Source organism: Episyrphus balteatus, chromosome 2, assembly GCF_945859705.1.
Source record: "Episyrphus balteatus chromosome 2, idEpiBalt1.1, whole genome shotgun sequence".
In the NCBI taxonomy this organism is placed as follows: domain Eukaryota; kingdom Metazoa; phylum Arthropoda; class Insecta; order Diptera; family Syrphidae; genus Episyrphus; species Episyrphus balteatus.
The window spans coordinates 112,974,603-113,111,762 of NC_079135.1; the positions used below are offsets into that span (position 1 = coordinate 112,974,603).

The following is a 137,160-nucleotide window of genomic DNA, read 5'->3' on the forward strand; positions in this document are numbered from 1 at the left end:
TTAAACATTTTTTATATCAAAGCTAATTTTGTGAAGGTTCAAAGTTACAATTTTTCCAAAAATTGATATCACTATCAAGAGATTTGATATCTGAAATTCACCTTTGAACTTTCCTGTGAACCTTCGTGGAGCACAAAAATTAGAGAGTTTTGCTTCACGAATGGTGTAGTAGTTCACGTGCAAAAAATACGAGATTATCTTTTACACAATGAATCTCATTCTCCAATAGGTATATTTTTTCGAACAAATAAATTTGAAAATATAAAGAGAAAAGGAATTAACACAATGTTGCTATGCGTCCTTATTTTTTTCTACTGATTAAATAGAGAGAGCAATAAACAAAACGTTATCGTAAGATCGTAATCGTGTGCCGTAATTCGACCCCAGTTTTTCTTCAAATTTTATTATTTCACTTTTATATCTTATGGCCAATAAAATGACACTATTTTAATGTTATTTCCTACAAAACATCATCAAAATTTCATATAATCTATATAGATTTGAGTGCATTTTTTTTTTAATTTTATTTAATGGGGTTAGGCCAATCAAGGTGTTGAAAAAAATTCCCTTAATGCTGTCAGGCCAGGTATTTGAGTGTAACTACAAAAACTATATAAAATCTACAGAGAATCTCTGTACGTGCATTGTAGAAAACTGCTCGCAGCATAATTTTTGAATATGTTCACTTAAAATTTATGACAAATCTTAAAAAACACTATAGATATTCCGCGCAGAAAAATGTAGGTACGAATTTTTTGATTCATTTAATAGATCAAACTTGATAAGCAATTGAAGGTTGCTTTTTTGAGTAAAAAATCCTACTTCGAATTCAAATGCGTTCCAACCAAATTCTGAAATTTGAATATTCTAAAAATCCCGTAGGTACTTATTTCAATGCGAATTAATGTTTTAAATATTTGTACTAAATTTTAAGTCAAGATGTTCAAAACTGCTTGAGCTGCGCTGTGTGCCGTTGAGCTAGATACTTTTCTTTTACAAAAGCGCTTACTTAGAATCACTGTAAGGACGCTATTTTGTTATTTTCTTATGATTCTTTAATCATTACCTGCCTAACAATATTACATGTACATACCTCAGCACTTTTTCGTTACCACATTTCGTTTGATACAAAAAAAAAATAAAAACCTATTTTTTTTCAGCACTTTTAGTGTCCTAACCTCTTAAAATAGTTTTGGCAAAAAAATTGATATAACTATGTATGTAGATTAAATGAAATTTTGATGATTTTTTGTAGGAAATAACATTAAAATAGTGTCATTTTACTGGCCCTAATATATAAAAGTGAAATAATAAAATTTTAAGAAAAAATGAGTAGGATATGAAGTTTTTTTACAAAGCGAAAAGAGTTTTTTGTCAAACATGTAATGTTAAAAGTTTCAAAATAGTCATTTTACTGATAAAATATCTTCTGCAAACTGTAATTCTACTAAAAGACCATATATTTGATCTATAAACGTCGATAAAAAATCAATAAATACCAAATATATATGGGTCTTTTCGATGATTTCGGGCTTAAAACAGAAAATTTCAAAGGCCAAAATCTTTCTTAACTGAGCCAACTTTGAAAAACTAAGGACGCCATCGTGTTCAACATATTCGAATTATCTTTAGTAGATAGAAGCGCCATCTGTCGGTAAGAAAAAGTTGCATTTTCAAGCACAGTGATATCTACCTATTGAGTGGTGTACCTACCTTAACTGTTCCTTTGGGAGAGTGCAAATAGTACTACTATAAGTAAACACTAGCGATCAATGGGACACACTTTCAACGAAGTCAATGTAATTCTCGACAAACAATTTTGGTTCTATAAAGCTTTACAGATGCAAATGTTGCTTCTGTAAAGCATTATAGAAGCAAAATTGTTAGTAGGGTTCAAACCTACTTGGGCAAAAGAGCATGAAAAGGTAGTTCTATTAGTAAATGAACTAGATCATCTACTTATAAGTGGAAATGGAATGGAGCTATATTTTTAACATGCATTCAAATTTTCAAAAAAAAAATTTGTTTGCTCTTTTTGATAACTTAACCAAAAGCTTAAATTTGTAATAGCTAATAAATAATTACTTTCAACTACAAAATCAAAACTACAAAATATTATGTGCAATCCAAATCCAGTCGTGCATTTTATTTCGTAGGTGAAAGTATTTCAGAAGTATTTAAAGTACTTTACATGACCAACTTTCCTACTTTCCTATTCTCGTTTTAGTACTAAAATTACAACCCAACGGCATCACGGTGTAAAAATCTGAAATCGTTCAGCACAACAAAATGCACATATCCAGCCAAATGTTTTTACTCTTTTGAATTTTGATAACAAACAAAACATGATAAGAAATAAAAAAAAAAAAAATGATATTTCTTTAATTAATATAGCACATATGTAGGTATGTAAAATGTGAGTACTTATATCTAGTTTCTTTGTTTTTGTACAATGATAAGTAGCTATTCCTATTTTATTGTATTACTTTATAAATACCTCAAACCAGTTTGGTAAACAGTGTTCAGGTTCAGGCTTCTCACTTTAGCAGTACTGTGGCTACCAAATAAACGAAATTACTTCAAAAACAAATAACTAAAATACCTTTGTGATATTAAATTAAACTCCAGTATTAGTTACAATGCAACCAATCCTTATTGTTCAGGGCGGTGCCGGTGATATTACCGACAGCCGAGTGCCCGGAAAACTAACTGGTATCAAAGAGTCTCTTCGCGTTGGTATCAAAATCCTTGAAAATGGTGGCTCTTCATTGGATGCAGTTGAAGAAGCTGTTCGAAGTATGGAACTCGATGAAAACTTCAATACCGGTTACGGAGCTTGCCTCAATACCGATGGAGTGGTCGAAGTAGAAGCTAGTATTATGGATGGAAAAAGCCTAAAATCCGGCTGCGTAACTTTATTGCAAGATATTATGCATCCAATTTCTGTGGCACGCAAAGTTATGGAGAAAACAAATCACACTTTTATTGGTGGTGAGAGTGCCATGAATTTCGCTCGAACTCAAAAGTTTGAAGTCTTGCCACAGGGTTCTTTGGTAACTGAAAATGCAAAGATAGCATTGGAAGAATTCAAAGAACGCCAGAGAAAAGGTCTCGATACATTTTTCTCTCGAACTGAATTGGATAAAAAGCAAGAAAGTGTAGGCGAACTTGGTGAAACAGTTGGTGCAGTTGCTATCGATGCAAATGGAAATATCGCTGTAGCAACATCGACTGGGGGAATGACTGGTAAAATTCCTGGTAGAATTGGAGATACTCCTATTTTAGGTTGTGGAACTTATGCTGATAATGAGATTGGTGGTGTATCAACAACTGGTCATGGAGAAACTATTATGCGTTTCAATCTTGCTCAAAGAATCTTACAACGCATATCTTATAAAGAAGAAAATGCTCAGAAAGCAACGGAAGATGTCACTATGGAAATGACTAAAAGACTTGTTGGAACAGGAGGAGCTATTACAATTGATAAGAAAGGAGATGTTGGTGTTTATTTTACTTCAAAGAGAATGGCTTGGGGATATATTAAAGGAAACCAATTGGTGTATGGTATTAACCAGGGAGAGACCTTTACAGAAGATTTGTAGATTACAATAAAGGTTTTTCTCTTGAAATTTAATTTATAAAGCATTATTTTTTTTGTCTCTTAATTGACTTGACTTTGAGGAATCTTTTTTAATGTTAGAGGCGTTATTTTTTTGCGAATCAAATTGGATATTACTTTCAAAATTACAGAATATAAATGCAAGATCAGAACAGTTTAGAATGCTTAATTACAAGACACAGAATTTACCTTCCAAATACAATTCACTAATGCATTTTTAACATGAGTTTATTGTGGGCCACAAAGTTTACGAGTAATTTTCGAATTGCATATAACGGTTTTTATAATTTTTGTTACCGTTTATTTAAAATAGGTAATTTTCTCTAAACTACGACCGATTACACGGGTTACAGGGGTTACAGGGCTTAGCCCCCCCGTTTTTTTTTCACATTTTTTTTTTAACAAACGTTATGCGATCTTTGATGTTTTTGTTATAACATTGGGTTTCCCTTGCTTACCCGTCTATCAAACTCAGCATCGCTAAGTCTCCTTCTTATAAGACAGCTTGACACTTCTTCACCCTATTCAATGTTTACTTTAGTTATCGTGCGAAATGACTTAAAAGACCCACATTTCCATTTCTTTGTGATCGCTCTATCTACTCGTAAGCATACTCCCATGGCAGTTTAACAGGGAAGAGGTTCGCGCAATTTATTTTTAGAGCTTAAATTTCTATTTGTTCTTACTAAATAAATGGCTTGGTCTACCATTTACGTGAAAAATTCAGAATGTTGAGATTTGAGAATGATTTTTTCCTTGAATGTGAAGATTGAAAATAATTCACCTTTTTTCAAAAACACCTGTTAATTAAATACATAGAAGCAATAAAAGAAATGTCTTTTCTTCTACAACTTTTGAGCGCAGAATAAAAATTTAACGGTAAAAAAAATATATATATTTCTGTATCCACTAGCGTCCATAGCTCTATGTGTCTATATCCATTAAAAAAGACTAAATGCTCAAGAAAAAACGTGAAAACTATAATGTTTTCTACAAATTGACCTTTGAATTCTTAGTTTTAGTCTGTGACCATAGAAATCCTAGAAAGTTATGCACTTAATACAATCATATTTATACATACAGGGTGTCCCAAAAGTAATGGATCAAACGAAGTATGCTGATAGGCCAACTTTAGGTCTCGCAGAATTTGGTAACTTGTTCATCCCAAATCCTTACGGTTTTCGATTTAATGCAGTTTTAGTGAAATTTCGATAAATTCCGACTTTGCAACAGTATTTTGCTTCCTCCGCTCATAATTGATTTTTGTTTTTTACAATTCTTTCACTAAAAAATTGCCTAATAATAAGAAATAATAAATTAATCAAAATATTTTTTATTTCACTCGCCATTTTGCTGCAAACGAATTAGCAGTTCCATGTTTTATGAAAACTCAATTTCTCACTTTTATTTCAGAGCAACACCCTGAACAAAATTTGTATGGTGTGACCCTGGTTTATTATTTTGAAAACTTGCCGTGTTATTGCAGATTTCAAAAATGTATAAAAGTTTCCAAAGCTGAAATTAGAACGAAAGATATTACAATTTGAATGCAAAAAAACAGAGGTTTTCAGAACAAAATAACTAACAAAAATAGAGGCTTTTGTTCAAAGAGAAATAAACAAACAACAGTTCGAGAAAATGTGTTTATTTTTGTTCGTACTTTTGCTCTGAAAAAATCTGTTTTGTTGAATTAAAATTGTAATATTTTTCGATCTAACTACAACTTTGGAAACTTGTATAACTTTTTGAAAACTGCAATAACGGACCAAGTTTTTCAAGTAATAAGCCAGTGTCACACCATTACAAATTTTGTTCGGTGTGTTGCTTTGAAAGAAATGTAAGAAATAAGATTTTGAGAAAACTTGGAACTGTTAGTTAACTTGCAGCAAAATGGCGTTCGAAATAAAAAATGTTTTGATTAATTAATTGTTTCTTATTATTAGACAATGTTTTAGTGAAAGAATAGTAAAAAACAAAATTCAATTGGGGGCGGACGAAGCAAAATACTGTTGCAAAGTAGGAATTTTTCGAAATTTCACAAAAAATGCATTAAATCGAAAACCGTAAGGATTTAGGATGAACAAGTTACCAAATTCTGAGAGCCCTTAAGTTAGCCTATCAGCATATTTCGTTTGATCCTTTACTTTTGGGACACCCTGTATATCGTCGGTGAAACCAGAAAAGTGTGTAACTCCATTTTAGCAAATTTTATAGGAGAGCAAAAAAACAAAATCGTTTTGACGGCATTTGTATGAGTTTTCATTTTCTAATTTGCTAATAAAATAAAAACTATGAACTTTAAGGGGATTCTCAGTTTAAGGAACGGTAGATATCAGGTTTGTCTAACAGATCGCATTCAAATCTAATTTTCAGAAAATTTGGAGTTACACACTTTTCTGGTTTCACCGACGATATGTATTATCATTTCATCGTCTCTGCTTGTGTTCATATGTTTTATCAACTCCGTAGACAGAGTCTTCTGACCGCATATTAAAACAGATAACAAAATGAATCGTTGCTCGTAAATTTTTCCCACATTGTAATTATTTATATTTTGATAAACCATAACTGCAAAAGTCATATAAAAACAAAAATCATTCCAATTAAAGTGCAGTCATTTTTTTTTTGTTGGAAAAAATGAAACCAATTTTACTTGTTCACGGTGGTGCAGGCGATATATCAGACGATCGAGTGCCTGGAAAATTGAATGGCATCAAAAAGTCTCTTCGTGATGGAGTTCAACTCCTGGTAAATGGTGGTTCTTCATTGGATGCAGTTGAAGAAGCTGTTCGCAGTATGGAACTTGATGACAGTTTCAATTGTGGCTACGGATCAGTCCTCAATATCAATGGAATAGTCGAAATGGATGCTAGCATTATGGAAGGAAAAAATCTAAATGCTGGATGTGTAACTTTGCTGCAAAATATGGCTCATCCAATTTGCGTAGCACGCAAAGTGATGGAGAAAACCAATCACAATTTTATTGGAGGCGAGGGTGCTTTGAAATTCGCTCATTCTCAAAATTTTGAAGTACTTACACAGGGTGCTTTAGTAACTGAAAATGCAAAGATAGCATTGGAAGAATTTAAAGAGCGCCAGAACAAAGGACTCGATACATTATTCTCTAGCACTGAATTGAATAAAAAGCAGAAAAGAGATTTGGGAGAGACTGTTGGTGCGGTTGCCATTGATGGAAATGGTAATATTGCAGTAGCAACGTCGACTGGTGGAATTACTGGAAAACTATCTGGACGTATTGGAGATACTCCAATTTTGGGTTGTGGCACTTATGCTGATAATAAAATTGGTGGTGTTTCAACAACTGGTCATGGAGAGACTATTATGCGTTTCAATCTTGCTCAACGAATTTTACAGAATATAAACCATAAGCATGTTTCTGCACAACAAGCAACAGAAGATGTCTGTAAGGAAATGACTCAGAGACTGATTGGTACTGGTGGAGCTATAACAATTGACAAGGAAGGAAATATTGGAATTTATTTTACATCCAAAAGAATGGCCTGGGGATATATAAAAGATAATCAATTGGTTTACGGAATCAATAAGGGAGAGACTTTTACAGAAAATTTGTAAATTTAGTGGAGCGTTGTAAGATTTATATCTCGCAATCTAGTGCCAGTCAATGAACCTTTATATAATTTTTGGAGAATAGTTTTTAATAATATACACTTAAATGCAAAAAAACGGAATCAAAAAAGATAATTTTTATTTAAAACAAAAATTGCAATGGATAAAATAATGTTTCTTCAAGTTTTATGGTCTCATTTAAAAGCTTGAATTTTTTACTTTTAATTGTTGGTAAAAACTTCAAAATGCATACGATAGTATCATAGCTATCTGTCAATAAATTGCACTTCATTTTTTTCTAAATGTTAAATTTTCTTGATATTCTCTGCTTCAATTTCAGTTTTTTTTTTTCCTACCGTTACTATTGACGTTATCTGTCAATAAATTGCACTTAATTTTTTTAAAATGGTAAATGTTCCAGATGCTCTCTGTTTCAGTTTCAGTCTTTTTTTGCTTACATGCTTCATTTATGTTGATTGGATCCTTATAAAGTGAACGGGTTTTAAAGTTCCTAGTATTGATTTAAAGCCTTTGTTTCAAGCTTTTTATTGGTGCAATTAACATTCATGTATGTCAATTACATCCTGGCCAATTAACGTTTTAAAAAAACGCAAAAGTTTGATTCCATTTTTTTGCTCCTAAGTGTAGTTATTATAGAAAAATAAAAAAATATTTAGTGCGATCTAAATTTCTTTAAATTATTATCATAAATAATTATTAATTTTGCAGAGTTTTCCTTTATTTATACTAGTTTGAAATTATATTTTAATAGCTGCGTTCTTTTGGAAACATTTTATCTACTGCTAAGTACTTAAAACTACTTTGAACTACTTTTGCTGTATTGAAAAAGTAGTCCAAAGCAGCTTTAAGTACTTAGCAGTATATAAATATTTTTAATACTTTGTATTACAAACTTAATCTAGGGTTTCAAGGAACTGCTGGTATACAGATGAGAGGAGGGGAAGGGGAATAAATAAGAACAGCAGCAAAATTAAGCAAAATGAAAGAATTGTAGGCGTGCTTAATTTAGTAGCCCAGGAAGTTAGGTAACACGCGGATTGTTACATCACTTTAAATAATACCCTGAAACAGACCTATAGGAAGAAAAAAAAATCCATCCAGTCACATTAAAAGTAGGTGCAGCGTAGGCTTTCAAATACATCGAAGAAAATGATGACAGCCAGTTTGCACTCGCAGTTAAAAAGCATTTTTTAATAATTGACCATATTCCTAACGATAAAACAATACAAATTAAGAGGATAATATTGTATACTCCAGTAAATTTTGAATCTAATACAATAATATGTTTATAAAAACAATAGTGGTAGAGTCAGAGGTCAGAAGATGGTGAAGATAAAGAATACGGTATTTCGAAGGCTGCTGCTGAAGAATCCGGACTCAGGATTAGTGATCAAATATTTAACAACGTTCATGACACAATACCGAAATCATTATTATTTTTCTTATCAGAAATAATTCTGAATGACTAAAAGAGTAAACAGGAGTTTATGAATCAATGAAAAGAAATGCACCTCAATAGCTCATGGGATTATCTACAGTAAGCCCTTGTTCATTCCTATAACCACTGCATGTGGTTATAGCTGCTACTCTTCATAGAAAATTTGGCTGAATGGCAAATAAAATTTCCATAATTTGGGTTCGATTGAAATTATAACTCCGAACAATGGAATACAAACCAGAAAACCAATTAAACGTTTAGATCAGATTCCAACAGAGGACCATTTCTGAACAAGGTCATAAATACCCCTTCAAATATATCCTGCTTATGCTGGTGAAGAATTGAAAAAAAAAAACTTCAAATCAAATTTTTTAATTATGTTTACCGAAATAAGGAAAAATATTGGATTTCAAAGTTTAAATAAAAATAACATTATGTTCCTTTTTTTCGCCTCCCATTTTTTAGTAAGTCGATGTTAAAAATTGTTTTAATAGAGATCGGATAATATTTTTTATTTGAGCTTTTAAAATGTACACAAACACTTGTTATGTTCAGATTCATTGGCCGTATGCAATAAAAATGAGCTTAAGCTCTAATCTCACTTTTCATTTAATTTTCTTGATATCTATCTCATTTTATTAAGATAGATCTCTAGAAAATGAGATAGAGCTTAAGCTCATTCTTTTTGCATACTATTTAGTAAACAAAAACTATTAAATTCATTTTTTTTAAGTTTTCTTTTTTTTATTATCTTACCGTCTCTCTTCGTTTATAATATTTGTTATCTATATATACATACGATGGTATATTCTTTTTATTATTTAATGCACTATAATCTTTTCTATCGATACATTTATGCTAGAAAATTAAAACTTTTCTTAAACTATTCATATCTAACACAAAACGAAAATTCCACACTAAATAAAAATCTTCCTTTAAAATATTTATACGCCAAGCACAATGCTATATCATCATTCAACAGGACATTTTTACTCCCGCTTACTTAAAAAAATAAATGTAAACAAAAATAAAAACTTAATCTAGTCCCCTTTTTATAGTTAGTATTATACTAATGCACTGCAATACCCGAGACTTCTTTCTGAGATTCGTGCGCTTCAGTCTCGCCGTAGCAATGTTTTGTTTTTGGATCACGATACTTGTTCTCGTGTTGAACTGAATGCGAATTCGTTCGACACTTGACAAGACACAATTCGAATTGATCCTGTACGGAAGCAAAAACCGCCGATTGTCTCCCAGAGGCTTTTAGCAAAACCTTTTCAAGAATGTCACGTTTCAAAGGATGCGCACAACATGACACACAATATTCATAAATAGCACAGCAATGTGCATCGTTGCAGGTCTCACAGCTGTAGTATTTGGTTGCGTCTGTTTCAACGTTGCAACATCCTGTCCACAGGAGATCGGAACGTTGACAGACATATCCCCTATCATCGACAATGAGAACTTTTCCTTGGACTGAATTGCGGCAGGTTGCTGTTAGGTCATTGGTTCTATTGGATTCTTCTTGTAAAGTTCGCCAGATCATTGGCTTTTCGCGTCGAATTTCAAATTCATCTGCTTCCATTGACAATGGGCCACCCTTTTTTTTTTAAACAAAAACGATATAACTCAATTAAGATTGATTGATAGAATTTTGTACACTTACATTTCCCATTAAATTGACCAAACAATAGGTAAGGGAAAATAAGAAGATTATACCCAAGACGAGTCGTCGCCGGATGAAACGCAATATAGCCGCATACCACATGGTAGTAAACACATCAAAATATTGTCGTCGGAGCGCAGCAAATGGTGCTTCGTATTTTGCTTGCAAATAGGCATCACATCACAGATTTTTCAGACAGGATTTTTATGGGAGGTCGCAGTATCTCGAATTAGGGTGTTTTATTTTTCAACTAAATATTCTCTATTTAAAAAAATTGTGTATTGTTTTTTTGGTTGAATAAAATAAAAACAATTTTATTTTGAGGAATAAATTTGCTAAAATAATTATCCGGGAAACTATTTTTTTTTTGTTGACATTTGACACTTTGACAGAAGGTTGACAATTAATTTTGACAGATCAGAGAATTCTTTGTAAATTTGTAACGATTCGTTAGTTTTGTAGCGAATGGGAAGAGGTTTGTGTCTTTGATAGGAATAATTCTCAGCAGGTGTCGTATTGGTCGTTAGATAGATTTTCATTGCAGTTTTTCTTTTTTTTGTTTAGTTAAGCCTGGTACGCTGCTCGCGCTAAATTTTAGCTCCCATACAAATTATCGGAAAATTTTATCTGGGCTAAAATGGATCCCATACAAATTATCGATAATTTGTATGGGAATTTTATCTCGGCTAAAATTTAGCGCGAGCAGCGTACCAGGCTTTAAGGCTTAACAATACACCACTTTTTGAAAAAGTACAAAAGTGAAAAGATTTTTTTTCTGGCTATCGCAATTGTTTTGTGATAAAGAGTATACAAATTGTTTTTTAGACCAAAAAATAAGCTTTCTGCATCATTTGTTTTAATTTTTCATCCAGAAAAACTATATAAAAATGCGTTTGAAAAATTTCACTTTTGTACTTTTTCACTTTTTGAGCTAATGTAGTTAATGCTTTACAAAACATGAAAATACAAAATTTAAAAATAGATAAAAGGTTTTTTTGTATAAAAAAAATGCAAAACAAAACAAAATGCAGAACTGAGTCACACGTTCTTGTTTTTATGGCAAAAGTAGATCTAATGTCAAAGTTAAAAAAAAAAATTATAATTTGATTTTTAAAAGAATTTCATAAAAATTTTTTAAATACTTCAACATCATTTCAAATGATAAAACGAAGTTATTTATGCCATTTGATTTCTTATATAAGAAAGGAAGTTTTGGAAAAAAAAATTGAAAATCGATAAATCCGAAAAATTTTAATAAAAAAAGCCTTTTTTGAGAAAACTCAGAGGTGGAATCGTCTAACACGATAGTCGATTGTTGATAGTCAAAAAACGACAATTTTGCATTATAAGTCGTCGATTTTGATAATCAATTTATCAACTATCGCATTAGCTGATTCCTCCCCAGTTTTCATATTTTGATTATATGGCAGTTACCTACAGTACATTTTGGTCTTAAAAATAAAATTCCAATTTAAACTCTAGGGAATCTTAATAATAACTCATAACTACCAAGTTTGGAGAAAATTGCTTCAGTAGTTTAGGATCTAGTTAAAGATAAGAGACTATTTGACCAGGCAGATAGACAGAATTGCGGCACCCAGTTTTTTCACAATATCTTAGTATCGTAATACTGTGTCCGAAGTCCGATTGTTATCTCGAGTTCAATTTTTTTTCGAATTCTAAACATGCTTACACTCAGAAATAAATATAGTAATTTATAATTATGTTTTAAAATTGGTATAACTAGTCAAAAATAGTTATTTGTGACTATTTTAATAATTAATCTACTACACTTATGGAGTCAATTTTAATTATGAAAATGAAAATACATAATTCAATTTTAATTTTTTTTATTATTTTTGTTATTTTTTCTCCGTAATTATTTAAATAATTTGATGGAGGAACTTTATATTTAATGCATTTATTTTTAAAGTTGGGAAGATGGTGATATAATCTCCCTCCACTTAGGAGTAAAGGGAAATTATTAAAAAAAAACCACACAAAATAAAAATTAAAAAAAAATAGTTATTTAATAAAATTATTTAGAATTGTTTTTTTACATAGAGTGTCCCAAAAGTAATGTGACAAAATCAAACAAAATGTGCTGATAGGCCAAAATAAGGGCTAGTGGAATTTGGTTTAGGATAGGTCGAGACAAGACCCATCTATTCAACCCCCCCCCCCCCCCCCCCCGTTTTCTAAAAAAAAATGATTTAATTTGGAAAATTCATTTTAAAAAAACTGTATCATAAATCAGCTTTATTCAAAAACAAGATAAAAGACAAGGTTTTTGGCTTTACAAAAAGGTATAGCACGTCATTGTAGGTGTAACCGTTGATTTTTAATAATTTTTTTTTTTAAATTAAGTCAATTTTTTAGAAAACTGCGGAATAGACCCCCCTCCCATACGATTTTTTTCTTGTCTTGACCCATCCTACACGCTCCAGCTTTTTGGCACATTACTCCTGAATCACCCTGTATTTAAAGTTTCCATTTAAAATAAAAATTGCACACAAGTTTTAAAATGTCTTCTTTTAAATAGCGACTTTGAATTTAATAGAGTGCGAATAAATTTGGCCTAGAGATAAGTAATTCAAACAGATCATTAAAAAAAAAATACAATTAATAAATGTGTATTCAATTTTTTATTTATTTTTTCCCACTTCTTTTTTTTAACAATGTATGATTTATTAACTAAAAAACCTTAACTAAAAATTATTCAAGTTTTAAATGTCTTATGACTTTTGTTAAATTTTTTTAATTTATGTTTCCCATTTTATTTCGGAAACAAATTCACTTTCGTCATCTTCATCAACAACCTGGTTATTCAGTGATTCTGTTTCTCCTTCTGAATCGAAACGGGAATTTGATGGTGGCACCCACGTAAAACACTGTCCCGTATTTCGATTACTTCTTCGCTGGGTTTGTCGATGATCATGCGATGAAGGATTTGGCTGTAGTTGAAATAGACGTTCTTGAGTCATGACGCTTTGTAGTTTTTGTTGACAAATAAGAGCCCTTTGTAGGGGCATTTTTTTCAATTGAATTGCAAGACTTTGACAAAAAATATCAAACTCATTTGGATACTCGTTATTTGATGAGTCGTAGCATTTCTTCGGTCTTTTAACTGTATTATTTACTGCAGAATAATTATTATCATTTGGAAATGAATAAGAATTCTCTTTTGGGAGTGAACGCTTCCACACGTTTTTGTCGCATTTTATTTCAGAATAAGTGTATGGAGGACTTATTGCCACTGATGGAGAATATCTTGTATTTTCTTGAGATGTTGAATCATTGTCCTCGTAGTGTTGACTATCGGCTGTTACTTTTTCAAAAGAAATTTCTTTATCTGTTCCTCCTTGATCCTGAAAATAAATTGAATATTTGTTAAACAAAAAATGCTTTTATTTGAACCATGAATCATTTTATGAAAATTGAATAAAAAAAAGAAAAAACACTATCACGATGGAGAGATTTAGGATAACATTGTTTTTCCAAGCGCTGTATTATAGACATAAAAATTATATAAAAAAAAAACGTTCAAAAAATTTTTCTACATGGTTGATGACATAGCCATAGCTTTAATATTCGAAATGTTGTATTCAATTGTTAAGAACTGAATTTTAATAAATGAATTATTATTTACTACTTACTACTCAGTGGCGTAGCTAGCATGGGTGGCACCCGGGCGGCAATTATGGTTTAACCCCCAGAAAAAAAACACAGTAAAATAAATGAAATTCCACTATTATATTAATGGCGTTTTTAATTGGCAATCTGGAAGCAAAAAAAAGCAATCTGAATGCGTTCAATTGGGCAAAACTGACAGTTCTGATTCTGAAAAAAAGAGAATTTCTCTTCTGGTTTTAAAAACAGAATCAGAAGCAGAATCACTCACACATTCATAGATTTAAATGTCAGCAGTACAAAATGTTTGCAGTACAAATACAAATGAAATTTGGCGCGAATACACAAATATGTGAAACATGTTAAACTCAAACAATACATTCACACCAAACTTCAGATTCTTCGGAATAAAAAAAAAACTGTTCAATTGGGATTCTGAATCGAAGAACAATTCCGGATTGCCAATTAAAAACGCCATAAGATTTTTTACTTGCTCTTTACCATATGCAAATTTTGGAATCGCAAAAAAATAGAATTGCAATACAACCCATTTTCTTACTTTATTTTGCGAACAAAAATTACTTTATTTTATTTAATTATGTATAATTTTCAATGAAATAATTTTTGGATTAAAAAAAAAAATATTCAAAATATTTTTTTTTTTTTTTGGAACATTATCTTTCCCTTAAGTATCATTTCCACAAGGAGAAAATGATACGGGCCAAGTCAAAAAAGAAAAAAATCTAAATATTGTGCCAAAGTTTGCTCAAAGTTACACTCTATTAAGGTCTGTCATTAGTTTGATCCAAAAGTGTTGCGATTTAAATTGTAATTCGTTCGAAAAAAATATTCAACATAAGACTTAATGGTAACGTATTAACTTTAACTCGCTATATCTCCGAATTGACTTTTTGTGATTTGGTTCACTTCAGCTTTGAGCCCTTCACATAATTGCTTCTACATATGTATCTATACCGACAATGAGGTGGTCAGGTACTTATCCGGGTTTTACTGTATATATCTTTTCAAATGTTTTTTGTTGGGTAACTACGTATGCTGATGCTGATGCGTTAAAAATAAAAAAAAAATATATTTTGGTATGTATCTATACAAACATTTTACAAAAAACAAAATTTAGTATGCTATAGTGAACATACTCGTACACACTTATAAAAACAAAAATTTCAGAAAATATTGATTTTTAAAATAAATACAAAATTATTTTTTTTGGAAATTTGTATTTTTTTTTTTTAATTTGTAAAATAAGAATTTAAAATACTTATACTTCAAAATACATTTATACCTATTAACTAATCAATCGAAATTCATCGATTAGGTTAGATATTAAACAATTTTTTTTTAAAATTATGTTAAAAAACTATTTTTTAAAAATTTTAATATACAAAATCATTTAGAATGATAAAAAATACCTAACGCAAAAAGTGGCAACGCCTTTTTTCCACTATCAGAATTGTTTGGGAAAAACTAAAAATGTAATTTTGATAGTAGGTATAGCTTACACCATTACTCATAACAAATTTCATCGAAATCATTAGAGCCGTTTTCGAGAACAATGCAATAAATCGAAACATTTGTAAGGGATGTACAAGTTTTAAATGATATATAAAAAAAAAAATACAATGTATATTTCAAGAAAATCCGTCCATCCGTTTTTTTTTCCATCCATATTTTTGTGAAAAAATTATCTCAAAATTAATTTTAATGAAGCAAGTTTTAAAAACCATAGGGAGTCATCTTATATTCTTTCACTTGCACATAATATTACCATGTCTTATACAATTTTGTCATCTTAACTACTGAATGCAAACATAGTGGATTTTTAACTACAAAAATGCATTTAAGTAGATTTTTTTTTAAATTAAAACATTCGAATTTTTAGCACTTCATCAGTGTGGTCGATATAATTTGTGTTTGATTTCCATTTAAAATCTTCTTAAATTAATAAATTTATCTAAGCAATTTTTTAAAACAATAATAATTTTACAGTCCTTCTTTCACTTAAGCAGTTTTTTAAGTAAACGAACCCTGTTTAAGTGAACAAAATATTTTAAGATATAAAAAGTATTTCAGATAAGCGGCTTTTTCTCTTAAGGGGGTTCCTCTTAAGCGAGTTTTACTGTAGGTACTACCTATTAAGATGTTTGCATTTTTCATTCACTTATACGATTATGATTGAACATGGAAGTTGATTTTTTAGAAATTCTAAACTAGAAATTCTAAGTTAGAATCAAATGAATTTCTTAAAAAAAAAATAACAAATTGATAAATTTAAAAAAAAAAAAAAACTGTTATTTTTCTCTTAACAATCACAAATACTCTATTTTGTTGAAAAAAAAAAAAATGTTGGTAGCCCTACATAAACCATACACACATGACACATTAATCGAAATGTTTAAAATTAGGTTCTATGTCAGACTTTACACATAACATCATATACCTAGCTAACCTACCTACAAAATTATATGTACAAAGTACTTACCTTCATAACTAAATATTTTGGTTTCGAAGTGCAAACTTTCCGCAAAAATGCATCGGCAATTTTAAACCAAAATAATCGTGGTTCATAAACCTCTTCACCAGCAGCTTCATTTCTTTCCAACTCCGAGTTTCTTATCTTAGCAAGTTCTGCAACATAACGTGTTCGAATAGTTTTTATTTTAGCTTTTATATCGGGTACAGTTAATCCGGGAATCTTTAAATCGTTTAACATTAAAGAATAGGCTTTTTCACGTGCATTTGATTTACTATAATCATTGCATTTATTATTCCACAAACACTCGTATTTCTTGTATGTTTCAAGAAACGATTCCATATGAGTATCTTGCCACTTAAATGACATTATCTTCATCAATTTATAATCACACACACAAAATATTTAATTTTATAGAAAGATTATCAAAGAACACAGAACAAAAACGTGTTTGCACTTTTTAGTAAAGAATATCTAAAGAGAAAGCAAAATAAAGAAATGAACAAAAATGAAACGTCTAGGTACCATCCAGAGCAATTCACAATGTATGACTGTCTGTATTCTTTATCACTTTTGGTGTACATCCAAAGTGAATCATCCCTATATACCTACATTCTTCAATCTCATTATATTGTGTGTGTGTGTAGGTAGCATGTAAATGTATTTATATATACACATTTTATACCTTCAGAATGAATGATATGATGAAAACTGATGTAGATGTTTTTTGTTGCCATTCTTTGCCTCTGTGTTTCATTAATAACGTGAATCACACCACTCAATGCAGATGATTATAATGTTTAGCCAGAGACGTAGTGTAGTTGAAATAATTACGTAAGGGCGCTACCTGTTTTATTGATTTTTTTTTTTAGATTTAAATCTTAATATGCTTTCTTGATTATGAAAAGTGAAAAAATTAATTATAAGAAATCGCTTTAATACTAATCTGATTTTAAAGCCCTTTTTGAATGGATTATTTAAAATTGTTCTAAACCAATGAGAATGCCAAAAAAGTGGCTCTCGAAATTCTGTCTGCCTCTATCTCGAGCTACAGCCTAAAGCACTGAAGCGATTTGCTTTAAACTTGGTAGTTATAAGTGTTTTTGGCGAGAGGGCAAAATAAATTAAAAATTAATGTTAGGTACTTGTCATATGGCCAAAATGAAAAAGGTTATTTTTCTCAAAAACGACTCTAACGGTTTTGATTAAAAAAAATATAATTATTAATCGAGCAAATAAAATCATGCTTTTGATAGATATAACAAAATATATTTTGGAAAGTTGTTAATGATACTTGCCATAGAACCGTTTTTTTTATGTTTGACTTTCTCCTAAGCGACATGATCAATTTCAGTGAAATTTTTCAAAAAAATCATTTTTGGATTTTTTTTTCAAAAATAAATTTTTTGAAAATGGACCAATGAGCTGTATTGAAATTTTGTTTATATGTGTCGATTAATACATACATATGACCTTTTAAATGGCATATCAAATTTCTTTTAGAGAAATGTTTGAAAGTTTGTATGAAACCAATACTTGCTCTATAGCCTATAGGGCAAGTATTAGTTTGTGTAAAAATAAAATCGAGCTTTTACCTAATCAAAACCAACATTACGATGATGGAGAAGACGAAAAAAGTGGTTTTCGTCATGCCGTCCGTCGGTCTGTGCGTCCATCTGCGCGGTACATCGAGCTAGTGCCAAAACGAATGGATGGATTTGCCTGAAACTTGGTACAGATGATTTTTGCGTAATTTCCTAGACCCATTTTTAAAAAAATTTTTAATAAAAAAAAAAAAAAATGAAACAAAGAATAATCATCATCATCATCATCATCATATAATAAAACGGCGAACATGGTTTTTGTGGTACAAAATACCGGGCCCACAAAAACCGAAGGGGCATAAATTATACACTGAACGATAGAGAATGACTTCTATAAGTGCAGAATCAATTTTTTTTTTTTACTTTTTTTTACCCGAAATAATGAAATTAAACAAATTAAAATTAGATATTAAAAAAAAAATAAAAACAAAAACAACTGGAATATCTGTTGGAAAATTTCCAATCGACTGGAATGAAATGTCATTCATGACTGATTGAATGAATGAAAGCATTCAGCGAAAGTCAAAAAACATTAAGGTGGTTTCACATTGGTGCGTTGTTTTAAGATCGCATGTTAACTGTGGTTAACTTTCGTTGTTTTAGTTATCTCAGTTTAGAAGTAAGATGTTTGTTTTATTACCATGAATTTTTTTTTGTTAAAATCGAATTCTATTAAAATCGAGTCTATTCCTAAGGTTGTTAACACTTTTGATACCAATGAAATCTATCTTCGTCCTTTTCTCTCTTGAAAGAACATAAGAACTTGACAGTTTCTTTACCATTTTACCAAGTTTTCACTTTTAGACGTTTACATTTTTGCATAAAAGGCACTAATATTTTATCGCACACCAAATGCCGCATGACAAAGCGTTTTTCTTATGAGGTTCAGGGAAAACTAACAAAAACGTCTTTTTTTGTTCCTTATCTACAATAACCTAAAAAGTGGTCACTTTAAGGTATGTATGTATGTATACAATGGCCACTTTTTGCAAAAAATCAAAAAGTGAAAATTTTCAAACTCATTTCGTGACAGCTTATCCGACCACAAAATTAAAAATAATGATGCAGAAAGCCTTTTTTTTTTTGGTTTCAAAAACAATTTTTGTAGTTTTTTCCCAAAATTTTTCCAAAAACAAATATAGCGCTAGAAAGAAATAAAAAAAATAATTTTTGTAAATTTCCCACGTTTTCACTTTTTTGGTCATTGTAGTTATAATAGCTTTTCCAAGTGGAAAAGTACTAGAAGAACTTCTTTCTCATTGGTCAACCTCCACTGGTGAAGAGGTAAACAAACATTTTTTCCAATGTTAATTACAACAAAAAAGCTATTTTTCAGTAAAAAAAAACGTTTGTTTACATCTTCACCAGCCCAGAAATGACATTTGCTGGAAGTTTCCCATACCAAAAATATCATTCCAACTGGAAGTGTGTAAATAACGCCCTCTCCCTTCCGGAAATTTAAACTTCTACAAGTTAAGACGAGAACCTAGAAATATATATACAATGGTGTGAATGACAAATTTGAGTGAAGTTGGTGGAGGTTGAATGATTGAATGATGGAATTTGAACGAATGGAACATGAAACAGGATGAATTGATTCGCAAAATGCAAGGTGCAAACACAATGCCCTTAAGTCGATTACACTTTGCATTTTCTTTTTCGATACTTTTTTTTACGTAGTTGAGCGTAGTTAAAACGTAGTTCAACAATATCTAAATCAGGTTTAAAATATATCAAAAAGTAAGTATATTATATACTTATGCATTTTGTCTTCAAAAAGTGTAGTTAATCGCAAAAAAGAAATACAATAAAAAATAAAGAAACTACTATGGTATAATTGTGTTCAAAATTGTTGCAAATAAAAAAAAAAATAAAGAAATTGGAACTCGAATTTCGAGGGCTGGGTCGGCTAGTTTTCATTATTTTGTATTTATATTTTACAAAACATTTCGATATTTAATATTTTAACATATGGTTTCAATTCTTGGACTCAAGTGTAGTTGTAGTAGTTTGTAGTTTTTGTCTCCAAGTTGTGTTGAATATATATACATTATGTAGGTATAGTATAGTATAGTATAGTATTTTAAAATAAAATAATTTGATTTTTTAAACTTTTGTTTTTATTATTTATTTTTATGATTTGTTGTAACGTGCTCTTTAAATTATGACGGCCAGTGCTTATCAAATTAAATCAAAGCGGTTTTCGAGAAAATTGCAATAACTTGAAAATTTTGTATGGGAGGTACTTACACTTTTTAGGCTAGATATAAAAAAAAACACAATAAAACAAACGAAAAAAAAACGATCCTTGGACAATAAAGATAAATATAAAAATAAAAATATCTGTACCAAATTTCAAGTAAAAGAAGCAGACCACATCCGCCGCTGAAAAAAAGTAAAACATTTTAAATGGAGTATCATGGGTGGATTGGATATTCTAAAATCTAAAGGCAAATGGTTTAGCGCGAAAAATACTAAATACAATTTTTAAACATTGCTGGAAGGTGTTCTTTCTATTATTAGAGAAAACAATCTAAATTACATTAAAAATTGACGACGCTAGAATTTTTAAAATGGCTGAAAAGTTCCAAAATTTACAGCTGAAAATGCCATCGAATATTTAAATACAAAAAGACTTCATTATACTATTGAATTCAAATTCAAAAATTATATTTCTATACCTAAAATTAGGCAACGAATTATACATACTTTTTACTACACCTCAAAATTCAACAAAAAGTTAACCACTGTATACAAACAGGAAAATAGGTTTCATTTTAAATTAATTTTGTTTGTGTTTCTTTTGATTGACAGTGATTCATAGTAGGTATTGTAATTAAGTTTTGAAAAGTTTTAAAAGAGTTCTGACTATTGAATGTGATTGAAGTCAAAATTAAGCTTATGTTTTCCAAAAAATTTAATCCGTTTAAATGAAAGTCCAAAAAACCAAAACCTTCAGTGAAATTTCTCGTCCAACACTGCCCTAACCTGGAAATTTTGAATTCGCTTCCTTTTCCGACATTTCAAAACCTGAATTAGGTATTAATGTATGTATGTATATGGTTCCAAAGTGATTTAGTAAGTTGTAAGTCACGTAATCAAAACTTTTTTTCACCTTTTAACTATGAAATTGGATCCTATTAGGTTTGGCTGATCTCGTAACCAGGCTGCTTAGAAAAATAACGTACCTACTCGAATTTATTAAATTTTTTTTCGAGTAAAAATTGACCAAATGTGAAACAACCACTTTCCTCTACACATTATTACGTAAATTAACCAACGCAATAGGAATGAAGTCGAAAGAAAACTGGTCCAAGTCTATAGGCCTACACAGGGACTTTTTTTCGTGTCTATTTTATTCATCAGATATACAAAAGTAAAAGCCTCCCTATCAATACGATGCAGACGTTCTTTTTTTTTTCTACTTTTATGGCATCAAAAAGTGATCGCCTTTCCTTCGTTAGAGTTTCTGTCTGGTGACCAGGTAATCCAATCAAAGGTGCAACACAAACGTGATGCACAAAAAAAAATACAAAACTGTGAAAATCACTTACACTCGTTATTTAGCAATAAAATTAATTTTTATTTCAATCTTCTCTTATAGCCAAGAGTTGTGTTTAGTGTTGGCTGTTGGGTTGTGTCTGCACACGACTGGTACGTGCTCTACTTAAGTGCGCCACCACAACACAACATATTAACTCTCAAGACTTAAGTACTTTCTCCTCTCACAGATTTGACGCCTTCGTTTTTTTTTCCCTAAAGGAAAATATTTTTATAAGAAAACTACGACGACCGACTCGCGTAGTCTGTATTTCTGGGGCCTGTTTGTCTACGCACTTTTCTTTTTTTGGAATATAAGTATAATCCCACTTAAATGTCGGAAAATTTATGTTGATGGAAGGATATTACATGTGAAGTTTTTTGCTACGTGAGAATTTAATTGAATCAAGAGTTACATATAACTTCGTTATGAACAAGAGTACGAGTCGACTGCGAAAAAAAATTATGAATTCTTGTAGAGGTGTCATATAATAAGCATTTTGTGTAATGGGAAAAGGGTAGACGCGTCTATATCCTAACGTTAAGGAGAAAGGCGCAGTTAAAAATATATTTTAAAATTAAAAAAAAATATTTTAGAACAACGGAAACACTTCCAATTGCATCGATCAGTTCAAAAACGTTATAAGTCAACCTGTATAACTTTTGAAGAAGAAAACAAAAATCTGTATCATTTTAAAAGCTGCATTCTTTAAGATCGCAAAAACCACTCCATTTGCCCAAAATTCGCAAAAAAAAGTATTTCGTGGTGTATTGATCGATCATTTTTAAATTCATTCCTGAAATGCAACAATTATGTTTGTTATAATAAAATATTATTTTTCTGTATGCACCAACTTTGATTTGAAACTTTTCAGTGACTCCTGCGAGCTATTTTATGTGTCTTCGTTTTTACTTGCCATTACCTACAAGCCCATTATTATTCGCACCTATTTGACCTTGACTTTATTGAAAAGGCTGGTTTGCATCAGTTGCATCAGTTCCCTACTACTTTGCTTTTTTCTAGAAAGATTCCTTTAGAAGTTCTAACACGCAGAAAAATGAAAAATTAACAGAGGGAGTTTGCAAATAAAGCACCAGCAACTACGAGTCGACTCGGTTATTCAAAATTGTTCAATTTTACCCACTTTCTCCGATAAATCTAAATCTCGAGTTTCTCGATCAATATAAACAAGTTGATCGGTTAAAATAACCGTCTAAAATGGTAATTTTAAACAATTTAGCAGAGGCGATTTTTGAGTAAGAAAGTCCTTTCTCCCATATTTTATACACTGCACTGTTTGATTAGAGTTCTTTTTTGTGGTTTTTCGCAAAGATAATTTTTCATAATAAAGTATTTAGTATTTTCGTCTCATTAAAAGAAGTGTTGCACAGTGTTTTTAGATTAAATACAATACTACACTGTACTTTTACAAATTTTTCATATTAAATGCTCTTTTTTAATAGATAGAATTATTTTGATTTAAAAGAACACACATTAGAAAAAAATGTTCACTATGGTGTATACGTACTTTTTTTTATATTTTATTTAAATTTTATTTTGATTGATTTTAATCTTCAATAAAATACTGGTTGCTGCAATGTTGGTTTTAAAAAGGCAGATATGAGTGTCTGCCTGGTCTATTGCCTAGGAGACTAAGAAATTAGGGGCGCCTAAGGCGCCTTTACTTTAATTTCTCTTCTGTATAAAGAACGAAGGCACCTAAATTTTTGTTGAATTTTTTTTACTCTCCCAAAAACGCTCCCATTCTAAAAAAAGACTTCTTATAGTGAATAAAAAACAATGGTGCCCCAAAAAATTTTTTTAAATTTCAATTGATGGAGTTAAAATTATTATTATATTAAAGTATTGTTGTACAAATCCTGGAGAACTATCATACGGATTATCATTCCCACAACTTTTAGTTGCGATGTTGGCTCCTGTTAAACTTTTTTTTTTGTGTCTATAATTTTTATACAAAAAGCCTTAACAGTGTAGCAAATTTTAACTTTAAGAGCAAGACCAAGCGACACAGTCGTGAGTTTTATTTTTTATTGATCTAAACCAACATATTTCATTTTAATGGGAAATACATGATCTTAACTATGAAATTAAATAATTAAAAAAAAAAAATAACTACCACCCTAATATAGATCTAAACAAAAATAAAAAAAAAAATATTTCAATTTGTTCGTCACTTATTGATAAGACTAGCAGGAGAAAGGTAAGAACAGCAACAATATATATACAGGGTGTCCCAAAAGTAATGGATCAAACGAAATATGCTGATAGGCCAACTTTAGGGCTCTCAGAATTTGGTAACTTGTTCATCCCAAATCCTTCCGGTTTTCGATTTAATGCAGTTTTTGTGAAATTTCGAAAAATCCCGACTTTGCAACAGTATTTTGCTTCCTCCGCTCATAATTAATTTTTGTTTTTTACAATTCTTTCACTAAAACATTGCCTAATAATAAGAAATAATTAATTAATCAAAATATTTTTCATTTCATACGCCAATTTGCTGCAAATTAATTAACAGTTGCATGTTTTATAAAAACTTAATTTCTTTCTTTTATTTCAGAGCAACACCCTGAAAAAAATTTGTATGGTATGGCACTGGTTTATTATTTTGAAAACTTTTCGTGTTATTGCAGTTTTCAAAAATGTATAAAAATTTCCAAAGTTGAAATTAGAACGAAAGATATTACAATTTGAATGCAAAAAAATAGACGTTTTCAAAGCAAAATAACAAACAAAAATCGAGGCTTTTGTTCAAAAAGAAATAAACAAACAACAGTCGAGAAAATGTGTTTATTTTTCTTTGTTATTTTTCTCTGAAAAGCCCTGTTTTGTTGCTTTTAAATTGTAATATCTTCAGTTCTAACTTCAGCTTTGGAAACTTTTATACATTTTTGAAAACTGCAATAACACGACAAGTTTTCAAAATAATAAACCAGTGCCATACCATACAAATTTTTTTCAGGGTGTTGCTCTGAAATAAAAGAAAGAAATTGAGTTTTTATAAAACATGCAACTGTTAATTAATTTGCAGCAAATTGGCGTATGAAATGAAAAATATTTTGATTAATTAATTATTTCTTATTATTAGGCAATGTTTTAGTGAAAGAATTGTAAAAAACAAAAATTAATTATGAGCGGAGGAAGCAAAATACTGTTGCAAAGTCGGGATTTTTCTAAATTTCACAAAAACTGCATTAAATCGAAAACCGGAAGGATTTGGGATGAACAAGTTACCAAATTCTGAGAGCCCTAAAGTCGGCCTATCAGCATATTTCGTTTGATCCATTACTTTTGGGACACCCTGTATATATATTATGAATTAATAAAAATAATAATCGTGAAAAGAAAAAGTGAAAACCTAACAAATAAGTTGTTAGGTGTCATGTCACGACCGAAACATAATAGTTAATGGTTCTTGGATGGAGTAAGAAAGTTTTACAAACAAAATATTTTTTTATTAAATTATTACTCAAGCAAAGAGGCGTCAAATAATAATTAACAGAATTTCATTTTCTGTATTTTTTTCATAAATAAATACAACACACATTAAGGAGTTAACAGAGAGGTGTAGTATACACCAACACATTAAACAGACGCCATCACAAATAATTATACCTCAACAAGTTTTGGCGGCAATTTAGTTAACGCTTGTAGAAATAATTTTTATGAGACACCACGCGAGACACAAGTCCTCCGAAGAATACTCGCCAGATAAAAAGTGAATGTAGTCAAATCAAGTTTGTGCACTTTTCAAATACCTCGTTTTACTTATATTTTTAGGTTTAAACCAGGAAAAGTCATCATATCAGCATCACATGTTTAACTATGATTTGGCATTTCCAGTCTGGTATACGATGCATCGAAATTGGTTTCACAGCCTCTGAGCGCCGCCATTTCTAAGGTTGCCTTTCGCTGAAGAAATTTGTACTCCTTAATCGAATAAGAAAGTACCCAATGGACTTATCGTAATGCCTCTAAGGTATTTGCAGCTGATATTTTACGATCACCCTGGCCTGGTCGGGGCTTGACAATATAATGATGAATAAGACAATTTGTGGCGCTGGCGCTGGTGGCTGGTGGCGCCAACAGTTTCCCATTCACCTTGCGGAAGAAGCAAGCATGACAAGGCTATGTTTTGTGACGTTTATCATGAATGTCGAGTTTAACTTTTATTATATTTACCGAATCAATGTTCATGCTCAGTTAAAGTGATATGTAGAGTTGAAAGTTGTAGATTGATTAGAGATCAAAATAGTAGTGATAATGATAATTCGAACTTGTGTGGTGAATATTGTTTAATGTGGGGGATAATAATTGTTGGATTATATCAAGAGTGAAAGTAGATTGGAAGCTTTTAGGCGTAATATTGTTATTCAAATTAAAATTTAATAAAAGAGGCATGTTAATAAAATGGAGGAAATAGAATTTTGTTTCCTTATGATGATGGGGGCAAAAATGATTGAGGTACACGATAAATACTTATTAAACCTGTGAGATTAATAAATTGTGGTACAATTAAAATTCATGAAAAAACCCAGAGTTAAGTAGGTACCTACTTAAATTGTGATGCGAACATTTTTATCTAATGTCTATAATTAATCGATAACGTCTAAATATAATCTAAATAAAATTAGTTTTTGTTATTTGGAATTACCTATACAACACACTGACGCATAAGATTGCATAACTTAATAAAATAAATTGTTCTCAGGTTACATCAGCAGCGCTATTGTGAGTTTCTTCCCGCATTTCACTTTGCCCCTATAATGAATTTCAAGCCAAAAATTGTTTACCCTTAAATTAAATTTATATTGGAGTAGGTATATATTTCATAGTCACGTTCAGACTATATGCAAACACTTTATAGTTTAATCTATAAATATCTTACAAAAAAAAAAAGTAAAAAATCCATCATTTACAAACTGTCAAGTCAACCAATGTTTTAAATGATTCTATATTTTAATTCGAATTTCAGAGTGGATCTCCTATGCGTTTGAAGTAATTTATAAACAAATACAAAAGTTGGTATCACCAAGAAAAAAATGTCAACACCCTTGCTTTGTCCGATAAATTAAAAAAAAAAAAAAAATTGAAGGGGTTAATTATATTATTTTAAATGGTCACTGTGGCGTATACGTAATTCTTTTTATATAAATTTTTTATTATTTATTTTTCATAAAATCAACTTAATATACAAGTTCACTGATTACCATTTTCAAGTTTAAATTGAAAAATTAAATTTAAGTACTCTTTTGATACTTTTTGCATTTTTATTTTCTTTAATATTACGTGGTTATGAGTTCCAGAGGGACGGAATTTACAAAGAAATGTCGCTCTGATGTTAGGTGAAAACAGCGAGGGTTATTTTAAATATAATGAGATATGGTTCCTCCGAGCATTTTTGCTGTTGAAACGTAATTGGCTGTAGCATTTATAAAAATAATCGATAGAAAATGTGTGGTATTTAAAGTTTTTAGGGCTTAAAATAAGATCAATCGAATCAGATCAATTAATAACTTTCTTCAAGTTATCACTGACGTAGAATTCTTTATGCTCAATAGGACCCAATGTACAACTATAATATAGCTGAATCCTGAATGCCTACATTAGCGCACATGTGAGGGGAACAATTTGTAAGTGAAAATAGAAGTGCAGTAACATAAACTGAAAAAAGGGTCCAAGAACGGATCCTTCAGGCACACCAGTAATATTTGTAAAAAAAATTATATAGATGTTCTTCAACTTGCACTGATTGCCTTCTTTTAGACAGATTTGAAAAGAGCGGAAGAGAAAAAATTAAATTTTGCATGAGTTTATTACACAAATTGACATGTTAGTATAGTATCAAAGCCCTCCAAAATGTAGGTAATCTCATATTGTAAATCGATGAATGTGCGTCGAATTAATAACTACCAAGAAAAAATAGACCTCAAGCCCTTTTCGAATTATTATTTTTATTCAAGAAAGGTCACAAACAAAGGAATAGTTTTTATTCATAAATTTCACTTACTTGACTTTACTTTAGCACTTTTTAAAATTATTTTTTTCGTTTCTTTCTTCCAGAAACTTCCAGCACTTATAACGAAGAAAAAATACAAGCTTCTACGAACAACAGTCATTGCCTACAGCTTTCCGATATCGTGCACAAACTCCAAAGACAGCCATGAATGAACTACAAATGTTTGAGAGAAAAAAAATAAGAATCTAATAAAATAAATTTGTTGTACGACACCCCATCAAGAAGTAAGAGGGCTAGTTACTAACAACTCTTAACCAATCTTGGATGAACTTAACTAATTTGCAAAAATAGTAAGGACATACAATTTACCTCCGAGTCCGAACGTCTAAGCAGAGGTGTACTTTTTCGTGGTACTCTTGAAGGCTTTGTAAATTCTTCGCAAAAGGCAGTACCCCTGAAAAAATTGTTTTAATTCGTGGGAGCTGGGAAACGAACCAAGACCTCTGGCGGTCATAGTCCATGCTACTTATTATCTTAGGATGTGACATCGGCAGAAAAACTATAGGTAGCAACAAGAAACTAACTCGACCAAACGCTAACCAACCCAACTTAACCAACCTCACATCTGGACATTGGGGTTGGAATACCCCGAGGTAAGCAGACTTGTCAAATTAAGTTTATCCATGTATTATAAGAATTTATATTTTTTAATTTAGTCATTGTATAAGGTAAAGTTTCCTTTTGCCTACTTTCATAGCAAAAATATCTATAAGTTTCTTGAATTGTAGATGTTAGAATATGAAAATAACGAGTCAGGAGGGCCATGTTTACACCTGCTCCTACAGACCTGGTTGTTAGTTATTTTCGTAATATAATTTTAATTCAACACTAATTTGTATAGTAAGATTTATTATTTAACCTCATCTATACGCAGATAAGCTAATCTTCCTTTTATCTTAGTTTCAAAGTTCAGTTTGAGTTCTCCCCCAGACTGTTTACCATGCAAATTTAGATTTGATAGACAAAAAACAAACAAAATGCAGATTACTTAAGTAGGCAAGGTATAAATACAACGTAAGATATATCTTTCACAATAATGTTCCATTTGTCGAAAAATTGCGCACTCAAGAATATTCCCCAAGATCTGTCTTTAAAGTCATTTTTAAAATATTTTTAATGTTTACATTTTGCCTTGTTAATGAAATGGAAATATTAAGCTGAAATTATATTTATTTTAATTAAAGTGTTCTTAGCTGAATAAATAAATTGTTTCCAATGACCTTGATCACTTAATGGAGCTTTATTTTGACATTCATTACGTAAATAAGGAAAGCGAATGATCATCGACAACGTAATACTAAAAGTCAGTAACAAATAAATAAATAAAAACACAACAAAAACCAAACAAACTAACTTAATTTAAAAAAAAATAAAAACGAAATAATTAAGTTCGCTTTCACTCTCGAATCAAAATAAAATTGAACATTATGGCTTTGAGGGACTTATACAATTTACGTAAAGCCACTCACAAATTGTGGATTGTATATCTTTTTATCTTAGAGAGTTTATAACTTTATTGAACATTATCTTTATTTTCGATTTAGTCTCGCTTTTATAACAAAGCATAATAATATTGTTAACTTGTTTTTTAAGTTCCAATCACCGGTGTTGTCGTCGTTGCGTTGCGTTGTTAGCGCCAACAACGTTGCGCCTTCGTCACTAGCAAAGTTCCGTATACCGAAATAAATAAAAATGCAATCTTAGATAAATCTAAGATGCAAAATGCCGGCATCACTTTTAAGACAAAGTCTGAAGTCCGGTCTTTATTGAAAGCGAAAGTTTGTTATTGTTATATTTTAGCTGTGACATAATTATTCTTTAACATTTATAAAGTCAACGTTGTTGTTTGTGGGAGATTGTTAATCGGTTAAATGAATGTTAGACAGAGACATTAAATATCTCTTTTATTACATCAAGCTGTGATAGAAATCAATCGGTCAAGAGCAAAGCTAAAACAGAACTAAGAGTGATGGATTCTTTGGAGAAATTGGGGTCAGATTTTGATGATGATTACTGTAAAAAAACTTGTAGGTACGGGTTTATTATGTCAGAACTCAGAAGTAGTTTAATGTCATATTTAAATGCAGTTTAGAAGAATAAATGGTTTTACTTTCTTTAATTATTCCTTTCCTATGGATGATTTATTAGGAAATATTATATTTTGGTTTTTGAAAAAAAAGTCATGTACAGGGTTGTAAAAATATCAATTAAAAAAAAATGCATTAAAAATTAAGAAAAAAATATTTAGTGTAAATAAAAAATTTTTTTATTGCAACTGAAAAGTATTTGCATTAAAAAAAAAATATTTATTGCAAGTAGAAATATTTTCAAAAAATGTTATTACTATGAAAATGATTTGTATTGAAAATTGAAAATGTTTTGCATACAAAAAATGTATTGCAAATAATAAATGTTCTGCATTGACAAAAAAAAAATTTAAGGCAAAATGTGTTTTTTTAATATTAGTCGAGTTCGCTACAATTTTGACTACATATTTGGTCTTATATAAGCTTCAATATTACAGTTGAAATAAATAATTTATGGTGGTCAAATAGCCAAAAATGTAAGAAATTCGATGGATATAAAAAAAATTTAATACACACATTTTGTGTTGAGTTTTTTTTTTTTAATGCAACAAATTTTGTATTTGCAATAAACTTTTGTTTAGTGCAAAATATTTTTATTTGGAATAAATATTTCATTTTCAATGGAAATTTTTTTATTTGTAACAAAATACACTGTGCTACAAAATAAAAAAAAAAAATACACCCGAGAAATTAAATAGTGTAGGCTGTTCGTATGGTCGAATAATACATACAAATATTTTTGGGATTGGGGTCGAAATTATGTATGTTGCAAAATTCTGTATTCAAAATACTGTATGCCAAAATACTGTATGTCAAAATTCTGTATGTGCAAAATGCTGTAGGAACAAAATTCTGAAAGTCAAAATTCTGTATAGCAAAATTTTGGTTGGTCAAAATACTGTATTTCAAAATTCTGTACATCAAAATTCTGTAAATCAAAATGCTGTAAAAAAATATCGTTTTGATAATGTAAAAAAGTGCGCGCGCACTTTTTTACATTAAGGGTATTCACGTAACGAGATAATTTTCTACTTTGCGGAAAAATAGAAAATTCCGCAAAAGATTTAAATGAACACCCCAGCAGAAAACAGTTGCGTAAACAAGGGAAACAAACAGCTGTTTGTTAAACGTCAAAGTGAATTTGTTCAATTCACGTCATTCGATAGTTTATGTTAAAGTGATTCTTTTTTTTTTTATTGTAATTACATTTTAATTTTTGCTTTTCAAGATGCCAAGAAGTAGTTTTAAAACAAAATTCATTCAATTGTATGAACAAATCACTTTAAATGATTTGTGGATGTTGGAGTTATTTGGTGAAAACGATGGTACCTATATGAGAAAGAAATGTACATTGCTGAAATTGTTAAATTAAACTTTTATAAATTAGATAAAACACAAGAGAAACAGGACGAGATAATAGAAGACTTGACGATTTTAATGTTAATTGCTGAAAATTCCCGATATGGAGCTCCGTTTTTGCAGCATTCTGTGCCTAAATCGAATATGTTCTTGGAAAATGTCTTGCCTCATTTGGATGAAGATCGGTTTAAACAAATCGTTCGCGTCAACTGGTCAAATTTTGATATCATCCTAGACCTAATTAAAGATGACGAGATTTTTCATGGACCAAGATCCTGTCGACAGTTATCTGTCAAAACACAGTTAACAATAGTTCTTTATCGATTGGGATCTAGTGGTGAAGGAGGTTCGATTGCCAAAATTGCAAGATTGTTTGGAATTGGTGACGGTGGTACAATTCAGGTAATTGAAGATCTTATAATTGAAAAGACTTTAAATCAAAACTTTCATATACTTTTGTAATTCATTCTCAGAACATCACCGAGAGAGTTTTCCAGGCAATTCTAAAACTTAAAAACAAATATCTGTTTTGGCCAGATGCTCAAGAGCGGAAAAATTTGGCTTTGGAAACGTCAAATGAATTGCCGCACTGCATTGGATATGTTGACGGCACTGAAATAAAATTAGCCGAAAAACCGTCAGAAGATCCTGAAGCTTACTTTTCAAGAAAGCATATTTACTCCCTCAAAGTTCAGGCAGTGTGCGACTATAAACTAAGAATTCGTCATATGGTTTTGGGATATCCAGGCAGTGTCCATGATGCGCGAATATATAATAACTGCGACCTGTTCACCAAAGAACAAGATTTTTTCACGGGGTCAGAATGGCTGGCGGGCGACAGTGCATACAAATTAACTGGCACTGTTGTGACTCCTTTCCGGGAGAATTCGGTTGAAATGACTGCAGAAAAAAGAAAGAACTTTAATAGGAATTTTAGTAAATACCGCATACGAATCGAACACTGCTTTGGTCTCTTGAAGGAGCGATTCAGTAGTTTAAAGGAATTAAAAATACAAATTAAAAACCAATCTGGGAATAAATTAGCATGTCGTTGGGTTCTTGTGTGTGCTATTTTGCATAACATTATTCTCGCGCAAACTGCATCAGAGGATAGCTTCGAAGTTCAAAATGAAGCAAACACTGCAGACATTCACGAAGAATCCAACCATGAAAGTGAAGAATCCAACCATGAAAGTGTTTGCACTGTTGCAGGGCAAGTGAAGAGACGAGCCTTGGTGGAACTGATCCACGAACAAAATTTATAAACACATATACTTACTTTATTTATTTATTTATTGTCATATATACTTACCTTTGTTGTCATACATATATGTATACTTACCTTAGTTCTCGTTTCCAATTGTTTGTTAATTTTAAAACTCAAAACTTTTTTTGTTAACAAAGAAAATAAATTATATTTCATAAATAACTTCATTTTTTAAATTTATATTTACATAAAATAAAAACTTAATACTAATAAAGAAAATAAATTAAATTTCACAACCAACACAAGGTAAAACCAAAATGTGAGAATGCAGTTTTATAACCTAATGGTTTCTAATTCGAAACTGTCAGACCTCCGAATTCGTTATTAGAACCCATTAGGTTATAAAAGTACAAACTAATATTTTGGTTATACCTCCACACCCAAAATTCGCTGCGAGCTCTTAAACTATAAGCAAATTATTGTTGTTTAAATTTCAATTCCAACTCATAACGTTGGACTCTCTCTTCCTTCTCAATTTCTAGCTTCCTTAATTCGAAGTCTTGTTCTTGCTTCTTCTTTTTCAATTCCATTTCTTCTTGGAATTTTTTTGTTTCAAGTTCTAATTTCTTGACTTGCAGCTCCATTAACTGCCCAATAGCATTGGAACTAGTTATTTTATTTGTTTTTTTGTTCGGCATTTTCATTTGGTCTAAAAAGAGTAAGAGATACAAACGTTATTTACTTTTAAGATATTCAAGATTACAGAATGAAATTAGTACATAAGTTACAATTAGCATCAAGGCTCGACCACACCGGAAAGGTATACGGAAGCGGTACGGGCAGTTGTATGAAAAAAAATCCACACCTAAACATTGTTGCTCCGTACCACTACTGCATACCCTTCCGGTGTGGTCCAGCTTACAATGTTTTAAATATTGCAGTCAGAAAAAATGTCACAAAAACAAATGGAACTTACCTTTGGCTTTGCTTACTGGCGATAGCTGTGGCGCCTCGTCCTCCTGGAAACTGTCTGTGTGTTCAATTTCAATATAGGTTGAGTCGTCCTCTTGGATTTCCTCTATCAACTCATCGGTTGAATAATTTGTCTGATAGACGATGTTTGGGGCTATATTCTTTCTAGCCCCAAAAATTATTTCCAACTGGTCAAAAAATGGACAAATTTTTGAAGTGAAAACTTCTTTAGTATCGTAGTGATTTGAAACAAGATGAAACGAAAACGCGACACGACTTCAACTTGTTATAACTTTTTTGTTTTAATAGATAGATGAATGAAATTTGCACTGTAGATAGGTAATTAAATAAACTATAATTGTACAAAATTTCAATTAATTTCATATTCAAAACTCAGAGATAACGGTACAAGGATGTTCCTTTTCAACACACGTTATATCTTTTGATTTAGTGCACATACAAATTTGATTTAACTTTAATACGCATGCTGATAACATAACCTTTTATTTGATATATCACACATAACGGTAGGTGCCCTACAAGTTACACAATCTTAAATTGAAAAAAAATTAAAAATACCTCAAAACACCTGTGGAGATCTATTGTCGATGACCAGCCACCAGTGTAGGAAGTACCGTTATCTCAGTTTGAAATATCGACATGGTTGGATTTAAAAAAATCTTACTTTGATACGTCATATAAAAAGTAAAATAAGCTTTCAGATGATATTTTATCATAGGTTGTCATTTAAAAAAATATATTTAATGGGAGAAAAAAGATTGATTTTTGTACTTTTTTGATGAAAAAATTGATTGGGTTCAAAAAATTCTAGCTCTTTTTGTAGATGTTGTATAGACATGGTCGATATAAATATTTTGAGCTGAAACAATAAGCTTTTGTGTGATATAAAATTTATAATAGGTGGTTGGATTTAAAGGTGATAGAATAAAAAAAGGTAGACTTTTTCGATTTTTTTTTGCAAGAAAAATGATTTTTTAAGGTTTCACTTCTACCACGTGTGAATTGCACAGATGATTTTTTTTTTTGATGTATTCCAACACACTCTTCTCCTCTCCAGTTTCCAGGAGGCCGGCGCCTGTTTTCCCCTGCCAGTCCATCGCGGACATATACGTCCCTTTGAGGTAACGCATTTTACTTTTCATGCATACCCAGTCGATGCTGGCCAGTAGTGGAGACATTCCCGCAAACTTTTGGAAAAATTTTTGGGCTGTTGGTTTCTGGAAGGAAAAGATTATATTCATTAAAATAAATCTGAAAAAGAAGCATTAAAAGTAAACATACCTCAAAGGTTTCGGGGTTATCCTTCACCGCCTCCACTATTAAGTCCAGCATCGACTGGGTTTCCATCTGCGTCCAACGATGTGATGGTTGGTACGGCCGTGTGCGCTTTTTGTTTTCTTGATTTTCATTCTGCAATAAAAGAAAACATATTTAATAAAATTTACTCAAAAATTTGTTCATCTTACCTTCGGCATCTTTTTTTATTTGTTGATTCTGATTGATTTTGTTTTTTTTGTTTTTTTTTTTTATTTAATTTGACGAGAACTTCCCGCTTATGTCAGTTCAGTTGGAGAAAATATGAAATGAGCGCCAAATTAAACGTCAAAATAAACGTCATAAATTTTATCACTTTTTTTTTCTGCAGTTTCTGCTTCAATTTTGTGAGATAAAATTCTACGATTTGCAGAAAATTTTTCCCATACAAATTTTGACAGCTGATTTCTACGGATAGAAAATTCTACGGTTTCTACGGTTTCTATGGGTTTTCCGCGTTTACGTGAATACCCCTATTATCAAAACTATATTTTTTTACAGCATTTTTACAGAATTTTGATATACAGTATTTTGCCGTACAGAATTTTACAAAACAGAATTTTGCATGTCAGTATTTTGTTCATACAGTATTTTGACGTACAGAATTTTGTATTTACAGTATAATGACGTACAGAATTATGGTATTACAGTATTTTGACCCCACAGAATTTTGTCGTACAGAATTTTGACAAGCAGAATTATGACCCGCTCCCATATTTTTGTTATATTTTTTTGGAACCCTCCATTTTTTTTTTATTTTCAAAAAATCTTTACAATGTAATCTATCAATATCTCAGTCATTTTTCTAACAACTCTCAATATGTTATATGTTTTTGGAAAGAGGATTTCCAGACCTTTTGATCTCTATTGTTTAAACAAAATAAGTGTAGGTTTTTATCCCATAAATCTTGAAAAAGTGATTTTTTCCTCATTTTTTTTCAACTTCATCCATTTTTTATTGCACAGTAAAACAAAAAAAAAAAAATAAAGTAAGCTATATTCTGAAAGAATATAGATTTAGACACAAATTGGCGTATTTTTGTTATTGAATTTTGACATACTACGCTTATTTGTGAATAAGAATGTATGGTTTTTTAATTTTTTGGCATTAAACGTGTAAAAAGCGATTTTTGAAAAAGTCTAAAAAAAAAAATGATTTTTTTAACAAGCTAAATCTCTAAAATTAAAACAATTAAAAATCTGAAAAATGTTCACATGATAACTACACTTATTAAATTTGAGCCTGTAAAGTTTTAAATTTTTTGAACAAATGGCTTGACTGGAATTTAAAATTGATCGAACAAGGTCCAAGAAACCCCATGTTATTCCCATAAGAAACTTCAACCGCTTGGCGGCACGGGTTAGAATTAAGTTAGAGACTTGAAACTTAGGGAATATTTTTTTTAGTTTATTTCCAACCATATAAGATCCTACGAGCATAGAAATTCTTATTATTTTAAAATAACGAACACCCTATAATTGTGCACCTTGCAATTCACATCATGAAAAGCCACATTTTCTATTTACGAAAAAGTAGCATAGATTCCGCAGTTTTGGTCAAATTCAATAAAAAATACGCCAATTTGTGCCTAAATGTATATTCTTTCAGAATATAACCTTACTTTATTTTTTTTGTTTGTTTTACTGTGCAATAAAAAATGGATGAAGTTGAAAAAAATGAGGAAAAAATCACTTTTTCAAGATTTATGGGATAAAAACCTACACTCATTTTGTTTAAACAATAGACTTCTATACATCATTCAAAAGGTCTAGAAATCCTCTTTCCAAAAACATATAATAAAACATATTGAGAGTTGTTAGAAAAATGACTGAGATATTGATAGATTACATTGTAAGGTCTGTAAAAATGGTTTTTTGTAAATAAAAAAAAAATGGAGGGTTCCAAAAATATAACAAAAATATTTTTATGCATTATTCGACCATACGAACATCCTACACTATGTTATTCGTCGGGTGTATTTTCAGTGTCGCACCGTCATATTTTTTTTTTTTTAATTTTTAATGGAAAGCAAGGCGTCACTGTAAGTAAGAATCTGAGTTCTGAGATAGCAGACGTCTAAACACTGTCACTTTAAAAAGTGGAGAACCAGGTGTGAATTCTAAGTCACAGACAAAATCCAGCACAAAGTTTTATTTTAGTTTTTATTGGCGTCAATGAATTCATGAATGTAGGTTTGTCGTTACAAAAAATGTTACAACTTTTACACTTTTTTTCGTCCTTTATCGTCGTATTAATCTTTGGGCTATTACATATATCCTCTTGTTGTTACTAAAAGCCCAGAACCTTCATTTAATTTCAATTTATTTATTTATATTCCAATCTTTTACATTCAATGGGTAAATCTTTAAAGTTGCAAAAGTTCAAAAAAGTATATGTAGTTAACATATTCCTTTTCGGACAGTTTGTTCAAAAGCAAGTGCATGTGCATGTTCGCTAGGAAGCCAAGAGCCATTTTCTTCGCACACAGAAGAAATTGTCAGGTAAATTGAGGTCTTGACAGATTTATGTATAATTGATTACTAAGTTGTTGAAATAGTAGTACTTTGGAACAAGATTGCTTCTCAAGAGTAAAATGAATAGATAATTTCTATATTATTTTCCTTACAATTCTTTTTAATTGCTAATTAGATTCATGAAAGCACATACTTTTAAATCAACAGTAAGTTGAAAGTAATTTAAAGTATTATCTTTTCAACTATGAGTACGAACTTATACACGCTTTTTCTTTAAAAATAAGAAATCATTGACCCGCGTTGACATTTTCAAAAATAAATGGCAATTCTATATTTAAAACTGCCTGCCTATAACGATTACATAACAGTATTTGTTGAGTTCATTGCATTTCACACGCCCAATAAGTCTCGAGGTCTGATAAAAGATTTTAAAGATTTCAAAAAATTTACTTGCTGCCATCTCGGAAAGCAATATACCTACCTACAATTATTGGCTTTAATCGAAAATATTTTAGTTCGATTTGAGTATAAAAATTTATTTAAATCGCACGTCATTCGTTCAGGTGGCACCATGAATTCAAATTTGAGTGATAAGTGATTTTGTGGGATAAAAAAAAAAATCAACAAAATTTCAAATTAAACTGCAGCTAGTAACAGATAAAAAAATCTATCTTGAGATGAACTGGCGATGACGATATATTTAGATCACCTAGAAAAGAATGCATTCGACAGATTGGAATTTATTTACGTCCTTTGCCCAACTATATATCGATCTATTTTCAATTTTGATGATAGATTTTCGAGTTTAGAGAGAGAAGAAAGAAAAAAATAACAATAAAAGTAAACCATTGATTTGGTATGAGGGAATAAATTGTTTTGCCAAAGACTGCCCGAGGCTCTTTGAAATTGTGTTGTCAGTATTAATTTGAATTTTTTTGTTGGTATTTGAAAGAAAGAAAACTTTGTAAGCATTGGGCCATTGTCTTTGAGATTCTTTTTGTGATTTTTTTTCCCTTTCTGCAGGTGGACATCTTAAAAAAAGATATTTGGGAGCAGACTTTGAATATAGTCGATTCCGCTTATATTAGATACTTTAAATTAAATAAAAATATTACACCTAAATAAAATGAGCTGCATTTTTATATCTCAAACAGTAAGCGATGTATTGTATTAAACAACATTTCTGTTTTGGAGTTCAAGATACACTGAGGGAAAAAACAACTTAAAATCAACGAAAACCACGTTGATTCAAATTATTTTTCGGAATGATTTTGGGTTGAAGACGAAAATTTTAAAATCAAAGTAGAACATCGTTAGTTAAAAGTGGTTTACCGTTATAAAAAATCTTTAAATCAAAGTTGTTTCAACTTTAAAAAAAGCATCAAATTATTAAAAAAAAAAAATAAATAAAAAATGGGCAGCCGCTGACGATCGAACCTACAACTCTTGAGTTATTATGCGAATGCTTTACCAATGTGCTATCTCACTGTTAAAAATTAGAGTGATAAAATGCAACAAAAGTTGAAGTCCGACAAAAATAAAAAAATTTTTTACGTTGTTTCAATTTTATTTTGAAGAAGTTTCATGTTAATTTTTTCAACATTAAATCAACGTTGAACATTTTACATTTTACGTTGCTTTTTTTCCCTCAATATACTAACACAATTACACGCATATCCTCCCTAAACTAATATTTCCTTCCCACATTACCTGATAGGATCTCCAATATTGTCCTGAAAGATGGTCGGTGATAGTCTTTCAAATGATACTTATGTTTATTGTATAAGCCATTTGCTATTGCTATTGCTTTATTGTATTACAATAATCATTTTTATCAAAAAAACAAAACCGACTTAAATGGTTCAAAACTGGGTTTTATGGTTTTTCTCATAGTTTCTATAGCCAGAACTGAACGATGAGATCACACTGCGGCCCCACCTTATCCCACACAAAAAGAATTATCAAAATTGGTTGACTCAGTCCAAAGTAACTCTAATGTTAAAGCTTTTTTATAAAAAAATTAGGGAAAATTTTAAATTTGATATTTTCTGGAAATTAAAAAAAAAATATAAAATAAAATCTGTTTTTATAATTAATTAAATACCGCTTTAAATGATCTTTTACAAAAAAAAACTAAGTATATGCCAATTTATTTCTTGTATAAAAAGGAATTATTAGAACAAAATTTTCGAAAATCGTTAGGCGTTTTTTAAAAAAATATTTTTTTATATCGACGGTTAAACTTCATAACCTCGTAAGTCGAAAAATTCGAAAAAATATTATTAATGCAAACAATTCAGAAAATTCAAAGCTATCTTTTGGTATATTCAGTTCAACAATGTTGTTTTGAACATTTTTCAGTAATGACGAAATTCAAAAGCTCGCATTGATATATCCCATACAAAAACAAGAAACACAACATATTGTTTTTTGGTTTCTGAAAAACTTGCAAAAACGACTTTAGAGTTACGAGGTTATGAACTTAAACCGTCGATAGCTATATAAAAATTTTCTCTCATTTTTCAAAAAAAAAGTTGGTATGTCATTTTGAAGAAATAATTTATATATATATAAAAACGAAATTTCAAAATTTTTCACAAACCCGTTTTCAAAAAATTGATTTTTCAAAAAAAATTTAGAAATATTTTTTAAAAATCCAAAAAAATGTGTTTTGAAAATTTTATAAAATTTTAATATTATCTTTATTTAAACGCTTTTGTATAAAAATATTCGTTGAAATTGTGTTAGTCTTGTACGAGATATTCATAAATAAAAAAAAAACGGTTCTATGACAGGTACCGTTAACAACAGTACAAAAAATTTTTTTTTTATTTCAAAAGTTGGCTCTTATGTGTTATACTACACACAAAAATTTTAATCAAAATCGTTAAGGCCGTTTTTTTTTTTTTAATTAGCTTTTCTATTTCCCTTATATGACAGGTACCGTTATAGTTTTGGTCCTAAAAAAAAGTATTTGACTTTTTACACTGTTAGTGTATTGATTGTCTTGTAACCAATTTTCACCAGTAAACGCTTCCCTTAAGTCACCTTTTTCATACTAATGCTAAAATCCCACAATAACAAAGTACAAAGCCAGAAGCATCAAAAATGCAAAAAAAAAAAAACAACAACCATTTTCAGTTCGAAATGCAGATTATGTTCCACACCAACATCAAAACCCCACAACGTTGTAAACTCTGTTGGCCATTAATTCAAGTTCAACGTCTCTGCGTGAAAACCCTGAATGTAATTCGTTCAAAAGTGCACAAATAAAAAAATAATATTAAGTATAACCAAGAAACGTAACACAATCCAAGTTTTATTGTTGAAGAATAACCCAAGTTGAGCTCAAGTCGACGAGAAACGAAGTGGGGGAATAAAAATAATACAACAAAAAACTTAAACTTCGTGCTGATATTGACGGTTAAATAAAAGCGTGACAAAATCAGCGAAGTAAATCGTCGTGAAATAAATGACAGACAGACAGACAAAACAGAGAGAAAATAAAGTGAATGTCATAGTTTATATTGCAATAATTGCAAAAAAATCAAAATCAAAACCAAAACAAATGCAAACCACGAGAAGCTGCTGCAAAGCGTCATCATGATCTGATACTTTATTTTGTTTTTTTTTTTTTTCAATAAAAAATGAATACAAAAAAGAAACAAAAAACTCATTGGATATATTTATTACGATTGCAAAAGAAGAATATTATCTTACAATATTTCACGGAAAACTTTCTCCGTGTGGTGGTACTGTCAGTGGATAGGTATGATGTTAACCATTCGAATCGGATTGAAATCAACAATTAATGATGAGCGCATATAGGATTTCAGAGGCTTTAAACCCGGTACAACTACTTACTATACTGTGACTGTCGAAGTTACTTACTAACGTGACGCTACAATCAGGCATGGAAAAGTCGATACAATTGTATCGAATTCGATACAAATGAGTTTGCTCGAGTACAAAAATACAATTTGTCGAAATTCGATACAATTTTTTAATCTGTGACTTAAAAATTTTCTTGCAATCTAAGCTTTCAAAAAGCGAGAAAATCGAAAGAATTAACTTTTAAACTAATTTCAGATTTTTGAACCAAAATAAATGTTACAATTTGAGTGAAGTGACTTGTTTTTTTTGGAAATATTTATAAAACTGATCAAGCTGTTTTATTTTTTCTTATTTAAGCCCAATTTATTCACTCTCCATTGTGTTTAAAGTCTCCATTAAAAATTCGAAATTTGTCAAATAGCATACAAAATTTAAAATTTCCCTGTTTAAATGGCGACTTTAAATTTAATGGAGTGTTAATAAATTGGGCCTAAATATAGAAAGTTTTTAAAACTTATTTCAAGTTCAAAAGTGAGTCATTATCTACAAACCTGTCAAAATTGTACTTTTAGGTATTTTTGGGTCCTACGATTTTTGAATTAAACAAAAAATGTTTTTAATACTTGTGAATATGTACTTCATCCAATATTTATTTATACCGAAAATAAATAAAAATTACTCTTTTACGCAGAAAATAATGAAAAGTATATCGAAAATTTTAGAGTTTTTTCAAATAAAACATTTTGAATAAATTTTATATTAATTTCTCGTGTGAAAAATAAATTTCAATACAATTGGACCCATTTCAGTACAATAAAAATGAAATTTTCAATACAATTAAAAAATGTCATTTTCCATCCCTGGCTATAATAATCGTCACAAACATCTTTGATTCATGGCGCTTCCGTCCCTTTCTATAGTTACGTTACGATCAGGGCTGCCACTTACTCCTTTAGCAGTAAATCTACTGCGCAGCAAAACGAATCTACTCCCCTTTTAAAAATTTTAAATAGTACCTACCTATTGTTGTCCATTTCAAAATTTTATGTACTGAGCCACGTTAACTCACTCTAAATGTATTCACTGAAAAATTCAAATGCAGCCCTATCGTGAGTTTTACGTGAGTAAAATTCCAAACGAAAAATTGAATTTCACTTGTTACTTCTGAGTTGCGGGCGAAAAGTTGTTCATGTTCGCGAAACTAGCCGTATTTTTAACTCTTTTTCAGGTAATTCGAGAAGTTACCCGCATCTTTTAGCTGAGATTTGTTTTGGCTACTGGTGAAAAGTGAAACTTGCAATACCTGTTAAGATTTCGGGCGAACAAAATGATTTGAAATGACGTGGAACCGAAGATAGAGCTGTTTTGTTTTTTTTTTTTTACTGTTGAGCTAATTGTTTAATTTGTGTTGTAGTAAAATATATTTCTTTGATTTGAATGTTGTTTGTATATTTAAAAATCTCCTGTGGTATATTACAATTTACTGCGCTTTTTCTTGAAATATACTGCGCTCAATTATCTTTGGGGTGGCAGCGCTGGTTACGATTACTTTGTTTTGGAGTTTGTTTTAGTATCGTCGCGTCGTCGTCGTGGATTGTTTTTTTTTTTTATTATTTTCATGACTTTGTTGATAATAATAATAATAAGGGTATTCACGTAACGAGATAATTTTCTACTTTGCAGAAAAATAGAAAATTCCGCAAAAGGTTTAAATGAACACCCCAGCAGAAAATAATTGCGTAAACAGGGGAAACAAAAAGTTGTTTGTTAAACGTCAAATTGAACTTATAAAATTTGTTCAATTACAAAAATAAAGTCAAGCTAATTTTGCAAATACTAGATATGCAACAATAACAAAAATGTAATTTCCTCAAATAAAATAATATTCTCTTTTCAATATTAACATATTTTATTGGTGGTTATCTGAATAATAAGACATAAATCGCTTTCGAAAAGATATTCCAGATACGGGCATCCCAGATAGCCTATCCGATAGGTGATTGAACACACCCAAAGTTTATCAGATTTTTTTTCTACGGTTTCTGCTTCAAATTTGTGAGATAAAATTCTATGATTTGCAGAATATTTTTCCTATAACAAATTTTGACAGCTCATTTCTACCGATAGAAAATTCTACGGTTTCTATGGGATTTCCGCGTTTACGTGAATACCCCTAATAATTATTACTGTATGAGGCGGCACCTTGTAGGAAACAAAACAACAAGGACGTTTTAATGATTGTTTTTGGGGGCGGCAGTTAATACGCAATCGGAATTATAAAAGAATTTTGTCGTCGTAGTGTCGGAAGTTGAGCCTAAATGATAATACAAAGTGCCAACAAAATTAGCTTACTTTGTGAGCTTTGTTTAAATTTATCTGAAAGTTATATGTTTCATTCTTTTTAGCAGGCGGAAGGCGGACCTAAATGGGATGTACTTAGAGGTAATTTCTCTAGGAAGAACGATACTTTTCCATATTAGTGGAACACTCTAACCCTAGGTTCTAGTACAGAAAAACGAAGTTGAATTGGTTTTGTAATTGATTGACTCTTTTCGAATGGTTTGCTCACAATAAACTCTAAAATCACAGAATTACTTGAAACATTCTGGTATCAGTGAGTAAATTTTGCTTGTTGTGTTATTAATCTTAGTAACATTACAGGATCAGTTTACAAAAAAATCAAATTGAATCATTTCTGAAAAATTTATTTCTTATAACAACAGAAATAAATGCAACTGGCACTTGCAATCCATGGATAATAGATAAATGCATTCGTTTAGGATAATTACAAATTATAGAAAAAGCATTTGATTTGATTTTGCGTTGTAAAAAATTGTATTATATACCTAATATTAGAAAGATTCATGGGGAATACCTGTTTAAAAATTAGAACAAAGCTTAGTCACTCTTGTAAAATACCTACCAGAAAAATAAAAAAAAAAATAAATTTGTTGGAAAACCCTAATTTTTAATAACTTATTAATAATAATTAAATAAATATTTAATAATAAATAATTACATATGGAGCAAGTAAAAATATGTAATTAATTATTTGTGAGCGTGAACTTCTTTAAGAACTAACGCAAAACAGTGCAAATTGTTTTTTTTTTTTTAAGCCACTGAAATATTCTCGTTTTCCACAGAAATCGACTTGTTTGTGAGACTTGTTCTTTTTCAATTCACTAAGTGCTCCTCATAACTTTTGCTAAGTGGTCTCTGGAATCAAATCTGATCCCCTATTTTGAGTTACATTTTCGCAAAAATTGAAATTTTTCACATAGTACAAAATTCTACCTGGAAGAACTTTCTTTTACAATCCGTTACGGTTTGTTACTTTTATTAAAACCTTAACAGTTATTAAGGACCCTAATTGAAGATTTATCTCCAATAATGGCGTAGTTTATGAGTGATTTAAGAAAACGTTAGTTGGCATACTCTGACCCATTTTTACAAAGAATTTTTAATTTAAAACTACAGGTAAAAACTTCGTTTATGGCTTTATTCTTAGACAAAATAGTAGTCTTTGTAGCTGTATTTAAATTATGTCCTACTATAAAATTAAGAGCTATTTCTCCTATAGTCCAGTGCATTTATAATTTGACCCAGCAGTTTGTACCACCCCCAAATTTTTTTTGCTCTTTCGATAGAGCATTGGCTGAATATCATTACCCTGATTTTTCGCACTCGCGAAATTTACCTTTCGGCCGCCATCTTGGATTTTAGTTTTTGGTGAATATCTCGATTTCTATTTATTCTACATAAAAGTTGTGCATACAAGAAACGTAGGCAATTAAATTTCGCGTCTTTTATGTTAAGAACACTTTTTCGATATTCTGAATATTAAAAAAGTTACAAGTCAAAAAAGTAAAAAAAAAACCGAAAAAAAAGACAATTTTAAAGATTTGAGCACTTTTTATCAAAATTATGACAAAACGTATCGAGATAGATTATTCGCCTTAAAATTCTCTACAACTCTGCTATACAACTTTTTTTTATATCGCTATAATTAATAAGTTATTAATACTTTTTTGTTAAAAAATACCCCTTTTTTACAAAATGAAGACACTAAATATAAAGGTCCTGAATTTTCTCTTGCAACATAAAGCTATAAAATAGTCACTAATCATTTAAAATTCAAGATTTGGTGAAAAAAAAATTAAGAAAAAAGTAAAGATAAAAAACACAAACAAAAAAGAGCATTTTTAACAAAAAAAAAAGTATTAATAACTTTTGTATTTATAGCCATAGAAAAAAAAGTTGTATAGCAGAGTTGTAGAGAATTTTAAGGTGAACAATCTTATTTCCGAAGGTTTTTTCATAATTTTGATAAAAAGTGCTCAAAACTTTAAAATTTTCTGTTTTTTTTTTTTACTTTGTTGGCTTGTAACTTTTTTAATATTCAGAATATCGAAAAAGTGTTCTTAACATAAAAGACGCGAAATTTAATTGCCTACGTTTCTTATATGCACAACTTTTATGTAGGATAAATAGAAATCGAGATATTCAACAAAAACTAAAATCCAAGATGGCGACCGAAAGGTGAATTTCGCGAGTGCGAAAAATCAGGGTACTATGGATACTTGTGTTAATAACCCCCCAACGAAGAAGGTTCCCACATAGACTCTTCCAAGAGATGAGACGATAGCGCAAAAATTAGCTCGGAAAATCAATGGCAGGTAATTTTAGGTCGAAAAACTTAAGATGTCATTTTCTCGTTTTTTTTTTTCCTGTTTTCGCATTATGACGGTTCTTATGATTGTTGCTCTCTTTTCCCTTAACTGGCTTTATCTTTGCCGAACTACGTCTGATTCGTAAGTTTTTTTTTATATCCAATCAAGAATTTGTTACAGTTTTAGCTTGTCCCAAAACTTTTTTTCTGCGGACAACCTGGCATCAAACCCAATTATTTTCGTTTTTTAAGTTGTTTTTTTTTTTATTTTCATTTGATTTTATTCAAATAATGACGTAATTTTTTTCGATTTTAAAGCCCAGTTTATTTTCTTAAGACCTGATTTTTCAATCTTCTAATATCTATCTAGTATCTTATTACAACCAATGACTCGAAATATTGGTTTCCATAGTTCAACGTTTGTATAATATCTTGTCATGAATTTAAAAACTAAATTTAAATTTTTTTAAACCAAATTTCTAATGCCATTTTTAAAGGGATGATTTAAATACAGCAATCAAAAATAAAAAGCTGTTTAAATTCAAGAAAAAACAAAAAAAAATTAAAAAACTGCGAACATTTCATACAAATATACCTAAGTGTAAAAATCTATGGCCTAAGTAAAAGCGTTAAGTACCTTAAAATATTTTTCGTAATTCAAAATGCTTTGCACATTTCAGGAGTTGCTTCATGTCATTTCTCACAAAATTGAATTGAAAAACGTAGTAAGTCATTCTCTGTTTGATATTCCATTACAAAGTAGCACCTTTCAAAAATTTCCATACATTGAAATTCCACTTCAATATCCATTGTACCAAAAACTTTTTTTGTAGTTTTGTAGCTTTGTAGCTGTTTTAGTTTTGTTTCTTATTCATGACGTGACTAATTTTGTTGCACAATTTCTGAATTATTTTCAACACCCCGCCGAACTTATCTCATTCTCAAAGTTTTTTATCTAAAGTAACCAATAAATTCAAAAAATAATAAAAAATCCATTTTTGTTTTGTTTTATAAAAAATTAAAATTTGCAATTTATTCTTCTTCATTAGTTTTTTTAAGTTTTACTGTATGTACTTGTATAGCATTAAATAATTCTTATTTTGAAACATATTGTAAAATATTTTTTTTTCTTTTTCAAAATAATTAAAAACTCAAAAAGTACTTTTTTTAAAAAAAAAACTTTTCGACTAAATGCTTTAAAACAAAATATTTTTTTTTCAAGTCAACAATTAGGTAAATTTTATTTTTCTGTACAAACTAGGAACAAACCTATAAGTGTTTAATTTATTTTCTTTTTGAAAATTTAATTCTCTCACTAAAAAAAAATGAATGAAAAAAAAGTTGCATTGTTTTTTCTTATTACATTTATAAACATTTATTTCTTTTTTTTTTTAACTTATTTTCTAATCTTATAATATAATTTGTATATTTTTTTTTTCATTAAATTTAAATATATATAAAGATATAAGGATGCTTTGCTTACTAACAAAAAAAAAAAAAATAAAATAAAAACATGTAAAAATGATGATGATGGTAGATGATTTTTTTTAGTTCAGTAAGTTTTTTTTTTGTTTTTTGATTTAATAAATATTATAAAAGTTAAATATAAAAAAAAAATTATGGACAAATGAAGACAATTTTCTTCATACGATAAATATGGAGTGGACATTTTTTTTTGATTTTTTTTTTCAACTGATATACAAAAAATGATATTGTGGAAAAATATAAAAAAAATATCTGAAATAGATATTTTTTTTTGTTTATTTATATTAAAAATGAGAAAAAGAGAAAATCACAGCAATAAATCAGTTCGTTATATTATATATTTTTTTTTAAATTCCGCTCCAGTTTTTGTTTTTGTTTTCTTTTTTTTTTTGTAAATAATAGATTTCCACTTGATTTTTTTTTGTGTTGCTTGTGTTTTTATATGGTTTTAAGGTGTTTTTACTTTCTATTTTACAAATTTTACCCTTTCAACGGTTTTTTGATTTTTTTTTTTAATATTCTATCAAAATGAAACAATTTTTTATACAAAAAAAAATATTTTTTATGCCTAAGAAACAAAGAAAAATTGCAGAGTTGCAAATTTTGTGTTCGCGATCTACGCTTTCTGGTGCAACAGAGCGGAGGATTGATGTTGAGAGATCACCACAAACTGTTCGGACTTGGGTATTATAGGCTGCGTTTCAGATTTTGCTTTTTTAGTGGATTTTGCTCTCCAATCAGAACGCACCTTAAGAAGCATCAATTCGAGACATGCCAAACTGTCTTCTAAACTACTGTGGCCGGCTTCATCAACTTGTATTTCACGGCCAAGTTCTGCTGTAACAATACTCTTCAATCCACGTCTAAATGGAAATCCATTTGGATGTGGATAAATAATAGCAGTATCCACAATACGCTTATGAACTATCCGCAAGGATCTTAAGTCATTTTCTAGCGCATGACCGATTAATATATCATCGGCATCAATGAGATCAAGCAAATCGTTTTGTACTGTTTCGAGTGTTCTTGCCTCGCTGCCGGGTGCGAAATCTTTTTCACTTACACCCGAAAATCGAGTATTATAATCACCGACTTCTGATCGAGGATGAACAATACTTTCGTAAACGGGTACCCCGTTATATGAGACAACAGTGACTTTTGTCACTTCCATGCCGAAGCCGGTGTATGACATTTCGCAGTCTAGAGCGTAAATCTTGACTTCGTCTTCGGAGAAGTTTTTCTTCATACGACGTCTGGGTTCTGTGTGCACAAAGTCTGTATAAGGTCCATTTAGACCTGATGTGATGTCTGTCCAGACATGCACATGATTTTGTGTGCACGGCTCTGGTGGTACTTTTTTGCAACACGAAAAGAATGTAATCGATGTAGAGTCACCTTTTTCATCCATATACTCTCCGGCTTCTTGTTTTCCCCAGTGGTAATTACAGGGTTCTCGAGTGATAAATTCACCACTAGTGGTGACTTTGAATGGTTTTCTACAGCGTACACAGTTTTTCTCCACAACTTGTGAATACATCATCTCAGCTGTATTTTCTTCTTCCGAATAATCACTGTCAGCTGGACTGGCATTGTATGACAGTGGTGTTGAAGTTCCACTACCCTTACCACTGTCACCGGATGACAGTTTACGATTGGGTGAGGTGAAACTCTTCAAACCATCCGATGAATTCACCACACCAATATTCTGATGATGATTATGGTGGTGATGATGATGTCTGGTAGCTGTAGCACGTGGTGGAAAAAAGCTGGGCACACTCTTATAGATCTCAATACAACCCGCATAAACGGTACTCTCAACGGGATAACCGAAATTTCTAAGTTTCTTAGCATCCGGCACATACTGACGTAAATAACTGGCAATTTCAAATTCTGACAAAACATCTACTAAACTGAGTGGAGATTCAAATAAGTGATGACGAATTTTGCCGATTCTCTTTGCTTTTGGCGAGGCAGTTGGTGATGATGAAACCGAATTTGTTGCCGATGATGATGGTGTTTCAACCGATGAATGCAGCAATAGATTTTTGGCAGTTTTTGAAATTGGCTGTTGTTGTAGTTGTTGCTGATGTTGTTGTTGTAATGTGGCAGTGTTGTTGTTATTTGTTTTGCCATTTCTTCGAGATGATTTATTTGATTTTTGTTGTTGTTGAAATAAACAATTATTTGGTGTTGATGGTGTTGAAGATGATGATGATGATACTGATGAAGAAGAATTTGATAGATTTTTATTTTGTTTCTTTGACTGTTGTTGATTTTGTTGTTGTTGGTGTTGTTGATGATTTTCCGATGATGATATTTGTTGATCTTGCAATTGTTGTTGCTGTTGACGACGTTGTTTGCGATTACGTCTAGCTCTGGCAGTTTTCTTATTCACTTTTACCAAATCATAAGTATCAGAGAGATCCTCATGACTGCTAACTGAATTTACTTCATCACTTGTGCTAGCTAAATCGCTTGCTGTGCTGTTGCGATGAATCGGATTATGGCGTTTAATTATTGATTCTGTAAAGAAAGTAAAAAAAAAGAAAAAAGAAAATTAGATATTTTCTGTTTAAAATTAGTTAAAATTGTAGAAAAAATGGGAAAAATCAAGTTAAGAAAGTTTAGTGGAATGTTGGGGTTATAATCTAGTAATTTTGTAACCTAAAAGGGGAAAGAGGTTTTGGGGAAATTTTTCTGAGACAGTAAGATCTTCAAACATTGGCCAAAGTTTTTCGGTAAGACCAGGATATACTCCAGTAATTTGGTAAGTCGAGGTTATAAGCCAGTAATTTTGTAACCGAAAGGAGGAAAGACGTTGAGTCGAGGTTATACCTACTCCAGTAATTTTGTAACTGAAAAAGGGAAAGACGTAAAAAAGGAGACTTTTCTGAGGCTATAAGATCTTAAAACATTAGCAAAAGTTTTTCGGTAAGAGCAGGTTATACTCCAGTAATTTTGTAACCGAAAAGGGAAAAGAAATTGATTCAAATTAGGAAACTTTCCTGAGACATTAGGATCAATAAGATCCTACAGATTTATTCAAAAGTGAAAATATTTAAGTTTGGTCCTTCGAAGCTGAATCAATCTTTGCAAATAAAAGCACAAATAAACCCGCCATCTAAAAAAATGTGATTAAATAAAAAATGATTTCTATCTTCAAAAAAGATTAAACAAATTCTAAAATATGTTAATTCAAAGCGTGACTATCTAAACTCAAAATATTATATCCATCCACTCTCAAAGCATCAAATATTCAAGTGTGTTAAACTCAAGTCACTAATAAATAGCCACTTCGACATCTTCATCATAATCACATTAATAGTGGCAAAAGATATCTATTCAATTCAAACTTGAAATTCAAATAAAGAAATAAAAATAAAAAAAAAAAAACACAAACAAATCTCTACACCAAAAAAAAAAAAGTTGTCTAATGCTAATTTGCAAGTCAAGAGTTCTTATGAGAATTATTAGATATTTATTGTTATGATAGAGTTCCCAAAATTATTACTTAATGATCTATTACAAGGTCGTGTATCACACCCGGCCTCTCAATAAGCGTGCGAAAATATTCAACACTAACCATGACATAATACAGGTGTAGAGAGGGGGATGTACTACACTATGTATTCACACATGAAGAGCAGCACTTCATTCCTGTACATACGAATAAGTGTATACAACAAAAGATAGATAAATTGATATTCCTACCTATCATTAAATTTAATTATCCATAAGAGCCCCACAGCAACAAAAAAAAAAATAATTTTTTGTGTGTTAGACGAGAGCGTTAGAAAACATTTCCGCATTTATAGCTTGTGGATTGAGTTTTTTTTTTTTAAGTTTTTATCAAATAAAATTTGAATTTTTTTTTTCTCGTTCTACAAAGCGGTGATAAAGGTCTGTTTACATTTTTTTTATTTACATCTAAAAACCACGTGGTTGAGTGTAAACATTTGTATATTTATCACTCAGAGTAGGGTTCGTATACGTAACAGTTTCCAAGAGAACCTTGACAGATATTTGTACAAGTTCTCTTTTTTGCAGATTTTGCGGAAAAATGTATGTGTGTTGGGGTTTTTTTTTGTGTGATTATTTTTTTTAGGTTAACATTAGTTTGATATTTTTTTTGTGTGAATATTGAGGTAAAATGTAGGGTAATAGTAAAGTAGAATTGACCATAATCTAAAAAAAACCTGTCATGGGTATAATAAAGCTTTTATAGGAATTTGCCCTATGAGTAAGTTAAGTAGAACGCAGATTAGTTATATGTATTATATTTTTTTTATCGTTGTGTGGCGTGTTTGAGTTGACTTAGTTTTTAAATAAATTTATGTAAAATATTATTTTAATATGCAAAACCATCATACTGAGTAATGGGAAAGTTTACTTTTTTGTGGGACTTTAGATTTTGTGATAAAAACAAATCGATATAAGTTATATGGAGTTTGGTTTGTTTAAGGTTTTGAAGAGACCAATTTTATAAGGGTGAGTTTACTCGGAGTTAGTTATTTTAGCAATTTTTCTTACTTAAATTATTGAAAACGGAACAGAAATAAATTTAGTTTTGGATTATTTTTTTATAAACATGTGTTAAACTCATCTTACCTAAAGTTAACTCCTCACTAACTCAGAGTTAACTCTAGACATAAAACATATTTGAGCATTTAACTCGGGGTTAACCCTAAACTTGAAAAATAGGGCCTTTCAATATATTGTATGTGTAGAAATTAATAGTAAAGTACCTATCTCTTTAAACAATTTTAAATTGTGAATAAAAAACCATTTAGGTTAAGTTTATGAATACGACACCCCGAGTTAACTCGTTAAATTCAGGAAGTTTACTTTGAATGAACGAATAGAGCTGGTTTCGATGTGTTTTATCCTTTAAAATGAAAGTTGCTTTGAAAAACTTGTCAAATTCAAAGGTGACTATAAACGCTGTTTCTTGAAAGAATTTTTTTTGCCAAATAAAAACACAAACGTCAGTTTCATCAAAGTAATAATTTTGACAGAGATGATGTTTTGTTAAAAAAAATATCTTCTTCGGTTGATTTTATTTGACAGCTTAAAGACAAATACTTTGGTAAGCTAAACTGCTGTCAGTTCTGTTTGCTTACTTAACTTTTTATGGATTGACATAATATGTTATAAAATGTATGATTTCCTTCAAAATCGAGTTATAAAATTTTGATATTACGCAATTTCGGAAGTAATTTCGTTAGAAGTGAATGTACTTATACAAAACTCATTCCTAAAGCAAAACAAACCTTAAACAAATTATTTGTCTAAAAAAATGAGTTTTTAAAACAAACAAAAAATATGTAAGATTAAAAAAAAAATATTAACCAAATAAACATAACACACTATGAAATAATCTACCTCAAAAAAAACTAGTACAACCACAAACCAGCTGTATGTCACTGTCATTTTTAAAACATACATACATGTGTATATATCTATATTTGTTTTAAAATTCAAACATACTTAACATTGATAAGACAGATAAACATTTTTTATGTACATTTGTACTTTTGTTTTACGTATCGTACGCACTACAAAAAGCAGTTATTAAATAAAAAAAATTAATAAATAAATAAAAAACAATTTTTAAATGATAATAATAAATGTTGCTAGATTTATTAATTTTTGTGATAGAAGCATTTTTTACTTCCTTGTTGCCTTCACTATACGAGTATTATTGGAGTAGAAATTAAGTTATTATTCTTTGCAAGTATAAAAACAAATATTGTTTAAAAAAGGCTAAGTTTTTTTTGTTGCTGTTATTTGATTAACGAACTAAACATAGTTCTAGCTTGTAAAAGCTATTAAAATTGAAGGTTATAAAATTGTTTTATTATTTTTGTTCTAAACAAATAATTTTTATAATACAGTAAAATAAGGAGAAAAAAGGGGTAAATCTCGGAATGAATGTTAGTAGAAATTTTTTTTGCTCAATATCTTCCTTTTGCCATTCTATAACATATCTCAAAAGTCTAGAAAAATCTCATGTCCGCTTGTCGCGATTTCAAGGTCAAATCGCGCAATGGAGATTATCAAAATTAGCAAAAATAGGCTATGGTATTATATACAGATATGATACATGATTTCAAGGTATTTTTTAATGCTGATTCCAAAAAATCTAAAATCAAGACAATCTGACGTCTCTGGAAATAGTTATACCTGTTTTTCATCTGTCAACTCATATTGTTATAACAGTTGCAAACTTACTGCCGAAAAACCCTTAAAAGTTATGGTAGATGAACCAAATTTTGCATGAAGATTTTAGAATCCATCATTATTAAAAATCAAAACAATCCCTTACAAAAAATATATATACATACGATATAATGGTATTTTTTGATGGAGGGGCAAATTTTAGGATATGCACTAAAGAAGATTCTTGTTCATCTTAGGAATTAGTGCAAATAGGCTAATTTTTTCATTTTAATCTTTGTTTGGATATTCTTTAACTACCCTCAAAAATCTAAAAATATTTCATGTCCGCAAGTCCTAATTTTCTTGGTTTGAAAATAAGGTGCAGATTTTAAAAAATTAATAAGAAAAGTTTAAATTTTTATATGTATACCAACATAAGCGACATGATTTAAAAGTATTTTTTAACACTAATTCCAACAAAACTCACATACAAGTCAACCTGACCATCCCTGAAAAGTAATGCACCTTATTCATGTTGATCTGACACAAATATCTGAAGTGTAGTTTTCCAATTTTTTAAAATCTGCACTTTATTTTCAAACCAAGAAAATTAGGACTAGCGGACATGAGATATTTTTAGATTTTTGAGGGTAGTTAAAGAATATCCAAACAAAGATTAAAATGAAAAAATTAGCCTATTTGCACTTATTCCTAAGATGAACAAGAATCTTCTTTAGTGCATATCCTAAAATTTGCCCCTCTATCAAAAAATACCTTTATTTCGTAGGTATATATATTTTTTGCAATGGATTGTTTTGATTTTTAATAATGATGGATTCTAAAATCTTCATGCAAAATTTGGTTCCTCTACCATAACTTTTAAGGGTTTTTCGGCAGTAAGTTTGCAACTGTTATAATAATATGATTTCACAGATGAAAAACAGGTATAACTTTTTCCAGAGACGTCAGATTGTCTTGATTTTAGATTTTTTGGAATCAGCATTAAAAAGTACCTTGAAATCATGTATCATATGTGTATATAATACCATAGCCTATTTTTGCTTATTTTGAAAATCTCCATTTCGCGATTTGACCTTGAAATCGCGACAAGCGGACATGAGATTTTTCTAGACTTTTGAGATATGTTATAGAATGGCAAAAGAAAGATATTGAGCAAAAAAAATGTCTACTAACATTCATTCCGAGGTTAAACCCTTATTTAACTGGATTATTAATTGTTTTTTTAATCTTTAATTGTTGTTTGTTTAAAGAGGTGTCATTTTTAAGTTTGATTAATTATAAAAATGAATCATATTATGATTAATTTTAAAAATTATTTTAAAGACTGCGTACAACAAAAACGAAAATTTGGGCATAATCATATTTTTAGAACCAAAATTCTAAAATTTGGTAACTTCAATATATTGTAACGATGAATTACCGAACTACTTTTAAGATAAAAGTCTGAACACACTACCTGCTACAGTAAAGGTAGAAATGTGAACGGACCTTTAGTAATTAAGAAACTACCCTCTGAACGCATCCAAAGAAATTCCCTCGACTGCTGAATATCCCAAAATATCCCACTGGACTGGAAGTATGAAGCGCCCCCTCTTGGAAAGGAAGCTTCGAGAAGCAAAGACGAGAACCTTCGAAGACATTCTCGAATTCCGAATTTCAGGTATAAAAGGGCAGCGTGGACACCGACCGGATACAGTTTAATCTTGAATGTGAAAGAGTACAGTACAAAGTGAAATAAAGTGTTGGAAATTGTTAGTAGTAAATAAAGTGATTGAAAAGTGTGTTTGTTTGAGCGAATAATAAAAGTAAATTGATTTGAAATAAAGTGTGTTCTTATTTGAACGGAAAGATAAGTGGAAGTTAAAATAAACGAAATAAGTTTTATTGTGAACCCGGAATAAAACATTACATTGGTGTCAGAAAAGTGGAATAAAACTTATTTATTTGTGCGAATCAGATAATTTCGCGAATAAAATAAAAAGTGCGCGTGTGTTTTAACAATAAACAAAGTGTAAAACATTTTGAAATAAGTAAAAGTGCTCGCGTTTTGAAAAGTTAAAATGGGTAAGACATTGAATCAGTTAAGTTTGACTGAGCTGAAGGCGGAATTAACTAAACGAGGTCTTCCTACTGCTGGATCGAAAAATGACCTCATTATTCGCCTGCAGGATTATTTAACCCAGAAAAACGAAGATTTGGATACATTTCAATTCGAAGTTGAAATGGTAGAAGAACGAGTAAGTACTAGTTCCGATATGTCATCCATGATGGCTGTTCTCCTTGCAAAATTTGAAGAACAGAAAGATCAAATGGAACAGCAACGTAAAGAACAAAAGGATGAACAGAAAAATCTTCTTGAACAAATTGAGACACAACGCAATGAACAAAGAGAACAAATGGAACAACAACGAACAGAGCAAAAGAGTGAACAACAGAATCTTCTCGAAAAAATTGAGAAACAACGTACCGAGCAAAAGAGTGAACAACAGAATCTTCTCGAAAAAATGGAGAAACATCTAGAAGAACATCGCGATGAGCAAAAGAATCTTCTAGAAGAACAGAAAAATCTTTTAGAGGGAAAGCTTGGTGATTTCGAGAAGAAGTTCACTGCTCTTGACGAGCGTGTTGAAGAAAACAAAGAAAAGCTGTTGGCAATGGACACAAAGTTCGAAGAGAAATTCCAAGACATTACTAAAGAGTTGGACAAGGTTCGAAAAATTAAGGCCCGAGAAAGTTCTGGTGAGTATTCAAAGAAGAAGGAAATGCATCCACCAACCTTTGATGGACAAAGTTCTTGGTCGATCTACAAGAAACAGTTTGAGGCAGCTGCCACAACAAATGGCTGGGATGACGAAGACAAATGTATAGCGCTGACTCTTGCTCTTAGAGGTCCTGCTGCTGAGTTGTTACAAACTTTACCACCAGAAAAGAATGGTAACTTTAACGCTCTTGTCCAGGTCATTGAAAAACGCTTTGGAGATGGCCATATGCAGGAAGTCTTCCGCGTCCAACTCAATACAAGAGTCCAGAAAAGAGGAGAAACTCTGCAACAACTCCAAGCAGATATTGAAAGGTTAGCTCATCTGGCATATCCGACAGCAGGAGACGACATTATCAATCAGTTTGCGACAGAAGCCTTTGTACGTGCTGTATCTGATATAAATCTTCAGCGAGCAATTCGAACAGCTGGAAAACGTTCCCTTCCTGAAGCATTAGCGTTTGCACTCACTATGGAAGCAGCAGAACAGGCTTCTCAAGGCGTTCATCGGGTAAGAGAAGTTACAGTGGAGGAATGCTCTTGTCAAAAACTCGCATTCCAAAGAAACCAGCGAGACGGAGCTGCTCGATGCTGGAACTGTAACAAGACAGGACATCTCCAGCGGCAGTGCAGATTGCCACCAAGAAGAAATGCTTGCCAGCACTGTGGAAACAGGAATATTGCCCAACAACAGGTAAGCGATACAACCAACACTCATCCTCAACTTGATTCCCATTCGGGAAACGAGTAAGAACCAACTTCGAGGGGCAGAAGCTGGTTTCTGGTATCGATGGCCCCAGAACCACAATTCAAGTCTCACAAACTAAACGAGACAACAAAAGTCTGACAGTAGAGGCAACCATAAACAATAACCAACACGTGGCTACAATTGACACCGGTGCCACCGCCTCTATTGTACGAAGAGACTTGGTAAAGATGACGTGGCTACATAACATCAACAGCTATCGTCTGAAGACCGCCACAGGAGAAGCAGCAAGAGTGTACGGAGAAGTTCGTCTTGAGATCCGTATAGCAGAACTAAAGTTTTTACATGTGTTTTTGGTGGCAGATATATGTGACGAGTGCATCATTGGAATCGACTTTATGAAGGAGCATGGAATCATTTTGGATATCGGTAATCAAGTCCTGAAATACAGAAATGTAGAGATTCCAATGGTCTATGGCAGCGAAAACTCAACAACAATTAGAACTGTCATCAAAGAAGACATGTGCCTGCCTCCTTCTTCAGAAGTTTTTGTGTGGACGAAGTTAAAGGGGAACTGTGGAAACCATCGATACCTCATGGTCGAACCAGAAGTTGAGCAGAGTTCCGAAAACATCATCATCGGGAAGACTCTTGTGGCACCAAAGAACAACATGGTACCTGTACGGATACTTAACATCAAACCGTACCCAATCAAGCTTAAGAAAGGAGAAGTTGTTGGGCAATGTGAATCTGTGTCCGCAATAACTAAGATCAACGAGATGGACACACAGATGACTATGAACTCTGAGAAACTAAAGACTCAAATTCTCAAATCAGACAACTTGAGTCAACATCAGCTTAATGTTGCTGGAAGGCTTCTTCATGAATATGCTGATATCTTCTCTTCACCCAGCGGGCAATACGGCCGAACACAACTGGTGCAGCATCGAATCGATACAGGAGACGCTAGGCCGATTCGTCAACCAGCAAGACGTCTCCCCTTGGCCAAACAAAGTGAAGTTGAAGAAATGATATCGACAATGAAGAAAGACGGGCTGATCGAAAATTCCAAAAGCCCTTGGGCATCACCGGTAGTTCTCGTCAAAAAGAAGGATGGAAGCACTCGATTTTGTGTCGACTACCGCAGGCTGAATGATGTGACGAAGAAAGACAGCTACCCACTGCCAAGAATCAGCGATACTCTAGATGCAATGGAAGGAGCACAATGGTTTTCGACTTTGGATTTGAAGAGTGGCTACTGGCAGGTAGAAATCCATCCAGAAGATCGAGAAAAGACGGCTTTCTCCACAGGAAATGGTCTGTGGCAGTTCAATGTCATGCCGTTTGGGCTATGTAATGCCCCAGCTACTTTTGAGCGCTTAATGGAGTGCGTTTTAAATGGATTAACCTGGAAATCTTGCCTAGTCTATTTGGATGATGTCATCGTTTACGGGAAAACATTTGATGACCATTGTGAAAACCTAAAGGCTGTATTCCAGAGGCTACGAGAAGCACATCTTAAGTTAAATCCAAAGAAATGTGCACTTTTCAAGACCGAGGTTAAATATTTGGGGCATATCATCTCATCCCAAGGAGTAATGACTGATCCAGAAAAAGTTGACACTGTGAAGAATTGGCCAACCCCTCAGGACAAGCATCAACTTCGGAGTTTCCTCGGTCTGGCAACGTACTATCGACGGTTCGTGAAGGATTTTGCGAGAATCGCCAAAAGCTTGCACCAGCTTACGGAGAAGGGTAAACCCTTTAAATGGTCAGGTGAGTGTGAGAAAAGCTTTCAGGAACTGAAGCTACGGTTATGTGAAGCTCCTGTGTTGGCCTATCCGACTCCAGGCAAACAATTCATCATTGACGCAGATGCAAGTAATGTTGGAGTTGGTGCTGTTTTATCGCAAGTTCATGACGGAGAAGAAAAGGTCGTTGCCTATTTCAGCAAGGTACTCTCGAAACAAGAAAGAAACTATTGCGTGACCAGAAGGGAACTTCTAGCTCTGGTATTGGCAACAAAGCACTTCCATAAGTACATCTATGGACAGAAGTTCCTTCTTCGCACAGATCATGGTGCACTAAATTGGCTTTTGAACTTCAAAAATCCAGAGGGTCAAGTAGCAAGATGGATCGAGATACTCCAGACGTATCAATGTCAGATTCAACATCGAAGAGGAAAGCTACATTCAAATGCAGACGCATTATCTCGGCGCCCGTGCAAGCAAGACTGCAAGCATTGCACACGGCTAGAGGAAAAGGAAGTTGTCGCTGTAAGAAGAACGAGAGCTGATCCCATTTGCGGCTGGAGTAATGAAGAACTCAGGATGGCCCAACAGGAAGATTCGGACATCGAACCCATCCTTGCATGGAAGGAACATGAAGAGAAACCAGAATGGGCCGACATCTCCGACCGAAGCCCCAATCTCAAAGCATATTGGGCACAATGGGACTCACTTCATGTGCAAGAAGGGTTACTCAGGCGTAAGTGGGAATCCGCAGATGGTAAATCTTATGTAATGCAACTAATCGTACCTCAGTCAAAGGTTAATGATGTTCTCCGAGAGATGCACGAGGGAACTTCTGGAGGCCATTTAGGCATCAACAAGACGCTGGAAAAGGTACGCCAGCAATTCTACTGGTTACGTATGAGAGAAGACGTTGAAAAGTGGTGCCGAAAATGTGATACTTGTGCCGCTAGCAAAGGACCAGCTAGAAAAATGCAAAGCAAGATGCATCAGTACAATGTGGGCACACCTTTTGAGAGGATTGCAATAGACGTGGCAGGTCCTTTTCCCGAAACCAACAAAGGAAACCGGTATATCCTCGTAGTGATGGATTACTTCAGCAAGTGGCCTGAGGCATTTGCCATCCCAAACCAGGAAACCAAAACAGTTGTGGATAAGATTGTCTTTCATTGGGTGAGCAGGTTCGGAGTACCCATGGAACTTCATTCCGACCAAGGAAGGAACTTCGAATCTAAGATTTTTCAAGAGGTTTGCTCACTCCTTGGCATCAAGAAGACGCGAACAACACCGCTTCATCCACAATCTGATGGGATGGTTGAGCGATTTAACAGGACACTTAAAGAACACCTGTCAAAAGTAGTCAACGATAATCAACGAGACTGGGATCGACATATTCCATTATTCTTGATGGCTTATAGAAGTGCAACACATAGTTCCACTGGACATACACCATCGGAAGTCCTTTTTGGTTCTACAATACGGCTGCCAAGTGAGATAAAATTCGGATGTGTTCCAAATGAGCCACAGGAAATAGATGAGTATGTTGATAACCTGAAAGAAACACTGGCTGACATTCACCAACGGACAAGGACAAATATAAAAGCGTCTAGTGACAGGATGAAAACAAGATATGACGCGCGAGCGACAGCAACAGGGTTTCAAGAAGGAGAACTTGTGTGGTTTTACAATCCCCACCGACAAAAGGGACTATCACCGAAGCTACAACAAAACTGGGAAGGCCCTTACACAGTAACAACCAGAATCAACGACGTGGTTTACCGTATACAGAGAGGGGTAAGAGGCAAATTAAAGGTAGTTCATTGTGACCGTTTACATCGTTATAATGGTGAAAGAAGCAATGGAGTTGTTCGGGACGAACAATCCTAAGAGGGGGGCAATGTAACGATGAATTACCGAACTACTTTTAAGATAAAAGTCTGAACACACTACCTGCTACAGTAAAGGTAGAAATGTGAACGGACCTTTAGTAATTAAGAAACTACCCTCTGAACGCATCCAAAGAAATTCCCTCGACTGCTGAATATCCCAAAATATCCCACTGGACTGGAAGTATGAAGCGCCCCCTCTTGGAAAGGAAGCTTCGAGAAGCAAAGACGAGAACCTTCGAAGACATTCTCGAATTCCGAATTTCAGGTATAAAAGGGCAGCGTGGACACCGACCGGATACAGTTTAATCTTGAATGTGAAAGAGTACAGTACAAAGTGAAATAAAGTGTTGGAAATTGTTAGTAGTAAATAAAGTGATTGAAAAGTGTGTTTGTTTGAGCGAATAATAAAAGTAAATTGATTTGAAATAAAGTGTGTTCTTATTTGAACGGAAAGATAAGTGGAAGTTAAAATAAACGAAATAAGTTTTATTGTGAACCCGGAATAAAACATTACAATATGATAAAACTTTAATGCCACATGTGACTGTTTGGGATCTGTCAAATAATTTGATAGGACTGTCTGAAGTTAGTATTGGGTTAAAAAGTCAAATCAAAATCAACTAACCATTTGACATTTAAGGTTTGAAGATCGCAAGGTGGTGTCAAATTTCTCACATCTGATCGAGTAATAAATCAAAACATATAAAAAAATCATCAATTTAAATTATTCAAATAACAATTGAAGCATCGATCACCATAAAAGAAAAACAAAACAAAAAAAAAACTAACTAAAAAAAAATCAATCAGTACTCAAGGTTCATTCAATAATCAACTAAGTTCTAATGTGTCATAACAGTATTGACCTTCACAATGCCAGAAATTTTACTACAGATCAGCGAAAAAAAAAAACAAAAAAAAAGTTAAGCGTGTTTTCGTTTTTTTTTTTAGCTAATCGATCGTGAAAATGAAATAAATTCAATTCAACAAAAAATAAAAATGCAATGTGCACATTCAAAGTATTATTTTTCAATTTAATTGTTCATTAGATAGATATTTCTGTTATGTAGATAGATGAAGAAGATGTTTCTTATTTTATTTTTTATTTTTTTTATCTATCAGATAAGATCTTCCTTTTTTGTTGTATTCAAGTGCTAATTTTTATTTGGCACGATTTAAGTGGCAATATACTCTGACAGAGGTTATTTTTCAATTGAACATACCCCAACTAATCTGAGTATAAAAATTAAATCAATACAAAATACAAGAAATCAAGTTCTGTATTTCAAAAAAAAAAAGAAAGATATAAATCTAATAAAACATCTGATTCAAGTTAATTCTTTTATGTATATCCTCTCTACCTACGATATTGAATGTTTTAAATAAATAGTGTGAATGATCGAATTTTAAGGAATTTTGCTTACGTACTTGGAGTTTATTTTTCTTTTTTTATTATTTTTTTATAAGGTCATATTTATTTTGTCTGTTTTTTTTTTTTTAGTTTCGAATTGATTATTGGGCAAACACAGAATTTGCATCGGAGAATTTTGACAACTTCCGTTGACAACATAAAATTTTTCAAAGACAAAACCTCGAATATTGTTTACTGAGCTATATGTTTGCATTTACGCGTGTCAATTCCAGACTTCATGTCTCCAATATAACTTTTTATTTATGTTCAAATATTTGTCTTTATAGGTTATAGCAATTTTTCAAATAAAGACACAAATTGGAAGTTAGAGTAGAGTGGTTTATTGTAACGGGTGTGACACGAATCCAAGTTTTCGATCCTTAATATTGTATCTACTATTCAGTTAATACAATAACTTTGTATTAGATATATTTATTAAAAACTGTCTTGTTTTGTCACAATATTTGCAAAAAAATGTGTTTCGGGTGTGACATTTAGAAACTACATTTCTTATACTTAAGCTATAGGTACATCAAGATATTTGTAGAAACTTTCCTATAATTAAACATATCATTAACAGAATAAAAAATGTAGACAAAGAATTTTATATAATTAATTGAATTAAAAAACGTGAATTATGTGTCAAACCCGTTGCAATAGATATTTTCACTTGTTGCATTTAGTTCTAAATAATCAAACGTCATCCAAAATATTCTCAAAACAAACTAAACATATAATTAGAATGTATGACTCCAAAGTAACATTTCATAGAACTGATATAATTACATATATAAAGCAAATTTGACGTCAGAAAGTCTAATCGTAGCTTTATTAATGTTCACTGGACACACCCATTCAACACGTGAATAACGTTGAATATAAATATTGCACCTACTACGGGGTGACACAAAAACCGTTTTATGTTTATTGTTTTATTTTTCCATCGAAAAATAAAACAAGATATATAATTTGTATAAATGGCGGCAAATGTCAATTCAAGTTTGACATTTGTGACATGTTAAAGTAGAATTTGTCGAGCCAAAGTTTGTCATTCATAAAAAATTTTACAACCAAAGAACATGCTTCAATCGGTTATTAAAGTCACTGAGATGGCAAAATTTTCAATATGAATCTCAAAAGCATAACACATACGGAAAACGAACAGGCCACCATTGTTATACCAAAACATGATCAACGATTCTGTATTTTAGTCATCGAACAAGTCATCTAACACAAGTAAAAAGTGAATATTAAAGGCCCAACAACACTTTAGTTAAGGGCTGGCAAGGTAGTGTCCATTCTTTCATTAAAGTGTCATTTCTATTTCCGATATCATTTACTCATGTGCCACTTATTCGACTTTCTCTGAAACGTCACTTAATAAATCAAATGAAGTTTATTTTCGTGCAATTTCACTCAAATCAAACCAAATTCACGACATGCAAATGTCATTGCACAATTATTTCGGTAAAACACAAAAAAACCCGATTTTTTTGTAAGAACTAAATTTGGTTGTCAGCAGAGCCCTCTGGACGTTAAAATGTCATCACCTCAGACTTACTCATCAAAGCAATCGAATCCACTTCATCCTTGAACACTTATTGAAATTAAAATTAAGCTTTAAGGTGGTAACATAAATATTTTTCTATCGAAATAACTTAATCGATTTTTATAAAAATGAAAAAAAAAAAAACAAACATGTTTCATAATTACAAAACTCTCCCAAGAAGAAGAATTTAAAAAATCTCACAAATATTTTCTTTGATTAAACAAAAACTTAAATTAAAATTTTAATATTCACTCTTGCATCATCTTTTTTATTCATTCAGTAATCTCTTAATGATGTGAAAACCTTGAATTATTACGTATGTACACTTTAGAATCTCTGCGAGATGAAAGAACTTAAAATTTCCGCGAGAGATTAACCAAAACAATAACACCAAATTATCTCAGGAATAAAGTATGTATTATTATTCAATAAGCCAAGGGCAACAAATCAAGAAAAACACTCACACAACACAGAGTTTTTGAAGAAAAAAACTCTTTCCTCAAACAGATCTTTTGAAACAAATTTTAAAATGCACTACAACACTAGCATAAATGATCTTTTCAAAACAAATAAGAAGATCTTATCACGAGTAGAAGAACAACTGCGCCTTAAAATATTTGTTTTTTAAAATGCAAACATTTTGTTTTTCTCATAAAAAATTAAATAAAAAAACACAAATTCATAAGCAAACTTAAATAAAGTGGATGTGGGCGCAGCAATAATATTCAGAAACAGTAAACAAAAAAGGTATTTTTAAATATTGTTTAGCAATCCAGAAACAAACAAACTCATATTTTGAATTAAGAAAAAAAAAAAAACACTTCTTTAAAACATTTTAGAAGCACTATAGTTTGGGTAATTATGTATTATGTAAACAAACATACCCTTTAACATTAAAATTACTCCGTAAAACCCCATTTTATTTATTATTATTTTATTGATAATGTTTTTATATCTCTTAAAACTTTTCTTAACCGTTTTGAATAATTATTCTTCTTATTAATTTTTGTTTGAATTAAATTGAACATTGAACAATCACTACTTGACAAAAATCGCGGGACAAATGGCTACAGATTCACCGGTTGATTCACTTATATGGCAAAATAAAAGTCACTTGACTTTTGTTTACTTTTTCAAAGTCTCCCAATACACTCCCAATACACTCCTATAGCGCGAGTTTCTTATCATGCACTGCTACGGTGTCGGTCGTTATTAGTAATAAAAACTGGAAACGGCGATGTCTGAGAAATGCTTAAAATAAAACAACACAGTAAGCTTTTCATTTTTAACACGAAAGTACCCACCTATAGATATAGCCAGTGCATTACTCATATCTTGAAAAAAAAAAGTTGGTATATCGCGTCGCGAGTCGCGAGTATACCATAGCCATGCCAGAATGCCTAATCATCATTATATTTAATGGGAATTCTCTATATCGCGATAGATCTCCAATGAATTGGGTTTTACGTTAATAAATGATGTTATTAGTATATTTTTGACGTTTAGCAAGAGTATGTATTTCCTGTCAGATATAGTTTTTGTTTTTTTTTTTTTTTTTGAATGAATCATTGTGTTTTAAGCTTAAGAACTACATATTTTTGATTATCTTAGAATATTTATGATTTAGAACAAAACAATTAAACGAACAAGTCTTTTTTTCATCATTTCTTCTGTCAAAGATAAGATAAGTTCGATTACTATGTAAGATTATGGATGGAATCATGCCAATATTTTTTTTTATATTCTTCTTCTAATTTTCTGTGTCAGTAGAATAATTTTATTATTGTGTACTTTTTGTCAGAAATTTAAAAATAAAACAAAAAAAAAATAAATTTACAAAGAATTAAATCTAAATCATGAGACGCGACACAAAAGAATATATCCAAGTTCAATGTCTTGTGGTAAGTATAGAAAAAAGTGTTTATGATAGAATTTATTATTGTGTGTCATGTCTATATGGGATGGCGCACTTTATGTTAACCACCTATCATACAAAGACTTTTTTTAGGGGTAAGGTTATGGAGACAAAAAAGTCAATGACTTTTTATGATGGTTCAAAAATAAAAGATTATTTTTTATCATATTTTTTTTTTTTGCTAACAGAAAGATAATGCATGCAATTTGGCAATAATATAATTATTATATCTACAAAAAATAAAAAAAAAATTGCTTTGCAATATTTGTTAGCTGATGATAAAAACAATAAATAATATTATTTCTTTTTCCAGACAGAAAAAAATAAATTCAAGTTGAATGCTATATATTTTTGGATGGGGATTAAATACATATGTGGAAATGTCAAAATAAAATAATTAAAAACAATTATTTTGACATTTTTGATGTCATTTTGACGTTTATTACGTGGCTTATTATGTATTCAGAATTATGGAAGTGCAATAAAAACAATGGCATATAACAAATAAAAATTCTATTTTTGTATGATATATTTCATTGGGTATATAAAATTAAGGGAAGAAATGGCATCGAATAACCCCTTCTTTGTTGCTGCATTTAAACATTAATATAATGTTTTTTTCAGAGCAGAGTTATCACTGAGTTAGCTTGGGGTTATTTATTAAAGCAACAAACAAAATCAACTCAAAGTAAACTTTTTGGCAGTTTTTATTTTTTTCAGGATGAACTTAGGTCACTTTCAGTTTAAAAAAAAGAAGCAATTAAATGGAGGCGACATTTTCTTACCAAACATTAGGAAGCGATTTTGTAGTATATTTTGGTGGTGGTTACAAAGTAAATATGTGATTTAAGTAATGCCTCTCTTTAAACCACTGTCTCTTGACTTCTGTCAAATACATTCCTTAATTTATTCACCTGGCGAATTAAAAGTATTTGAGGTTTTAACTCTAGGACTAAGTTTGGCTAAAAAACTAAAAACATCTCGCAGGTGTTAACTCGTGGTTAACTCGTAGGATAAGAAAGAGCTGATCTAGAACTAATTGATCTGGTTTTCAATAAAAAGCACCAGCACTTTTTTTAAGTTAGTTTTAATGGAAAGTCAAATCAGAATTGACATAACACATTCGAGTTTAGCCTAGCTTAACTGAGGAGATACTATTGAAATGTACGTTTTTCATAGCAGCGTACCCATTTTGAAAGAAAATTGGTACCGATTTTAATGTGCTTCTTGCAAAACCTTTCCCCGAGTTTGGGCTCCCTGAAATCAATGCTAAACTTTTGGAGTGACTTAGCACGAAAATATTAACAAAAATAATAAGTTATCTGAATGTTAATAATTCTCAATCCTCGGTAACAAAGTTCCAACTTCTTATGTTAAGTTTCGTAAGATAGACACCCTCTTGCCATAATAGTGAGGAAGATTTCCCCAGATCATTGGAATAACAAATAAATGCTTTAAGAAGTTCCTTAACCCAGCGAACTGGGATGCGTATTAAATAAATTGGCCTAGTCCGTATAAAGAATAAAAATATTTGCATAAAAATTGTGTTTTCTTCTTAAATTTGCATAAAACCACACTCGCAATTGTTTGAAAAAAGAAATAAAAAAAAAATCAAAAAAAAAAAAAAAAAGTAGTATACCCTACCTTTCAGTATGTGCTTTTGCTCGTTTGCGAACATAATACAATAAATTTACTAGGGCATGAAATTTCACTTCTACCGCTAAGTAAGCCAGCCAAAACAATTCCAAACGACACAACAGCAGAACAAGATCCATTCAGCATTCAGCCCAACAAACTTATAGTAATACCGCACTACTATGTATGTTGGTAATGGTACAACTGGCCAAAAGTCTTTTGACTTTTTATTAAAATAAAAAAAAAAACAACAAATAACAAAAGCGCATTCGTTTGGTTAATAAAATACAAAAACCAAAAAGGAATAAAAACAAAAAAAAAAAAAAGTAGGTAGGTATAGAGCTACATAGGCTTTGACCGTTGTGTTGTTAGTCTGCGCGTGATTCCGCTCGATGTTTTTGTTTTAGTTTTTATTTTTTTTATTTTTATATTTCATTTATGTATGTATTTATTTGCGTTTCACTATGCGATATAATTTCCATTACACTACTTGAATTGAAATAAATTTCATCGGATATTAGGTATAGTTTTTTTTTTTTTTTATAGTACAGCTACGCTACACACAACCTATAGAAATTTTAACAGAAATGCAATATAGAGACGGATTGCTTTTTTTTTTTTGCTTTGCTATAATAATTGTGTTTCCAACTTAACTATACCGATGATAGAATTTTAACGGAAGTTGGTAACATAAAACGAACGGTATAGAGGTGTTGAGGAAAGAGAACTATCACGATATAGTTGTAGTTCTTCAATGCGATACAGTTTCTTTATTTTTTTTGCGGCTTAAGTGGTTTTATTTCTGTATATCGTGTTATACAAACTTCATGGTAAGAAGAATCTGAAAGAGCATTTTTGAACTTGGCAGATAAATATGATATTTACTAACAATGACAAAGAAACTGTTTATGTTTATGGCAAACAGAAATGATATTAGTTCGTGATGGCCATTTTGCATTTCCTTAAATATATAGAAATTATGTTACTATAGAAGAGAATGAAGTTGAGATAAATTAGAACTTTCAATTTGGACCTTAAAAGTGTCTGAAACTCTCACATATCAAATCCAGTGCAATTCAGCTCATCTTTTTTTATTCCAGGTAAATCAGGAATATGTTTAATGGTGTTGAATAACACACTGAATAGTGCTCATTATCAAGTGCAGTGCAAGGCAATTGTGGCATATTCTTTTCTGAAAAATTACAAAGAAGTCAAATATGTATCTAATGTTGCTGAATAAAGCGCTGAATAATGCTTTTTATCCGTTTTAGTGGAAGACAATTGTGGAATATTCTTTAACAAAATATGTCACTTCTATGGCAGAACGGTCACTACCATCAGAGCTGAATTTGGAAACTTTCAGGTCATTTTAAAACTTATGTCTTGAACAAATTTGCATATTGAATTGTTGTTTTTATTAAAGCATTATCGATTTGAAATTATGAGCTTTGAGTCCAAACATCAACAAGAATGCCGGTTAAGGATGTTAAAAACTTCAATGATTTGGGAACTAAAGTATTAATCTTCAGTAGAAACTAATAACTTAGAAGTTAAGCTTTTAACTAAGACTAAAATAACTGCATTACCAATTGACTGAATGACTAAAATCAGTTAAAAATAACTACAGTAACTTAGTAAATTTATTGTACGGTAAAATCTTTAGTACCAACTCCAGCTAGAAGCTAATTTAGCAGTGATTTGCTGTTAAAATAAGTAACTTTCAGAAAAAATTAAGGTTATTGGATCCAATGAGATAACTGCATTACCAATAGTGATGGGAACTATCGAATGTTTTGAACTTTCGATAGTTAGTAACTGAATGATTTGAACTATCGAATAATTCATTCATTCATTTATTCATTCGAATAAAAACTATCGAATAAACTATCGAATAAGAATAATGTTCAAATAAAAATACTATCAAATAAAAAAAAACTATTTTAATGAGAAAACTATAGTAGGTACCTATAAAAAAACTATTGGAAAGAAAATAGTAACTAAACTATTCGAATGAAAATAGTAACTAAACTTTTTGAATGAAAAAACTATCGAATAAAAAACTATCGAATGAAAAACTATTCAAATGAAAATAGTAACTAAACTATTTGAATGAAAAAACTATCGTACAAAAAAATCTATTCGAATTAAAAAACTATCGAATAAGAATAAATGTTAAAAAGAACATACTATCAATTTAAAACAAAAAAACCATTTTAATGAGAAAGCTATCGTATACAAAACTATTGGAATGCAAAAGCTATCGTATAAAAAACTATTCGATTGAAAATAGTAACTAAACTATTCGAATGAAAAAACTTTCGAATGAAAAAACTATTCCAATGAAAATATTAATAAAATTAATATTAACTAAATTAATGAATGAATGATTTAAAACTATCGAATGAATGAATATTTTACAACTATCGATAGTTTTTATTCGATAGTTCCCATAACAAATTACCAATTGCCTGCATTGCAAATTTAAACAAATTTTTAAAAAATATAACTTTTTGAAGCTTATAGAGGAGTGTAGGTGTCATTTCAATGATGTTGAGAAACACTTTTCAATAGAAATTTTGCAAGGGTTTACTCTATCTTCATCAGAATTCTGTCAGAATTCTTATGTCAATGATAAGACACATAACAATTAACATTTCATTGTTGATTCCTCGTTTTATTTTTTTTATTTTAAATTTCGAAGTCACTTGACCAATTAGTGCCAATAGACTCTAACTATACTATGGCAATGGAAAAAAAAATGGTAGAGAACAACCTCAAGTCATTTTTTAGCATTAAACAAAAAATAAAAAATTTTTCATAGAGATATAAAAAAAAAAACGTAGGTACAATCAAATCATTGAGACAATCTCAGTCAGAGTCTCGTACAAATGTAATCATCATAGACACACTGGAGCAACAGAAGCAACAGGAGATTGAGAGGAGGAGGGTTGAGAATTTTAAGTCTATAAATAAATCTCATCGCAAAAACGTGTCTATATTTACCTACTTATGCACGTAATGTGTGTGATATTAACTACTAAAACCTTGAGAATTTTTATTTTTTTTTTTGGTTTGCAATTTTTTATTTTTTATCAAGCCAAGTAGACATAAAGAGAGTCTACCGACAAAAAAATCACCATGTGCTAAAAGTTAATTTTTCTTTACAGGGTGTTTTGTTTTTTTTTTTCTGTGGAGGAAGATACAAATTTTCTGGGCTTGATTGAGTAAAAAAATTATTTTTGATTTATTAATTGGCATTGAATATTCTTTAAAGCTCAAAGATTTAGAATCTTAAAGTTGAAAAATGGATGTTTAGTGATTTTATTTAACAAAGTCGTTATAATCTAACCAACTTAACTAGAAGCCAACCTGGTCTTTTTGTCAATCGATTAATCAAAGTTTTCAATAACTCTGAGTTTAAGTTCAGATTTTTTGTTTAGAACATCAGGAATGACAACTATTAAACCTCAAGAAAAAACACCCTGTTTATTCGGCCCATAGGTGGCTTTATTCAAGGTGGCTTTTAAGTTCTTATGATTTGATTGTTTTTTGTACAGAAAACATGAATGAGGTGACACAGACAGATAGGCTTTTCTGAATTAATTTAATTAAAATTAAGTTTTTTTTTGGTTTAAACATTTTCGCACGAACAACGCAATTACAAGTGAGTATAGTATGGCCAGGGCTGCGAAAATTGAATATTAAAACTTACACACAACTAATGTTGGGGAAGAATCCGTATGATGTCATTTGTTGAGATTTAACAAAAAAAAAAAACCTGTCCAGCAAACATACTCAAAAAATATACCTACTATATTAACTAAAAATCATATATACCTACCTACGACTTATTAATTAACAAATCAAAGTGTGTCATTGTGATTATTGTATATAACACATTGCCAAGAGAGTTGGGTGTCGGCAATGATTACGTTTTTATTTTTTTTTGTGTTTTGTTATTTTATTTTTTTTTGTTTTGTTTCTTTTATACTGTGGTATGACAGTTGATTTGATGCCAGTAACCCCATTTGATTATTGTTTTGGTTTTTTTTTTATATATATGTATTTTAAGAGGAATGGCCGATAGGTGAATGTACATTTAAACTGTTCAAAATTTCGAAATTCAATATTAATACTAATTTTTTTTGAAGGATTTAATTTTTTTGTGACAAAATTAAAAAGATTAAAATGTTTAAATTTTTGCAAATTTATTTTTATTACATCAGCAACTTAGAATTTTTAGAACGTTTTTTAGTTGAAATAGCTAGTATCTCAATATTTTAAGGTTTTTGTTTTCTTTTTTGCCCTCACGTAGCAATTAAAATCAAACGCACGAAGTAATTGATTGCTATATTATCAGAAGCTATACATTCTGACAGTTCGTTCCCCTTAAAAATGACATCTGTCATATCGAAAAAAAACTTCTTATCTGCATGTTTTTTGATCTAAAGAAAATTTTTGCAATATTTTATCTTTGAAAGCACAGTCATGTAGTGACTGGAATTAATCATTTACATTTTTGTACATTACTGGTAATCAGGACTGCATCCTCAAAAGAATTAAAGCAACACGGGCAAATTGTGATTAGGGGTGAAAGCATTGAGCAGGATATAAAAAGAGCAAGTATTAATAGCTGCTATTTAATCACTCTTTAAATAGCAGGTTACATCGCAAATTACTCTTTAATTTTTTCCTGATGTGATATATGATTGAAAATTAAGGAATATAAAATTAAAATAAAAAGAAGGTGACCATTTTCGAATTTTTCAATAGGTTAGAAAGAACTCCTGCACTGAAACAGTGATATTTCAAATTAAACTTCTCTGTTTCGTGGTAAATTTCTCTGTTTCGTGGTAAACTTCTCTTTACGTCTACATATTTGCTGTTTTTATCGCTCAGAAAAAACAATGAAATTTTAAAGAGCCGGGAACATTTTTTAAAAAAGAGCAGCGAAGTAAAACAAAACGGAGAGCAGTTTTGATTGTTAAAACAGTAAAATCTTTAAGAGCATTTTAACTAATCTCTCTGTTCACTTGATCATTTGATCAAAAACATTATTTTATTCAAAAACCCGTCATTTTCATTCGTGATCTTACCAAGAAAACCAATGATTTTAACGTAGTGGACTTTGATTTTAGCGGAGAGAGTGAGATCTGTGATTTTAAAGGCACGACTTGTCATTAAACCAGAACACACCCTTTTACTACTACAACTAGAAGGATTTTAAACCAAAAGGAAACCTTCATGGAATACTATTAACATTGAAAACTTTCTTTATTTTTTGACCAATGAGTTGATGTGAAAGTCTGGAGACATAATTATGTTCATCGTGAAATTAAAATACCGAAAAATTTTTTTTTCTCGTCAACTTTGCAAAATAACCCCTAATTTCTGATTTATTTTCGGATTCAATATGTTGTTTCTTTTTCAATATAAACTCTTCCCAAAATATTTCTATATAGCCTCCATGTTGTAAAACATAATCTATTTGCTATTTTTATGACAAAAATTCAAATATATATATCTCATTTACCCATGAAATATTAAAAAGAAAACTCACTTCAGTTTCAGTTCAATAGCCTTGCTGGGGTTTTTCGACGCAATGCATTGCATCCAAAAACAGAAACAACAAACAGAGTAACATTAGTTTGCTTACTCCATATGGAATCACATGCAAAACTACATAAAAAAAAAATAATACAAAACGAAAACAAATCCAAAAACTACCTCAACAAAATCAACGATGGGTTATAGATATATAAAAATACTGACTCATTCCAACTTGGAAAAAATATAAACGAGTGTAGTTCATGGAAAATACACAAATACAAAAAAAAAAAAATAAAATACCAAAGAATGAACATTGTTTTTTTTTTTCATTGTTTTGTATTTTACATTTTTTTTTATTTAAACTTTACGTAAACTCCATTTATAGAGCGCATATGGGGGTCTATATAGTTTGTGGAGAAGGAAAAACTCTTGCGGCTTTTGCATGAATCATCTGAACTTTAAAACCAAATGACTACGTCAGAATAACTAATATTTATTTAGTTATATATGAATGCAATAAGCTTCACAATATGGTTATAATGCATTCGAGAGTTGAAAATAGGGTAAAACTGGGTTAAAAACGGTCAATTGGTAATAAATTATGTTTTTTTTTCTTTGTCGAAAACCGCAAATTTTTGTTTTGGCTAACATTTTAAGTTAAATTTAAATATTTTAAGTTAATCTAAGTGAACTCAAAGTCTGTTTTGAAATCTTGTTTTGTTGGGTTTTGGAAACTTGAGTGATATTTATAATAATTTTAGTGAAATGACCGGTTTTACCCGTTTTTACACTCTCCCATTCTACTCCTGACGTGGTTTTTGATTTTCCATGAAACATTGTTTTCTACTGGGGATTAGAATTCAAAAATCGATCAATATTCTAACTTTTATCAGCAAAAGTGTTGAGTGTTTTTTCCTTGATTTTATTATATTGTTGGTATACAAGTGTTATACATGCAATTCAATTCGCCAATACCATTTATCACCAGATGCGGAAAATTTTCAACCAGCTGGAAAAGTCTAAACGAACAACTTAGACATGCTATGAACAAAAATATATATAAATAAACCCTCACTTCTCACATAATTATGTTAATAATGCCTACAACAACTAGGAAGTGTCTACAAAAAAAGCTAGTCAAACAGCCAGTAAGTATAGTCGTATTTATAGTAAACAAGCTTTTTACTATATTTATTATGACGATAAAATAATGTCTCGAGTTATTATCAAACCACAACCACGATATAAGATTATTTTTTGTATTTTTTTTGTTGTATAGTTTAGCCTCAGTCTGAGACTTTTTCAATAGAATCTTATGCTGTATTATATAGAATTTCTATCATTATCATGATTACCTCCTTCTCTAGTTCTCACTACGAGAATATGAGCAAAAAAAAAAAAAAAAAAACAATACTTCAGGCGACCTTTAGAGAAAAAAACATTATAACCGAGTTCTACAATTCAAACTGGTTTAGATTTTTTGTTTTGTTTAATTTATTTTACTGCAGATATACAAAAACTACTGCACCTGTTATAAGGTGTAGAGTGTATGTTAGGTCAGGAAATATCTGGAGTACAGCGACTTTTTGGTACATGTAAGTTAGTTTATGATGACTTTCTCTGCATAAAATTGTTTTTTTTTTGTTTGTGTACATATTTCCACAATTTGACCTTAATGCGATGGTAAAATATTTTAAAAAAAATCTCAAGCCCCCAGACATTTCACATCAAGATGAATTATAAAAGTTATATGATGTTGAGTCATTTTTTTTTCTTCTTTTCTTTTGTGATACTTATGAATCTTTTCTCACCTTTTAAGGAATTTTAGTATTTGGGAAAGTTTTTATGATATTTTATTTGTCATGCACATTTTTTAAGACCTTGGATTGGAGGTTTAAGTTTGCTAATGCACGTGGACTTGCAGAACAATCTGCAGTGAGCTTAAAATTTGTATTAGCTCACATTTTGTGATGACGAATTCTGTGCTTCGTCATAAATATTTGAGATCAGAATGACTCAGGTTCAGACTTCTTAAATATTTCATCGTAAATTTTGTTGATATATGACGTGGGTGTGTGTAGTAGATTTTTTGGTAAAATAAACAACAAGTGAGACGTCAAGATTCATATAAGTTTGTCATCTAGTGAGAGTGGTTTTGTTTTGTTAAAAAAAAAATTAAATCATCAAATTTTAAATTAGTCAGAGTCCTTGAAAAGTAAAGACACCTTAAGATTATGAATTTTGTTAAGAATTCCAAGAAACAGTGATTACATTTATATGTAAATTAGGGTGGAACTTTTAAATATTCCCCTAAAATTGTTTGCAAATGATGCAAAATCAATTATAAGCCTATTTCAAAGAATCCAAAGACTATAGAAGTTTTATATTAATAACATTTTTTTTTTTAAAGAGAGGGCAAGACAAGTCAACTAGTTATTTGTGAAATTTTAACTTTTGTTTTGTTCAAGTTGACTGGGGTAAAAAGAAAGATTTTCCTGAGGCCGTACTGAATTTGTTTATTTCTTACATAAAGCCATGCAAGGCTGCCCATTAGGTTCTTTTCTTTTTCTCTGTGTAAAATTTTATACTTCTATTATATTTTTCGATGTACATAATCACGAAAAGAATTAATTCCGCCGGAAACAAAATGAAAGATTTCCAAGGATAAGGTTTTATTTTTTTCTTTAATAGTCTTTCTATTTCAGAAACTGACCACTTAATGTGAAGTGATTTGTTATGATTTTAATTGAAATGAAATCATTGAAATTATTTGAAATTTTTCTACTAATCTTATCAAAATTCATTTAACGTAATGCATAAAATAGACTTTGATTTCTTTAGAAATTCTACTTGAAATTGTTGACAGTTTTTAAATTAAATTAAACAGAGACATATTGTTTTTTTAAATGACTGATATCTCAATGATTGATTTTATTTGGGAAACTATGAATGCAAAATTCTTTAAATTGGTGAACATCATTTAATTTTTTCCATCTACATATTTTCAAAATAGCTTCCTATTCTGGCAAAATTAAAAAAAAACTCTTTAAAAATGTTTTTAAAAAATTGAAAAATACTAAGTTGCAAAAAAAAAATATGACATACCTTCTGTTCCTGAAGCAAAATATTCGCCATTGCTGGCAAAGTCCATATCCCTGATTCCATTTAATTTTGTTGTTAATAATTTATCAAATTCCTTGTCATTTGCTCTTGTTGTTGCAGTTGATTTCTTTTGATAATTATTACTGTTTTGATTTTGATTATTTTCCAAATTATGTAATTTATGATTATTTTTTTGATGATGTTTTTGAACATTTTTAACCGATTTGTGTTTTTGACATTTACCTGTCAATAACCCATCGGATTTGCTATCATGTTTTGTATTGTCCTTATCGTTTTTATTGTTGCGTTGTGTGGAATGACTTGCCTTACTACGGTCACGTTGCAAAGTGTCATCTAAAAATTAAACAAACAAAAAAAAAAAACAGAATTTAATAAACATTCCATCAATTTTTTCAATTTAATAATCATAACATTAATCCATCAAGTTAATTAAATATTTTAATAAATATCTCAATGATTATATTCACTACTTAATATTTGTCTAAACAAACTGTCATCTCATAACATTTTTATGTCAATTATGACAAAAATTCATATACATTTTCTTGTTACGTATACACCCCAGTGTACGTACAGCTTGTCTTCAGAATTAGAAACTGTGTATACACACACGTCATTTATAAACTCACAGACAATCTTTATTGATTTCAATCAATCATAATATCGAATCTAAATAAAACGGTGTTTCTAAGTACATTATGACACTGGCTCTGCAAAACCTTTGTACCTAACTTCTCTATCAGATACAGATACGTAATAATAAAATTATTTTGGATTCAACACAAATAAAAAAAAGGAGTAAGTATACATAGGTGGTGTATAGTTTACTCATACAATCTTTGGATAGTCTTTTTTTGTGATTAGCTATTGCTATTTGTTAGCAACAAAAAAGAATTATTATTGACGAATGACTACTTCATACCCCAGTTAGTGTGTAAAATAAGGAACTTAACAAAAAACTAAGATATTTAAGTTAAAATCAATGGTTTAACCATTTTGGCGGGGTGTAAAAAAAAACATGTGTATGATAAGATAATGGAAACGATTGTAAAATGGATTGACGAGAATTTAGATAAAGTTGTAGTAAAATAAAATATTATACAAAAAAGATAAAGAAATAAACTTTTAGCACACTTTAAAAATTGTGGCTTGAAAGCAAAAAGGTTACAATTCTTGATGTTTGCGAATAGTTCTTACTCATTCAAAGAAAGGTTCTTAGAACGTGTATTTTACTAGGGTTTCTAGACGAGTTTTAATGCGTAGTTAAAATTCTGAAATGCGATGTTATAATAAATTCATTAAAACAAAACAAAATTAAGGGTAGTATATTTTATATGATTCTCTCTTAATTATCAAATGCGTACATTTCCAAAAATAGCCTTAAAATAAACACCACCCAAATACAGCTAGATTAATAAATTTGCTTGCTTTTTGATTAAAAAAAATAAAACGAGGTTGTTATTGGTTTAGCTTTATAATACACAAAATTTTTTTGACTAATGCGTAGATACAAAAAAATTAAATGAAAGTAGGTACACATAAAACTTTTTTTTTGTAGCTTTTATTTGCTTTATTTGCTAATCAAATAATAAAATCACCCTTTAGCCCCATGACAGGTGAAATCAGGATAAGAGAGAGAATAAGCTTGTTTTTTTGGTGACAAAATCAAATAGGAAATGTTATTGAATTATTATGGAGGGGGGATTTTTTTTTCTTCTACTAGGAAAAAGTTATAGTTTATGAAGAATCCAAAGGCCACGTGTAGGTAAATTATTAGTGGAGAACATATTTAAGTTAAATGTATTGATTAAATACCTACATTTAGTGTTCTGAATCAAAATCATATATATTTTTTTTGTTACGTATACGCCCGAGTGTACGAACAGCTTGTCTTCATTATTAGAAACTGTGTATACACGCACACACTTGTTACCTAATTAGACTTTTTAGTAGCCAAATGAGTAAGTAATTTGACTTAGGTGGCTCCTTGACTGAACATACCCTTAGTGGAATAACGAAGTTGTTTACGAAAAATTGTGTTCGATCTTGGGATATTTAATGGAAGGCTGAGAAAAAGGGTACCTTTTCTTTGATGGTTGGAAGAATAAGCCTGCGCTATAAAAATATAAATATGCGATCTCTAAACCATTTCCATGGCAAGACAAAAAAGATCGGGTATTGGACAAAAATTCGACTTTGACTGGTTTTATTATAAAAAAAACCTCTTCTTTTCATCCTTTTTTTTACTATAAACGTTATCAAAACACTCATCAGAACCATTCCTTTCTTAGTAATTCTCTTTGATGTTCCTTCAGGTATCCACTTAGGGCCTCTTCTTTTCATCTTTTCTATAAATGATATCGAAACAGTCCTCAGGAACATTCGTCCTCTTTTCATCTTTACTATTAACGTTATCGAAACTACTACTAATTATTATCTTTGATGTAACCAAAAGTAGCCACTTAGGACCTTTTCTTTTCATTTTTGTTTTTTAAACAAATGCATCACACGGTTTTTATCTGTATGACAAATCTTGTTGTTAAACTTGATTTCTTTATTTAGCTGTGAAAAAAAAATTCAAAACACTGTATTTATGCATGTTATCTATTTGTTTTATTTTTTTGCACAGTTGAGTTGTATTTATCTTTCTTTCTTTCTTTCTACCAAACAAAAATGATATTTAACCTCATTTAAAAATGTAGAACATTATTTTTCCAAAAAACACGCTCATTATTTGAACTTCTGGAATTTCCAAAAAACAAAAAATATTAAAGATTGCCCTGAATTTTTGGTGTCTGATTATGACGATGTAGAAGATAATATTCTAAAGTTCATAATTGACAGATGTTCTTAAATATTTTTTTTATGTGTTTAATATAGGTGTTATATACAAACATATTTTTGGCATAATTTTTTTTTTATTTTTTTAAAACTCATTCAAATAAAAATAGATGACAGTTTTTGTTTTTTTTTTCTGTGTTGCTATGAAGTCATATTAAATATTATATTGATTGTGAATCAATTTAATTTGATCAAGAAATTTTAATTTATTTATAAAAGATACAAGGTCAGTTATCATCATACACTTAAACTTATCAATATACTCGTAATTTTATTATCAGTATAGAAAAAGTAAGTAAATGTATTCTAATGAATATAAAATTTTACCGCACAACCAATTGAATGTTGCTACGTAAGTTATATGGTTTTGTAAATTAATGATGATGAAGATTATGTAAAAAAAAATAACATTATTGGAGTAATGTTTCTCTCTGTCACCGCAAACTATTTCCTATGTATAAAAAATAAAATCAAATCTTTTTATAATCTCGTTTGAAAAATTCACCAGACTTGAACGATGAAATAGTTTAAACAAAAAAAAAAAAAAGATAAAACCCAATCATTTAGTTGTAGAAGAGTACATAAATATTATTGAGTAATAATTTAATATTATTTTATTATAAATGTCCCTGAAACTGTAAAAATGATAATTATTATTTTGTAACCGAAAATTTGGACAAAATCTAATGCTTGATAAAAGTTGATAGTTTAACGTACTTGAAGAATAAAAACGTTTACAAAAAATGTCACGCATGAAGTTTTCGTAAAGAAGACACAAGCCAATTTAGTTTTTGTTTTCATTTTTGTATGAACAAACAAATGAAACTCATGAATTGGTTGATTAGTTTGTTGAAGTGTGTATTTTGTTTTTCGTTCAGTTCATTAAGTTTTACGCATCATAGATTTTTCATAACTAAAAGACCCCCCAGTACTACTCACATACTTATTGAAGTAGATAAGTATACAATTTAATATATCTTATGAGTTATGAAAGGTCAGTTATAAAAACAATCATTTGAACAGATGGGTAAATGGAGCGTGTAAAAAGATTCCATCATAAAAAATAAACAAAACAAAACAAACCCTTGTTTGTATTGACGAGTTGGCAAATATTACTTAATTTAAATTAACTTATCCAATATAGACGTATCCCATAGATACTCTTCAACAAGAATATGTTTTTTTTATTTTTTTTTGTACTTTGTTTTGCTCTCAGATAAAAATTCAAAGTGAGAAAGTCTCAAAAATTGGTACCAGTGATAGGTAACACAAAACCTAGAGGCCCTAAATGGCTACCTTGTGGCACTCATTTAAAACTTGCCTTCAGCTTTTTTAGGGTTGAAAAGAATCAATCTGTGGTATATTTATCGGAAAGCATAATAAGTTCTTTTATTAACTTTTATCAATTCCAATTCAAGTTGCTGCTAAACTTCGATAACTTTAGGGCAAAAAACTTGTAAAAACCTTGACTCATTAATTATGCCTTCGAATATTTAGGTCTACAAGATTATTTAAAATGAGTCTGCAGTTAAACATATTATTAGTTTTGTATTTTCCTGAAAATCTTTTCATAATTTGGGAAAAAACTGCTTTTCGCTGAGGGGGCTTTTGTCAATAAAAATAATATTAATAAACTAAAAGTTTCAGACAAACTACACTAATGATTATAAGAAAGAACAAACCTTTTTCTACCAATAATAGAAATCAAGATACTTAACAAAAACTATAATCGAAGATGGGCGGGCGGTCAGAAATTGAATTTCGCAAATTCGAAAAATCAGGGTTTTCGTTTTTGACCGATTTTCTATCGTATGAGAGAATTTGGGGGTATTGCAAACTACTAGGTCAGATTATAAATAAACTTGGCTATTTTTATATAAAGCAAAAAGCTGTTGAACTTCATAAAACGAACACCTTATTAAATTGTTTACATTTCTGAGTGTCTTAATGCACACCTGCCCTTCAAAGCAACTATAGCTATAGGAGATGAAACTTAAGATATTTTATGGAATTTTGTAAACTGATACACCAATGTCAATAAGCAGAATTATTTAGTATAAAATTCACTAAATAATAAAATATTATTAAGAAAAAAAAGAACAAAACAAAAACAAAAAAAAAATAATCAAAACAAATAATTTTGTACTTTCAAGTTCGCGACTGCAAAAAAAACTGCAAATTTTGCAATGTCATTGAAAATAAATTATCCAACGTTATAGTCAACTTAACTTAGGGCTTGTATATAGGTCAGAGAAATATAAATTTCAATTTACTATTTAAGCTTAGAATCACAAAGGAAGATGACGATGACGACGTGACGATGAAATAAAACTTTTCTTTACGATAGGAGAAAGATAAAACTTTTTCCAATATATTTTTTCCTTTCATAATTTTTAACTCGTTCATACTACATAAAGTGAAAATGAGTATATGCAATTTAAAAATGCATACTCGTATTATGATAACAAATAAAAAAACTAAAAAAACAATAACATGAAAAATATTAAATATACGTGATGTATTTTTCTTTTTTTTTTCTCATTTTTTTTATTGTTCTTTACGTGCTATTCGAATTGTTTATTTTTCCGTTTATTGTATGTTATGATTTTTTTATGCGCATAATAATAATAATTTATCAAATAATATTTCACCTTTATTAGTTCAATAACATTCAAAGGTCATTAATGAGTATTTGCTTTTCACCCTAACTGTCATCATGAATCAAAATTTTATCAACTTAAGGGGTGAAGTTCTATAGGGGCATTATAGAGTCAAATTAACTACATCAAAATAACTGTCGAATTCTCATATTTATTTGAATAATTTTTCAACAACAATCAATACAAGAAGACTTTCTACGTCAGTGTTTTTTTCATATCATGATTATTCTTAATTTTTTTTTACTTGAAATCTATCTATCTAAATGATTTGACGAAAGTAATTTTTGATAAAATAAAATTTGTTACAATATCTGAAATTATTTATATTTTTCATTCAAATTGATTGTTAATCTTTTCTATCTTTTTATTACTTTCCGGTAATCGAGTCAAGTCACTTATTTGCCAATGATCATATAAATTAGATAAACCTATCAGGAAATATATTTCTGATATCATATTCATGGAAAAAAATTTACAAATGTCAAAACGAAGACATTTAATTGTACATATAGGTACTCTTAGTTTCAAACAAAACCAAATTTTTGATCTTATAAGCTTAAATGTTGATTTGTTATAAATAAAGTACAGAATTTGGTTTTAAAGTCAAAATCTAAGCCTTTTACATAATTTTTGTAAATTTTCTAGTTGGAAAAACTATCATAAATACAGAAGTAATAAAATGTTGACATTTATACTTTTTCACTTTTTAAGCCAATATAGTTAAGAGTTAAATTTAAAATTGTTCAAGTACCTACTTTAATTTATTGATGCATTTGACCGAAAAGCAGTAAAATACCTTTTTTGATGCATTTTACCGTCACGTACAGACAATTATGCTTAATACTGTTCATATTTTCAGGCTGTCTGGTTCTTTTCTTCTCCGACGAACTCATTAATTTGAGAGATTAAAAAGAAAACATAAAGAGAACGTCACGTACAGACATTCAAAGCCAACCAAGAGCTTGAATTAATGTGTTTACGTGCATGCTCTAGTAGCATCATAAGATGAAAAAAAAAAATATTTATCAATCAATTTCAATGACTTTGTTTTATCAGTTTATTTTTTTGTCTCGTCTCCAGTCTGACGGGAATCAGACATCAATTTAAGATACGTATCGTTTGTCTCCATAAAAACATTTTAATGAGCAATTGATAAAAGTAGGTACTTCTGAATTAAAAATAAAACACTCTTTTGAAATTTTAAAATTAAACCAAAAATCCTATGATAATTTCAAGTGCAATTATGTCTTAATTTTAATGATTGTTTCATGTAAAATACTCTTCAATCTCTTCAAAAGAAAAGGTATATGGCTTTATTTTCATTTTATCAAGAAACATACAATTTAGTATAAATTGCTGTATTATTCACACCACGTTGATCTTTTCTACGAATTAAATAGACTATAAATGGAATTCATCTAATACAAACTCCTATAAATCTTGATAACGGTTAGAATAAAATAAAAAAAAAAATCTAAAATTAAAGCATTTTTGTTTCTTATTTAGCTCAAACTACTTAACACACATATCATCAATATCAAACAAACTACAAAAAAAAAATCAAAACAAAAAAAAAACTTTGAAAAGAAACAACTTTGCATGCTTAGCACATTTTTAAACCACCACTCTAACCAGTTTAAATTTTTTTTTTTTTTTTTTTTTTATTATTTTTCCAAAAAAAAAGTAGGTATATCTTTGTCTATTTTTTTTTTTGTTTTGTTTTATTTTTTTTTTGCAAAATTTGGTGAGAATGGCAAAATTGTATGAAATAACTTAAAACAAACGCGACGTCAGAGATAATAATATACCTTATACCTACGCGCTTTGGTACCTGGTACGGGGGATACAAAACAACAAAAATAATAATATTGTTGATTAGTTTTTTGGGGTGTTTCCCAAAATTCATAGAACTTTGAATAGACTTTGAGCAAAAGTGCCAACTCCAATGTTTTTTTAGGATTGTTAGGGGTTACTAGCTTTTGTAGTTTTTTTTTTTTTTTTTATTTTGCAAACTATCTGATCAAAATGAAGGCAAAGTTTGTGAAAAAATTTTGAATACCAAATTTAAAAATGATTAATGTTGATTTTTTGATTACGTTATAGTCACTTAGCAAAAGTTTAAGGTTTAGTACCAAATTTATGATGAGACATTCTTTTAAAAATTATAGACCGAAACGAATGTTCAAAATTTATTAAAGCTAGAAATGAATTATTTGATTGTTTGTCGGGATAACAAGAAAAGAGACACATATATACAAGATCTATTGAAGCTATCTGTCAAAGCCTTAAATTGAATTTATGATTCTTTAGACCTTAAGTGAGTTATTTAGCATAGACTTTTGCAACATTCTCCTAATAATGACCAGAAGCTTTATCAAAACTATCACTTCTATTATAGCTTTTTAAAGCTGTATCCGTGATAAAAAAAATAATATTATTGCCTTTTTTAAATTCAGTTCCCTCACGCAAAATAAGGGCTATGTAAAAACAAGCGGATTTCGCCATTAATAAAGCGGATTTATGCATGGTTTTTTGCCAAGATGACTTCTGTCTTAATTTTAGCGGACAAATCTTCATAATTAATTCAAGCGGAAATCCTATTTGTTCAAGGTAGTGGGATTTAAAGTGGACATTACCTTATTTTTTAGGTGCCCTTTTTTCTCCGTGCAATAAACAATTTTGCCTTTATGAAACTTTATAGAAGCACCTATTAAGCTTTACAGAAACGAAATTGTTCGGCAATGTTTGATCAAATTGCAACTAAACAACCATTGGAAAAAGTTTACGCAGATTTTGTATCACTTTAAAATCAGTAGCTTCTTTAAGGCTTTAAAGAAGTTGAAATTTTATTTAAAATATATTTTAAATCACAAAAAAAAACGTACATCACAATAAGTTTTCTTTAAACCAAACATTATTTCGTAAGGGTTACTCATCACTAAGAAAAATAGTCTTTTTACCACACCGTTTTGATAAATGCTATCCTACCAATGTACCATATCAATTCAAATAAAATAACACCATTTTTCTATCAATTTGTCTTCATTTTATTTAAAAATTTGTCAAAAAATACAAATTTCAAATTAAGTGGCGCCCAACAATCACTGACGTATAATAGTCGGTCACACTTTTCCCCCAAATATTGTCAACACACCCACTTTCACTAACACAAAACCACTAGAAAACAAAAATATTATATTCTTAACAGGTTGTCTATATATACCTACATTATGTATATTTTTTTTATTTAAAATGTTTTTAATGAAAGAAAATCACAAATATAATAGCTGTTAGGTGTAATAAAATTTTTAATTTCTCATTCTTGTGAAGCTCATGTGATTTCATCTGTCATTTTCTCTGTTTTTTTTTTCTGCATTTTTTTTTCTTGATACTTTGCCAAATGGATTTTCATTGATAAATTATTTTTTTTTCCTTCTCTTCAATATCATTCATAAGATAAAGCTCTATCTGGGGTAAAACTCTTCAGACACAGTTTTTGCAAAAAAAATTGCTTTTTTTTGTGTGTTATTTTCTCTTAAGAACACGACCGGCGACGACAGTGATGGGCTGTTTTTTCACATCTTCACCAACAACCACCACCATTAACCCCATCTCTCGTGTGTCGTCCTACATCAAGAAGCTTAATGTTGGTCTGTGTAAAAAAAAAATGCCTCTTTTTCAACTGTCTGTCTCAGGTCTCACTTCTCAGCATTATAGGAGCATTATAGAAAAGAGTTCAAACCATCATAACACCGTTGCCGTTCGGTGAAGTAGAAAAGCGTACATTTTACGAACTCAAAACGGTTCGTGTTCGTTCGATGAACTTCTTCTTTTTTTTTCTCTCCATTCCATCAGTTTTCAGAAACATGGGGGGTTTTTGCGGTGGGCATATAAATTGCATTGTTCTTTGTTTTTATGGATGGCAGATGAATGTGTAGCGCGCATGACCAATTTTTCTTGTCGTGGCCATTAAGTTCTGTTCTTGTTCTCCACACTCTTCTGCTTTGGGTTTATGTTTTTGGGTTCGGTACAAACGAACCCTAATGCCAGCCGTGTGGAATGGTGACTTACACCACTGACGTGTAAGGTGAGGTAGATACACCATGTGCAAAGTTTTGGTCGAATTTTTCGTTGGGTAGCAACAAACTGCTAACTGGAAGCTATTTTTAAAAAACTCAATAACTGATTCATTCTTCTTTTGTTTTTGGAAGAAGAAGAACATGTAGGTAATCCAAACCAAACCACCACCGGAAGGACAGAAGACTTATCGCCCTCTTTTCTTTAAACTCTAACGGACAGAAAAAAAAAAAGACTTAAAAAAATGAACCAGGCTTGTATAATGTGTTATAGGAGTGTTGTGTTGTGGTATAGATTTGCTAAGCTATTTGCTGAATGCGGGCGAGCCATAACACACTCTATCTGTGAGAAGGAGAATCTTCTTATGCATTGTTGTTGTCTGCATTGACGCCGTCGTCGTCGTTGCCGCTGCCAATGCCGACCACATGGGGTTCTCAAACATTTTTGTTGTGTACAACACGAAGGAAACCTCGTGGTTCTTTTTGCGATCTTTTGGTCTGTGGGAACTTGCAAATTTCCGGTTCTGATGGAACGAAGGAAGTGGGGCTGTAGTTTAATAAAAATAATGCAAGAAAACTACTGTCTACTGTTTTTTCGTTTACAACTTAAAGTTAAGATGATGACAGCAGCAACTCGTTTTCCACATTGCGCCAAGTAAACGAACGGTTGTTTGTAACAAATAATAATAATGAAAAAAAAAAACATATAGAAGACTCATCCAATAAAAATGTCAAAAGTATTTTTAAATTGAATGAATCAAAAGATCTGAAAGAGGACACACAGTGGGTTATTACCTTCCTATATTTTACCTATATATAATGTGGATAGCTACATTGAGAGAGGTAAAAAAAGAGAGAAGATGTTGATAGTTTTATTGGATTTGGAGACAAGAAAGCGGAGAAAAAAATGCAGATGCAGTCGATTTTGAAATCGAAATTTATTGTATAAAATAATGACGAAGTGGGAATGGGGTCAGATTGACGTCATAAAATTGTTTATTATGGATGGGATGTTTAAAGATATTTAACAATTTTTACTGAGAATTTTATTTAAGGCGGAAAGATATAATTTTAGGTAAACGTTGAGGTATTAAATTGATTGACTAGGGGAAGGTAGTATTTTCGTGCAAAAATAAGGACTTTTACTATTTATTTCAGATTGCTTATTTTGAATCTACTCTCAATTTTTGTCGAGATTTGTGTTAATTGTGTTATCTGCTTAGGTTTTGAAGATATCGGAATCTAAACATTTGCAGAATCAATTTTAATAGCGATTTACTTTAAGATATGACTATTTGAAAGAATTATTGCTCTTGAAATTATCCTATTTTATTCATTCCTTTTTTTTAACAACTTCCATAAGACTTCTATTGTACACCTATAGAAGCTCTATCCAAGCTATTTGTTACAGCCTATGATTTAATATAATTTTCCTTAGACCTTAAGTGCTTTGATAAGCAAACAACTTTTAACAATTCTCTTAAAAAAATGAAAAGATACCTTATAGAAGCTTTAACGAAAATATCACTTCTATTATAGCCTTTTAAAGTTGTAGCTGTGAAGGGTTTTATTCATCAAATATTGGTTATTAACATCATTTACCTTAGTCTTACTGTTTTTGAAAAACTAATATTATTATTTTTAAAATTCAGTGTCCAACTTAAAATGTTGCTTCTATAAAGCGCTACCGAAGCTACAGCTGCATCTGTAAAGCTTTATTCAAGCAAAATTGTTCGTCAGTCACGAAAATTGTATTCATTTCGCACTAAAATATCTTATACGACCTTCTGGGACCAATAATAATTTTTCCAACTTTGACGTCTTTGAATACAGAATTGATAATTAAAAATCCAAATAAAACCTCTCACCGATAGAAAAGCAGTATTCATGTGAATGGAAAAACCTAAAAACTACATCAAAAACCTGCTTTAAATGCTAAAAATAAAATGTAGCAATAGTTTCCCCCTTTTTTTATTTAAAATTGACAATTAATAAGGTTAATGTACGGTCAACATTTTTGTAATTAAAATAATTAATATTCAAAAGTGTTGAAATTATGCAGTTTTCTTCTACTCTATCATAATGTCTATTAAAATTTACTTTTAACTCAAAAACCACTTACTTAACATATACTACGAGCATATTATTGTAGACAATATATATATAAAAAAAAACCCTGCAAAGCCGGTAATTTTTCGCAAGCTTGTTTTGTTTTTTTTTTCATAATCTTTGTTTGAACAAAAAAACCTCATGAATTTTTAAACACTAACTAGTTTTCTTTTTCTTTCAAAACGAAAAAAAAAAAAAAAATACTTTTCCAACTTTTGCATAAAGACCTCAACATATTATTGTTTTAACCCTTTCGGACCCAGCGTTACTCTCATGTAACATTTTTTTAAAAATTCGTAAAAAATATTAAATTAAACAATTTTTTAGGTTACGATGGCTTAATTGAAAGATAATAATGCCTAGTTACTGGATTATTACAAAAAGTTAGTCAAATATCATACCTTTAATTTTTTTTTTTATCGAGAAAGGGAGAAAGGAAATTCACATTTTTTTTACAAAAAAAAATTTTTTTATATGGTCATAATTTTGAAAAAAAAAAGATATACAAAATGTTAATGCAGAAAGTGTTTTGTTTTTTTGCTTAGAAGAAGTAGCATACATTATAGTTTCATAAAAAGTTATTATCTCAGTTCTCCGACTTTTGTTGGTGGTCATAGGCAGCGCATGTTACTTACATGTAACATGAGAGTAACACATTAGTTTTGCTATTTATTATTTTGGAAAATAACTTTTTGCTATTCATATTTCTTAGTAGTGATGTTTTTGACCCGATAATACCGAAAAAACATTTTTTAATATTGATTTTCATAGCTTGGGTTCGAAAGGGTTAAATGCAGACATAGGGTAAAGCTAATATTTAAATTCATTGAACATAAAAAAATAAATACACAAATAATCAAAACTGGTTTAAATTATAACGCAACATGCCGCCAACGACCCACATTTAATATTAGAAGAAAAAAAAAAAAAAAAAAAAAAACTAAAATGTCATTCACGAAATTAAAAAAAAATCCTCATCAAGGTCGTGAATTCTATTAAAACACACAGACACAAAAATGCCTCAAAATGTTTAAAATTATAAAGAGGTTTACCAAAAGAGGTTAGAGGTGTAATAAATTTCTAACAAAATTGTTATTAATAAATCCTTTCTTGTTAAAAATTGTACTAGAACCCATTAGTCATTTATGTATATCTTTAATCTTACTCATCGATCTTTTCTTCTGAAATCAAATTTTTAAACAAAGAAACGATTAGAATATTTTTCATTAACAGGCATTCTCAAATGATGACAACACCGTCACGTAGACCTGATGACCAATTTTAATACTTAAAAAGATGGCACCCAACTTTCCTGTCAATTTATACCGATTACACAAAAGACTCTAATATATAAACCCGGAAGTTTAAAGTCTCAACCACATGGATTACACACTCATTATTTTTTTTTTTCTTAAACGACTTATTAGGCAACGTTTATATTCATCCACTATGGTCGGTAAGGTAGAGGTATAATTCATTCCCTTCTTTTTATTTTTGGTGAGATTGAGAATGATTAAGCTGGTAAAAAAAAAATCAAAAATTAAGCTTCACCTTTCATATACATTTTTGGGCTCAAGAAAGAAAGTCTGATATTTTGCTAATATCCATCCCACCATCAAAAAAACCGTTCACCATAATCAACGCGTTTCTTGTGGTCTCCCTTCTTTCGTGTGAATCACCAAAGTTGATTCGCAAAGTCTGCAAAGCCTTCACACACAAGATGGAAAAGAATTCGCTAGACTCTCTGAACAGTAAACATCGAAAAGAAGTTGCAAGTTGTTGTTGTTGTTGTTGTTGTTGCTAGTTCAACTAACCTAACCTAAAACACCACTTGTGTTGAAATCATGTCACTTCACCAAAAAAAAGTAGCTATGGTTGAAGCCCGCATAAGGAGAGTTACCTACCTACTTCACATCTTTGCGAAAAACTTAAAGAAACCTGTTCAGTAAGCAGTTTTTTTTTATTTTGACTTGGCTTCTCCTTCTTTCTTTTTCTGTTATTTTTATTTTGTGTGATTATTTACACGGCGCAAAACTTTCACTTGCTGCACGTTTATCGTCGTTGTCTACGTTGTCGATAATACGTTAAAAAAAGAAGTGAGTTTAATAACTTTACTTTGGTCTCTGGTGAGTTGGTACAAATTTCTTCCCACTCTCTTTTTTCGTTTCAATTTTTTGTTTAAAATTATTTTTTTTTGTAAATTTTTTGTCTGCTTGCTTCTTTGTTTGTTTGACTTTGTCTGTTAATGATTGTTTTTATGTTTTTTTTTTTCGGTTTTGTCTGACAATTTGATTAAGTAAGGTTAGGGTAAAGGTGTCAAAAGGTCTAAGTTTCTCCTCTTTATGCAACCACAAAAAAATAACAGAAGTTATGATATCGTGTTTAGTGTGATGGAGAGATACTTTAGTATAGGTAGGTGTATTATAACAAAAAAGATTGGGAAATTTCGATTTCTTCTCAAAAAAAGATTACGTAAAACACGATAATGATGATGATGGAGATCTTTGTATCTGAATGTTTTTAGGGCATAATAATAATTTGCATATTGTTATTGTGCCTTTTGAACGATTTTATTCATACCTACTTAAAAAGTTTTAATATCAATTATTTTGAGATTAAGGAAATTGAAAATTTTGGAATTTAAAAAAGATGAGTGAAGCTCCGTGTTTTATAAGGTGATTGGCAGTAAAATATTTTGAGTTTTTGATATTTTGCAGAATTTTTGTTTGGTTTAGTGAAATAAGTCAGTTGGCAACTCCCATTTAATTATTTTGAAGTATTTAAGCAGTTTTAATTTCATTTTAATCACAAATTACATAGCCAATAGCCCACAACCAACTAACAAAAAATACTCTTGCAATGATAAATGGTTAATGGATAAATGTTTAAGAAGTTGTAAAGGAACAAATAAAAATAAACGTGAAAACATGTAAAGTTCATGTTTTTTCGTCTAGAGGGCGACATTTTTAAATAAATAAAAGATCACATAGCCTATAACAAGCGAACACACAAGATTCCACCAACGATACATCAGTTGTCAAAAAAGAATAAGAAGTAAACAAGTTGTAAGGGAACAAATGAGCATAGTCGAGTGAACATGAGATTACCCAGCCCATCACTATGGAAGAATCGGCACTGAGAAGACATTTTGGTGACTTAAGTATCAATTACTGGATATTGACACTTAAATTAGGGTCAGTAAGGTAGTGCAACACTTTTCGTAAAAAGTGTCACACAACAAATGTCAATATGAAAACCCTTAATCATGGCCGGGTTCAATGCAGATATAACGAACTTTAGTTCTGAAATTTTAAAGACTTCGATTGGTCAGATGTCATAAAAATTTAGGTGACATTTGATTGTGTCCAATCAGAACCTCTAAAAATGATAACAACTAGTACCTACTTTTATTTACCAATTATCTCTTGCGGAAGTAGTATTTTGTGAGTATTCAAAAGTACTTCGTTACGTTCAAAGAAATTTCACAGCATTTTATTTTGATCGTTTATGCTCAATTAAATTTTGATGTCATACTTCCTTACAATTACTATCTAGATTTTGTAGTTTTTTTTTTTTAATTTTTAAATGAATTAATAAAATTATTGTTGCCATAGTCCATCAATTTCACAATCAGGCCCTTGACAAAAAATGATAAGATTTTTGATTAAGACGAGTTATTTTTGCTTTTTTTTTTAATTTTTCTTCATAGAAACCGATAAAAAGATATATGTGGTTTTTTGTAAAACATAAATTTTATATCTGTAAGTTTATTACAATCTTTTTTGAAATTTCAAAAGAATATTGATGTCTCAATGTAAATGAATTCATTTCTAAGAAAATTGATGACTTTGCAACTTATTTGGGCACGTATTCGTTTTTTTTTCAGTATTTTTATATAACATTTGATTTTAGGGAAAAAAAATTCTAATTTAAAAATCTTACATATTTCTAATTTATGTTGACTAAATGGGAATTTTGTATAATAATAAATAATTGTAAATAAAAACAATGCGCAATTATTGAAGCATCAGCTGAAAAAAAATAAATCATAATCTTATTAGCAGACAAATGTCACAACCTACTAATAAGCTCATAATTATTAGGTATAGGTATGTGTTTTCTATGTCGCAATTGATAGATAAGCATTTTTTGATGTAGCCGATCGCAATGAGGAAAAAATACGAATAGTATCAGTTTTTCTTAAGTCATTAACAGACTACTGCTTCTGATTTTTTGTTAGCAAACAAAAAATAATAGAATCATTGTAAAACACTGATTGCAAATGTTAGTCGCGTCATTGTTGAACACATGTTTTTTGTGAGAGAAAAATGATAACAACAATATTTTGTGTTATACAATTCTAAACAATATTTTAAATTAAGGCGTGTGTTAGAATCACTTTATATTATAAGGTTAGTTAAGTTTTCAATCTAAAGTTAAAGATGAATTTATGGAGAACGCACAGAAATGATTAAAATTTATTATACATTTGCTGCTTTTCTAATGGATCATGAATAAGAATACACGAAGAAAAAGCTTTTGAAGGTCTAAATTATGTAATTCAGTGTTGTTTTTTTAACTTAAGTTTGAAGACTTTTCAGCTTTTGAATTGGTTAATATCATAAATAAATCAGTCAAAAATTAGACACACCACACCATTCGTGCGTAAAGGGTACTGTCAACTTTCTCGCCAATTTCTATGAGTTCCAAAAACTTCAATTTTTTTAAATTTCACGTTCAATAAAAAATATAATAAAATGATCAAAGATAACAGAAAATTAACAAAAAAATATAGAAAAGAATAACGAAACAGGAAATATAAACAATTTTATAACATTTGCCGATTTTTCAAACTACTAACTTGGGTTAAAAAACACTTGAACTGTTTTCAGTTAACCCAAAAACCATCAAAAACATACAATGAGAATTATTCAATTCAATTTTTTTACATTTCTTGCAGAAATTTCATAACAGACCCCAAAATTTCGCAAAAAAATTAGCGAAACAGGATCATTAATTAATTAATTGGGACATGTGCACTTTTTTAAACTATTAACTCTGAGGCAAAAACACATTAACAGTTCTCAGTTACTCAAAATCAGACACAAAAAATTAAATTTTTGTTGAAAAACAATAATATTAGACCAAATCTCTCAAATAATTGTATCACAATTTTGTAACGAATTTCATAAATTTCCTCCAGAATTTTCAAAACCTCAATTCTTTTTCAATATTTTCAAATAATAAAAAAAAATGCAATAATAAGAAATGAAATAAATTAACGAAAAACTCAGTAAAACAGGATAATTTAACAATATCAAGGACATTTTTTGTTTATTTCAACTATTTACTCGGATTGATAAACATTTCAACTGTTCTCAATTATTTAAAAAAAACACACAAAAAGCATTAAATTTCGATCCAAAACCACAAGAGCTGTACTGAGTAACATGTAAATTTTTTTTTAATTTAAAAAATACTTTTTATTAAAACTTACTTTTCGTCCTTTGGCGAATAAAAAATGTAGCAATTCCAAGTATTGCTAAAGCAACAACTATCATTGTTATATTGTTTATATCCATAAAATCCATTTTAGCTGTGTTTTTTGTTGAACTGTTTTGTTTTTTGTTTTATAAACGAAATAACTGAAATATCCTTAAATATACAAACACACACTTTTCTTCTGTTTTTTTTTTTTTGTATGAACAAAAATCTTGCGAAGGATGTAATTTTTATATAAAAAAAACCAAAATCTAATGATCCTTGCAATCCAAATATCAAGTTTAAACTGATGATCCTCGAAGAATTATATCCAGCAGCAGCCAGTTAAAAACCAAAAACACCACGTGCTCTCGTTTGGATTATTCAATTCCAGATTCAGGTAGGTATTTAGTGAAGAAGAAGATCTTGTATATATGTGCGGGGTATATCCTTTCTTCGAAAGAGAAGGCAATAAAAATGTCTTAAAACATGTGCGCCTGGTGTCCTAGTTAGTTTTTTTTTTTTTTTGATTTATTTATCCTACACACACAGGATATTTAAGCAGATGGTGCCGTTTGTTGTTTGGTTATATTTTTGTTCTCCTTTTCTTAAGTATTTTTCCTTGTTTCTTTCAATATAGTCTGTCCCTTTTGTATTTCTTTGTTATGCAAAAACCGATCATGTGTCACTATAGTCCTTGTTCTTTTATTTTTCCCGTTTTATTCTCAATTTTTTTTTTATATATAAATGAATCTGTGTAAAAAGTCCTTATTGTGTTTGAAGATATTAAAATAATTATTGATCATCATTCGATTCCAATTAAATGATATCTCCATGATCCTTTTGAAAGGAGTTATAAAACCTGAATAAAAATCACTTAAGATTGTTCGAAAATTTCAATATTTTTTTTAAAATGTCACTGTTTTTTCGTAAAAAAGTCTTTTTGTCACAAACAATGCATTTAACAGATTTCTTTGTCACTTCTCATAAAAAAAATGTCCTTTATGATGTAATGTATCCTTTTATTGATTGAAATTGAGAAATAAAAAGTCCATAAAATACACGTCAGAGGACAGTCACGCGACCGATGTGAACAAAAAAGAAAGAAATAATCAATAAAACAGTCTAACGTATAACTTAACGAGTAAGTCACGAGATTTTACGAAAAAAAAATTGAAAAAAGGGGTTGAATGCTCCCCTATAAGTTGTCACACACAACAAAAAATTATACACTGAAATGCGAATTTGTTGAAACCAAATCACAAAACAGGAAGTCGTCTCTCAAAAAATACGGTATTTTTTGTCTTTAAATTAAACTCTTCTCATATAGAAAAACCGAATGCCGCCGATTGATATTAACGGTTTTGTAATGAACCCAAGAGCAGAAAAAAGATTAAAAAAATCGAAAAAAAGAAAAACCGCTTTTTCATATATAAAGAAGAAGAAGACGACAAAAGTTTAAAAACTGAAGTCGATACGCGAAAAGTTTTCAACCAACTGAATTCGAAGTTGAGGCGGCATCGAACGTATATCGTCGCAAGTTGAGGAGTTCGCGCAAAAAAGTAAAGAAAAAATAAAAAAAAAACAAAAACAAGCAAGAAAAATGTTAATTTAGTTTTTTTTTTTTATTTGTATTCATTCATATTATTTGCTTTTTTTTATACTCTTTTATTGTTGAATTTAATGATTTTTTTTTCTTTATTCTGGTTGGTATATTTCTCTTTAAACATTTTGAATTCTCTTTGACTCTCAGTGAATCTCATCAAATGTTTTTAGTTCTCTCTGTAAATTGGTGTCGCATTTGTGAGATACTTTTGGGCATAAATTATATTGGTTTGCTTTTGCTGTTATTATGGTGCGAGATAGTGGTTGACAGACCCCCTTTTTTCAATTTCAAGTAGAAAAATAAATAACTTGCTTGACATCATCCACTCCGCCGCAGTCCGCACTGAACACATTCAATAGAAATTCCATGTGACGTAAAGTCGCAACCATAATGCCGCTTGAATTCCCCTTTTTTTTTGTTGTTCGAAAAGACCATGTGCGCGGCGTTGTTTGAGCTTTATTTTCAATCTTGTTGTTATTATTATTGAGTGGAAAGAGAAACGCTATTTTTATTTATATTTAAATAAAAAAAAAAACTAAAAAAGCTACATGACCATGGCAGAGTAGTAGAGTAGAGCAGAGAAGTTGGAGAAAAAAAAAAGTTGCATTTTCGAAAAGCTCAAAATAAACAAGAACAAAATTCATCCGAAAAAAGAATGCGATGGAAAGTGCTTTTTATGGCTCGTCGTAGAATGGTATTGCAGTTCTTCGAATTGAATTATTTAAATAAGAACTAGAATTTCCGTTAACTTTTGTACTGTTAGTCAGAAGAGAGGGTTTTATTTTAATTTAAAATTCTAGTGAGTTTATAGATGCAACTGTTAATTAGTCTAATTAGCAAGTAAAATTGCGTTAAACAGAAAGATGTTATGAAAATCATTTTGGAAATGCTAATCTATTTCAGATTTCAAAGAAAAGGAGAAAAAAAGTTGAACCTAAAACTAAGCGGAATTCTGCATGGTTTTTTTTGCCAAGATGACTTCCGTCTAAAATTAAGCGGAAATCCACTTAATTTAAGAAGACAATCTTCTTTGCATCATAAAAATAAGAAGATTTTCATCTCATCTTAAATTAAGTGGATTTCCGCTAAATTTAAGAAGAAAGTCATCTTTGCAAAAAATCATGCAGAATTTCCACCATCGAAAATGGCAATGTTCATGTCGATGAGTCAAACGGATTGATTTGATTTCAACAAAAGTTTTACCAAAAATCAATGATAACAATATCACAAAAAACTTTAGAATTCAAATTAAATGATGGGTCTATTATACATTCATTCAAATGTTTAAACGGGTAACTATACTTAAGTCGAAGTTAACCAAAATTCCAACAGACTTTTTGCACTCATTTGACCTAGCTTGGATTTACAAAATATGAAGATGGGGAAGGCATCATGTCTAGACCTTTGCTTCACTTTAAATTTTAGAGTAAGTTGAAAATCGTGTTAATAGATATTTAGATATGGAATGTATTTTGCCGATGCATCTTCTTCTTCCTTTTTTCTCGGCGCTGTTATGATCTCGATGTCGAGGGGATCATAACCTTCCCACGTTACTGCTTCACACTAGTGATCCGCCTGTGGGGTTCGCCTGGTTGACCTCAGAAATCGGCGGCAAGCCTCCCGGTTTTGTATTGTTCCGTTTCTGAGGCCAACTGAATGCTGGTGTTTTTGCATTTGCTTGTACCAGGAGTTTTTAGGCCTACCTTTCTTTTTATTTCGTGTTGGAACGTTATATGATATTGCTTTTTTGACGGGGTTCTCAGGATCTCTCCTTTGAACATGGCAATACCAACTGAGTCGGTCGTGTTCAATTTTTTGGGAGATGGTATTTTTAACATGAAGGCTTCCTCGGATCTTCGTACTTCTAATTCTATCAAGCTTTGTTACTCCTGCTGTCATGCGAAGCATCTTCATCTCAGCTGCCGTTAACTTACTCTCATACTTTTTGTACATTGTCCAACATTGTGAACCGTATGTGAGTGCTGGACGCACAACTGCGGTGTAGAGCCTTCCTTTCAGCTTAGGGGGCATTTTTCGATCACAGAAGATAGCAGAATTTTCCCGCCACTTCATCCACCCTACGCTTACGCGATGATTGATATCGTCATCACAAGTACCTTCGTTATTTATCATATCATCATCATTTTGCCGATGCATCTTTCATTAAAAGTGTAAAACATGCTAAACTTCTAAATGTTCGCTAGAAATATCATGTTGCAGGACCAACTTTTGCCAGGTCAGCTAGTAATTCATATATAAATGAATAGTTTAGAAATAAACTATTCTAGTTTCGAGAAATTGTCTAAATGTGTTACCCATAAAAGTTCTTAAAACCTTCACTTGATGGATTTTATCAGGTACGCGGCATCCGTAGTCAGCAAAAAACGTATAGTGAAAAGACTATTTAGACACTTTATTGCTTTCCAAAAAATGGTACCCAAAAAATTGGGTACGATAACAATCTTAGCACCCGTATAATAGTCCCAACTCTTGCATCGAAAATAGAAAAGGACACCCAAGTAGTTGTTTCATTGAAAATGTAATAGAATAATTCTTCATAATTAATAAATAGGTCCAAAGAGGTTTATAACAGGTCCAAATTTAACTGTTAAAAAAAAGTTGAGCCAAATATAATTATTTAATGTTTATTTTTTAAAACTCTTTCATATTTAAAACATCTGTTTTCTCTAACTCATTCAACCTAGTACCTACCTGTTTCGGTAAAAATAGGTACTTATCTTTTCTGTTGATAGGTAGGTACCTATTATATTTTTATGACTGCTATAAAATATTCTTAATTTCATCCTACATACCCAATAAATCGTGTTTTTTTTTGGAATTCCCGGCAATTAAACAAAGCAATATTATATTTGTCATTAGCGATGTTGGAGACTTTATATATATATTATATATTTTTTTTTATTTTTCAATTTCTTCGAATTATTTTGGTATCTATAAAATTTGAATGTCGCACATAAAAAATATTGAACTGATCGTGTTTGCTTGAATTATCAGGTGTTTCATAAATATTATAATAATTTTGTATCTAAACAAAATACAAAATAATTGATTTATTGGGCTGATCTGAATTTATTTGGAAAGATCTGAAATCTCATAATTGGCCATTTGACTAACATTTTCGAGCTTTCCCACTTTTAAAATGAAGTTCTCACTACATGATCAGTTAACATGGATACAAAAAACGCATATTTTACTTATTGATAAGACAATTAGCCAAAATTTAATTTAATAGGGCTGATTTTCGTTGAAATTCAGTATCTCTTTTAAAATTCAAATAATCAAGAAAAATCGAAGTTCTGTACTGACTGTAATTTTTTGGCATATACAGCATTTTGCAAATCAAATTCACCTTCCAAAAATCAAATGCTTCAATTTTTAATTAATTCACTTCAACTTACGCTTTAAATATATAGAAACTAATACGCCTCATAATCCTGAAAAAAGTAATTTTAGCTCTCTGTTGCGGTTATAACTCAATTTTTGCGGTATTCCTGTTAAATTTTTTGTTTCTTTAATTGAACAGCAAATTCTCCAAAAAGCTAATTACATACTTCTATCCATCGCCAAAGGTCTTCAGGCTTAGGAATAAATTAGGAGTGAATTTTAGTGAACCAATTAATTACTAGAAGGTGAATTTGATTTGCAAAAGTGTAAACATGGTTTTAAGACTGATTTTTCTCAGAAATTCAAATAAAAATGTATTCTTGAAGGATTTTATCGATTTCAAGATACCTACACATAGGTGTAATAATTTGACATTTTGTATACTAAATAAAATTGTCTCGATATTTTATTATAGTCGTTGACCTCCTGACCAAAACAAGTGCGCAGCAAAACACCGGGTACCACATGGTACCATATTTTGTTTGATAGGTGGTAAATAACTTTTATATAAAAATAAAAAAAAATCCCACACTAACTTAAAGCTCAAACGTCAAATTTCACTAAAGAAAAAAAAAAACAAAAAACAGAAAAGATACACACAGCGCAATGATTGCAAATGCGCCATGCTTCTGTCATCATAATGTCGTGTATAGTTAGTAGTTACCGGTTGAGGTTGAACCTGTTTCGCAATGTTTTCGAACAAAAGATGCAGAGATGCATCATCTCTTACAGAAACAGAAATTCCCTGGACGAAAGCTTTCATTTTTACAAAAGTTCATCAAGTATTTACCACCACGTGATAAAGAGAGTATAAAGTAGAAGTTACTTGATTTGATGTGGATGCGTTTCCCCTATAAATTCCTTTGGATATAATGAAGAATATACACATTGATTTTGTGTACTCACAGTGTAATGAGTACAAAAATAAAATGAAAATAAAATAAACGACACAAAGGAAAGCAAAAAAGTGAAATTGATTAATTTCTATTTGTAACGAAACGAACGATATCATCATCAAAGAACGTGAGTGTGTGAGAAAGAGAGTGGTAAAAGTTTATAAGCGAATGCCCTTTAAGTTTTTTTTTTCTTTTGTTTTTGTTTTATGGTTGATTGCAATTGATGATTTTTTTGAGAAAAATATGTATGTATTTATGCACAAAGTAAAAGGTATTAGGAACAGGATTAACGGTTATTGAACATTTGGCTTGTAAATCTGATATTTTTCATTAAAGGAAAGTTGGAGGTGATTGGTGAACGGATTTTTGTAAATATGCCAGGATTATTTATGTGAATTAATAAGAACTTATTAATTAGTTCAAATATATTTGATTTTCAGAAGATGTATTTGATTTGCAAAAAGGTAAAATTGACGAAGTTATTTTTATGTAATACAAGGCAGATGATTTCGGAAAAGAACTTGTCAAATATTTTGGAATTGGAACTCAAATTCGAAATCAACTGGGAAATATTTTTGTAACTTGCCAAAATAGGTCACCTTTTACCATCGTGTTTTCATGCAGGAATTTTGCTTTTTTAATTTTGTAGCGATGTGTGTCAGTTTCTGGCCGTTATGAAAATGTATGGTCTTATTAACTATGGGATTGGGTGTTTTGGCCTACAAAACTTGATTTAAAATCATGCCATAATATTCAAAACCAATGCCACATTGTCTAAAGTGGATTTTTAAAGACATTTTTGGGCGTTAAAATATATTAGTTGCTATCTCTAAAGTACGAGGAAATTACTCGGTAAATTTATCTAAATGCGGAAAAACCATTTTTTCAGTCAAAATAATTCATAACTAATAGATTTAGAAATTATTCCTTATTTCGTGAACTTTATTGAATTAAAAAGGTAATTCTATGTTAAGGACTAAAATGTTGCTGAGTATTTGCTCCTACCTTGGAGATGGCACCCGATATTTCTTAGATAGATGAAAGCCAAAGTTAAAATTTGCTACCTATTGAAGCCTTTAAAGGCTGTCCCAAACCAACGACACGACAATTGTCTAAAATATATTTTTAAAAATTAATTTTGCTCGAAAGTTAGAAATATAAATTTACGATTTTTCAAAATCTTAGTGGCTAACATAACTAATGGTCTTAAGAAGGAAAGTCCAATTTGTAACTTCTGATTTTGATTGCAAAATAAGCAAAATGTAATGGGAAAATAGCGTCGGTTCAAAGAAAAACTCACTAACTGCTATTGAAATCTATGTAGCTATACATATATGGTGTAAAAAAAGTTTTTGATACTTTATAGCGAAAATAGTGATGAGTAAAGCTCAAAAACTAGACGTGCTAAAATAAATCTAAACACTTTTGAATTCAGCAAAAGTCACATAACAAAGTTCTAGCTCTCGATTTTTTTTTGTTTTTTCCGACCAGTGTAATTAACTGCCTGTCTTGTCAAGTTTTCCAATTTTACAAATCACGGATTTTTAGCTTCCACATTGCTATTTTGCTTACATTGGCAACATTGTACTACTAAAAGGCAGAAAATTCAAACTTTATTAACGAATTAATAATTCACTAATTTTCATTATGCACATGTGCAGGTATAATACCATTCTTAAATAAACAAAAGTGCATACCACGCATCAAAAATATTATTACCTAATCCTATTTTTCATTAAAGAAAATCTTGAGAATATAAAACTGAAGCCCTTTTTCAAAACGTGCACAATATAATATTTCCTCATTCACAAGGCTTAACATCAACCATATTTATCTACGCATTTGCCTTTCATCTTAAAAATACATACTCAATTGATATTAGGTCAACCATTTGCACTTGAGTGCAATTACGCACTTAAATGAATCATTTAAATAAAGATTTTCCGCATAAGTACGAGTGCAAAGTGTGTGCTGATGAAGATTGTATGGTTAAAAATTACGCAATTCAAAATAATAATGATGGAAATACATAATAACGAAAGCATGCTTTTTAAATACTCATCATATAAAAATATTTGTCTGTTAGATTTAATTTTGAAAATTTTTAAGTGACATCATTTAAGTTCAAAACAATAACAAAATCATTTATAAGGCATTAACCGTGTCATCGTTCAGTGAACTACATAATATTATTATATTTATTCAAAGGACGAGTTCATTAATTTCACCGATTTGGACACACTTTTTTTTAATCTTAAATTTGACCACGTAAAAAGCAAAACAGAGAACTTTTCAAATGCGTTCTAAATTATATTTATCCCAGAGAGTTTACTCTGATGAAAGAGAATATAAAGAGAATAAGTTAAAGCTCTCCCTTTCATTAGACTCTGGCTACTCTGGCACACTTCTGGTCTTCTGGATCACATTCCATCCACTCGGCTTGATGCTATTTTTTCCTGGATCACAAAGTGGAAGAAGTGGATTCCAAAAGAATTGATCTGACGCAATTCATAAACAGCATTACGCGTTCAGGAAAAAAAAAACGAGGATGAAAACAAAACATTGTGCAATTGAAATACGCAAAAAAGAGTGATAAAGGTTTCTATATAAAGATGACCAAACAAGAAGAAAAACAAAAACCAAAGTGATAATTATTACGAGTACCAAACCAATACAATACAAAACAATCTCTTTTTTCTGAAATATGGATGAGTGACGCAAGAAGTAATAATTCTTGAAAAATATTGAGAATATTTTTGGATTTTGTCTATACATTTATTTATTTATAAGCTGCATCTGTGTCACATTTAAATTGACTATTGCGTCGCAAATTTTTTTTTTGTTTTATATTAAAAGTTCATAGACTTTAAACAATCATAATATTGTTACCACTTTGAGGTTGTTTTTTGTTTTGAATTTAATTTTTTTTTATTTTTTAGAAGTTCAACGATCTTGTAAGCAAATGCCGGTCAATAAATAGAATTGAATAAATTAATTTCAAGGAGTGATTCTGCTGGTGAATGAAAAACAAGATTAATAACAATACAAAGTAAATAAGGGGTTTTTACGATATTGTGCCTCGAGTTGTAGTGAGTGGTTATGAATTGGTTACTATTTAATATTTACCCAGTTTAGGTTTCTTAAATTGGGTTGGGGTCAAAATTCTGCCGGGGTCAAAATTCTTTTGTCAAAATTCTGCTTTACAAAATTCTGCTTTCAAAATACTGCTTTTTAAAATTCTGTTTTTCAAAATTCTGCTTTTCAAAATTCTGCAAAAAATTAAAAAGCGCGCGCTTTTTAACATTTTCCAAACCCTTTTTTAATTTTTTGCAGAATTCTGTAAAATCATCTTTTTGAAAAATTATCTGCTTATTTGATTACTTACCTACATAATTTGTCATTTTTTAAATGCGAATTAATTTTTGTTTTATAAATGAATAAATTTGAAAATATTAAGAAAAGGTTTTTAATATTAAACATTTCCGAAAATAACTAAAAATTTATTAATTTATCAAATAAAGATGAATATTCAAATTTTGAATAAGAAAAGGAATGTACAATTCCAATTAGTATACATATTTTATTTGAAAGAAAGTCAGTATATGCATTATTTCAAAAAATATTTGCGACACTTAAATAAAAAAATTTAGGAAAGTACCAATGTTGAATTACATTAATGAGGTGTATTTTTCTTTAGCCAGCGCATATGCTATAAAAAAAAAAAACAGAATTAGCAGAATTTTTTTGTTCAAATATAATGCTGGCAGAATTTTGAAAAGCAGAGTTTTAAAAAGCAGAATTTTGAAAAACAGAATAGAAAAAAAGCGAATTATGAAAAACAGAATTTTCGCTGAAAAAGCAGAATTTTGAAAAGCAGAATTTTGAAGCCAGAATTTTGACCCGATCCCTCTTAAATTTTGTACCATTACTAATAGAAACAATCGATCACTAGTTTACGAAAATTAGATGTTTAAATAAGTGTAATAGGTTTCCGATACTCTTTTTTAATTTTCCTTGGAAAAGCCTTAAAATTTGTTGGCAAATGAAATTTTCTGAATTCAAATACCCAGCTCCTGTCAAACCAATATAGAAAACCTTTTAAACCTTACAGACATCAATATACATTTCTTAACCTCAGAATTACAAACGAAGAATCTTTAATTGAAAAGGTATATGACCTAACAACCTTTTCAAGATGAATAAGTCATTGATCTATGATAATAAAAAGCTTTTACAAATTATGATAAAGAAGTAAATAAAGTAGATGCTCAAATATTGATAAAATCCAAAATTATATTTTGCCAATATCAAGCCATAAAATATGTATGTATGTATTGCCAAATAGACCTTTTTTTTAACAAAACCATACAATCACTTATCGTAAAGTCTTGTTTGCCTTCTTATTAATTTTCTTGTTTTAAATTTTCAAGATAAAGTAACATGGATAGACAATAATTAACATTGCATTTCCGCTATTTAACCAGGAGGCAGGAGGTGTGTGTGTTGCAATGCAAGATAAATAAAATGGCACAAGATCTTGTCATGTGGTTAAAAATAAAAAAAAAAAAATTAAAGAAATATTGCTCGTAGCTAAAAAATAATAAAGAGGGTCTTAGAAGACGTAGAGTAGACTCAAAAACGTATGGTTAGTTGACTGCAGTTAAAGCTAAAAACTATATCTGACTAAAATGACAAAATATTGAACTTTTTTTCACTTGTTATTAAACTTCTTAAAATAGTCCTCTTTACAGTCAGAATACTTATCATAACCCTTCAACTTAACCTTGTAAAACAATTGTTTTCATTTTTTACTAGAGATATAGGAAGCTTTTTATAATAATAAATAAAATTTAGCTGGTCACTGTGGCGTATGCGTAGCATTTTTTACAAATTTTTCTTGAGTCAAACAGTTTATATTTGTGGACAACTTTCTGACAAAAAACATTTGGTAGTGGTTAATGCCATTTTGGTCAATTTACCAGACCAGTTCGTTAGTACCTAAATGGCTTTGGTTTTGTGTGCGATATTCATTTCAAAGCAAAGTTCACATGGCTGCATCCAATGTCTAAAGTGGTCTCTGTAATTTCTTTATTTTTTAGTAATCTTTTAGGATGGCTTAAAAAACGCCATTGCCAACTAGCCTTTTTACATAAAATTTTTCTTTTTTTATAATTTCTAGCTGATTCTATTAGGAAAATTCTTGTGCTGCCTGCCAAAAAAGATAAAATTGTAAAAAAACCTTGATTCTTTTAAATAGAGAACTAATATGATTATATTGAGATCAATTTTTCAAGCATCTCCCCTTTTTACTTGCGATATAGGTACTATATATACGGTGACCATCCGTCCCGGTTTACCAGGGACTGTCCCGTATTTCTACAGCTTGTCCCGGGTTTTTATTTAAGAAACCCGGGACGTATAAGTGTCCCGTATTTTGTAATTTGTCCCGTGACTGTCCCGTATTTGGACAATCTCTGATTTTTGTATTTAATATTTTAAATACTTTTTACGGAAAACAAGAAAAGAGTGGCTGGAAATTAAAATTTTTCTAATTTTTCGGATAAAGCATCAAACCTAGTACGCTGCTAAAGTAAAACGAACATTTTTCTAAGTCTCCAAAGGGAACAAACTTTAGCTGCAAGAAAAATTGCCTGGACAAATAAATGGGAGTGACAAACAATTGAAAAATCTCCATATATTCTAGCATAGATAAGAATTTCGCTGCGTACTGTGCAACGAAAAGCAAAATTTTGTGCTGGATTTGTATGAGAATTTTCGTTTCGCATCTAGAGTAGGCTTTAGTTTTTTTTAAATTTTCGTCAATTATTAAGTTCCAGCTTCTGTTTGTCAGGTTGCTACACCAGGTAAAATGTTTTCGAATAAAGAACAACTTATATGGAAGAGTAAAGAACCCAGATTAGTTTCAAAACTTTTAAGGACATATTGAAAGCTGTGTTAAAAATCATACAATTTCCAAATCATTTAAAATAAAATTAAAATGTTAAAAAACAGCTCTCCCGATTTTGATTAAAAAAATATTTTCTTAGAAGTTTTCAACAGACATTATTATAAAACCATTTTCTTGATTTCCGATTTCGTAAACAACTCAAATGATTTCAACAAAAACGCTCCTATAACATGGTTTAGGAAATCTTGATATAAAAATAAGGACAAATTATGAAAACTCATTTAAAAAAATTTAATTTTTTTTTTTTTTGAAAAATCAATATTTTCAAAACGATCCAACGAATTTTTTATCTGTCCCGGGTTTCGCTTCCAGAAATATGGTCACGGTAACTATATATCAAGTTATGCATTCGTACAAAAAAAAAAAAAGTTGAGATAACATTTTTCCATGACATTACGATGGTAGACAATGCCAAAAAAGTGGGTCCCGGAAGTCCGTCTGTCTGTCTGTCTGTCTGTCTGTCTGTCTGTCTGTCAGTCTGTCTGTCTGTCTGTATAAGAACCTACAGCCTAAACGGATGGACCGATTAATGTCAAACTTGGTATGTAGCGTTATTTGGCGACTCTTCAGAGGGGTTTTTGGAATTAATTTTTTTGGACCAAAAATAACGGTACTTGTCATATACCGATTTTAGTAAAATTGAAATATCTCGAAAACGGCTCTAACGATTTTGTTTAAAAAATTCAAATGTTAGTTTTAAGCTAAAGTCTATCTTTCAATAGAAAATTTTTTTTTTGAAAATCATTATTAACGGTACCTGCCATAGAACCGTTTTTTTCAAATCCGATTATCTCCGAAACTGCTTATTCGATTTCAACGAAACTTTTTGTGAAGAAGCATTTATATAATTTAAATATAAGCCAAAAAATAAAATTTTGAAAAAAATAATTTTTGGATTTTTAAAAAAAATTTGAAAATTTTTTTTTTTGAAAAATCAAATTTTCGAGAACGGGACATTGAACTTTTTTTAAATTTTGTTTTTAGATGTTGATTAGTGATTTCTACCAAATGGCATACTAATTTTATTTTAAAACTTTTTTTCCAAAAAAATATTTATAAAAAATTAGTTTTTTAAAAAACGGCTCTAACGATTTTGAAAATTTTTTTTCTAAAAATGCATGTTAATATATCAATCAAAACTGCATACTTGTTTTGGAGGGCAATTTAATTTAAGATTTTATTTTATTTTTTTTCAAAAACGAATTTTGTTTTTTTTTCCAAATTTCTATATAAAAAGTCTTAAAAATTTAAGCAACTTTAACTCTAAGAGCAAGTTCGTGCGACCCAGTCGTGCATTTTATTTCTACAGGGTATCAGCTCAGCAAAAGTTGTTTGTCAACATTATGAATTGATAGTCTTTCAGTAAAATAAAAGCAGTTCATTAAAAAGTTTAAAAATTGAAAACTACAACTTGTGTTTTTGAAAAGGTGTCACATAAGTACAGACAATTCTATGTACGTTAGACTCTTGATGATGTTTAAATATAATTGGTAACATAAATACGGTGGATTAAAAAAGAATAAATTAGCTGTCGTGGAAAAAATCATAAAACAACAACTTTTGATGGGAGAAAATCAAAATGAACAACTGAGTAATTGCTCTTGTAGAAAAATTTGCCTAGAATGTTAAACCTTTTATGCAAACATTTGAAATAATTAATTTGAACCCATTTTTTTTATACAAAAAAATTTTTTTAGCTTTTTTTAAATCTTTACTTTTTCGAAAAATAATTCAAACATTAAAAAAAAAATTATTATGCCGTTCTTCGGGGGCTAAGGACAGTTAGAATTTAAAAGAAATACATTTATCTAGAATTTATAATGTTTTAAAAATATTACTAAATGAAAATTTCAAGTAAATCCAAAAAAAAAAGAGTGTGTGTACACATGTACACGCGACTGAAGTTATACTTCTCATTCAGTATATGTAAATGAATTTCATTTGATATTTTTAATTTCTATTATTAAATTAATTAATCCACACATCGCATCGTTTTGTTACATTTTTATCAAGTGAACAATAAATTAATTCTTTCATCCTCCTTGCGTCCATGTAGTTTTCAATTTATTCTGTGAAATTTACACATGTTGTGCGGTTCAGAACGTACGGTATACGCTTAACGAAACTAAATGAATTGAGCATAAAATGTGCGATATGGTTATTTTATGAGAATTGTGTGTGCTTCAGCACTAGTAGTAGCAATATGGAACTTGCAGAGTTGCTACAAAGCTCAAAAGTGAGCTGAGCTCAGCTCACAGCTCAGCTCAAATTTTGAGCTAGCTGACTTTTGAGCTATGTACCATAGCTCAGCTCATTTGAGCTGAGCTGAAAGTCAGCTGAACTGATGGTTGAGCTGAGCTGTTGGGTGAGCTAAAGTAAAGTGAGCTGAGCTGAGCTGTGATGGGTGAGAGGATACATTGATTTTTATTTGGAAAGTATAATGAAATATGAAGATATTTTAAACTTTTATAAAACACCATAGCTCAAGATGTTTGGTTCTAGTTATTAATGGAATTATTTTAACACATGGATATTTTTATAAATAAAACAGATAATTTTTCGTGATCTTTCTCTTGGTTTTTTTAACCCTAGAAAGATAATCATAATATACGTCTCAGAGACGTATGATTCTAAAAAAGATTTTTGGTCTTATGTTAACACTTTTTGTCATATTTATTTAACTCATTACTTAGATTATTTTAAAGAAGTGATATAATAAATCAAATCAATTTAACAAAAACCCAGAAATTTGAATTGAATTAGATAAAAAGATAGATTATCTTTCTAGGGTTAATAGTAAATATATTTCTATTTTTTTAGTAAAATATTTCTTTTTTAATCATAAAAAAAATCAGGTACAATCCGGTTTTACGACTTTTTTCAAAATTCCGAGAAAATCGCGTTTGAAAGTTGGGGTAAATTTTTTTTTCGAAAAATCCCCGAATCTTTGAACGCTCCTGGAAGCTAAACCGCTCGAGAGCAATTTTTGGGAGTGGTGCCAAATGATAGCTTGTGTCATGGGCCTACGCTTTGCACATTATCAGATTTTTAAAAAATCGCTTTCCATGTTAAACCGCCACATCATGCCTTTTTTTTCAGAATCGGGCTTAACTTTTTTTTTACCTTTAAGTTCTCCTGGTTTGAGAACGCGTGTACCTACAGGGATGAAAGTTGTACCCAAATGTAGGTTAGAGTCCCCGCTACCTTTTGGCTTCAAAAAAATTTTTTTCATTTTTTTCAAAATTCCGAGATATAGGCGTTGGAAGGCTATGATCTAGAGCAGGCCTGTCAAACTCAATGATTTCGAGGGGCCGAAACAGCGAGATCAAATTTTTTATGGGCCGCAGAAAGAGTAAAACTACAATTTGTATAAAATAAATAAAAAAAAAAAAAAACAAAAATCAGGAAGAAAGATAACATTAATGTTTTCCATTTACCATTTTTTTTCTCAGACCCAGGTTAATAAGGCTGGATCTTATAGGTAGCTCATTATACCGAAGTAACTGCTCGCATCGACAGGTACCTATTGTGAAATTCACAAACGGTTTTATATGGCAGTTTTATACAAAAATCGGGGTTCGGCACACCAACTTGAACGAATTTTGAACTTATAACGGAGTCACACTAGAAATCGTTTGCCTCCATTTCCATATGATTCAGCATTAATTTTATGTTTATGGAAAAAAATCGAAGAAAATCAATAGAACTTGTCTTTCAAAGACAGAAACAAGCCTTTTTCATATTCAATTTTAAAGTTTAGATTTTTTTGCGGAGTATTTTTGATGCGGCTGTCGGTCAGCCGCATCAAAAATACAAATTAACCTAAATTTGACACATTGCGTGTAGGAAAGTGCGTCAAATCCTTGTTTCTTTTCTGATATCCGAAAGAGCTAAGTTGCATTTGAATGCCTTAACTTGGTCACATATTCGTTATTATTATGATTTTCTTTGCATTTTTAGGTTTAACAAAGATAAATGTTTTGCTACATCTAGGTATGATGAATTTTAAACTCTGCAACTATTCTAGAAAACAGAACATGTTGGTGTGATGATTTGTATCATTTCCCAAGGTAATGGTAATATTTATTTGTTGGTAAGAAAAAAAAGAATATGCATGTGTGTCGAAAGCTGTGTCAAAAACTAAATTATAAACTTTAACTCAAACTTTAACAGGGCCGCAAAGTTATTCGTTGTGGGCCGCATGCGGCCCGCGGGCCGCAAGATTGACGTGCCTGATCTAGAGACAGGGGAGTGGTGCCATATGAAAGCTTATATTCTCAGCTACCCGAAAGTGGTATAATCCGGTTTTTCGATTTTTTTCAAAATTCCGAGAAAATCGTGTTTGAAAGTTGGGGTAAATTTTTTTTTTTCGAAAAATCCCCGAATCTTTGAACGCTCCTGGAAGCTAAGCCGCTTGAGAGCAATTTTTGGGAGAGATGCCAAATGATAGCTTGTGTCATGGGCCTACGCTTTGCACAATGTCAGATTTTTAAAAAATCGCTTTGCATGTTAAACCGCCACATCATGCCTATTTTTTCAGAATCGGGCTTAACTTTTTTTTTACCTTTAAGTTCTCCTGGTTTGAGAACGCGTGTACCTACAGGGATGGAAGTTGTACCCAAATGTAGGTTAGAGTCCCCGCTACCTTTTGGCATCAAAATAAATTTTTTCATTTTTTTCAAAATTCCGAGATATAGGCGTTGGAAGTTGGGGCGCTCACTTTCAGCTCAGCTCACTTTCAGCTCAGCTCAAATGAGCTAAGCTATGGTACCTAGCTCAAATTTGAGCTGAGCTGTGAGCTGAGCTGAAATGTTAGCTTTTTGCAACCCTGGCAACTTGCCACATGTAACTTGCCACATGCAACTTGCCACACGCAATTTGCCACATACAACTTGCCACATGCAACTTGCCACATGCAACTTGCCACATACAACTTGCCACATGCAACTTGCCACATGAAACATGTAACTTGCAACGTGTTGTGTGTTTTATGTTTGCAGTACTGTAGCGTACTGCATTTTTAAATACTAAAGTACTGCGTACTCTAAAGGTGAAACGACAGCCCTGCTACCCAGGGTGATAGCGTCATAATCCCTTTGACATTCTTGTCAAAAAGTAAATTTTCATACCCACCCTCCCATAAGAAGTATAACTTCAAAAATGCTCTTCAAATTATTATACGATCTTTGTAGGACTTTTTGATCTCCAATAAAACTGAATCCTTCTATTAATTAACTAAGTGAATTTAATTAATTGAGTGTTCTTCGATAGTGTGCTTTCAAAGTCGGTGACCACTCTGAAAAACCTTAGTTCACAAACAATATTAAGTGTTTAACTATTTATTTCTTTGTATTTGAATGATTTTAGAGAATCCTGTTAGAAGATATAATGGCTACCGTAAGGCATCACTTTTAAAACGTGGCGATTACTTAATATGTCGGTTGAGGACGAGATCCATCCTGGACTATGAGCGCCACCTTCACCTATAAACTTTTATACACAGCCTTCTACAGACAAGCCCATACGACTTTGCAGATACCCAAATATTGTAAAACCTTTTGTAATGCAAATAAAATTGAATTCAATTGAATAAAATTTGTCTGTATAGAGCTGTTAATGTTATAGGATATGTACCGGTAATACACATTTTTTCATGCATATCATTTACTTTCTTTTTTATCTCAAGTAGGTATAGCTGCAAATAGCTTACCCCTTTTAACTACGGCCATGTAATCTACAGACAAAAAAAAAAAAATACATTTCTTATTTCCTTAAATACGTGGGTGTATATCTGTTTTGCTTGCAAAAAAGGAATATTTTTATTTATATTTATTTTTTGTTAATTTGTTTCCACCAAACAAACCAAAAAAAGTAAACAAATAACAACCACTTAACACAAAGCATAAGAGTACATACTCGCGTATAAAAAATCATAAAGAAATAAGACTTATTATTTTCATAAGACTTGGAGAACAGAGAATAAAGTAACCTGTCAGTGTGTACGACAGCGGCATTAACCGCATGCAAAAAAAAAAAACTTCTTCAACTTAATATGTATTTTAATAATATAATTGTTGTGGGATGCAAAAATATATTCATACAAGGTGAATGTTTTTTTTAATTTTTTTTTTTTGTTGATTTTATGCAACAAAGGATTTGTCTTCTTTTGCAATATAATTTAATTATCTCTCTTGGAAATGTCACTTCCGTTTTTATCTCTTAGTTTTGTGACAACGTCAATTATTGTATTTACAAATGCCAGCTGGCTGACTGTGTGACGATCTTCCTGGTATGAATTTAATATTTTCAAGAAAATATAAGATACTTTTTAAATGATTTTTCATACTACGAGTATAAAGTTTATTTCCAAGACAAAATATTCTCATATATGAAGAAATGTCAAGTGTAGGAGAATGTGTTGGTTTTCTTATAAAGAAATTAATTAATTTTTCTAGTGAAAGTTTATTAAATTTTCCTCAATTAAGAAGAAAAATATATAAAACGATCTTTTAAGAAAAACCTATATAATAAACAACAAATGACAAAAAAAAAAAAACTCCAACAGCAATTTAATTAAACAACGTTGTTTTGTACATAATATTCCATATTTATATATGTTTGAGTGATGTTTATTCACAAGCCTTTCAATTTTATTTTTAAACTGCAAATATATCAAAAGTTTGCTCTTTATCTACTTTTTTTCCAAACAAAATATCCAATTAAGAACAAAAAAGGTTACTCATACACCACAGTGTACCTGAGTTTTAATATGAAATGAAGGTTTTTAAGTGTATTTTTGCAAAATTTCAGATAAAGTAATGTACTCCAATAAAGACATTATAGTTTTCTAACACATATATGAACGGTTGTATCTTCGAAAAATTGTTTCCTATGGTAAAAGGAACCGTTTAGTCATATGATCCAAATTAAATCAAGAAATTCAATTTTGTCAATTTATTACAAAATTGCCAGTGGTAATATTAAAAGTACCTCTGTCAATAATATTTGTCTAATATATTATATTTCAATGCGCACAACCTGTTCTTGTGCATGTGCACGCGAGAGACTTGCCATGTTTTATGGATGCAATTGAAAACATTTTTCTTAAATAACTATAAAAGACATGTTCTTCTGCTTTTTCCTTTTTTTTATGTTGAAATGAACATGCATACATTCTTCTAAGAAAAAGGAATTATTATGGAAAATGAACATGCTCAGGTTCAGTTTAATGGTACATTAGAAAATGTTCCTTAATAGAAAGACATGCATCAGGAAGTTTATCAGGTATGGAACGAATCAAATCTTGGCCTGTGGTGTTCTGAGATGGACATGTGAATCCCAATAGCAAAAGCTCTGTTGGAAAGTAGGGAATAAGAATTTATGTTTCAGAAAAAGGTTCTAAATGTTGTTACTTGAACAAAAAAAAAATGGAATTTTAGTTTAAGGCATTTGAAAAGTGTTTAAATTTAAAATCACTTGATAAAATTAAAAAAAAACTTCACTTTTAGGCTTGAAGCCTGTTAAAAATTTTAAAACCTTTATAAAACTAGGCATTAAATGTTTAAAAACTGAACAAAAACTAAATTTTATTTATTTATTTAATGTTTTCAGCTCTTCTCAAAAATAAAAACAAACGGAAAAAAATGGGATTTATAACACCGGTCTGCAAGGAAATCCTCCTTTCAATAAAACTGTACTTTTCTAAAGGCTTTTGTATGCTGATTCCGAATCCGAAGTCAGAATTGACCTAGCACGTCACGTTTTTTAGATATTCCCGTTAGAAAATCTCAAAAACCCATTTTTTTGCTGTTTTCGAAGAAATATTTTTGCATAATGTAATCTTTTTCAATTAAAATTGTTACGGTTTGCTTTCAAATTCAGTTTAAATCTTCTCAATATCTCTTTTCTTCTCCGAGATATCTTAATTTAAGTAAGTTTAGTAGGTTTGGCATATCTTACCAAAAAGAAACTGATCTCTAAAAATTAATATATCTTTCTCCCTAGAACAAAAGTACTTTTCTAATGGACTTTAGTATGCTGATTTTGAATCCGAACTCAATAAATTTCGGTCAGCTCTGGTATTTGAGATATAGTTTTTTATTCGTTAGTTTTTCGATCCAATAGTTTTTTTTTTGTTCTGCAAAAAGTGAAATAAAGTATATTTAAACTGTTTTACAAAACCAACGAAAAAAGGAATAAATAATATATAATGATAGTTTTTATTCGATTGTTTTTATTTGAATGAATGAATTTTTTCGATAGTTGAAATCATCACTGGAAATTAAAATTTGTGCGATTTTAAATACAAAAATTGAGAAGTATGGGAAATTTAGCTGTGTTCCGTTGGTATAGCACGAAATAACCTCTATCATTGGAAGGGTCTTTATGAGTTTGTAAACGAATTAGTCTGCATTTTTTGTAGAAGAAATCTAGTGCCCTAATTTTCAGTGCGTTTTATAAAAATAAGATATAAAAATTTAATTGATAATAATTTAAAATCAAATCTAAGAACTTGGAAACGTTTTATATATCAGTACTTTTTGTGCCAGACTTAATTGCCACTTAAGATAACTTGGACATCTTCTTTACAGTTATATTTTTTTTATTGAAATTACTTTATGTTATTCTATTATGTATCAGTGTTTATTATTTTTCATTTATGATGAGAAAAAGAAAGTTATAAATAGATTCGTGGGTTGATGTAAGAATTTCATTTCACAATCTTATTGTTTGTACGTGATTATATTTTTTTTTTAATCTATATTTTATAATTGCTGAGTGTTTAAAAATAAATGTGAAATTTTTAATTATTGTTTATTTTTATTTAAGATAGATAAGGTATCTATTTATATGATTCTGTTTACTTCCAAAGATAAATAATATATTTCATTTAACACTTCATTCTTTTTAATTAAAACCTCTGAATTGAAATTTTTCATGTTTGGTTGGTTAATCTCATTAAGGTGTATAATGTTGCATCAATACACTCCCACTTTAATTTACTTCTTGCTATGGGATTTTTTTTTATAAATTCATAAAATTAATCTACTACTATAGTTCAATTGGAATAAAAAACACGTATTAAACTTTTCTTTTTATACATATCTAAAAATATTTTTGAAAATAGCAGTAATCAACAAAATATGACGTACTTCCTAAACAAAAAAAAAAAAAAAAACTCAACCCTACAACTAAATGAACTTGGAAAAAGTCCATCAACGTTTAGTCCAGCGAATACGTGTGGCATGAGTGGCGCCCAACGTGAGATTAAATATTTTTGACGTTAGTTTTTCTATTTTTATACCTAATAAATGTAGTTATAATATTTTTAGAATCACATATCTTCTTTTTTTTTTTTCTTAAATCTTCTCAAGTTCACGTGTCCTATTTTAGCATATACTCCCATGTCTAGGTAATACTCAACTATTATAAATTTATTACAAAACCTTTATGGAAACTTTTTAACCTTTCTATCAATGATGTCTGTTTATGACAATTTCCGATAAGAGGAAACCGATTACGACACATAAGCATATATGTGAACTTCCTTGTTTTCAAGTCATTTTTACGGTATTATCGTCATAGAGCAATAGGAAGTCGTATGCATGTATGTATTTGTATATACTATTTCATGTTGCATCAATGCATATGCAACGTGTCTGTGATGTACATTTTTTGAGAAGAAAAAAAAAAGTTACGAGTTTCATCTTTCGTCGTCATTTTATACCACCCACTTTGTAGATTTATGTGTTTGATTTATTATTTAATAAAAATAAAAACTGACAAACGTACGTATTTTGTATAGCCTTTGAAAAATATTAAACTTCATCCTATTTTATTTTGTTCATTATTTTATAACAATTTTTTTTTTACACCTTTTCTACCTACTCTCTATTTAAAAAAAAACACATTGATTCCAATAACACCAACATGAAAACATTAATTAGTGCTGACGTTAAGAGAGTTGGTAGTCATAATAAATGTGTTTTCCCATGAAATAACGTCAAATTATGTGCATGTGTAGCTTTTTGTTTCTAGGTATTATTGATTCCTGGAGAAATTATGAAGAAATCCTGGTAGTTCATTAAAAAAAAGGGAAAATTATTTAGAATCCTTGATTGAATTGGTACGTTTAAATTACTTGTTTTATGAGAATTGTTGTACGTGCAAGTATATGAATCATTTTTAAGGTACATAATGTAGCGATACTATATTTTCTTTAAAATGTACACACGATACAATCTTTTTTTTTTTAAATTATTTTCAGTGAAAATGTTTGTATTTTCAAAAGAAAATAAATGTTGATAAGTTCTAATTTAAATTACCCCTAAGGCCTGGGGTACACAATCATTTTTACTTGCAGCTAAAATGAGTATCTGACTCAGCGGCATCCCAAGTCGATCTTGTGAGGAAAAAGATGAGCGTGTTAGCATTGCTTCGGCACTGCACGAGTTATTAGATCTGTCAGTAGATTGCCGCAGTGTCACCGCAATTTTGTTTGATTTCTGTTAAGAATCAAATGGCTAGGTCATCTCTCATCTCATCGAGTGTCAAAAAACGTTTGTGTTGACCATTAGAAAACGCATTAGCTTTTCAACGACTCCTTTCTTACTCAATGGAGGGTACTGTTTCCAAAACTGCATTTTTTTTAGCAGCTTTAGTTTATAAAGTACATATTCTAACATAAAAATGCATACAAATTCATACAAACAAATTTTTATATGTAACTTTTTTAAATTTTAATTTGATTTACTGAACCGAAATACATTATGTACATTTGATACAAACTTTTCCAGTAATACTTTCAGGGGCGTACACTCCCTTGGGGCAAGCGGGGCTGCGCCCCGGGGCCCCTAAACGACTCTAGGGCCCCCACTGGATACAATACAGAGAAGGAAACTGTTAGCATAAATTGAGTTACGAAGTAAATTAAAATGTATTTAAATCACTTCGGATACAAGGGAGACAAATTATGTCATTCAGTGTATATATATCGAAAAATCGACGTTTTTTTTGCCATAAAATAATGATTTAAAATGTCATTCGGCAGATTTTTTTCAAATAACTTCTTTTACGAATAATACTTGCGAAAAAATAGATTTTTCATCATTTTTCTTCGATAAAAAATCAAAAATTGGAAAATATATGGTGTTTTATACCCTCAGTTTTGGCATGTGCAAACAAAATTTCAAACGCAAAAATCTTTCTTATTTGACCTAATCCAGAAAAACTAAGAACGCCATCGTGTTCAGCATACTCGAATTATCTTTAGTAGATATGAGAGCCCTCTGTCGGAAAAAAAAGTTCCATTTTCGAACACAGTGTTATTAAATATTTTAGGGGCCTTTAAGCACTTAATTTTGAGGCCTCAAAAATAATTTTTCAGGTGCCCCAAAAGAAATAAACTAAGTTTGATGATGGAAAATCAAATGTGTACATATGTATTACTTCAGAACAGAGGCCCCAAGAACTATCAATTCTAAGCTTAAAAAAAATTATTTTAGGGACCTCTAAATATTTAATTTTGGGGGCCCCAAAATTACTTTTTCAGGGGCCCCACAATAAAAAAAAAATTATGTTTGATGATAGAAAATCGAATATGTACATAAAAATATTGCTTCAGAATAGAGGCCCCAAGAACTAACAATTCTAAGCTAAAAAAATTTTTATTTTAGTATTATTTTAGTATAAGTATTTACTACTTTTATCATAGAAATTTTAAGTAAGTAGGTATAGCAAAGTGCATTACGAACATATTAAAACATTAAAATAAACCTAAAAATTAATAAGCCATACAAATGTATGGCGTATACGTACTTTTTTTGTATCTAAGGGGCCCCCAAATATCAAAGGGGCCCCAAAATTTAGTCTTGCCCGGGGGCCGCGGCGACTCAACGTACGCCACTGAATACTTTAAATACGTATGTAATAAGGAAAGCTTTAAAAATAGCAATCACCCAAAAAATGTGAAAAATGAAATTATGTCAAAGATAAGAATTCTTAGAAAATTACAAATATGGTTTTTTAGGCTTACTGAACCCAAAGAGGTATGTATGTAAATTAGGTTTGATATCTTTTTCTGGGAAATGTTAACAAGCACGGATAATTAAGTATGAATAAAATCATCTAGATAATCTGATTTGACTGGAAATTTAGACATATTCCTGTTTAAAAAAACATATCAAAAAATAGTCTTATGAAAGTATTAAATCCTTCCAGAAACCTATGCAAAATATCTTGTAAATTTGAATAAAGCCAAATTAAGGTAAGAACAACAGTTTCTGAAAGTTTTTGTCATGATAATATTTATAAAAACCACTTTCCAGATTCGCTTCGGTAAAGAGTTTTTACTCTTTCAATATCATGCAATTTTATAACTTCTTAAAATGCCTTGGTTTGAAAAACGTATGTAAAACTTTGGTGGGCACTTTGTATAATGCTTCAAATTTTTTTTTGACAACTGTTTTGACCCTGATTTAAACCATAACTTCCCTACTTCATTGCATTTTCCTTTTCTTTACAGTAGTACCTAATAGACCAAGTTCTTCTTCACGATTGTAATAGAATGTTGTGTGATATGTATGCCCTTTAGAAACTGTCAGGGCATTTTCGTTTTACTAAGTCTTTCGTGAGGTATTTTTTCCACGATATTATTGTTGCTCGGATATTTTTTTGCTTTTCGATAAAATTTAATAAAGAAACGTAGCTATTATTTTTTAAACATATTTTTTTTAAATTATGCCTTAAACGTTCGTCTCAGAAACATGTTAAAAAACAAAGGATTTCAATTTGACAGCAATCAAGACAATAACTTCCAAAGGTTAACAATTCGAAATAATCTTCAAAAACACTCCTCTCCCCATTATATAATTTCATTGTCATTCTTTATAGATTCATTTCATCAAGTCATTGTCCTTATCATCAATACCACTCACATGAATAAATCTGCCCCTATATAAATAAAAAAAAAAAAGAAACAAAAACAGACATTTTCCCGCCACCATTTCATCTTAAATCGGCTCTATAAAAAAAAAATTAAATACAAAAGTTTTTCATCGCCTTGACAGTGTAATGCACCCTTTTTTTATCAATGCCCTCCATCATCATCCTCATATTCTTCAACCGCAAGCTGAATGAACTTAAAAAAAATCATCTGATAAAACGACCTCTCTACGTTCAATGACACACTCTGATGCATGGTTCTTGCTGCTCTCTCTTGTTACGAATTAGTATTATTATATTCGTAGAATGTGCAAAAAATAAAAAAAAAAAAAATTCGTGACCTTCGAGTTGTACAATAAACCCACCCACATATACAACAAAAAACCATTTAAATCTGCCACCCTGCTGGCTGCTATTATATACTGGTACAGTGTTTTGCCGGCTCACACAATGATAACAAAAAAGAAAAAAAAAACAACAACAAAATGCGTCCCAGACAGAGTCGGCTTTTTTTTCACAATTTCAACATCATCATCATCAACACCCTTATCATACACAATACTCAACACTTACAATACTTTTGGGGTTTTCTTTGTTCAAATTGTGTTCACCTCGTCACAAATAAATTTAAGGCAAAATTCACCTCATCTCCTCTCCCCTTTTCCACTCTTCGATAGATGTGAAGAAACAAACAAAAAATAACGAAGAAATCATCAAACATCGATTCGTTCAAGTTCATTGCCGTTCGTTGAACTAGCAGCGCTTTAGAAGCGCAAAACTCATGCCAAACAATCTCACACACAGACAAACTTAGGCGAGATATTTAGAACGCGTCTGTGTTTTTTATGCGATGCATAATATCACTTCCCCCCCCCCCCCCCTTTTCTGACAATGACAACAAAAAATTCAAACAAACGAATAACAAAAGAAAAAGATTGTTTATCTACAACACTTACTTTGTTTTTGGTGCACCTGCATCTCTGCTGACGTTGTATCGACCTTGCGGTATCTGCGTTGTAAACGCAACATATACTCGACTTCTTCCTTTGTAATTAGGGGGCGGTGTTGTGCTGCTGCTTGTTGTTGTTGATGGAAGAATTGCAATTGATAGGGTCCAGGAACTTGACCACCACCCATCAAAGCTAATGCTGCCACACTATTGTTTTGATGCAATTGCTGTAAATATCTTGCACGTTGTTCGTGTTGTTGTTGGTGGTGTTGAAAATGCGAACGCTGGTGTTGTTGATTTTGATAGTTATTTCGGTATTGTGTTGTAAATGGCGATTGATGATATGAACTCGCTGCTGTATCATACATCAATATCATCGATTGTTGCTGTTGTGGAACTGAAACTGCAGCCGTTACAGCTGGACCCCCTCCCGACACATGACCCATTGGTACAAATATCGGACTATTGACGTTCATTTTGTCCAAGTTAAACAATATATTTTTTTTCGTTTATTATTCTTTTGTTTTTGTTTTGTATCTTTATTTCTTCGGACTGAAAATAGTGTTGTTATCGCTCTCGTTACTTTTTGTTCGTTTTTATTCGTTCTTTGTTTAAAAAAATTTTCGTATTTTAAGTGAAATCAATAAGTGTTTTGAGATTGTTCTTTATCAAAAGATACTTTGTTTGTGGTGTTATTTGTATTGTTTCAATCATAAATGGTACCAAAAACTGTTTATAAAGGTTTTCTTGTCGATTAGTTGTTATAGGGATGTGAATAAATTGGTAATTAATCATTACTCGTTGTGTTGAGATAAAAACACTAAGTAAACACTTATTTTTCACTCTGTTTATTTGGCTTGTAAATGTAAAAAAAAAAATATTTTAAGGTACTTAAAAAAAATTTCTCTCCAAATTCAAGCGAGAACAAAGAATATAGATAAAAGTAGGTCGTCGTTTGTTTTTTTTTGTTTATAATTGTTGACGCGAGTAAAGTGAGTATATACAAAGTGTTGCCGTTGTTTGTTTATTTCAAGCACGATCGCTAAACACTTGTCATACAACACACAAATTCATGAAGAAACAGCTGACAATTTTTTTAGAAAAGATATCACTTGTTTTTTGTTTGTTAAGACCCCAAGAATTCCCTAAATAGAACGGAATTTTTTTGAATCTATAAATCTTCTCAGCGTTTTGATGGAGGAAAGTGTTGACCGCAAATATTGCCGAAATTTTATGCACGTCCGAAGATTGAGATACAATAAAATCACTAGCCAGTATACATCCGACCGAAAGATGAAAGAAGTTGATGTGTGTATTTAGTCGCAGATACTTTTTTCTTTCTTTTTGTTCTTTTCTTCTCTCTCCTGGGTTCTGTTCGGTGTGTTGTTTTGTAGCTTGAAAAGCTTTGTAGCTTGTTTTGGGATTGAATTTTGAATCACAAAAGTCGGATATATGTGAAACAGGAAGCTTTCGCTCTACTCAAATGTACTCAATGACGTAAATCGCTAGATAGATATGACGAAAAATCTCTTGAATTTTAAAAACTTTTGCGAGATGGTTTTCCCCTGTTTACTGGTGGATTTTGTTTTTGTTGTGGGATTTTCACTTGAATACAAAAAAAAAAAAAAAATAACAACAATACACTTTTTGCTCTTGTTTATTTTGATTCTGTGCGAATTCAGCTGTTGAATCTTTTTGGATTTGATTTCGGTGTGTCGGTGTATCTGGATAAAATCGATTTTCTTTTTGACTCTGTTATCAATGCAAATGATGATGATATCAAATTATTATTTTTGTAATTTCGGTAGAAAGAAATTTCTTAAGCAAAAGATACGAATTATTATGAAATATATTTGAAAGAAAGTATGAAATCATCAACCGGTCGCGAAGAAAGATAAAGGTATTTTGTAAGAATTTCAACGTTCTGGCAGTGCCGATGAAAGATATGCCGACTCCGACGATGTTTGTAGAACAACTGTTGTTTGGTTGCAAACGATGACACACTATCGGAACGTAGTTCGTAGTCTTCGTGAGCTATCGGACGTTTAGTACGAAAAAAAAAATCACTCCTTGTCGTTGATACTGGAAATAACAAATAAAACGATTGTTTAAACTTTTTTTTTCATTTCTATTCATGCAGTTCAACAAAACAAAAATGTATTTTCCCTCCTTTTCTATATAATATTGAATAGATATTTTTAATTATATTTTTACTTGCAATCGACAAAACGGCGGGGAATTTCTTAAGTATTTTTTTATTTTGTTTTTAATCTTAACTTTAGTGAGTAAGCAAGCACGAACGAACAACTCACAACTCAACTATAATATTTTATATACGAGAAATTGGCACGCGCATGATGATGTTGTGATGTTGTTATGACGTTCTCAAGATTGCTGCTGCTCTGAAGCTCTAAGTAGGTATTTTGTTTTTTTTTTTCAATTTGTTATTAGTTGTTGTTAATTTTGTTGTTGTTGTTAGTTTTGTTTTTATTTTTAATTTTTTTTCATCGAAGAATCGTATCATGATGTATATTTATGGGAATTCTTATGAATTATGATGAATAAGTTAGGTAGAATTTAATAAATTTTAAGCTGATTAGATGGGTATTTTTATCAGGAAATTAAGGAGTGATTGAGAAAATGTGTTGGACTTGTTTTGTTTTGGATTTTGTAGGTATCTACAAAGTATGATAAGGTTAAGTTATTTACCATGAACCTATTATCAGTACTTAAGGGGATGTTGTTAGTTTCGATTGTGGTAGGTAATGTTTAAGAAGTGATGCTTTTGGGATGTGAATATATTTCGAGATTTTTTCGAAGTATTTGATAACATTGGTTTCAAAATCAGATATTGAACGTTTTGAAGGGTATTCGAATTTGAGCTATCTTTCGAAAAAAAAATAATTAAAGAAAAATTGCTGGCTGGCTGATGTACTTTCAAGAATACATTAGAGAAATATTAAATATGACCAATACATTGGTTTGGTCGCAAACTCCACAGTTTTATAACATTTTATGTCAAGGAAAATAGAACAATTAAGAATTAAGATTAAAAAAAAAAAAAAAAAAAAATGTTACACATACGCCACAGTGACCCGATTAGTTTCCTCTCATTTAAGGTGAAAGAAATTCTTTTTTTTTTTACTATACAGGGTGTCCCGGAATGAGATAAAAAGAGTTTTTTGAGGGATGATTCTTAGGTATATTCTAAGAAAAAAATTGTTTTACAGTAACTGTCTATCTGCAAAGTTGATACCCTTTAGCGATGATTTAAGAAAACGCCCACTTTGGTATGCCTTTCCTCATGTTAATGTTAATAACTCCGTTAATACTTATGATAAAAACTTCATTAATGTCTTGATTTTTAGAAAAAAATATTCTTTGTACCTTCATTTAAAAAATGGTAATATCTTGTTTAATTGCTCAGATATTAATTTTTAAATGGAATTATTTTTTTTCTTACCCATGATAATTTTTGACTTTGGCGACGATTTTCTTCGATAAATGTGTTATGAACATAGTGTTTTATAAATTTATTCTTATGAAGAAAACAATAATGAACAAAAATATTGTTTAAAAAAAAAATTGTTTAAGCCAGAGTACTTATAGATTTTACAATAACGAAGATTTTATGGTATTTGGGAAAAACTGCACCAGGTAAAATCTCTAAAAAATGTCGTTTTTTTGCTTTAGTTAAAAATGGGTTTATTGCATCAAGACATTAATGAAGTTTTTATCATAAGTATTAACGGAGTTACTAGCATTAACATGAGTAAAGGCATACCAAAGTAAGCATTTTCTTAAATCATCGCTAAAGGGTATCAAATCAACTTTGCAGATAGAGAGTTACTGTAGAACAATTTTTTTCTTAGAATATACCCAAGAATCATCAATCAAAATCTTCTTATCTCATTCCGGGACACTCTGTACACTGACTGCTAAATTATATGGTTTTAAGGTTAATGTTTTATATGTGGAGTGCGTAAATCTCGGATCTCCTTATTAACAAAATCGCGATGTTTTATCCACTAACGCATGTGGATAAAATTCATAAAACAAAATGCTTTTCAATTGGCGGAACAAAATTAGTATAGTATAATGTATAACGTCGGTGAAACCAGAAAAGTGTGTAACTCCAAATTTTCTGAAAATTAGATTTGAATGCCATCTGTTAGACAAACCTGATATCTACCGTTCCTTAAACCGAGAATCCCCTTAAAGTTCATAGTTTTTATTTTATTAGCAAATTAGAAAATGAAAACTCATACAAATAGTGAGGCGGCTTAGCATTAAAAAAGAGTTCAATCGTGCACTTTGTGATAAAAGCATGAAATTAACATCGTTGGTAGTACTCAATTTAAGAGTTATTTTGAGATATTGGGCCACCTTGTATTCCATTCGGAAGGGTAGATACAAGACTTTTTGAAGTTATACTTCTTATGGGAGGGTGGGTATGAAAATTTACTTTTTGACAAGAATGTCAAAGGGATTATGACGCGATCACCCTGGGTAGCAGGGCTGTCGTTTCACCTTTAGAGTACGCAGTACTTTAGTATTTAAAAATGCAGTACGCCACAGTACGGCAAACATAAAACACACAACACGTAGCAAGTTACATGTTTCATGTGGCAAGTTGCATGTGGCAAGTTGTATGTGGCAAGTTGCATGTGGGAAGTTGCATGTGGCAAGTTGTATGTGGCAAGTTGCGTGTGGCAAGTTGCATGTGGCAAATTGCGTGTGGCAAGTTGCATGTGGCAAGTTACATGTGGCAAGTTGCCAGGGTTGCAAAAAGCTAACATTTCAGCTCAGCTCACAGCTCAGCTCAAATTTGAGCTAGGTACCATAGCTTAGCTCATTTGAGCTGAGCTGAAAGTGAGCTGAGCTGAAAGTGAGCGCCCCAACTTCCAACGCCTATATCTCGGAATTTTGAAAAAAATGAAAAAAAATTTTTTGATGCCAAAAGGTAGCGGGGACTCTAACCTACATTTGGGTACAACTTCCATCCCTGTAGGTACACGCGTTCTCAAACCAGGAGAACTTAAAGGTAAAAAAAAAGTTAAGCCCGATTCTGAAAAAATAGGCATGATGTGGCGGTTTAACATGCAAAGCGATTTTTTAAAAATCTGACAATGTGCAAAGCGTAGGCCCATGACACAAGCTATCATTTGGCATCACTCCCAAAAATTGCTCTCAAGCGGCTTAGCTTCCAGGAGCGTTCAAAGATTCGGGGATTTTTCGAAAAAAAAAATTTACCCCAACTTTCAAACACGATTTTCTCGGAATTTTGAAAAAAATCGAAAAACCGGATTATACCACTTTCGGGTAGCTGAGAATATAAGCTTTCATATGGCACCACTCCCCTGTCTCTAGATCAAAGCCTTCCAACGCCTATATCTCGGAATTTTGAAAAAAATGAAAAAAAATTTTTTGATGCCAAAAGGTAGCGGGGACTCTAACCTACATTTGGGTACAACTTCCATCCCTGTAGGTATACGCGTTCTCAAACCAGGAGAACTTAAAGGTTAAAAAAAAAGTTAAGCCCGATTCTGAAAAAAAAGGCATGATGTGGCGGTTTAACATGGAAGGCGATTTTTTAAAAATCTGATAATGTGCAAAGCGTAGGCCCATGACACAAGCTATCATTTGGCACCACTCCCAAAAATTGCTCTCAAGCGGCTTAGCTTCCAGGAGCGTTCAAAGATTCGGGGATTTTTCGAAAAAAAAATTTGCCCCAACTTTCAAACGCGATTTTCTCGGAATTTTGAAAAAAGTCGTAAAACCGGATTGTACCTGATTTTTTTTATGATTAAAAAAGAAATATTTTACTAAAAAAATAGAAATATATTTACTATTAACCCTAGAAAGATAATCTACGTCTGTAAGACGTATGGCGTGTAAAGAACTGTTTTATCTAATTCAATTCAAATTTCTGGGTTTTTGTTAAATTGATTTGATTTATTATATTACTTCTTTAAAATAATCTAAGTAATGAGTTAAATAAATATGACAAAAAGTGTTAACATAAGACCAAAAATCTTTTTTAGAATCATACGTCTCTGAGACGTATATTATGATTATCTTTCTAGGGTTAAAAAAACCAAGAGAAAGATCACGAAAAATTATCTGTTTTATTTATAAAAATATCCATGTGTTAAAATAATTCCATTAATAACTAGAACCAAACATCTTGAGCTATGGTGTTTTATAAAAGTTTAAAATATCTTCATATTTCATTATACTTTCCAAATAAAAATCAATGTATCCTCTCACCCATCACAGCTCAGCTCAGCTCACTTTACTTTAGCTCACCCAACAGCTCAGCTCAACCATCAGCTCAGCTGACTTTCAGCTCAGCTCAAATGAGCTGAGCTATGGTACATAGCTCAAAAGTCAGCTAGCTCAAAATTTGAGCTGAGCTGTGAGCTGAGCTCAGCTCACTTTTGAGCTTTGTAGCAACTCTGCAAGTTCCATATTGCTACTACTAGTGCTGAAGCACACACAATTCTCATAAAAAAACCATATCGCACATTTTATGCTCAATTCATTTAGTTTCGTTAAGCGTATACCGTACGTTCTGAACCGCACAACATGTGTAAATTTCACAGAATAAATTGAAAACTACATGGACGCAAGGAGGATGAAAGAATTAATTTATTGTTCACTTGATAAAAATGTAAAAAAACGATGTGTGGATTAATTAATTTAATAATAGAAATTAAAAATATCAAATGAAATTCATTTACATATACTGAATGAGAAGTATAACTTCAGTCGCGTGTACATGTGTACACACACTCTTTTTTCTGTGTTGCACTCGATTTGTTGCATATCGTAGTATAGGCAATGAAATATTGTATTAATATGATACATGATTTCGAGGTATTTTCTAACGCCCAATCGAATAAAATCAATACCAAAATGTCTCGACCATCATGTAAAAAGTTATTGGACTCTTTATGAATTGTCTTTTACTCAAAGAGCAAGAGTCAAAATATTATCAAGTACTCCTTGAAAAAAAGTGGTAGGTTGATAAAATTTCGTGTGGACGTTTCATATAACATAGAAAAAAATAATAAAATATGTTCATCAAAAAATTTCAGGTCAAAGGGTGTTTTTTTTAGCGAGAAAGAACACTTTTGAAATGGTACCATTGCAGCACATGGAACATTTTTGCATTTTTTTGAACCGCATATATATTTTATACATCGTATGAGAACCAAAAATAATCAAAAAATGAATTATATTTACCATGGAACATTGAATTTTCATGCAAAACTTAAATTGCTAGCTTTTATTTTTTATTGAATTTTCATACAAATTAATGTTTTGAAGGAGTGAGGTGGAAAAGTAAAAGTATGAAAAATAATTGTGCAGTTTGTGACAAAGGGATCAAATTAATAGGATTGTTAGTACAGATTTCCAACAGTGGTTGGAAATTAAAATTCTTCTAGAGTGCTGCTGAAGCAAAACGAAAAATTTTCAAAGTAAAAAAAAACGATTAAAAACTCTCCATAAATTCTAGCATAGGTAAGAATTTCGTTGCCTAAGCTGCGTACTGTGCAACGAAAAGCTAAATTTTCGTTGTGCTGGTTTTGTATGAAAATTTTCGTTTTGCCTCTAGACTAGGCTTTGGTTTTTTTAAATTATCGTCAATTATTTAGTTCCAGCTTCTGTTTGTCAGGTTGGTACACCAGAAAAAATGTTTTCGAATAAAGAACAACATATGGAAGAGTAAAGAACCAGGATAAGTTTCAAAACTTTTAAGGACATGTTGACAGTTGTGTTAAAGTTCATACAATTTCAAAACCATTTAAATAAAAATTTTAAAAAACAGCTCTCCCGATTTTGATTAAAAAAATATTTTTTTAGAAGTTATTAACAGACATTATTAAAAAACCATTTTCTTGATTTCTGATTTCGTAAACGACTTAAATGATTTCAACAAAAAAGCTCCCATAAAATCGTTGAGGAAATCTTGATATCAAAAAAAGGAAAAATTATGAAAACTCATTAAAAAAAATTTAATTTTTTTTTGAAAAATCAATATTTTCAAAGCGATCCAACGAATTTTCTATCCGTCCCGGGTTTGGCTTCCAGAAATATGGTCACCGTATAGCCGTAAATGCTGGCACAAGGAAAAACTTACACCAAATGAAAACGCACTTATATTTTTAAAAACGAATGTATTTATTTAATTTCTCATTCTCGTTTAATTTGCTACATGTATTGAACAGTTTTTTTTTTTTTTTAAATTACCGCCATTTGCTTTAAAGCAGTTCTTGAGACGCAAAATTAACAACAGTGCGGACTAGGGCTTGTTTCACAGGCATAATATTTCTGTATTGAGAAGATCAAGCCATTTCCTCTAAAATGGCCCATTCTTTTGATTTTTTATGAAACAAAAAAAAAAAAAAATTGCACGACTGGGGTCGCACGTACTTGCTCTTATGGTAAAAGTTACTCTAATGTTAAAGTTTTTCATTGAACAAAATAAGGGAAGATTTAAAATTTGATATTTTCACGGAATTTCGTTAGTGGTGCAAAAAAAATAAAATCTGTTTTTATAAATAATTAAATGCCGTTTTAAATGATCTTTTACAAAAAACCAAGTATGCCATTTTATTTCTAGTATAAAAAGGAATTTTTAGAAAAAAATTTTCGAAAATCGTTAGAGCCGTTTTTTAAAAAAATAATTTTTTCTATATAAAAATTTTCTAACATTTTTCAAAAAAAAGTTGATATGCAATTTTGCATAAATAATTAATTTACGCATAAAAACAAAATTTCAAAATTTTTCACCAACTCGTTTCCAAAAAATTGATTTTTTCAAAAAAAAAATTTGAAATATTTTTTAAAAATCCAAAAATGTGTTTTTTGAAAAATTAAAAATTTTTAAATAATGATTGTTTAAACGTTTCTGTATTAAAAAATTTGGTCGAAATCTGTTTCGTCGTTTTTGAGAAATTCATAAATCCAAAAAACCGTTCTATGGCAGGTACCGTTAATAACGGTACAAAAAATATTTTTTTTTTATTATCAGAGGAGGCTCTTATCTGTAACAGTAAGCAGAAAAATTTTAATCAAAATCGTTAGAGCCGTTTTTGAAATAAATCAACTTTTCTGTTTCCGTTATATGACAGGTACCGTTAGTTTTGGTCCTAAAAAAAAACTTCAATTTCTCCTCTAGGGAATCACCCAAAACTGTTAACTACCAAGTTTGAAGAAAATCGCTTCAGTAGTTTAGGCTGTAGCTCGAGGTTCTTACAGACAGACAGACAGAATTGCCGGACCCACTTTTTTGGCATTCTCCATCATCGTAATGTCATGTAAAATTGTTATCTCGAGTTCGATTTTTTTTACGAATCCTAAACTTGCCCTATAGTACCTATATCGCAAGTAAAAAGGGAAAACAAATTGTGCTTATTGAAAAAAATATCCATGAAATAGCGTAATAAGAGGTTTGAAAGTGTGTTTAACTAATTTGGTACTTTTTGGACTTTGTTTCCAAAATTTTCTAAGACCTTTTTGACCTGAATTTATCCAAATTTCTACCTTATATACTATTTTGAAAAAGAAAGGCTTATTCCACTATTTAGGATCCGCCATTTTAAATAAAAAAAAGTAAGCAGCTTTTTCGTATTTTCCATACAAATACACTGAGGGAAAAAACGCAACGTAAAATGTAATATGTTCAACGTTGGTTCAATGTTGAAAAAACTAACATGAAACATCTTTAAATTAAAATTGAAACAACGTTAGAAATTTTTTTATTTTTGTCGGACTTTAGCTTTTGTTGTATTTTAATACTCTTATTTCCAACAGTGAGATAGCACGTTCGTAAAGCATTCGGCTAGAGATCCAACGGTTATAGGTTCGATTCCCAGTGGCTGCCAATTTTTTTTTTTTTTTTAATAAATTGATGTTTTTTTCAAAGTTGAAACAACTTTGATTTAAAGATGTTTTATAACGGCAAACCACTTTCAACTAAAGATATTCTACTTTGATTTTAAAATTTTCTTCTTCAACGAAAACCACGTTGATTAAATAAGTACACGGAGAAAAAAGGGAAGCTTAAAACACTATATTGGTATCTGTATTAAATTAACGGATTTCTGCTTGGTGTGGCTTCCGTCTCAAAATTGAATTCCACATGTTGCCCTAAACTATACTCACATATCACTTTTATTAAATAATCGAGGAAACAGTTTTTTATAATTTCGTTAGTTTTAACTCTTAAACTAGTTTTCCATTCCGGAAAATCATTCACGCTATTAATTTCATCCACACAAATTATTATTGGTATTTAAAAATCCACATTTAAAGCAATTAAATTTTAATAAGAACACTTCACATTTGAACCTTTGAAAGCCTTTATACATAGGGAAGTACCCTACGTAGTCGTAAAATTAGTAAAATTAGCTTAAGTATGTGCAATTAAATTTATCACTACAAAACTGCTTTACATTTAAATTTACCTCGACCTTTTTGCAATGGAGTATAAATTTTATTTAATTATTTTCAGTCCCCCATAATTTCTACCCATAATCAGACACAAAAGTTTATCAATTTACCTTCAAAAACGGACAAAACACTGAAACTTGCGCCACTTATTAAATGATCGTGCGGTTAACGCCAATTATAGCCACAACAATGACAACAATTTTCAACTGTTGTTTTTTTTTTTTATTTTTATTGTTAAAATAATAACACTTGTTGTAATGACGTTTTTTTTTATTAAAATCAAATTCCAATAAAAAAAGTTTTTTTTTTTTATAAATAAAAACTGATTTTTATTGTGATAGGTAATGTGATCGCGTGAGATAATTTTGCGTGCATTATGTATGCTTAAATTTATTTAATTAAACAACCCATGACAGAGGTTGGACTTGGGTGTATTAAGAATAAGTCACACCTTCACAGATCAACGAACTTGTAGCTACTGAATTTTAATAAAGCACTTTAAAATTTAAGGGTGTTAATTGTTTTGGTTACCTGTTTTTTGTATCATGGGAATTTTCTTAAATTGAATTTTATGATTATTTTCTATAAGCAAAATTTAGATGCACCCTTAGTTTGTAAAATTCATATGTGTGTCTAGTCTAAGAGCTATTGAAACATTATTTCAAACCTGATTTGTGTATAGCAATAATTAAGTATCTGCATGGCACAGATAAGATGGATTATAATAAATGACTTTGAACTCATAGAATGGCAGGTAGAGTTGCATTGCAAGTGAAAGAATCTTCTTTAACTTCCTCAAAAAATAAAACATTCCATCTCTTATTCACAAGCTCTATAAATACTTTACCTTAATAAGTACCTATCAATTCCGGTCTTACTCAAGGATCAAAGCTTGGAACATTCCTGAAAAATATATAACTATTTGCAACTCTGCTACCTAAACTATATACACTTTTTCTTTCTTAAAACCAATTTTATTACCTAATATTGGAAAAATACGCGCGAAACATCAGGTAGACGAAGGTGATATTTGGGGATTGTTTGTAATTGTAACATCCAACAGGTCAATAATCGCACTTTTACTGTATTTAAAGATATTAATACATTTTTATTTAAAATGTAACGACACCTGTTTTTGTGTGAGATAAGGGGTGATCGAACGCACACGCGGCCGTTGGGGTTAATAACATTTTAAAAGAATGTGAAGTATTGAAAAAGCAATATTTTTAAGATCTTTGACTTGTGTCGCTGTCGTCGTATATAATTTTGTTTCAATAACATTACATTGAAATGGTGTTTGTTTATTTATATATTTTTGTTCTGAAAAGCAAAAATAGGCAAATTAAAAAAAAAAATTAAATAAATAACCTCCAAAATACAGATATTTCCTTAATTTATCACAGAGGAAACTTCCTATAGCTTAATCAACTCTTTTAAAGGCTTAAAATTATTACTCTATTGGAAATGGAAAATGCTTTATTTTCATACCTCATTTTTTTGTTTATTAACAAATAGAAAATAAAACTTAATAAGGACAACGATACGATGGGATAACGAAAAGATTCCAACAAAGTGGGTAAGTGCTATATTTCCATTTACTATTTCTCTAAACAAATTTAAAAAAAAATATATAGTCCAGTGCATTTAGGATGTTCATATATGGACGACCCAGCAGTTTGTACCACCCCCAAATTTTTTTTGCTCATTCGATAGAGCATTGGCTGAATATCATTACCCTGATTTTTCGCACTCGTGAAATTCACCTTTCGGCCCCCATCTTGGATTTTAGTTTTTGTTGAATATCTCGATTTCTATTTATCCTACATAAAAGTTGTGTCTACAAAAAACGTAGGCAATTAAATTTCGCGTCTTTTATATTAAGAACAATTTTTCGATATTCTGAATATTAAAAAAGGAAACAAGCCAAAAAAGTAAAAAAAAATGAACAAAATGACAATTTTAAAGTTTTGAGCACTTTTTATCAAAATTATGAAAAAACGTTTCGAGAAAGGATTATTCACCTTAAAATTCTCTATATCTCTGCTTTACAACTTTTTTTTCTATCTCTATAAATACAAAAGTTATTAATACTTTTTTTGTTAAAAATGCTCTTTTTTGTTTGTGTTTTTTATCTTTACTTTTTTCTTAAATTTTTTTTTTACCAAATTTTGAATTTTAAATGATTAGTGAGTATTTTATAGCTTTATCTTACAAGAGAAAATTCGGGATCTGCAATTTTTTTATATTTAAGTCTCTTTATTTCGTAAAAAGGGGTATTTTTTAACAAAAAATTATTAATAACTTTTGTATTTATAGAGATAGAAAAAAAAGTTGTAGAGCAGAGTTATAGAGAATTTTAAGCTGAATAATCTTTTCTCGGAACGTTTTTTCATAATTTTGATAAAAAGTGCTCAAAACTTTAAAATTGTCATTTTTTTCGGTTTTTTTTACTTTTTTGGCTTGTAACTTTTTTAATATTCACAATATCGAAAAATTGTTCTTAATATAAAAGACGCGAAATTTAATTGCCTACGTTTCTTGTATACACAACTTTTATGTAGGATAAATAGAAATCGAGATATTCAACAAAAACTAAAATCCAAGATGGCGGCCGAAAGGTGAATTTCACGAGTGCGAAAAATCAGGGTAATGATATTTAGCCAGTGCTCTATCGAATGAGCAAAAAAAATTTGGGGGTGGTACAAACTGCTGGGTCAAAATATAAATGCACTGGACTAATATTGCATCGGCCGGGAATCGAACCCGGGCCGCCCGCGTGGCAGGCGAGCATTCTACCACTGAACCACCGATGCTTGTGTGAATCTACAGCAAAAGAAATATGAGATGCTATTGGAACTCGAAGCAATCTAACACAACAACATTTTAATTTAATAAACTAACGGTTAGGTACGTGCCTTTATAAATAGAAAAAAAAAGTTGTCTATTTTGATAATTTGTTTAACTGAACATGGAGATTTTATTTAATTTTATTTTTGTTCCTGATACAGCCAAGACATTTGCTGCGAAAAAAGTGAAGTGTAGCATGTGAGGATTTTTAAATCCAATTACCTTTGTTTTCCGATTCTGGTACAGGGATAAAATTCGGTATGAAAGTTTCTTTTGCAATGAGAACCAAGGACCAAAAGAGTGCAACAAATTATTTTGGTTGAAAAAGTGTTTTTTAATAGTAGCATGAACGTTGTTCAACATTCATACAAAATTGGTATTTCTATGCTCATTGGCATAAAGAATAAAAAAGACCATATATAATACATATTATGTATATTAGGTTTCTTCAGTCGAAACGGTTTTTTTTACTTGCTCTATAGATGGTTTTGTGTAAAAAAAATTTCCAGGTTTTAATCAAAACTAACATTACGATGATAGAGACGTCCAAAAAAGTGGTTTTCGTCATGACGTCCGGTCCGTTGGTCTGTGCGTCGATCGGTGAGTCCGTGCGTCCACCTGTACAAGTAGCTACAACATAAAGAGATGGACGGATTTTCTTGAAATTTGGTACATATGTTTTTTTTTTTTTTAATTTATAAATTTGTTCTTTTTTTTAACGTCTTGCGTAGAACATATATCTCCCAAACAAAATTTTCGGGTTATTGCAATTTTCTCGAAAACGGGTCTAACGATTTTGATTAAATTTGACACACGTAATGCTGTAAGTAGTTCTAACAAAATTGCTAATTTAGTTTTTCTCAAAAAATACGTATAGCACTTTAGCACGTTTACCAGGTTTAACCAGAGCTTACACCGATGCATTAACAACCCAACTGCATAGTATTTTATCCGGGTCAGAGGTCTTTAATGTCTAAATTCAATAGCCTATATGAAATTCTTTTTTTTTTTTTTCTTTTATAAGAGGCTTTAAAATTAGAGTTACCTCCTTCAATTACAAAAGCTAGTATATACGTGCATTTTATTTCCTAACATATTTTGACCTCCAGGGACTCGGAAATCACACTTTAAAAAAATGTATATAATGGATACGTTTCCGAGATATGATTATTCAAAGTTTTTTTTTCTTGAATAATATATGACCAATCTGAACAGAAATACTAGAATAAATTTTCTGTATTACCTTATATTGAATTATAAGGCCCGATATTGCCTTATATTTTAATACATATATTTTAATTTAAAAATGAACTTCTGACGGTTCTTTTGAAAACGATTTTTTTTCTCCAATTTTGTCTCCCTCTCAAGGGCCTTAAGAGATATGTAAACATAGGTAAGCAACTGTAATAATTGTTAAGCAAGATTTAATTTTTTATTGCCACATCATTTATCAGTGTTTATGTTATAACATTGTTCTAATGAGATATTGCGTATGTGTAGTAATAAATAAACCAATTCCTTTTCCTTATACATATCAGTTTCATTTTTTTTTTGTATTTTCCTACAAAATAATTATTTATTTATTTAATATATCATCAATATTAATTGTTTAAGATTACCCATCGAAAACAAACATGTAATTCCTAATTATTAAGCAAGAAAGAAGCCTTTCATCGAATAGAAAGATTGTTTATTATGTGTCGAAACAAAACAATTGTATTTACAAGGGCAGCCCAGCACCCACCATTATGATTATTTTCACTAACAACCAATTAAACAAAGAAAAAAAAAAAAACATCATTCATCAGAAAATAGATCTTAAGTGTTGAATTATTATAGGTCAGTGGAACAAAGTCGCCCACTCGTCATCTACATTGTTATGAAAAAAAAAAAAAATAAACAAATAATTAAAATTAATAAGTAGAAGATAAACTTTTAACGAGAGTTGTGATTGTAGAGAGCCGGAGAGACAAAAAATAAACAAAAAATATGTATAGGGTTGCGGGTTGCCCATTTTTGTTCTACATTTGCTGATTTTAAGTGGAACTGAAAACGAACTTATTTGTTTACACTAAATCACAAAAATTGTGCTAATTAAGAACAGAGATACTTTTCTTAGGCACACTGCACGAATGTGGAAAATCAGCTTAATATTTCAAAAATTCAGTAACAAATACTTGTCATAAAGAACAAGCAACACAAAATAGATAAATGAAAAGCAAACTTTTACATAAGGCAATTATTGTCAAGAATGAATGCAAATGCAAATATTTTTATATCTCATATTCAAAACACTTCCATTACTTGAATACACATTGCTATAATAAATAATGGTACAATTTCAAAAAAAAAAAAAATGTTACGTCTTTCAAGTCAATTGCTGCAATGCGATGCTTTTGCAATACATCACCATTATAATGTAGCTAAGCTGAATTGTGAAACTTAGCACACTACAGAGGACTGACTATAAAGTATGACAACAACAACAGCTGGCACCAAAAGTGTCCACGCTCAATCGGTCAAAAGATCTTCTTATTGTTCATGACACCTAACACTTCTCCGTCTGTGTCGATCGGTGTGGTGCCTAATGTCTTCCACAAATTATTATTTGATCAAATCTTCATGGTTGCACGGCCGGTGGTGTTGCTACTTAATGGACCATCAAAGTATCGCATCGTCAGCGTCATCGTCAGCATTAAGATGGCCTTGGCGATATGCTAAGTTTCAAGCTATTATGTTTATATTGTACATATTCCGTCTATTCTTTGTCATGGTAATTAAAATATCGTGATCATTGCTTAGGGTGCCTTTGCCTTCTAATGTTCATCACTTTGGGTTGGCATGCTCAATCCCCAATTTATGTTTTTTTTTTTGGAACAAAATGACTGACACCAAGTTTAATCATATTGCGCATTCGTTAAACAGTAGCTATATGCATGAGATACATTAAAGCTAATGCTTCGAATATATAAATCAGAATTCTTTTTTTTATTTTAACTACTGGTTGCTATACTCATCGTCATCACTCATCATAATCACCATCATCATCATCATAATAGCAATTTTATATGGAGGTCGTGTGTTTGTTGGACTTTATTTCTTTATAAAAATGGGCATAAATTGAAATGTAAGCTGATTTTAATTTACGCTTTGCACATAACGCTTATAGCTTTATATTCAAGCCAATAAAGTAGAATATTTGTATTTGTTTTGATACATGAAAGGCAAGATTAAAATGTAATTGTTTGCTTGCAAAAAAAGGTATAAATATGTATGTACGTATGTGGGAAGTAGCTACGATTGGTGTTTTATATGGTTTAAGATATACACAAAAAATGTCTTGAAGAGTTGAAAATTCAAAACTTGTCAAAAATTTACCAATTTTTTGAAATGCAATTACCTACATATCAGAATCCCCAAAACCGAAATTATTAAATCAAAAATAAAACAAAATCTAAATCTTATTTTTAACTAACATAATAAACAGCAAATTCAAGCTATTAATCACATTTCTGATAAATTTGTTGTTTTGTTAAAAAAAAGTACGTATACACCACAGTGTACAATTTATTTATTTGTACATTTTTATGGGTTTTTCGGTATCCAAGTTATGTAACTATTGAATATAATTTAATAAATAATAAGACCATACATTTTAACATACCATAAAAATTGTGAACATTATATGTTAAAAACTTACCTATAAATAAAAAACTAATAATTGAAAGTCTCTTTTTATTTATTAAATTACATATTTTCATTATTTATTTGATTACTTTTTTACTACATTCTTTTTGCAGTTTAAGGCAAAACTTCATTAAAAAAGAGTTAGAAACACATAGTATTGATTTTTAAACCATCTTTAAAAATTAATTTATGTTAAAGGTTCAACAAAAAAAAAAAAAATTGAAATGGACCTTTAATAAAATGCTTTAATCACTTACTTGAACTAGCTTGATGAGACTTTATCTTAATTTCTAAAATCCGTTAAGGAAAGCAGCGGTTAATGTTTTGACCATCTTAATGGCTCGTTTGCAATAAAAATGAGCTTTATCTCAATTTTCAGTACATATTCTTGAGATCTATCTCAAGTTGAGATAGATCTCAAGAATATGTACTGAAAATTGAGATAAAGCTTAAGCTCATTCTTTTTGCATGTGAGCCAATGTCTTGCTTATCGATAGTTTTCTTATAGAATTATTTGTTCTTAATCGAAAGAGGTTGTAATTACAAATTGAATTTATAGAAAACATTTTTCGATTTTCTGTAATATATTAAAAGTATAATCTGAATGTTTTAAAGAATTCCAAAAATCTGAAATCCAGAAAGAGTACCAAATTTCACAATCGAAGAAGTTGGTAAAACAGTTAATTACAACAAGGAAATTTTCTCAGTGAACTAGGTTGATCTTCTTATACAAACAATAGAACATACGATAATTATTGTTTTCAGACAGGTGTATTGAAATAAAAAATCTAAATTGTCATGATACAAATCCATCAATTTTTTTCAATATAAAATCTAATTGTCTGTTAAACAAAAATCTCCATTAATTAAAAAAAAATCTTTTAATATGTCATGGATTATAAGATTAAACAAAACGAAAAAAATGCGTTTGGAAATAGAATTAGAAGAACCAGGAAATATATTAATTGCACGACATACAAAGAATTCTAAACACTTTATGAGTTCTCAGTAATTAAATGGACATAACTCAATCCACCAACCAGACAGATTCTCCGTTCAGATTATCTATATGAGTGTACATAAATAAACAAAATAAAAAAAGCAACAAGTTGAAATTTATATTATATTTTATGCAAACCACATGGTCAGAAATCAGAAATGATTTCCTCATGTAGTGCGCACGACCTACTGTGTTTTTTTTTTTGTTTCTTTGTATGTTCAACCTACAGGACAGTAAGTAAATCTTGTCGAGCTGAGCTGAATCGGAGGTACGTACTTTAGCCGAAATTGAAAGCTATTTTGAGTTTATATACATAAAGTACCTTTTCTTTTCACATGCCAAAAAGAAACCAGTAGTTTACCAATTTTGTTTATTTTTTTAATTGTAGATTCCGAGCACGTTTTTTTCAGTGCGTGTATAATCAAATTTAAATATTATTATATTCGTACGTCTGTATTCACATGCCTCGTTTTAGTTTCAAAGTTCTTTTAATGTTTTTTTTTTTTTTTTTGTTTTATGAACAAACAAGGCTAAGAGACGACCTCGATAGAGAGTACAACACATTAAAGATTTCTTTGACGGGAATTCAAAGAATTCTTTTGATAGAACTTATATAAAAGTTTTCACTTTCAAAGAGATATATTGTCACTTCTCAGTCATCAGAGCGTTCGTCATGTAAAGATCAACCAAAAAAATACTGACTTAATTGT

At 30.4% G+C, this 137,160-nt stretch overlaps 7 protein-coding genes and 1 non-coding gene across 9 annotated transcripts; 3 read left to right on the plus strand and 5 right to left on the minus strand.

Annotated features, from left to right (window-relative positions):
• Positions 1-2,357: 2,357 nt before the first annotated feature.
• On the plus strand, positions 2,358-3,634 carry LOC129911113 (probable isoaspartyl peptidase/L-asparaginase GA20639). Its single transcript, XM_055988788.1, has 2 exons — positions 2,358-2,416; positions 2,508-3,634. The coding sequence occupies exon 2, from the start codon at positions 2,640-2,642 to the stop codon at positions 3,600-3,602; it is 963 nt and encodes a 320-aa protein (XP_055844763.1). The 5' UTR covers positions 2,358-2,416; positions 2,508-2,639; the 3' UTR covers positions 3,603-3,634.
• A 2,423-nt stretch (positions 3,635-6,057) lies between these two features.
• Positions 6,058-7,559, plus strand: LOC129911114 (probable isoaspartyl peptidase/L-asparaginase GA20639). Its single transcript, XM_055988789.1, has one exon. The coding sequence runs from the start codon at positions 6,257-6,259 to the stop codon at positions 7,211-7,213; it is 957 nt and encodes a 318-aa protein (XP_055844764.1). The 5' UTR covers positions 6,058-6,256; the 3' UTR covers positions 7,214-7,559.
• Positions 7,560-9,401: 1,842 nt separating this feature from the next.
• LOC129911115 (SREBP regulating gene protein) lies at positions 9,402-10,716 on the minus strand. The gene is made up of 2 exons (XM_055988790.1): positions 10,333-10,716; positions 9,402-10,266 (listed from the first exon to the last, which is right to left on the minus strand). Exons 1-2 carry the CDS (start codon positions 10,432-10,434, stop codon positions 9,736-9,738), a joined length of 633 nt encoding a protein of 210 aa, XP_055844765.1. The 5' UTR covers positions 10,435-10,716; the 3' UTR covers positions 9,402-9,735.
• A 2,254-nt stretch (positions 10,717-12,970) lies between these two features.
• LOC129911112 (uncharacterized) lies at positions 12,971-16,921 on the minus strand. Its single transcript, XM_055988787.1, has 2 exons — positions 16,463-16,921; positions 12,971-13,700 (listed from the first exon to the last, which is right to left on the minus strand). The coding sequence occupies exons 1-2, from the start codon at positions 16,829-16,831 to the stop codon at positions 13,095-13,097; spliced, it is 975 nt and encodes a 324-aa protein (XP_055844762.1). The 5' UTR covers positions 16,832-16,921; the 3' UTR covers positions 12,971-13,094.
• A 14,029-nt stretch (positions 16,922-30,950) lies between these two features.
• Positions 30,951-32,346, plus strand: LOC129909663 (uncharacterized). Its single transcript, XM_055986738.1, has 3 exons — positions 30,951-31,047; positions 31,110-31,483; positions 31,555-32,346. Exons 1-3 carry the CDS (start codon positions 30,951-30,953, stop codon positions 32,344-32,346), a joined length of 1,263 nt encoding a protein of 420 aa, XP_055842713.1.
• Positions 32,347-32,764: 418 nt separating this feature from the next.
• On the minus strand, positions 32,765-34,756 carry LOC129909664 (uncharacterized). Its single transcript, XM_055986739.1, has 6 exons — positions 34,748-34,756; positions 34,563-34,691; positions 34,290-34,498; positions 33,693-33,699; positions 33,265-33,469; positions 32,765-32,997 (listed from the first exon to the last, which is right to left on the minus strand). Exons 1-6 carry the CDS (start codon positions 34,754-34,756, stop codon positions 32,765-32,767), a joined length of 792 nt encoding a protein of 263 aa, XP_055842714.1.
• A 12,442-nt stretch (positions 34,757-47,198) lies between these two features.
• On the minus strand, positions 47,199-120,474 carry LOC129911117 (putative RNA exonuclease pqe-1). 2 transcript variants are annotated; one of them, XM_055988791.1, is made up of 3 exons: positions 118,463-120,474; positions 75,505-75,855; positions 47,199-49,581 (listed from the first exon to the last, which is right to left on the minus strand). In XM_055988791.1, exons 1-3 carry the CDS (start codon positions 118,929-118,931, stop codon positions 47,675-47,677), a joined length of 2,727 nt encoding a protein of 908 aa, XP_055844766.1. In that variant the 5' UTR covers positions 118,932-120,474; the 3' UTR covers positions 47,199-47,674. The 2 variants fall into 2 exon arrangements, with proteins under 2 accessions (XP_055844766.1, XP_055844767.1); XM_055988792.1 differs by lacking the exon at positions 118,463-120,474 and adding an exon at positions 92,706-94,238 and having other exon boundaries at positions 47,210-49,581.
• An 11,184-nt stretch (positions 120,475-131,658) lies between these two features.
• Trnag-gcc (transfer RNA glycine (anticodon GCC)) lies at positions 131,659-131,729 on the minus strand. The gene has a single exon. It is a non-coding gene; the product is annotated as a tRNA-Gly (tRNA).
• Between the last annotated feature and the right edge of the window lie 5,431 nt (positions 131,730-137,160).

Bases quoted from the DNA above. Each gene is read 5' to 3' on its own strand.
- LOC129911113 (XM_055988788.1), top strand. From the start codon at position 2,640: ATGCAACCAATCCTTATTGTTCAGGGCGGTGCCGGTGATATTACCGAC.
- LOC129911114 (XM_055988789.1), top strand. From the start codon at position 6,257: ATGAAACCAATTTTACTTGTTCACGGTGGTGCAGGCGATATATCAGAC.
- LOC129911115 (XM_055988790.1), bottom strand. From the start codon at position 10,434: ATGTGGTATGCGGCTATATTGCGTTTCATCCGGCGACGACTCGTCTTG. The intron at 10,267-10,332 runs GTAAGTGTACAA...TAAAAAAAAAAG, and splicing joins TGGTCAATTTAATGGGAAAT to GGTGGCCCATTGTCAATGGA.
- LOC129911112 (XM_055988787.1), bottom strand. From the start codon at position 16,831: ATGAAGATAATGTCATTTAAGTGGCAAGATACTCATATGGAATCGTTT. The intron at 13,701-16,462 runs GTAAGTACTTTG...ATTTATTTTCAG, and splicing joins CAAAATATTTAGTTATGAAG to GATCAAGGAGGAACAGATAA.
- LOC129909663 (XM_055986738.1), top strand. From the start codon at position 30,951: ATGCCAAGAAGTAGTTTTAAAACAAAATTCATTCAATTGTATGAACAA. The intron at 31,048-31,109 runs GTACCTATATGA...TTTATAAATTAG, and splicing joins GTTATTTGGTGAAAACGATG to ATAAAACACAAGAGAAACAG. The intron at 31,484-31,554 runs GTAATTGAAGAT...ATTCATTCTCAG, and splicing joins GTGACGGTGGTACAATTCAG to AACATCACCGAGAGAGTTTT.
- LOC129909664 (XM_055986739.1), bottom strand. The intron at 34,499-34,562 runs GTATGTTTACTT...TTTTCCTTCCAG, and splicing joins ATAACCCCGAAACCTTTGAG to AAACCAACAGCCCAAAAATT. The intron at 32,998-33,264 runs GTAAGTTCCATT...TACTCTTTTTAG, and splicing joins GCCAGTAAGCAAAGCCAAAG to ACCAAATGAAAATGCCGAAC.
- LOC129911117 (XM_055988791.1), bottom strand. From the start codon at position 118,931: ATGAACGTCAATAGTCCGATATTTGTACCAATGGGTCATGTGTCGGGA. The intron at 75,856-118,462 runs GTAAGTGTTGTA...TTTAATTTTTAG, and splicing joins GCAGGTGCACCAAAAACAAA to ATGACACTTTGCAACGTGAC. The intron at 49,582-75,504 runs GTATGTCATATT...CTTTCTTTACAG, and splicing joins TTTTGCTTCAGGAACAGAAG to AATCAATAATTAAACGCCAT.